At 38.9% G+C, this 144,179-nt stretch overlaps 3 long non-coding RNA genes across 3 annotated transcripts; 1 reads left to right on the plus strand and 2 right to left on the minus strand.

Moving 5' to 3' along the window:
• Nucleotides 1–9,555: 9,555 nt before the first annotated feature.
• Nucleotides 9,556–16,156, minus strand: LOC116595675. The gene is made up of 5 exons (XR_004287815.1): nt 16,059–16,156; nt 15,243–15,303; nt 13,980–14,695; nt 11,027–11,182; nt 9,556–9,856 (listed from the first exon to the last, which is right to left on the minus strand). It is a non-coding gene; the product is annotated as an uncharacterized LOC116595675 (long non-coding RNA).
• Nucleotides 14,964–18,672, plus strand: LOC116595674. The gene is made up of 2 exons (XR_004287814.1): nt 14,964–15,113; nt 15,230–18,672. It is a non-coding gene; the product is annotated as an uncharacterized LOC116595674 (long non-coding RNA).
• A 2,190-nt stretch (nt 18,673–20,862) lies between these two features.
• LOC116595673 lies at nt 20,863–65,197 on the minus strand. The gene is made up of 8 exons (XR_004287813.1): nt 65,123–65,197; nt 64,679–64,758; nt 58,170–58,288; nt 50,495–50,851; nt 46,293–46,408; nt 37,216–37,377; nt 32,147–32,321; nt 20,863–20,896 (listed from the first exon to the last, which is right to left on the minus strand). It is a non-coding gene; the product is annotated as an uncharacterized LOC116595673 (long non-coding RNA).
• Between the last annotated feature and the right edge of the window lie 78,982 nt (nt 65,198–144,179).

Below are 144,179 nucleotides of genomic sequence, written 5' to 3' on the forward strand. Positions count from 1 at the left end.
TATTTATTTGACAGACAGAGATCACAAGCAGGCAGAGAGGCAGGCAGAGAGAGAGGGAGAAGCAGGCTCCCTGCTGAGCAGAGAGCCCGAGATGGGGTTCGATCCCAGGACCCTGGGAATGTGACCTGAGCCAAAGGCAGAGGCTTTAACCCACTGAGCCACCCAGGCACCCCTGTAATTCTTATTCTTGAAGAGACTGAGAAAACACATGTCTGGGTTGGAAGACTAGAGAGAAAAAGGTTTTCCAACATTCTCATAGGAGTATACAGTATTCGTCAGGAAATCTTTGCCAGTTGTGTGTTTCTGGGCGTGGGTCGCGTCTGTGTAGTTCACTGTTGTGTTACAACACTTAGCACGGGGCCTGGCCCAGGTAGAGATTCAATGGATACTGGATGAAAGAGCGAATGAGAGAAAAATACTTTCGTGACTTTTTCAATGGGACAACTGGGAGCTCTGTTTTCAATGATAGCAGGAAGTGTATACGAGAAAGCTTGTGAAAACTTTATAGAAACTTCCACCCATGTGCTATTTTATTTAATGCTTAAAGTGAGCATGTTCATTAGGGGAGGGAAAAAAAAGACCCAACTACTAGAAATATCTGTTTTGGGATCTCAACTCAGGTTGTTAAGATGTCTCAAAATATGACATTTATTTGCCCAAGTTCAACTCTAGTAAAAAATACTTGCCAAGGTAGGTATAGCCTAAATATCCAATGGCTTATTTAACAAAATAACTTGCCTAGAATAATCAAGAGTTCTCAAAGAACTATTGGTGATGACTAAGGTAGGCTATTAGGACATGAAACACATCATATCCTTTTCCAAATCCTTTGAAGCCTTAAAGATATGTTTTTCATATATTTACAGTTTTTTGGCCTTGCATATTCTTCCCTATTTTGAGCAACAAACAAACAAACAAACAGACAAACAAGCAAGCAAAAAAACCCAAACCTTCTCCCACCATTTTATTTCTTTTCTTCTCATGCTCTCTTCTTAGGATGTAAAGTGCTTTTCTTTGAATAGAGTAAAAAATGAGAGATTGTTTTTTCAAACTCTCCTGGTAAGGTATAATTTAAAAAAAAAATTTAAACATTCTGATAGCAGGCAGTGCTGTATTTAACAAATATTAATGCACTCAATATTCATATGAGTTGTATATGACCATTATTCTCATTTTGCAGGGGAAATTGAGGCATAGAAAAGTTAAATAATTTTTCCAAGTTTACACAGCTAGGAATGAAAGAATTGGGATTCAAACACAGACAGCTTGGCTATGGTTCATGCTCTTATGCATGTAGTATGTACTGTATTATCAAGCTTTTCTGGGATTATTGCTTAGGTCACCTGAGGTCATTGCCTTCAACCCTGGGGTTGAAGCAGGAAAGTTTCATGCTTGAGGATTTATGGATTAGGAGGCTGCAACAACTGTTCAGATTTTCCATTTTTCTTATATTAAAAGTGGTGAGTTTAAAAACCTGTAATTTGTAAAGGATAATCATTTTCTGAATTGGACAGGGAGGTTTTTCTACTATTTAAGTGGGAATCTTATGAGAATGAATTAATTTACTGGGAGAAATGTGATGTTTTGTATCTGAATTCCAGTTATGTTATTTTTTTCTAATGAAGGTTAACATTTCAAAGGGATACTTGGTGATGAAGACTCAACCTAGAAAGATGATGTTTGCAGGTACCTCCTTCTTTTTTTGCCCTTTCCCTTCACCCATTCCTGTACAAAGTGAAAATGCCAGGAAGAAAAATGAAGAAAGAGATAGTATTAAATCTAATACAAGTGCTATTTTCATGGGTGTTGGGAAGTTTTAGGTCTCCTATTTTTTATGTTCTCTATAAAGCTTAATTACCATTCTTCAGAGATAGACATACTACAACAGAGCCCCAGATTGCTAGGGAAAGAGGTTTCATTAACTTTACTTTTTTGTGCACATATACTAACATTTACTTGTTTTAAGGAGGAGACCATTAGGAAAGAAGAGGGAAATAGAGTGACAACCTATGAGACCAACATTCAATTGAATGAAATTTTTGGAGTAAAGTAGAGTTTTCTGATTTTATTTTTATTTTTAATCCTTTTTTAAAAAAGGGCATTTATTTATTTATTTATTTGAGAGAGAGAGACAGAGCATGAGTGGGAGGAGCAGAGGGAGAGGGGAAGAGAGAGAGAATATCAAGCAGACTCCGTGCTGAGTGTAGAGCCCAACTTGGGGCTTGATTTCATGCCCTGAGATCACCACCTGAGCCCGAACCAAGAGTCAGATGCTTAATCGACTGCATCACCCAGGTGGCCCTTATTTTACCCTTATTTTATTTTTTTATGATGTATCTCGTTTAACTTTCTAATAGAAAAATAGAAAAGAAAAAAAAAAAAGATAAGTGCCCTGAGTTAGTTTCAGCTTCCCTAAGACCAGAACTTAATTTGGCAGCTCTCCAAAATGTCCTCCCAAGAAAAATCTACCAATTCTACTGTCAACTAAAATTAGTAGGGAAAGGGAGCATGGTGTGTTGAAGTAGGGTTTTATGTAATTCAATGTGCAGATTGGAATGCTTTCCAAATGAAGGCATCAAAAATTTGAAGCCTTTCAACTCTAGTGGATGGATAAAGTCTTCATCCTTAATATGTAATGAACACACACAAATCATGGGAAATATTTTCTGAATGCTGATTCTTTTACCACATGTTACAAAGACCTTTTCACAGTTCCAAACCAGTCATTGAAGTTAGTTTTGCTTCTTTCTCTTACCTTGTGAAAATATCCTGTTTGTACGCAAAATACAAATACCAATATCCTTTTGACTTTTGACTGAGAGTTGACAGATATTGCAAACAAGCAGTCAAAACCTGTCCATTAAGAATTTTGGCAATACTGTTTATGTACATATAAACTTCAAGGATATGTGAAGGTGATTAATTAATCCCTCTGTTATGATCTTTATTTTTTTCCCTTCACTTTTCTTCTTTCAGTGTTCTAAGATTCATTGTTTATGCACCACACCTAGTGCTCCATGCATTAAATGCCCTCCTTAATACCCACTATCAGGCGCACCCAACCCACACCCCCCTCCTTCCAAAACCCTGTCTGTGAAATTGATAAGGAATAAAAATGACTAGAACCAACATGATCTCTGACCAAGTTAACTTGATTTCCAATTTGATAATATTCTACTGAAGAATCACTTACAAGGGGGAGTCAAAAGCACATGTTAATGATAGTGCTGAGGAGGAGGTGGTCAGGAATGAGGGAGATGGGGGTGGGTGGAGTGGAGAAGCAACACAAAAAGAGACCACAGTGTTCTACCATGCGCTGCTGGTGTTTTCAGATTAAGATGGGGGATTAAGGAATTTTACTCAGCAATTTGAGATGCTTTGTTAGGGACTGAGGAGATTTGAGCTGCTTTGTTCTCAAACCACATGTTAGTGAAAAAGCAAACAGGCACTTAATCCTGACAGACAGCAGAACTTGACATCAATTTGCCCCTTGGGAGGTGACCAGGAGTTCTAGTTGACGGGCTAAAATGGCCAGCCCTTGTTTTCCTGGAGCCTAATGCCAACATTCCATCCTAACCTGTATTTCTCAGCAGAGTGGCCATAACATAGACGGCTGGACTGACCAAGAGTTTCTAGATATTAGAGACCCTTACATGTTTTCTAAAAAGTAAAAACAACCTTTTAAATGCAAATAATCTCCACGGTGCCAATATTTAAATAGATTTCAAACAGGTCTAATATTTTGGTCCCTCAGTTTTGAAAATGAAATATAGAGAGGCTGAGATTCTTTCCTTTTGAAAATAATGGATGGTTTCCTCTAACAATAAAGTCACAAGGCAACATATCAATTTTGAGCCTATACATGATTGTGAAATGAACATCAATTCTTATGTGGATCTTTGAAGGAAGTTCTACTGAATAACCAATTAGATTTTAAGGTCAAGTCCTTCAAAGTCACTGAAGTAGGACAAAAGCAAACAAAATGAAAAGGAAAGAAATTAATGACTTCTTGAATTGGATTTGATACATTAGTAAACTTAAGTGTACACAGTCATCCAGTCTGGCACATACTCTGAGATTGTGGTATAAAGGCTAATTTTGCCATCTTGGGTTTGTGCCACCCTCAATCCATTCACCTAAAATGCACTTTCTGTAGGCTCTAGCTTTACTACACTTTGGCATATGTAGGGAAACCATTTGAAAATCAGAATTGGAGCAGAAAATTTATAAAGCGTGTTTCAAAACAATTTTTATTACATTATAAGATTTTCTGGTTGGATATTCAGCTAATCAATGGCTCCTGTACCCTGGTAGGGTATAAAAATCTGTTATGTCTTAACAATTAAAAAACAAGGTTTGTCACCTGCAAGGTGGTCATAGTTTTGTACGATTTACACATACCACTTTGAGCCAGACTATACCTCTGCTCCCACAGCTCTTGTCTACTGCTCACCCCCATATAAATTCAGGAAAACCTGCTTCTTCATTAACCAACCACTAACTGCTAAACTTACCTCCATGCTAACATTGTAGGTGTATTTTCTCCATTTTGGTATGAATTCAAAAAGTTCTTCTTAAATAATCTTAGAATCATTATTCAAAGAATCTTTCTTTTTGGGTTGATGAGACCCTCTTTATGTTTAAATAGCACCAAACTCATTTTCAAATGACCATGAACACGGGATGATGGAACTGTCTGTAGAAGAAAATTAATATTACTTCAGATGACAAAATCTAGTTGTTTTTGATTTTGAAACTTTAATCTGAAGGAAAAATGTCTTCACATTGGCCAGTGGAAGAAAGCCATAAAGGTGTTTGTATGCTTAGTTGCCAGATCTGAAGAAGAGAGACCATCTCCATGACTTTGTATGTCCTTTGTCATTTATTACAAACACCAATGGGAGAGAAATCCAAAATTTAAAATACTTCAGAGCGACACAGAGTGATTCACTTCATTGAAAACAATCTATACTAGCCTTTAGATGGCTTTTGAGTTGTGTTGTGGTTCTCTGTTTGTAGGAAGCTTTGCTGGGCATATTATAATGATCGAATGCAGGGAGAGCTAAAATCAGAAACATGGCATTCGTTCATTTAACTCTGGTACAGTAGAGCAAATTCAGGGTGACTCAAGGGACACAATGTCTTGTAAAACATATGTACTTAATATAAGGGTCATAAAACTTATTAAATTAAAAGCTAGGTTAAAAATAGGAAGAAAATTTATGCTGCTGTCTAAAATAGCAATAATTTCCTTTTGGCCTTTCTCTTTCCAAGTAATATGGATTCTGGTCAGGAGGAAAAAAAAAAAAAAGCTAACTTATGAAATCTTCATTTTGTAGGACCAAATGCAAATCTTTTTTAACTCCGGCATGCACTGTAATGGATAAGTGATATGGCTGAAAGTAGAAGAGCAGGAAGATAAAATGTTAAACCTTGAAAGTGCACTCGTGTCTAGGTTTCAAGGTGATCTTGTCCCTGAGCCTGAATGAACAAACCCTACTAGTGCTAGCAAGTGTCCAGGAAGAATACTTTAAGGATTATGAGGACAACTGAAACACTATTTTTTCAATAGTTGATCTGGCATGGGACAACAGTGAAGGGGCATGGGACGTGAACAGTCTGGGGCTGCTCGGTTGGGGTGCAACAAAACATCCCCCCAAAAAGCCTTCCATCTTTGTTTAAGCAAAGCCTGAGCGGTACAAAATCTATGGAGCCCAGAGAACTTGAAATCAGGATGGACCTTCTACTTACCCCTTACTCTGCAGCTGATGGGCCACACTGGGGTAGAAAATGACACATTACTCTGACAGACAACTTCAAGGGCTTGGGATCAAGGGTGGCCTCAACTTTTTAAGCACCCGTGTCCCCTTTTAATCCACATAGCTAAAATAGATTGAGTTCACTCAAATGTTTATCCTCAACATGATATCCATTTTCCTAGTTGGTGCTCCTCGGTGTAGCACCTTAGGAATTCAAAAGCAACATAAATATCAATTTCCTTCTGCTGTATTCACATAGGGATTCATTTGGAATTTTATCTTCACACACAAGTCTTAAGGCTGTTGAGAAGGAACCTTGCTTGGTCATGTACCTGTCTGCTCTGAGACCCATTCCTACCCTTTCCCTGCTCTTTCATATTCTTAGGGGCCATAGCCCTGGAAAGTCCATTGCCATCTGCCTCCTACAAAGGTTCTGCTAAGGATGCCTCTGAGTAGAGAGGATGGGAGAGGCTGGGATAGTCCATGCCCTGTCCCTGAGAGCTTTCAAAGTGGTTCTGGCAATAGCTGCATCTCCACTGAGGTCCCAGAACCTGTCCTCTTTCCTTGTTCCCTTCCATCTAGGAATGGCAATGGCGTCCCGCTATTGCCGAACCCTTGGCAGGTCTTCATTTGACTTTCAGTTCTTTCACTACCTTCATGACTAGTTTGTTAGCTTAAATCTCCCTGTTGAACTATCTGGTGGTGATTCTAGTTTCCTGACTAGCTCCTGACTAATATACCAACCAACCAACCATTTTTTCATTTAGAGATTATGGGTTCAAAGGTGATTCTGTTTGAAATCTTTGGGGGTGTTTCTTTGTCTGTTGAGCAGTGGGTAGGCTGCTGAGTCTCAGTGGTCACTTTGGCAATTGGCAGTCTCACTGGTAGAAGTGAAACAAACATGTTAAAAGACAAAATGAGGAAGTAAGAACCTCCGAGGACCTTTATAAGACAGACATTTTGGGGGTACAAGAAAAGGCACATTGAAGGGGACATGTGGACCTGTTGTTGACCTTGTCTAACTTCCCTGAGCTGGGCAGTATAGAGCATGAACATGGAGACTTCCTGCCGCCCTCTGAAAAACTCTCAAGCCTCCATAATACATTTTTCTTTTGCCCTTGAAGTCTTTTTTTTTTTTTTTTTTAATTCTGCAAGTATCCTGCCAGTGTAAAAACAGCCCCATTTGAATTAATATGGGCAATACACACTATATACACTCAGTGGTACCACTAACTTCCTTCCATTAATAAAGGATCGCTCAAAATCATAAACCAGGTTCTCTCTCTCTCTTTGTTTTCCCTCTTTCTCTACTTGATCACATTCCTAGCAAAACTAAAGTTGGTTTCCATGATGAACTTCATAGGCTGCTATCTGAAATGAGTTTGCCCAGAGGAGCTCTAAATGCTGGGGGAGAAAAATACCCAAACCCTAACCCAAACAAATTTGCCAATCAAAATACTTTCTTGAAGACTGCCATTTGCAGGGACCTTGGGAATACAGTATTTAAGGATTTTAATCCTATTTCTCCAGTGACAGCTGGGCCTGGACCAAACAGTTCTGCCACTAACGTTGTCATTGGGTGGGATGAGAGGAGCTCAGGAAACCATTCTTTTTGCTTTTAACTTCAGAGCCTTTGGGCATCCATTCCCCATTCACGGAACTCACACTGGCCTGAGCTGTATTTTCATCAGGCTCTCAGTAAGGCTTGGGAAAGCTTGAGAATGGAATGCTCATTTTTTTTGAAGTCTTTCTTTTGAACCCACTAATTTTATGAAATTTAAGCACATTGTTCATTGTGTAATTATAGATGAAATATTAGAGAAGTGGACTAATTATACACAATGCACTCAAGCCCAATTAAACTAGCATCTGTGGTGAATGTAAGGGTATTCTCTTTCACTAATAAGAAATACTTTCTGAACAACAGAGAATAAAATGGTTAAATTGGATATGCTGTGGAGATTATAAATATCCTATTAGCATAGAAAATGAGGGTTAACCTTATTTAATCACCGCACGCCAGATCATCAAAAGTCATATTGAACCCCTGTAATGTTCCTGTATCTGTTCTGGAAAATAATAATAAAAAACCCACTATTAATAAACATAGCTCACTCGATGCTATTCTCGTGTACTAAATTAAACTGTTGGAGAAACTCAAGTATTCCCTTAATTGCTTAACAAAATGGCAAAAATACTTTTGTCTGTTCATGACGATATTACGGCTGATTCAGATTTATGCCATCCTAGTAGCCGGAAAGGTGTGTCTCCCTAGCTAGGCAAATTAGCCTACTTCAAAATAAGTAAAATATATAATCCCTTCTAGCGAGTACCACAGGTGACCTTTCGAAAATGTAAATGAAGTGATTGCACACACCAGGGGTGTGTTCAAAATGAAAATGTATGTGCTTGAGACACCGTGCCGCCATTGCCACAGCCATTAATTGGCAGACCATGAACCCAGAAGTATTTGTGTTTTAATCTGGGTCACAGAACATTCCATGACTCTTGTTTTTGTGATACATCGTCAGGTCTGGGCAGAGCAAACGGGTGTAGTTCACCAAGAACAAGGAGTTATCCAAATTCAAGTTATCCCTTATTTAAAGTGTTGGCTATGGGCAGTCACAAGAAATCCATGACAGCAGAACCAAAGGCAGCAAGTTTACATTTCACTCGCATGTCTCGTAACTTGCACAGCTGAAAGACAGAAACAGGGATGGATGCCACGGGAGCACATCTCTGTTGGGACAGATTGGAAGAGCTCAAATCAGTCTTCCTTTTCCTCCTTCCTCCTTCCTCTCTTCCTTTTTTTCCCTCCCTGTCTTCTGAAGAGTTCTTGTTTGTACCCCTCCCAAGATTTGAAGGCTGTTTGCCTTTTATTCTTGTGAAAATCTTAAGGAGGCTGAAATATAAACACATTAACAAATATTGAGAAGGACTGTGACTATTACAACTTTATGTTCCTAATTAGGTGCACATATTATTATTTTTTTTAATTTATTTTTTTAAGTAGCTTCCACACCCAGCGTGGAGCCCAGTGAGGGGTCTGAACTCACGACCCTGAGATCAAGACCTGAGCTGATATCAAGAGTCAGACACTGAACTGACTGAGCCACCCAGGTGTCCCCAGGTGCATTTATTAAAAACAAAAATAAAAACAAAAACAGAAACATGTACACTTTTTAAAAAAAATTTCCAGTGGGGTCCTTCCTCTTACTTTGCCTATGTCTTCTCTTCAAGAAAACAAGTTCGGCCCAAACTTCTAAGGCTCATATGGAATTTCAAAGAAATGGAGAAGAAACTGGAGGTTTCTGCAGGGGGCAGGACAGCACCCTTTCCCTGGGACGGGGTGAGGGAGGTGGGGGGTGTTTGGGTGGCAAGCCGGGTCTACAGAAGTGTCTGCACGGGAAGTGGAAATTTGAAAAAGCACAACAAAGACATAAATACCATGTGATTTGATCCCATATGTTTCAGGCTGCCCATTCAAAGAAAGCCAGGTGTATGTGCAAGAGAAACCATAGGGGACTGTTTTTGCGTCCTCGGGACCAAAGCCTGCTAAGCCAAGGACGGAGATCTTCTTTCATTCCAGGGCCATACACCATTCCAGTTTTTCTGCAGGTTTTTTGGCTTTTAAGGCCACTTGCACCCATAATATATAATATATATTACTATATGTATATATGTGTAATCACTTATGGCTCCTTTCTGCTACAGAGACGGCAATGTGAAATGAATACAGTGGTAATAATAACGGCTATTTTTGCCCTTGAGCAAACCAGCAAGTAAGAGTTTCAGCTTTTATTTTTGTTCTCCTTAAACCCAAAGAAAAGGTGCTCTACCTTCAGGGGTAATTTTTACAATTCATTGGAAGTGCTGGGTGAATTAGACAGTCCTGTGCCTACACATTTTAGTGGAGCTGGTGGGTCTGCCATGACAATAGCAATGTAACTGGACCTTCTTCCTCCTTTTCCTTTTTCATTCTCTTCAGGTCCAGCTTGCCTAGCCATTTAGTCAGACCTCAGCATCATCACATTATGGGTAAACGGTTTGGTTGTGACACGGGATCATTTTGGTTTCAGAAAAGCAGTAGTCAGTGTCTAGAAGGGAAAAAAAAAAAAAAGCTCTTTATCGAGACGATCAAAAGGGACATAAAGGCAAAACTGACTTTCACTGCAACAGGACTGAGGACCAGGCCTCCAGTGTCCTTATTGTAATTCATTGCTTGTTTCTAGGCCCCATGATAGAATTCTTCCATAACAGACAGAGGACTTTGTGAAATTGTAAATGAGTATGACTTCAAGCACTCTGTGGAAATATATTCTCCCCCTATAGCCCATACATTATTTCTGCTTAGTTATGGTGCCTCACATTTCCCGTAACTATCAGAGAGAACTTAATTCAACTCACACCACATCACTTTAAAATGGTGCAGCTCTCTTAATCAACCTTGGTATCAGCCACAAATGTGCAGTATGACCTAATTTGAAAATGTCTCAAAGTGCTGACTCAAACTGTTAGTGAATAAAGGCTAGTCATTACCATTATGACACTAATGTGAGGCAAAATAAAATTGAGTTGCATCAGCTAAACATTAGTTTGCAAAAATATTAGTGATTGAAGCCATTTTCTGTTCATATTTTATTTATACGTATATATATGTATATATACATACATATGCATATATTTACTTATTTTTTGTTTTTCTGAAACAGCCTTGCAATGAAATTTTTACGTGCAGAAGAAGGAAGTCACGTTTTCAACACTGACAAAGCCACTAGATTAAAAGTAGATCCTATGTGCATCACGAGCTCCCTTCTCTAAGATGAAGACATATGTTTGCTGAGCCTTTATTAGAATATTTTTATATATATAAGCACTAATGCATGAAAATTATCTTTTCCCCTGTACTTTGGTGCCAGATTCTCAGACTTTCAACAGCCCTGGAACTGTTTATTACTTACTGCTTGGCCTCAATCGCAAATTCTCTGACTTTCGTGTTTTGGAATAATAAGGATTGGAATTTATTTCTTTTAGGGATTCTCTTTCCAATTCCTTTACTTGAGCAAGAAAAGTTTTTTGAGATAGAAATACTCTGAATAAATATTGCCATTGATTATTTTTGAGAAAAAGAAAGTAGGGTAGAGGACTGGAAATTATTTAGCCTCACTCCTATTCGCACTACTTTAAGGAATGTCCCATACATTATTTTTTTCTTATACAGTTTAGATGGTTTTCAAGAAACACACATGGGCTTATTTAATACTTACACATCCCGAGCTGGTATTGGTTTCAATCTGCAAACTGATCATTCATAGTTGAAAATAGATCGGCGTGAATCTTTCCTAAACTGGAGGAACCGTCCCATTGGTCAACCAGAAATTCTGCTTTGTGTCCCAGTTTGGGTCTTCTGAATTCTGAAAATTCTGAACGTAAAAGCTATGCCTCAATGATTAAAAACTTCTGATTTTATTTATTTCACAGTGAGAACAAGCCAAGCACACAAATACCAAGGAGATGGGTTATTCTTGAAAAATTTTCAAGGACAAGGAGTTTTGGTTATCAAGAAATTATTTAACCTGATAGAGTGGCAAAATATATACATGCTTTGTAATATATCATTACAAGCAATCGGTAGAAAGTACAGCTAAATTAAAATGCTGACAAGCTTGGTTCATTCCCTTCTCAGGAAAACACATAAAACCTTAGAGCAAGATGTGTAGAAATTTGCTACTATGTGATGACTTTAGTATTTTAGTCCGTTTTACATTATGTCAAATGCGGTTTGGGCTATTTTTATGACCTGTGTTTTATTTCCAAATTAAGATAATCCAGATCTCAAAAAAGTAAGTTTGAAAAATTTCAAAGCGGACTTGCCAAAACCAGCCTTCAGCAGCATGGGAGCACACACACAAACACAGGCACACTTTCAATTTACCTAAAAAAAGAGGATCACCTCTTTTCAGCTAAAATACCTTTGTTCTTACTTTCAGGTTCCAGGGGAAAAAGGTGTGTGGGTGTGATTGCTGTAAATGGATTGCCAGTCTCTTAACAGTCCATCATTCTTAAATGATAGACGCGTAGCAGCAACCTCTGAGAAAAATCTTTCCCGTGGATTTGACTTTGTCCATGCCAGGACAAATTGCGTGCAAAGTTGGAATAATTCTGAGATGTAAGACACCTCCATGACTGTCCTTGGAAGACTGAGGAGCTGACATTCCTCTTTGGAAGATGAGGGGAGAACGGCCCCCCTGCCCTCTTAATTGATGATTTACTGTGCTATCCCCTGGGGCCACAACCGATGATCTGTAAGCTTGTTGAATTTTGAAGCAAATACTAAATATAATCAATATATAAAAATAAAAAAAAGGAAGAAAAAAATGCAATGAAAATTTATGACCTTAACATTCCTTCAGGGTCAAGCAATTTATCAAATTCTCTCACTTTCTGGTTTCAATTACACAGCCATTGTGGAAGGAACTTATTTTAGCAGGTTCATTTGCCTCAGTGGGGAATACAGGACTTTGGCCTAATGCTTCACCTTTAGTGCAGGCCATTTGAGCCTTAGAACAAATACCAATCATCACTCTTTGGGAAAAAAGAATCTGCATCGGCGTGGCCTATTGGAATGGGGTTTCTGTCAAGGTAAACGGTTGTCGGCAATGACTGTGGTAGAGTGGCGATAAATCCCATTTTATTGCTGAAAAATTCCAGCTTCTCTCCATGCCTGACAGCTCTCCACATTCTCATACCCATTTGGGCAATTTCTGCGCTATGTCCATCTGGTTCTCATTACCTCTCAACCTGCCTGCGTCTGATCCAGAAAAAGTGCAGGTCAGATACAGGGGGAAAGAACCGAGGTGATGGACAAAACAGAAAGCGGAGCGTGGGGGGGTGGCCCTTGGGGGTCAGGGTAGAGGTGAGGAGCAAACAGGGAAGGGGGATCCCAGCTCATGTTTGGACCGGTTGTTGGAAGGGCCAGTTAGAGATGTTACCGGATGATAAGGACAGAACCCCAGCCAGGAAGCCAGAGGAACCTATGTCTTTAGATTCAGGCCTTTAAAAGGCACCTGCTTTACGGTGGAGGTGAAAGAGACAATGTGGTGGGTGGAGGGGGTTAATGAAAAGAAGCAGAGAAGGGACAGTCCAGCCCTTTCCCTCTATTACAGGCACTATAGCAGGGAGTGGAGGACCTAGTCCAGAAGAGAAACAAGCATCAAGCAGCAAGGACCTTGGAGGGTCATGTGTACAGTCGATGTACTTCCACATATGGGGGTAAAACTCTGCTAGAGATTCTGTTTTGGTTCAAGAATATAATCTTTGGAAGAAGAAAACTCTAGGGCTTTCAACAGAGTTGTCTCCATTCATTTTTCTGAGAAAATTAATATTTAAAGTGAACGTGTCCCAATCAGTGCCTTTAGGATGAGCTCATTCATGAAATGAAATGACAGGACCAACGCTGAGTCACCTGGGTCTTCCTAACTCTACACATGATCACTTTCAGAACTGCTGTGCATTTATACTATCCGAAAGTTGGCCTCGTTCTCTGAAGCTGAAATCCTTTCGATCATAATTGCTCCTGACTTAAAATTACCTAGAGTCACCATAAGAGGCCTTCAGGGGACAAAAAAGAAATAAATATGGTAAATATCTGACAATAGGTCTTAACGATAAGCCCCCTTAAAGATTAAGCGGTATTAGACTAGGAAAGATCTATATATCCATAGATGTTTAATATAAAATTTGCTTGTTATTATTGTGCTGGGATAATTATAATTAATACTGAAATAAAATTTGTGGGAAGTATATTGAAGTATAAATGATGAAGATCCGGAAGCTTTTTCATACAGGAGAAATAGAATCAGCTGAATGGTGAGATGAAAGGTAGTTTATTTTCCTACCTGTCCCAAAGATGGTAAATTCCACACGCAAATGTCTTAAAACCAGGTAGGCGGTGTTTTCTGAAACACGTCGGGAAGCTATGGCACTGCTGTGATTTGCAGACGGTCTACTGTGCTCGGTGTGTTGGGACAGACAGTATCTCCTAGCACCTTCTGCAACCTGGGGATGCGGGGTGCCTGTCAGGTCCTCGAAGTTCACTTTTTTTTTCTTATAATTAAAAAAAAATTTTTTTATAAACATATAATGTATTATTAGCCCCAGGGGTACAGGTCTGTGAATCGCCAGGGTTACACACTTCACAGCACTCACCATAGCACATACCTTCCCCAGTGTCCATATGAAGTTCACTTTTTTGACAGTGAGACCCCTAAAGGCTGCCACGAACGTCTCAGTTTTAGTCGTTGAATTCTACTGCCGAAATTGGATTAAATTTTAGTTGCCAACCTGGACCCTGTAGACAAGATATACTGGATTCCAAAATTTGAGATTTAATTTCTAAAATTTTAAGCCGCGTGTGCTCCAAAGAAAGTCTACAAAATGTTCCTGGAGTTGTAAGGGAGCCCCGCATGGGACGTTCAAATGGAGAACGAGACCGTTGGGATTTTAAATTAAAGTAAATAGATAATTTGGACTGAAGTAATAACGGGTGATCAAAAATAGAAGTTTGTTATTTGGTAGTTTTAAAATGAATACCTTTAGTCAACAAATACAGTTCTAAAACAGACACTTTTACATGTACATATTAGAAGGCATAAGCCTTTGGCTAGTACCACGTACCCATTAAAATGGCTATAGCAAACGGCATCTCTAATTTGGAAAGTAATTTCAGATTCTTAGCCCAAAAGAATCTCTCTCGCTTGAACTTTACTTTTCTGGGCTGTACATGTATCAGCGATGTGATCATTGGAAGTCTAAGGGATATTTGTTTCTCTTAGTAGCATAGCAGAAAATTAATGGCATGGGGGAGGGGGAAGTGACAACTTAACTTGATGCTTGATAGCTGTTTACTTATAAATGTGTGTCCAGATTTCAGTGTCCTGTAAAAGAAAGGGAAAATAAAGAAACCAAAGCATTCATAGGGCTTTTACGCAACTTAGGACACATGGAAGAAAGTGCTTAGAAGGCTAGTGAAATATTTACTAAACAAATCATTTACATTAAACTTTTATATACGCGAAACCCAGAGCACCTACAAAAAGAGAACCAACTTGAGCTATAAGAAATATTTCGGCATCAAAATGGTTAATAGTATTATAGCTTCAAAAGAGCCTATTGGCTCACCCTCAAGGATGCCCTGCAGTTGTTGTGAAAGTCATCAGATGAAGCTAGCCTTCTCAGCTAGCCTTAGATTTGTCTGCTAACAGTAAAAATACTATAATAAATCGGTAACATATGTTGCCAGGCAAGGAAAAGTGATATAAATAAAGAGACCAGGAGACCCAAACCAAGTACAATGTGAAAAGAATTTAACTTTCAATCTATTCGTTGGCTAATTATCATTTGAAAAGTAATTTGAAAGTGTTACAGTTATTTGCTTATATTCTTCCTCATTTCTCTTTTTTTCTCTTCAGATTGCATTCTTACCCAAATACTCTTCGTGATTGCCTGCTTTGCGGCTTTGGGGTAAGTCCCAGTTTTCCACAACCTTAAGAAAAAAAAAATGCATAACATAAAAGATGCCAAAAAGACTTATGGGTCCTGATGTGCGGGTTTTGTGAAATATACATGGGTTTGTTGTGGGGGAGGGAATGGGAAGCAATGTTGGTAATGAAATAAAGAGAAGGGGTTTGTTTCTGCAAGGATCAGGAGTGTTTGAAAGTGTGCATTGCAAACGAGGCTCCCTTCAGGAAAGCCACCTCTGGAATGGAAATGACAAAGCTTGGAACACACACAATCAATTATTTTCACTAGCATTTAAAATATAGAAAACAAAATCTGCTTTGGGAATTGACTGAATATTTTATTTAGCTTTTTTATTGAGACATCCTTTGAAAAATGGCATAATATAAATAGTTTTACAAAGCAACAATATAATCAATCTCTAAACTAGAATATAAATCAAGGATTTCATTAACTGCTAGTAGCCAGTTTAAATTGTAGTCTTGTCCATAATGTCTATCTATCTATGTATGTCCAAGTTATATTAAAAACCTTTAAATGGCTTTGTAATATCAGCTACATCTAGCTATTATAATAATTAATGGTACTGTTTTATAAATCAATACATGTATTCTTGATAAATTCATATCCAGTTAATGGTGTAATTTAAATAAAAAATTAATGTAATAAAGGACATACAGAAACAGGCAGGAAATCTTTAAAGGTTAAGAGACAAATTTGTCTAAATTCATTTTTAAACTGTTTTGAAAAAGTTTATACTTAAAATCAGCTGCGATTTACCTTGTTTCTGCAAAACCAATCTTGCCATCTCTATTGGTATCCAGGAATGAACTGTAAGGCATTTTCTTTTTTAACTGTCAAGTTTTAATTACATACTTACGATACCATGAGATATTTTACTATCGTTACACTCTTTGACAATTATTGAATATTCTTTAGAAAAATAGAACAAAACTAAAAATCTCAAACAAGTAACTTATTTTTAATACATGAATGAAATGTAAATGCTTTATGTATATATTTTTATATCTATAAATGAACTGTTCTGAGCATCTCCAAAGCCATATACAAATTTTATTTAAAGCGAAAAAGGACGATTAGTTCAATAAATTTGCATGCGCAAGAGCCCAGCATTTTTACTGCTTTCACTGAATGAACATCCTAGGAATTTGAGAAAGAAAAGAAAAATGCATTGAAGACTCTGAAATGTATTTTAACGCTGCACACGGGTGGAGAAACGCACTACAAAGAGAAGCGTGTATCATTGCTCTGATTTAAAAAACACATACCAAAGGCATAATACGGAGTAACAAGATCTAGAAAAACAACTGGATGTTGTATGTTATCAAACACGATCTTAAATCATTCCAAATAAAATTTCGCTTGGTTTAGAGAGTAAGCATTTTGCACAAAATATCTTTCAGAATTATGCAGACCAGTCTGCCCTGCCATTCTCTGTGACATGGTGCAGAAATGTTACTTTAATCCACTGAGCTTTTTCTGACATTTTTCTTAACATTGCTGAGCCTTATTTAGAGCAGCAAAGGAGACGTGTGCAGTTTCCTTTGACACTGATGGGTGTTTCAAAATGTTACGAGAGAGAGAGAGAGAGAGAGAGAGAGAGAAGAGAGAAGATTTGCTGCCAGTCACTTTATCAATACAGCTAGAGGAGCAATTACTATTTGTTAAAAGTTTACATTTCAAATGAAGCTAAATTTTAAAGAAGACTCATCCTTTTAAAAGCTTGCTGTTTGGAAACGGGGGAAGAGAATGCACGTTACTGATCACTTATTAAAGTGCACTCAAGTACTGGAACCATTTAAAATGTATTGTGTTTTTATACGAAACCTACAGCAAAACCACTCCTAAGAGGCTTAATTTAGGTTTTATAGGAGGAACATAAAAAAGACCAGGTTACAGCAACACGCTGAAATATGGGGTACATTTTAAATATCTTCATTTAAAAACGTATGTTTATTTTCCCTCCTGGGATCACTAACGTGTGTCTTGACAGAGAAAGCAAGGACATGCTACATTCTTAAAAATTATCTGTTAAAGGGATCACATTCCAAGACAGGTTTGAGCATTTTTATTACTACCGATAACCTCTTAATTATGTCACTGCCTTCCACTTGTTAATCAGGGATATTCAACATGGTTAACCAGTGAATGGTTGCCTTTAGATGACTACATTATTATTAAGAATTAAAAACTCATTTTATTCCCATCATCATGTTATTGCATCTATGATTTTAGCACTGCTGAAAACTGACTTACCTGCTTTAAATACAGAACACCTAAGAAAAAGGTCTAGATGCCCCTAACAATGTGGTTAATTACTTCTTGGTACAGCTCATGGGACGTTTAAGGGAGAGATAATTTTACTTTTGCTGTCTCACCCCACCCCCACCCCACTGGGTCCCCCACTCCCCCACCTCTCCCACAATTCCTGTTTGAACCAATTTTAGGTTTCTTCTGTAGCCACCAGCGTCTGAGATACTCAGAGACTTTTTCAGAGAGCAAGGTGTAAGTGGAGTAAATAAAATTATGTCTCACTGCTGCTTTATCAACCCTCCTAGGTAGTTTTCCTGCCAGCCAACCTGTGCCGTTAAGACCCAGAAAATTATGCAATAGTGACTTCTTTGAGGTCCTCTAATCAGATGATGGCCAGTGTTAGGAGGGAAGGGCCCAAGGCGATGTTGCTGGCACTTAATGCTGGGCTTGGTCATTACTTGTCTGGTAGAGAGACCAATAAACAGATGATTACTATACTATAAGGAGCCAATATTTTACATTTATCCTAGTTATTTCTTTGCTTTTCTTTTCCACGTCTTATAACGGCAAGTATTTGTCAAGAAGATCTATGAGGAATAACCTCACAGGCCCCTTAAAAATAAGAATTTTCCTAGCGTGCAATGATGCCTTTTGTGGAATGGTGAGAATGATTTTGGTTTTTATAAGAGCAAAGGTTTGATGACTTTAAAGTCGATTTCTTTCAGAGTGGACCGTCCCAGACACGCCCCACCCCCATCCCCTTCTCTGTCCACGACAGGTTCACAGGCTGCAACCAAAGGGTTTTAAAATGCAAATATTTATATTGGATCTCTGGCAAGAACAGAGTCATTTTGCTTCCTCTGTTAGCCTGTGATAATTGATGCTTCATACCTGGAACTACGTTTCATTTATCTCTTTACCCATGAAGATATTGCATAAATAAGAGATAATTTATGGAAAGGAAACAGCCATTTGAAATAATAATCCTAAATTTGACTGTATGATCTTGAAAGACTTTCAGAGTCAAAGATGCAGATTTCTGGTTTTAAAGAAAACTTGGTCGCAACTGGGAAATTTGTGCCTTTTTTGAACATTTACTGAATTTGAATGCCTGCATGGAAAAAAAAAAAAAAAAAAAGGGCTAAAAGGAAGGCAGGAGAGAAAAGGTGTGAATTTTACATGTGCTTTAAACGACTGCATTCAACCACACGTTCGGACTTCTCGTTACAGTCTTATCGACTTTTTACCCGAAAATCATCCTTAGACAGCTAAGGCAAATTGCAAAATAGCGAGTCTTCTCAAGTGCCTTTCCTTCCCTGGGATCCTCATCTTAGAATGAACAGAGGTACGCCCGGCACTGGACCCTGATTTCACAACCTCCTACAAAGCCAGGCGATTCTCGAGCCAAACAAACAAAGGGGGTGTAAGCGGTTTCATTTATTTTGATAATCCTCCTCTTGCACCAGACCATCTTGCTGTCTTTGTCAAAGTGAATGACAACAATTTGGCTAACTCTCTCTGAGCTGCACTCAACAGTGACAGGCAAATTATCAGAGGCCCTGCACTTCTTATTATCAGAGGAGAAGCCATCAGGGGGACGCATGGAGGATCCCTCTCCCTTGTCACTATTTGTCAGTGGGACAAGGGCCACTGCTATGGGTAGCTGACAGGTAATTTCAACAATAACAATTACTCCTATTACTGGTGTCATAAACAATTCGCCCAAGGCATGACAATAGCAAAGCTTTATAATTCAATGCCATATAAATAAATGCCAGCAGGTAACAAGTAATTTAGCTCCAATCAAGCTTTCACCCCGGCATTAATATTGTTATTGCAAGAAAATGGAAAATTGAAAAAATTCAATATGTTAATGAATTAAGAGAGGTTCAGGGGCTAGACAGAGGGGTTGAAAAAGGGAAACCAAAATTATTATGGTGTCATATTTGGTGCCATCCTAAGGGCCAAAGAGCAGCATAATTACTTTAAGATAAGAAAGGGAACCAGGAAGGCTGTTGCCTAAGACCTGGGAAAAATGTGACAGGGCCTTTCAGAATCCCCTCTCTCCAATTTCCGAAGAATATAAGTAGAAATATGAGAATGTGTGTATAATGTAGCATTTCACTGGCTTTTTTTTCTTCCCCACCTGAAATATTTCACATGAAACAGAGGCGTGAGTATCAAAGGAACATTTCCGTCTGTTGAAGAAAATCACATCAGCACCTGCTTCCTTTGCATTAAGTCTTGTAATGAAACTATTTTAGTGAGCCTATTCTTGTCTGTGGCGAAGGTAATGCTGGAAATCCCTCTTTGCTCACCAGCTGTCCACCTTTTGGGAGAGGACTGACTTGAGGACACAGTCCAATCATCTCCCTCCATAAAACTTCCTGATCAAACGAATTTGCAGTTTCAGTATTTGTCCGGCAAGACAATGTGCCATCATGGTGACAGCAGTAAAAGAATTTGAAAATCTCTAATTAGGAGAGCTGCAGAGCAATTAACGCATGTCAAATTTTACTTCATCAAGTGCCACTCTAATTTTCCTCTAAAAATTAATGGATTTTTTTTTCTTTCGGTATGTGTGTGTGTCCCCTTAAGGCAATGTTGATTCAAATCTGCTCAAGATGCAGTGTTGCACAGCTAAGCATCTTCTTGATTACAACCCGCCACACTTGTAACTGCGCTCATTCTCACTGCCACGGATACTTTGTCAACAGTCAAATTACACCACGCTGATAACAATGCATAATGGTGTTCCTCCTCCCAGGCCCCTGGCAGGAGACGGGGTTCATAGAAATGTGATGTTTTCTTCTCAACTGTTTCTAAAGGAAGTTTGTATGACCAGGTCACTAGTCAGGCGTTACGTTTTTGAAATTAATTTGTTAATTGCAAGAGAAGGAATGCAATGATACAAGATGGAAATATCTCATTGAAAAAAAAAATCAGAGGAAGGATGAGGAATTGAGAATATCTATGGCCAAAGTTTTGCTTAAACACTTCGTTCGGAGACATTTTCAAGAACACTAGTCTTGGTAAAATACCAAGGTTTCTTTCTTTCTTTCTTTCCCTTTTTTTTTTTTTTCTTTACTTGTGAGCTATAAACATTGGAAGCCTCTCTCGAACAGACAGTATTTAGATTGTGAGAGAAGTTTGTTTAACTGCCGTATTTGCCAGAATCCTCAAAACATCACAGGACACAGAAGATAAATGACTTTTTTTTTTTTTTTAAGGTCAGGACTGTATCTTCCAGATAAATGTTGATTCATTTTAACTGTTTTTTTATCCCACTTGCTTGTTGCAGATTCACGTGCCTGAGTCATCAGCCATGGGAGGATTATTTCCCACTGAAAAAAAATGAGAGAAAAACACAGTGATGAGATGATTTTACATTCAGTCTTTTTAGAGTTTATTCAGATTTTATATTTTGAAGACATGATGGGATCCAAAAAAAAAAAAATGGGGAAATTAAATAAAATGCTGAACGGATCTCTTTGCAGATTCCTCAGGGAGTAGAGAACATTCATGTGGATTGACATCCTAATTTTCTCATCCTGTCAGTATATTTTTGATTATCTATTTCTTTAATCATATTGATTTAGTTAAAAAAAATCTAAATTCATGGAGTATACGCTTCATTTTTTTAAAAATTCACAGGTTGAATCTGGCTTTTTCATTTATCGACAACTAACTCAAAAATCTTAAATTTGATATTTTGAGGTTTGTATTTCCAAATATCCAAAAACTCTTCCGTTTCTTATGGCCCCTCCCCAGAATGTTCTGAAGTGGTCTATTTCAAACAAAAGAAGGTGACATCCCTCTTTCAACTAGCAAATGTTGGATTCTCTAAACCGACTGGGGGGCAAACTGGAAGTTTTGCAGTTCGATTCACACAAACTGAATTATGTTCATTATTCCCAAACATGCTTCCTTGAACTTCGCAGATATAACAATACTGAGTTCAGAGTTTCCTGTGGCTTGTTTACAAATAAAGGTATCTCGATAAAAACCAAGCTCTGTGTTATTTTTTTGAGAAACGAAAACATGGAATGAGCTCATATTAAAGCCTTACAAAGGATTGTAAAGGGAAATTTAAAAGGAGGAAACTTGATTATATAATGCAATCCAGCAGTAATCAATTTTACCTTCAATATCTTGCTTTTGTTTTCAAAATGCTAAATAAACAATACATAATGCATCCCTCATCAGCCAAACCATGGAGGCTCTGTGCTCAAATAACAGGAAACATATTCAATTTTCCTAACAGAAGACAGTTCATTAAGCTGTGCCACATCAAATAAAACTTTAATTTCTCCAGCATCAGAGTCGCAATGAAAGCAATTGAAGAAGATGAGCCATATGGTACTTCTATCAGCAAACACATATTGCTCATTCCCCCAAAGTTTTCTAATTCTGCTCCCCAGACCTGTGTAATATAGATAATGTGCTCCGAGAGCAGCAACCATGAGCTATCTAGTGTACACTTCTAATACTGTATTTAATGGGAAATAATGAATCATAAAAGCCTGGAGAAGACGGCTTTTGCTAACCTAAATCTCAGCTGTAATTTCATTGTTCTGCGCCTAAGATGCTGTTCGCCCTTTCCAAACAACAGCAGTGGAACATAATTATGCTGCTTCAAACCTGGGCTTTGAAAAAGCATCCCTAATATAACCAAGTTTCTGTTAACTCCTGAAATCCTGAATTTAATGATGCACTGACTCAGACGTGGAGATAACCGAGCATGTGTCATTTTAAAACCCAAACCCTTCTTCTCTCTGGCCAGACTGCTCCATGCGTTTATGTTCCCTCCTCCACCCCCTTCTCCAACCCCCAGGCCCGTGCAACAGGAGTGGCATGATTAAAAATGAGGAGATTTTCTTGTTATTAGCAAATTTGACATTTGCCTGATGAAATGCACATAAAATGTGAAAGCTACACAGTACTCAGAAGAAATGTCTCCACTCCAGTGCAAGCCACCGAGATGAAATAATTTAGGCAAAGGCGATGTAAAGATCATCGTACGTCTCTGCTGCAGAATGCTAGGATTGTATTATAAATGAAAGAACCAAATCTTGCCAAGCTTTGAGAGCAATAGTATTTTGACACGTGGGACGTGTATAGTGTTTCTTCTCTCACCTCGAGTGCTTTGATTATTAACCTAAACATCAGACGTATGTCCAAATGCGGCAGTTCCCGTGTCCTGGGTCCAGGCTGTCTCTGGCAAGATCTTGGGGCTGGGGTGCCTAATTCCTTTCTAGAGAAAAAAAATGTTCCTTTTTGCCCTAAATAGGTTGATGATTTTAGCTCTTCCATTTTTTGAAAGCTCATCAAATCAATATTTTACCAACACAATGCTAATTTAAAACGCTATCAAATAACACCGCAGATACATATTGAAAACATATTTTAATGGTTTTGTTTGTTTTGGCATCATATGAACCAAGGGCGATTAAATTAAAAAGAGACTTTTAAAAGTTAGCGATTGCTTTTTTAAAGCTTATTAAAATCAGCATGTTACATGCCTGTCTCTGAATTAGCTCTACACACTTGATTGCCATCATTAAAACTAGTTGTTTGGGTGCTGCTCTGTGATGGTTCAAACCCTTCCTCAAAGCCGAGTCTTACCAGTTATTAACTTGAAATCTCTTTCCATTGAAATTAAAAAAAAAAAAAAAAAATCATTCCAGCCAGTGGAAGAAACAAGTCCCCAGAAAGTGAAATGGCACAGTGAGACGGCAACATTAAACCCCGAAAAGACCAACAGGTAAAATAACTACAACAACATCTTAAAACACACTCAGGAAAAAAAAAAAAAAAATCACAACAACAACACAGAAGCAGTCCATTGATTATATTTCATGAATGCCTTAAAACAAATGTTTAAACAGTTTTCTGAAACAGCGCAGAAAACCTCTGCATGCTCCACTGGCTCGCAATGACAATGGTCTATTGCAATGTAAAACACGCTGGAGGATAAAAAGGTGCTTTTTGTTACCATTTTATCAAAGCTGTTCATCTTCGAGCTGCAGGCAGCATTTTGCTGGAATTGCAGATATTTCTCTGTCCAGGCTCCTTTGTTTGTGCATCTCATTTGCATATATTTATCTCCAGCTGAGGGTGCTTTCTGCTCATTAAGGCCTCCCTTCCCATTATTTCATAAGCCAGCTGCTAAGAGGGATTTCACCTGTGGTGACTGAGAAAAGAGGGGTGCAAAACTAAATTCTTCATAAAAAGGAAATCTTCTGAGTCTCTTCCCCTATAAATGGGCACCATTTGTGTTAAACAGCCTCTTGTCATGATAGATGCCTCCCGAGGTCAGGGGTTAAAGTTGATTTGAAGGTCAGCAGTAAAACAACAGACAAACCAGACGCCAAACTGGTTCCTTAGCTGTCGGTGGGAGCTGTGGTACAAACAGGTCTTGAACCTTTTTCAACCTCTAATAAAACAGGGGATGAATCTGAAGTGGATCAACCAGGCCCCTGAGGCAGCGGCACAGAAAAACACAAATAATATCAATATCAGGCAGCCACAGGAAACAATGGGGCATTTCTCCATACGACATGCATGCTGCTATTGTTTCAAGGGCTGGGGAATTAATTCCACTTATTTATTTAAGGCGTGTCAACTCACTGCCTAAACCTGTTTCAGTGTCAAGATGAATAAAACTTTTATGGCTCATAAAATAGAGCCATTCATCTCAATGTTCTTTGTGGTGCGTGTTTTTTTTTTTTTTTTTCCCCTGGCATACTGAGCTAGGTCTCTGCTCCTAAATGATTACATCTGAACCCACTGTTGCTGGGATCCACACCATATTGGAAGAAAAAAATGATTTCACCGGCAAGTAGACCTCAACAGAAATGACAAGGAAAGCATTTTGGCTATGATGCCGTTGTCTCCAAGTTCCTCCTAAATACTCCTCGTGCGCTTGCATCCGCTTTAAGCGTGCGTTATTTACAAAGCACAAGTTTCATTATTTTAGAGGAGAGAAAAGTTCAAACATGAGAGCAATAAAAAAATTAGTTTCCCAGGCTAGTACAGATTTCATTTTACTGCAGAAATGCAACCTTGGAAGGGTAGCCCTTCCAGTCATCACCCTCCCCCCAAGTTTTCACTGTTACATAGTCAGCTTGTACCCAAGTAATAATCCAATGCCTTCTTTAGCTCCCAAACTTTGACTTTTATGTGTAATTTTCTACATAAAATTCCAAACCTAAATGGAAAGGAAAATGCATGCAAGTGCATTTTGTATTTTAAGTTTTTTCAAAGTTCAGTTGTAGAATTAACTTTACTTTTGATATCAGACTCATGAATTGAATAATCATATACATTAGTATCACACAAGTTAACAAACACGTTAACATTTATGAAATGCCACACACAGTGTTAAACACACACCCATTTTCTCATGCAGTTATTGGTAATAATTCAATCCAACTCACAGCAACCTAAGCAGAATGGGCTATGATAATAACCCTCTTCCTTACTCAGAACACATCTTAGCTAGAACACAAAATTCCGATCAAACAATCTCATCATCCCTGCAGATGCTTTCATAGGTAACATCACGGGAATATGATTGCTCTACATGAAAAGGAGCAGAAAAGACACAATTTGATGGTGTTTCACAAATTCTCCAATCACAGCTTAACCCGTGAATGGGACAGTCTTTCGCTCTATTGCATGTAAATGGATTTGTGGATAAACCCCTTACGATGCTGCCCCAGCCACTTTGCTTCTGGGGCCTCCCGTGAATATGGTACTTATGATACCACATTATTTCTCCTTGAGTCAGTTGGTACATCAGCTTTTCCCCCCAGACTCCGGTTTCTCCAGCAAGTAATTTCTTTGAGAATAGCTCAAACGGAAATTGTGCTTTCACATTTTGCCTGTGCACACAGGACCCTCCTGGGAAGGAGGGTTCAGTTCTTGGGTGCCAAGCATGACTCGAGATTCAGCGGCTCTGAAACTCCAACTGGACCTGGTGCACGTGCCAGCGGCTTTGCGTAGGGACGGCCCATTTACCAGCCCTGTTGGAGCATGGAACTGCTTTCAAGTGGCCAGCAGGCCCTGAGAAAAATATTTCAACTCAGAGTTGATTGGGGTTTGGTAATCTCTGTCAATGTGTTCTCATTTAAGCATGGAGCGGGAGATTTTTCTTCTATAACCAATTACAGTTTAAAAAATGCAAGTAGTCTTGCTTCACACAAGGAGCGCAACTCGTGGTCGGAGAAAATTTCCAACTTATTAAATGTTGTTTATATCCTCATCTTTGTAGACTCTCTGCCTTCCCAAAGCGTTTTATATTTCCCTCTGTATCTGATGCACTCAGTTTCCTTCGGACCTTCCATGTTAAATCCTACCCCACTCCTACCCTCCCCCCAACCTAGAACCTCCAAGTAACTAGACCAAAGCAAAAATACACAGTTGACTCCCCGCCCCACGTCTGTACCCGTATCTCTCGTTTTTCTTTTACTCTAATCTAATCGCTAATTCTTAAGCTTGGCCAAATAGTTAAAAATGTTAAGTGCTAGCAAAGCCTTTTACCTCCCCCTCCTATCTGTCTCTGTTTATGGAATGAGCCCAGTTTCCTCCTCTTCTCCTTCAGCCCGGGGTCCTCAGGTCAGAACACTGTAAATACACACGGCTCTGGCCCGACCCATAAATCTGAGCAAAGGGCAGGCTTATATATTCAGATAAGCGTGAGTGAGGGTGGGGGCATGGAGGGAGCAGGATCCAGGAGAATCTGATACTTCACAGCCATGTTCAGAGAAGAGGATTAAAAGGGTCGAGAATCTTTAGTGGTGAAGCAAAAAGGATTTTTGTCTCAAAACATGTCTCCTTATTTCTAATGGATGAGTTGGTCCTGTTTCTTCTCCGCTTCTCTCCCTTCTTTTTCTTTTCTTTCTTTTCTTTTCTTTTTTTTTTTTAACGTTGTCCACATTGCTAATTTTCATATCCTTACCAGCATATTATCTTAGAGGCACTCACATTAAACAATATATTCCACTTATTTCCAATGTCTTTTTTTCCTCTTAAGTGTATTGGTTTGTGTTTTGAACTTAGTGCTGTGTGTGTGTGAACTGGAGTCACTTTCCCAGAAACTGTTCTCTACTGTAATTTTTCAAACCCAAGGTCTTTCACTTAAATAACCACGTTGTTAGTCACCACATTGAATCCCAAAGAAAAACATGTCTGAAGAAGTTGGAAATGACAAAGTGATAAATAAATGGCTGCGTATCCTTCAGTCTTCAACGCTTTGACTGTATTCCCAAGCCGAAGTCTTTTCTGTTGGATTTTAGACCTCAGGACTGTCTGTGACCCCTGCAAGACCATCATCCTCCATGGGAGATGTGGCCCTTGTGAACACGGACACCATCACAATAGGAAATCCCGAGCAAGGGGACCCTGACTTTCTATCGTTCTTCTGCTCCTGTTCTCTTTTATGCGCAAGGAGCCACACCACCGATCTGCCTTTGTCACTTGAGACTGGGAAAAGGTGGCACTGAATGTGTTTTCATCACTATTTTATATTTTATCACGTACACATACTTTTTTTTTTTTTATCTGATTTCTCCAGGTTTTTCTTTTGGCTCATAGAGAACCGATTAAAAAAAAAAAAAGTTAATTCATGTTCCTCCGAAGAGCCTCTTTTCTTGAGTGGCAAAAATTTCATGTAGGTAAGAGAATTTTGTGGGAAAAATTGTCAAGAGAGTGATTGGGCTGGTAGCCCAGAGTGTTTTCGGCACTTGAGCCTCATCTTCAACAAATCCTTGAAATAATAATGATGACAACCATAATATCACCATTTATGGAGCACTTCCTTTTGGAAAGCAACGTGCTAGGTGCTTTAGATATATATTAATTTTCGTCCTATGACAATGTGGCAAATGGAGTATTGGCAGTCTCCATTTATAAATGAAGAACTCTGGTTTGAAAAGTGAAGAAACATCCGGAACACACATCAAGCCCAGGATCTGAACGTGAGGCTGGCCCCAGAGCTGTTTCTTCTGAGCCACCTCTCAGGGCCTCCTGTTCTGCGTCTTTAGGGTGGGTGAAGGTTTCAGGTGGAATGGTGTCTTTTTAGCAGCAATATTCCGTGTCCTGGTTGATTTTTCTCCAGCCCTCATCTCTCCTGGCACCGGGTCTTGGTATTTTCGACGGTCCTGGCGCCTTGGCCTCACTTTCACGGTCCTTCTGGGCCACATGACTGAGACTAGACTCGTTAATCCCTCACCTGATCTGCTTCCTTTCCAAGATCCATCCATGGTTTCCTGGGAGCCGCCTCCACTCTATTCAGCAGTCCAAGCTGAGGGCTTTCTGCCTGTCCCCACACCCTCCCGCTTCACCTAACCTCGATGGCCATCCGGCTTGGCAGAGCAGAGGCAAGTGGACGGCCATTACAGTCCCTCTCTGGGTGTGAACTCTGGCTCCTGTTGCCAGCTGTGCAGCACTGGGTAAGTTACTTTCTTCCTCTGTGCCTCGAGGGTCTCATCTATAAAATGGGTCCGGAAATACCACTTATTTTATAAGTGAGGCTCTTTGTTTTGCTTGACTGAACTGCTAAAATAGTCTTCAGGCTGTTTTCTCTGTAGCCAGCCTCTACCTTCTGTAATCTGGCCTCCTTGTTTCACCAGAACTATCATTGTCAAATAATAAGCATGATACTCTTCTGCTTAAAAATCTTTTTTTTTTAAGATTTTATTTATTTATTTGACAGAGAGAGATCACAAGTAGGCAGAGAGGCAGGCAGAGAGAGAAAGGAAGGGAAGCAGGCTCCCTGCTGAGCAGAGAGCCAGATGAGGGGCTCGATCCCAGGACGCCGGGATCATGACCCAAGCTGAAGGCAGAGGTTTTAACCCACTGAGCCACCCAGGCGCCTCTGCTTAAAAATCTTTAATAAGAGCTCCTGTTTCCCTCAAGTCTAACCACTGAGTCAGGCAAATTGGCCTGTCCAATTGGCCTTTCCAGGGTCTCCTACCACTTAGCCTTTCCAGGGTCATTTTCCACCACGACCCCCTAAGCAATTTGCGCTCTGGCAGCAAAAAATCATACATGTGATATGCTTCTATGCCTCCAGACTTTTGGCCGTGCTGCACGCTCTACGAGGCATACCCTTCCTCTCCTCTTGCATCTAGGGACGTGTACTCATCTTCCATTGCTCCGTTCGAAAGTCACTATTTTTAGGGCAGCATAAATGGATCTGTTTCACCTCTAGAGCACGTTCCCCTGTTGGAGAACCCAATACGTTGATTGGTGATTATATGCGCTGTAATTACTTGTCTTCCACTAGGTCGTGGACCTCTGTGGGCAGAGACAACGTCTTTTTCAACCTGATACTTTTTGTTCTGGAGCTTTGCATAGAGACTACATTTAGATTAATATATGAAATACCATTCTTCACTCCTAAAAAATGACTTAAAGTAAATGAGAATGAAATGCCTGTAATGCTAACTAGTTGAATTAACTCTTGTGAGCTTAAGATGATAAAGACAGTGAACTCATAACAAAATTAAATTAAAAACTCAAGGGCAATTATATTGTTCTTACCGTCTCTGAGATAAAACCATCGTGTTATCCCCCCAATACACTATTACATGTTACGATTTTCTGACACCTTAAGGAAATCTGATAATGAAAATTCTTTAAGACATCATTGAGGTCTCTCTATTTGATACAGTGTTTCATTAGAAAAGGAGCCAGATTCTTCCCTTACTCTAAGCATAGCATTTCTTGGGGGGCAACGTATTAGTGATCATGATCATAGGTTCTGGAGCCAGAATGCCCGGTTTTAAATCCTGGTGCTGCGGCTTGTAAGCTATGTAACTGTTGGAAATGATTTTCTTATTTTCCCAGGGCCTGTTTTGTAATCTGTAAAATGGGTATCATAATAACATCTACTGTAGAAAGTGGTTATGAGGGTCCAATGACTTCAGTATCCATGAACTTGGATGGGTATCTAGCAGGGGACTTATAATAGATACTCAATAAATGTGCTCTGTTATCTGGTTGGTGTTGATAAGAGAGGCACCTGGAATCCTTTTAGTGAGGGGTATTTCATCATCAGGAATAGTGGAGAGAGATGGGAGAGCCTTGAGAGGTTGTGAGAGTTGACCCATTCACCTGCGCAAGGACGAGTTATCCATACGATGTTTTTCCAACACCTAAGCCAAGTTGACACTGAATTTCAACATTTTACACAAGGAGCTAGACCTAGGATCAAAGCCTGGTTTTAATTTAGCAATTAGGGCTGTTGGTTCCAGAGATGTCCTGCCTGGGTTGGAACCCAGCTCCATGATACGCTGGTTGTGTAAGCTTGGGCAAATGTTTTCATTTCTGTAAGTTTTTCTACTTTGGCAAATGAAGGTGGGGGGAAAGTTCACCTTCCATCTGGTGTGAGCATTAAATGAAAACGAAATCACTGGACATGCTTATCACAGTGCCTGGCATATGGGGAGTGCTTAGTATGTGCTAACCACTACTTCCTTGCTGAAGGTATGTACAGTGTGGTTTAAATATTTACTTCATGGTGAAATATACCATGCCTATGGAAGAGTGTAAAAACATTTCCACAGATGAAAAAAAAATTGGGTGAACACCTATATTCTCTTTCGTCTCAGGAGGTTACTGCTCTCCTGAATTTTGGCTCTTCATATACTTGCTTATTTCTTCCTTTCAGTTCATATAAATGTACCTCTTAACAATACGTTCCTTGTTGTTATCTTTCAGGAACTTTATATTAATGGATTGTAGTATAATCTATTCCTTGTCTTGCCTTTTGCTTGCAACAGATGCGACTGGATTGATGTGAACAACTCTACTTCCTTCAGTTTCACAGCTGCATAGCATTTTATTATACCAATACCCCACAATTTATTTTATTTTATTTTTTTCTATTAAGGGCATCTGGGCTGTTATTGATTGATTGCGATTACAAACACTGCTGCCCAGAGCTTTCTTATCCATGAGCCCTGGTACACACACTTAAGACTGAAAAGTTCTAGGAGGTTAAATCCAAGAGTGGAGTTGCTCAGTAGTAGGATATGTGAATATTCAAATTTACCAGATAACGGTAAACTCTTTTCTACGTAGAGGCTCATGAAAGAAATATTTGACAGATTATTACATACACATTTTCGGTACTCACAAAAATCACTCTATGTCATTGTCAGTCTCTCAGATTTTTCTGGTTTCAACCTAAAAACCAAATAAACCCTTTTCTCTTAGTATTCACAGCTTTGTGTGGTCCTCTCCCACACTGCACTGACCTTCGTCTGTGTGACCAAGAGAATTGAGTAAGAGTGATGGTATGATTAAGTTACATGAGACTGTAGCTCTGTTTGGGGGTATGCTCTATCTTTCTCTTGCTTTTGGGTCTCTCCCTTTGGGAGAAGGAGCTGTCATGTTGTGAGTACCACTATGGAGAGGCCCAGGAGGTAAGTAAGAGAGGCCTCCACCCAACAGCCAGTAAGGAACTGTGACCTACTGACCGCCATGTTGGTGGGCTTAGAAGTGAATCTGAGATGGCTGCTGGTTGATAGTCTGGCGAGAACTTCATGAGACACCTTGACCAGAAGTGCTCAGTGACACTGCACTTGACACACACAAAACTGTGTGAGACTAGAAATGTCTGTCTAAGCAAAGTTTGGGAGTGAATTGTTATGCAGCAAACATAACTAATACATTTTCTATTAAAGAGGCAAAACTTTAAGTCCCCTTAAAGAGTTTGTGAAATAAAGCAGGGTATTAAAACAGGCTGAAGTGCTTATAGATCTAGGGGTTATTAAATTAGTTAGTCATATAAAAAACACCAAAAAGGTGGGAAACCAAGGCTAATTTATCACTTATAACCTGTAAAAACAAGGATCAAGTGTCTTCAAACTATTTTTTTATTTTGATTTATAATTATTGAGTCCTTTAGATGTTTGTATAAGTTATTCTGAATGCAAAACATTCATTATAACACAATACTAAAATAATAGAAGGCATCTAAATATATGAAAATAAGAAACAAAGTCAAGTAATATATCCACTCAATAGAGTATTATGAAAAAATGAAAAACTTTGTTAAAAAAAGGAACGACCTGTTCCCAACATAATGTTAAATTGAGAGAAGGATACACTGTACAACCAGGATAAAACCAATTATACAGAGACTTAAACAATAAAAGTGGGCATTTCTCAGCTGGATTATGTGGGATTCTGTTTCCTGCTCTAAACTTTTTCTGGACTTTGTAAGTTCTCTCTAACAAGCATGTGTTATTATTTTATTATTAGGAAATACATTTAACACCTGGAAAATTCTTCTACTTTTTTTTTTTTTAAGATTTTTTTATTTATTTGTCAGAAAGAGAGCACAAGCAGGGGGAGTGGCAGGCAGAGTGAAAAGCAGGCTTCCCATTGAGCAAAAAGCCTGATGTGGGACTACATCCCAAGACCCTGGAATCATGACTTGATCTGAAAGCAGACTCCCAACCGACTGAGCCACCCAGGTGTTCTGGAAAAAATTATTCTTGATTAACTTTCAGCAGCACAAAGAAACAAAGACTATAATTTCTACCTTCAAATTGGAAAAAAAAAAATTACCAGATAGATACCAGCCTCAGAGCATCTGCAAAGATCCTGATTGCTGCTTCAGGTTTTCTTCTGGCTAAATCATCTTGGTCTTTGGACAAAATCATGGTTTGCTATCTTCTTATAGTTGCTGATGCTTTCGATTTTTCTTATACAAATGAATGTAATCTATCTGTTGTTTTGTTGACATCAGAGGTTCTGGAGAAGGAATCAGAGGTTGCATTTATGGAATCTTTAAAATTTCATGTGACTATAGTTCATATTCTTCGGTTTTTGCTCATGAAATTGGGAGGAGGAAGCAGGAGGTAGATGAAATCTCATGGAAGGGCAACTTGGAGGTGAAGGCTGCCTGAGACCTTTTTAAATTCAGAAGGGCGTTCATCTTCTAAAAAATGATGCCTTGTGACAGAAAAAAATCTGAAAATTTATTTTGATGTTAAAAAGTATTTTGATAAACCATGACCTGAGCCGAAGGCAGAGGCCTTAACCCACTGAGCCACCGAGGCACCCCAAATTAAAAAAATCTTAAGTCTTTGAATAGACTAAAAATAATTTTTCTTTTTTAAAAAAATATTTCTGCCAATTAAATAAAACTTGGAAAAGACCTTGAGATACAGGATTTAATTTGAAAGAATTCGCCAAACTCCCATCACTTAGGAAGAACTGCTCCAACATTTTGGCATGTTTCTTCTCATATTTATATTCTTTCTATGCATTTCCATTGCATCCTGGGCTCCTAGACCTTATGCTTTCTTGTGACTGCTTCTTCCCATGATGACAGTAGCTCTGTCTTTCTGTCTAACCATCCTTTTCTCAGTGCTTAGAGCATGGTAGGTACTTAACAAAAGTTGAATGACTAAATTGTTTGGACGATACCAGGAAAAAAGAAGAGCCATGAGCAGTAAAGGAAGCTTCAGGTTTAAAAGGAAAATATCATGGCTTCTAGGTTTATCTGAACGATAGTACTGAAATCACATTTGCTTCCCAAAAGAAGGAATTATTTTGTTTTATTGTGTACAAAATACTGATGACAAATATTTCAGGCAGTAAGAAAAAAATATTACCAGTTACGGCAAGCACTGGAAATTTATAATTTGGTGACTTCATAAAGATCTAATCAATCCCACATCACGTTTCCAAGCATTATTTTATTAAGCGCTCCATTTATAGGGAATCTCGTAGCCAGAATTTATTGTTTGTTTAGATTTTTCCAATGCCCTCATCACTGAGGTCCTTGGTTGCATGTGTAGAAGATTAAGAGATACAATAAACTCAGAAGAATAGGCCAAGCAGCACATACTAGATAAGGCCAGAGTAAATAAATATGTCTCTTTCTAAGTCCTGGAGTTCAGCAAGAATAAAAACAAATTCTTCCATGTAAAATAAGTAGAATTTTCATAGGGAAGATACATTGACATTCAGTTGATCTGCACGTGCCCACGTTAAATAGCTGTTTAATCTATAAGCCAGGATTCAGAATTATTTTATATCTCACAATTATACTTTTGGAAGGAGTATGGACTACAAGGAAGTACACCCAAGAAATTAAAAGTAAAATTCCCGAAGGTGTGGATTAAGGACAAGGCCTTTGTTTCCAACTCAGAACAAATGACTTTAAAGATCCTATTTGAGTCGGCCCTTCCTAAATTCACAAGAACAAAATCCAGCCAAATCCAATTCTTGTTACTGTCAGATTAAAAGCCAGGTTCCCTGGGTTCAATATCTAGTTGTATGACGGCGGACGACTTGCTCAATCTCCTTGTGCCTCAGTTTCTCACCTATCGCGTGGGGACAGTAAGAGTATCCATCTCACTGTGGTATTGTGAGAATCCCGAGTTAACGTGTGTCCAGTTCTGAGAAGGATGACCTGCACGGGGTAAGTGGCGTGTAAATACGAGCTGCAATTATTATTAGACAGTGAAACAAAACACTTGCCTTTTGTTACGTGTGGTCTCATCTTTTTACTTGACAAGAGAACACCTTGGTCCGGCTCTCCAGCTTGAGTCTTTCTCTCATTCTTATCTTCGGTTCCTCCTTTCCAAGAATGTTTCTCTCGCTCCCGTGTTGGCCAAATCTGATCTCTTTGGACTTAACCACTTATAAGGTAGAAGGCTACAGTAGGCGAGGGCCAGAAATGGCTCCAGAATCATTCCTTTGGAAACTGGTGTTTTTGCATTTCCCGACATTCTAGAGTTAGTTGTTGCACTTGAGAAGACCTGATGCCCTTTTTAGAAATCTGTTAAGAAAATATGCGCCATCTCCTCAAACGCTTGTCTTCTTAAAATGAAGCTCTTCAAACATGGCGTTGGTCGGTTTCAGAGTGGAGGAATTTAGTACCTCATATGGTTATCATGTCAAAACAGAGATTACAAGAAACACACTCTGTGTGAGGATCATTGTTGACATGTGCATAGAGAAACTGAATATAATTTTTTCTTTCCTGGGTGATCTGACATGAGAAACCTGTTGTCCATCTCAGTGCTTCTTCCCCTGCCACCTCCTCCATGGCAACAGCAACGGCACGCAGTGGGCAGAGTCCCAGGCTTAGCAGGAGCTGATGCCCTGGCGTTGTACCTGCCATTGCAGACCGTATCACGCAGACCATCTGCTTCGGTTCCCGAGACGGCAGTGGCTGTGGCTGCATAGTGCCAGCTGGACCACCGTGCCTGCATCAAAACAGGGACCAGGCCCAGGCGGCATTGTGAGGTCCCTCCCACTTCTTCAGTGCTTGAGTCCGTTGACTTACTTTACTGGGAGGACATTGTAACCTCTCTTACCAATCACAAAAGCTTTACCATCCAACGTTCCAGCAAAGAAATCTCCCACTGTGGACTCTCTTCTGGATTATTTGCCTTCATCTGTGGGACTGGAAAGCCTCTTAAAGAGGAACATTTCTCTCCTGCGGCCAAGGCCCTCCGTATCTTTCTAAATGCCATTGGAATCATGTTAACTTCCCTACATAAAATCTTTCAACTGCTCTTCCTCGAGAACAGGGTAGTATAACGGTATTTGCATGGCACCCATGACCCATGGTGGGCCCCAGGGGTACCCTGGCCTCTGGACCTAAGAAGCTCAATGTTCCCCTTGTTGGCCATCTTCTCTCTTCCCCATGCCTTGCCTTTGGATGGACCATTTCCTCTGAAGTTAACATGCTTCTCTGCTCTCTCTGCTTCAATGGAGTCATCTTGTCTTCTAAGAAGCCTGTCATGAACCTCTAAGGTGGACCAAATGCCCTCTCCTCTGCCCATCTGCTCATTGTTTCCCATTGCAGCATTCACCGTGCTGTGGTGTATCTGTCTTTTGGTGTTTGTGTTGCCCACTAGTCTGGAACCTTTTTTTAAAAAAAGATTTTATTTATTTATTTGACACACAGAGAAAGAGAGAGAGAGAGCGAGCTCACATGTAGGCAGAGCGGCAGGCAAAGGGAGAGGAAGAGGGAGAAACCCGATGCGGGACTTAATCCCAGGACCCTGGGATCCTGACCTGAGCTGAAGGCAGACACTTAACCAACTGAGGCACCCAGGTGCCCCTAGTCTAGAAGCTTTTGAGGACAGGGACTGGATCTTTCATTTTGGCAATTCTGCCATTCAATCCAGAGCCTCATATAGAATAATAGGGTCAATACATGATCACCAAACAAGTAAATGAATAAATCCTTAATTTCCAAGATCTTCTGTATATAATTAAGGATACCATAAATGTAGAGATTATAATTATGTTGGTATATGGCTGGTGGAGAACTGTTCCCAAAAAACTTAGCGAGGGCAGGCCTAAACCAGACAACAAGCACATGACGGTTTATAAGAATGTGAGCTACGTTGCAGAAGCTACTGAACCCAGGCAGGACTCCTTCAACAGGTCATCCACCCAAATGATTCAGCTTTGAAACTGATGAGGTGTGAAATCCTGCTTTTTTGGACTAAGAAGTTCATTACACTAATGCAAGTAGTGGGAAGAAAGCTTGTCTGAAAGTGACCCCAAGTAAGTCACTATTTATTGAGCATCTACTTACTTATCTCTTGGGCTCTTTGATTGGATGTTTTAAATTCATAGCCTCATTTAGTTCAGCTCTCATAATGTCTCTAGGAAGGAGGTAATCATAGCCTTATTTTGTAAACAAGGAGACTGAGGCTAAGGAGGGTTGATCAATGTGCCAAAGGCCACACTGCTTTGAAGAGGTAGCAGTGACTGGGCTGCTTCAAAGACTATGGATCAAAGAAGGAGCACCTCACTTCTTCTGTACTGGGCGCTGATGTTAAGATGGTCATAGACAAACCAGACTGCCTTCTGAGAGGGGAAGCTGTTGAGGATTTAGAGGTAACAATCACACCTTCCTTCGACTTCTCTGATTTATGAATCAAGCGAGGAACACAAGAAGTCAGATAGAGATCTAGATTCAAGATTTTTCAGAGGAAATGTGAGTTGTGATTAGACAGATATGTGAATCCTGTACCCCCAAACCAAGAGCCACATGTAGATTCCAGAACCATAGGCCTAAGCTTGCCACATGCCGCCTAAGCTTGCCACATACAGGGGAAAAATCAAACTCTGCCCGTGGTTTTAAAGTAGAAGGTCCTGTGAAGACTTAGCCTTGAATGCTCAGTGAAGCCTCCTGGATTCATCTATCAGTCTGACCAGTGTGACTCTACATCTCCTCAGAGAACTAGAAAGCAAAAGAATCAAGTCCTTGCCCCCTCCCCCGGCCAGAAAGCTAACTGACTTTTCAATGTGACCAAAGCAGGGACAGGACTGGTGTGATGGTTAATTTGGGTGTCAGCTTGGCCAAGCTATGGTTTCCAGTCGTTTGGTCAAACACCTGTCTAGATGTTGCTGTCGGGGTTATTTTCTAGATGTAATTAACATTCCAATCAATAGACTCTGAGTAAAGCAGATTATCCTCCCTACTGTGGGTGAACCTTGTTTAATTAGGTGAAGGCCTTGGGAGCAATGACAGGTTTCCTGAATAAGGTCAAATTCTCCTTGAGACTGCAACATCAACTCTTACCTGAATCTCCAGCCTGCCAGTCTGCCTTCTAGATTTCAGACTTGCAGGATTTTGCTAATCTAATACAACTGGAACTGTTGAGCTTACCTCTGAAGAGTTAGGTCATGAAAGCTGTGTTCATGTTTCTATGGGTTCCTATTGGAAGAGGTACTGGGCTGATTCCATGTGTCCCATCAGTGTGGACTATCTGGAGATCTTTCGACCATCTGTGATGGTTTAAATAGCATTTAGTGACCCTTGTCCGTGATGCTGTGGAAAAGACATTCATGTTATAAGGAGGCTGACTCAGATGGCTGGCTGCTGGGGGTGCTCAAACTATTTCGAGAGTAGCAACATGATCTTGTGCTCCTATTGAAGAATTCTCATGCAATTTTTTTTTTTCATGATTTAACATTCACAAAGTTCTTTCATGTCTGTTAATTTATTGGTTTTCCCATAGGGCCTAACACACAATGAGGCAATTCTGGAATTGAGTCCAGAGTGTACTAATGGCAAATTAAGAACCAAATTTCAACTTTAAATTAACCTGTATTTCTCTGTTTTCTTCACAATGAATTGTCCCTATGCATTTCTTTTTACAGTAGTCATTTTTATGACTAGCATATTAGTAATGTCCTATTATTACTTGGTTATTTAATTATAAATTAAAATGCATAACTCATAGGATTTTTGACCAGAACTAAGCAAGAAATTAAAATACAAATGAGAAAATAACTTAATTTGTAAATAACATTTCTCTGAAATCAATTATCTTATTTTCATAGGGCACACAATTGGAAGGAGAAATCTGTCTGTTAAATTTACCCAAAAGAACAAAAGAATTATTGGAATATTTAAAAAAATAAAAAAGTACCACCTCTTTAAATATTAATGAACACCAGCTTTATCATTTCTAAAGATTTTGCTTCCTGTTTTCCTATTCCAGTGAAGGGTTTTCCTGTCTCCTGTCTGGTAAAGGGACATGGGCTTGAACCTGAGATTTGAGACCATATAAATATCTGATCTGGACATTTCAAGACAATGTCATCCCCCTCCCTTCCTGTGCCGTTATATTTTCTATCAACATTCTTGGTCTTGCCAGTGGAGCCACCATGTCATGTGGGCCCAGCGGCGTCACTTTGAGCTCTACAAGCAAGAGGAGTCTTTTTGGAGCCCAACACCAGTTCTCTGTTCAGGTTGTCTTGCAGAGCCGAGAGCATGAGCCTCACAGGAAGTCACAGGCAGGCCAAGGCTGAGGGTATTAGCAAGCCTGCCTTGCTCTTGACATTTCAAGACAAACCTAGCAGAGCACTGCGATGAGACGTCATGTCTTTGGAAGCAGTGTTCAACCCTGCAGTGCTGTGAAGGTGTGTGGAACAGAGTCAGCCTTCCCTGAGACACAGTTGACAGCGAGGACCAAGAGCGGTCCCTAGACCAACAGCAGCAGCAGCGGCAGCAGCCCTTGGAACTTGTCAGAAATGCACATTCTCAGGTTCCACCCCAGATCAGCTGAAGCAGAATGGGAACAGGTCAAGCAATGTGTTCAGCGGTCTCTAGGGAATTCCGATGGACCCGCAAGTTTGAGGTCTACTGGTGTACAACAGTTTGGATCCTCACAAAGCCAAATGCATGAACATTTTGAGGTTTTCAAAATAAGATGAAAATCACATTTTCATGGACTAGTTCCTCAGTAAAGAAGGCTCTGGTCACATAAAAAAACTGTGAGAGAGGGGTACCTGGGTGGCTCAGTCTGTTAAGCATCTGCCTTCAGCTCAGCTCATGTTCTTGGGGTCCTGGGATTGAGCCCCCCATGGGGCTTCCTGCTCAGCGGGTGTCTGCTTCTCCTTCTGCACCCCCATCCCCGCTTGTGCTTGCTTGCTCTCTCTCTCTCAAATAAATAAATAAATCTTAAAACAAACAAACAAACAAACAAAAAACAGTGACACACACACACACACACACACACACACACACACACACACAGAGAAAGAGAGAGAAGAGAGAGAGAGAGAGAGAGCGTTGTTTGGAGATAGAAGTGATAATCAGGAAGGCCCAGTTCAGGGATCTTTGAGGCCCCGACTACAGGGACCCAGCGCACAGGGCCAGAGGTAATATCTGAGAACAGTCTCCATGAACTTGTGGATTCTAGATTCTTAGAATACCTTCTTTCTGGATGCCTGTGGCTTCACTGAGCAAGGATGGCTCAGACTGGGCCTTGGCACAGTGCGGCTTCAGGGTGCCAGGCAGGGGGTGACACGCGTGGCTGTTCCTGCTTGACTAGGACTGGGGGCACTGGTGTGCCCCTGCCCCCTCCCTATCACGAAGGACTGGGCTAGGGTTAGAGGCCTGAGTGGGACTCCCACACCCACCTCCACTGAGCTGTGTATCTTGGGCGAGTCCCATACTCTCTGGGCCATCTCGGGTTGGGGAAGGGGTTGTGATGGTGCTGAAGGCACTGGCCTCCTCCCTGCCCTTTCCGTCCTGTATGTACTGAGGACTTCAGCAGAAGATAGCCTTCTGCCTAGCACCTCTCCTACCAGAGAAGAGGTTCATGAGGTGAGTGATTTCTAGGTTTACTTCCATGCAACAGGCCAGCCTTGGCTCAGAGTTGTAAGTTTGAAGCCCCGTGGCGATAGGTTTTATATAATGTTTCAAAGGGCTGGAAAACCTCCTCTGAAGATTCGTTTTCTGGTGGTGGGCTTAGCAACTCTAGTTCTTCTTTCTGAATCTATTTACTTTTACAAAGAACAAATGCCCCCAAGTACAATTTGCACCCAGATTACTAGACTCTCAACTTAAACATTACCAAGAGCTGTAATTTAGAAATTCTTTTATCTATCCCAAGCTAATAGCAGTTTTGCATGTCTTTATATTGTTTTCATCTGTTTCCTCAAACTCCCTCCCCTTTGGTTATTGTCTCTGGAATATGTGCGGGCTTGTTGAATTTTAGTGCTGAATTTGGGATATGGAAAAGATTACTCTTAATTATATTACTTATTTATTGGAACGTAATAATTTTTATATAGACCTTCTGTGCTACAGAAGCAGTGTGTTCTTTTGTGAGGACGTTGCAGGGAGGTTGCTGAGGCGAGGATCTGAATTCAACAGGGTCTGATTCTGAAGCAGTTCTGGATTGATCTAGCCTTCAGTACCTCCAGACCAACTTCTCAAGTGCTTTCTTTTCAGCGTGAAGCATTCACACTGGCTTAGAAACCAGCCAGCTCAGGGTGTGTTTCTCCAACTCAATGAACCAGTGACGCCCCTTCTGAAACAATTACCACAGGGCCTCACCAAGATTTCCCTCCCGGGGGGTTAGTCCCTATTGAATTGGGTTGAGTTGATGGCACATTCTCCCTCTTGTTGGCCTAGTGATTATAATCCTGACTCTTAAACTGCACCAGGTCCAAACACACCCTTAGGGCTTTTAGAAAAAGATACAATGCCACTAAGGACTAGAAAATAAATCCTTGTCAGGTTACTACCAAGAAGAAAACAATATGCTATCACCTCGAATTTCTCACTTTGTCAAAACAATTATCTGCCTCGACTTCCTCCATATTTCTTTGAGCCTGCTGGTTAATCGGGAGACAGATATCCCCAGCTTTGGGCATTTGGGACAGGGTCTGGACACCGGACACTGCTCTGCAGGAGAGAGGGATCGGCCGCCTGATCTGAGGGGCTCAGTGCGAAATGAAAATGTGAGGTCCTGGGTTCAAAAATAATTAAGGATTTCAGGATGGTAACTGTAGAGCATTAAACCAAACCCAGGATCCTTCTGAAGTTCATTTAGTTCCTGTATAACTGAGCAGGTCACACATTCGGGGAGGCGGCTCTGGCTCGAGGGGAGACCCAGTTCAGGAGGGGAAGCGCCCATCTCTGGCTTCAGGGCAAGCCACTTGGCGTCAACTCAGGGTCTGCTCTCAGTTCTCCCCGCACAGCTAGCTGCCCCCCTTCTTTCCATCTTCGCTCACATTCGAGACTATCTCTACAGCAACCTGTATATTGCTCGCCCACTACATCACATGAGGACGAGCCCTCAGAGGCCAGAGGAGAGCTGTCAGAGGGCAGAGCGGCTGGGGAAGGCAGCCTCCCAACTCCCCACCAAGGCTGCTCCGCTCTCCCTGAGGCAAGAGGTTTGGGGATCTCCAGCTCCATCTCCAACTATGGAGTTTTCTCTCCCTTGGAGTCTGACAAAATCCTTTATAATTCTCTTTAAATGTTCCAGGGCTTTTTTGCTTTTTCAAGCAAATGTTGTCAAAGCCTGCCAAATGCCTGAGTTCTTCCCTCCTTGTCTTCACCGTAGATGCTTCCCGGGCTCATAGCAGCAACATTCCGGCTATACATAGTAGCAAAACCTCTGCAGCTCTCTGGTTTTCTTTATCCTTCTGTTCTCAAAGAATTCCAAGTCTTGCTCTATTGGTGTTTATGTAATTCTTCCATGATGAATCCTCTCCAAAAGGGGCCCGATATGTACTCATAATCTTGCCTATAAAAGGTTATCTGCCATTCCCACTCTTAACTGGATTTCTAGTTTCTGCTCATACAAGACATGATACAGTGATGTTCTAAGCAGGGACTCACGGTTGGCCTGGTGTTACTTTGCCAAATAATGAGAGCTTTTGGAAAATGCTGCCTCTAAACCCAAGTGCTACTATGTATCCTGAAAACTGGAGATTTCCAGAAGAGAGGGGTAAGAGGCATTAGTGTAGAATTTTCCTGCCAGTAGTGGTGGCCACGAGACCATGAAGTACAGGGACATTAGGAAACGGGTAGTTCAATGAAGTCTCTCTGGGCTTTACTTTGGCTGAATGACCGTGACAGTCCCCGGTGGGAGAACCAGAAGACCTGGGTCCACTAATCCATTTTCAGCTCTTTAACTCCTCTGTGACTTTGGCCAGATCCCCAAGGCCCCAGATTTCCCCGTTGTAACCATGATAATGCTAATAGTGGGCCACTTTTTTTTTTTTTTCTTATCAGTATCTGAAAGAAAGGATTCTTCCTTTAAATGTGAACTTTCCCCATTAGATCTTCTCATTGGATCCCCCACAGATTTCTTTGTTCTTTTGAAGTACAAGGCAGTAGGAGTTACCGCTTGGAATATTTTCCAAATGTGTAAGCAACTTTGGATGTAGAATTTGGATGCATGGCTGGTTGAGGAAGAGGTTCCCTTGGAAGCCTCAGAGGGTGAGTTCCTCGTCCATGAAGCCTCCCCGTTTTGTGTCGCAGCACCGGTGCGAGAATGTCTAGCTCCCTCCTCCATTCATTCTTCCTGCTTGTCTTGAGGTGCTCGAGGCGTGGGCCTGTGTGCTCAGCTGAAAAAGTTTGCGGATGGACTGGAGGCCCCGGGAAGATTGTTTTCTCCAGCCTCATCGTTGTTACGCAACCTCTGCTCTGATAACAAAGTTGTTGTTCTTCTCAACGAAACAGCCCTTTTGGGGTGACCATAAGTCCACAGCCTCCTACACTTCTCCACGGCTCCCCAGAGCATCGGTGCTCTCCAGCACCCAGGAGCAGGCATCACTCTGCCAGGCCTTTCTTCACTCCATTATGCCACCAAATACGTTTTGCTAAAACAGGGCAGTTTCGGGTTGTCTTGCCAGAAAATAAATCTCTGTTTCAGAGCTTCATAGCATTTCATCTTTCCCACGTTACTCTGAACACATGTTCCCTGGGTTTCCGTAGGCTCATCAAATAATTTCTCACAGACCCTTTCCCCTTTGTAGGAAGGCTCCTTCCTGTCTTCCGTGACATCTCTTTCTTAAGCTCTTGGCAGACTTAGGGGAACCCTCAGTACCTGGGAAAAAGGATTATGGAGGAAAAAGACCACGGGTGGGATTTGGAATGTGCAGGTTCTGGGAACACCAACTTCTGTGACTCACTGGCCGTGAAAACTAAAGCCATCTCTGTCTCTGGTTCCTTTATTGCGAATGCGAAAAATAAAAGGCCCTTTCCCCACGGAGGTTACCGTGAGGGTAACTGGAAATAATACACGTCGAAGTTGTTTTTGAATATTTTTAAACGCGTGTTTACTACGACTTTTGCTTGTTGGTTTTGTTTTAATTTTTGTTAGATTATCCCAGTTCAAGCAAATAATCCATACCTTCCTTGCAGTTTCCATTTAATTTACTGATTTGCAAAACATGCATTGCTGTTTTCGGGCCAGGTTTTGACCTTTTATTACCCAAGGAATTTAGAGTCGGAAATAAAAGGGAAAATTATCAGGAAGAAACTTAAGTATAGTTCAAGCCCTAAAATATGCTAATTAACACATCTGTTTGCCTTTGGAACATCTGGGACAACAACTACGTACTAATTCTCTTAAAAATGATTTATTTAACCATTTGTGGAAGATTCAGGTGTGTGAATTTAATTGCACAATTAATTAATTATTGGTGAGGTCCTTTTATTCCTTCCTAGTAATCAACATAATAAAATACTGCCGTGTAAATTATGGCAGAAAAGAATTAATAAATATAACTACAGTTTTCATTTTTATTCTGAAAGTCTGTTCACACAGTTTAGTTTTGATATTTCCCTTCCCTTTCTTTCATCCTTCTCTCTCCCTCCCTCCTTTCCTATTTTCTTTCTTTTCTTCCTGTCTTTGGTTTATATAAACAAAAGACAATAATGAGAACAATGTTATATGGAAGAAGTTAATCTAAAAGTATTAAGCCATGAAAAGAAGGAAAACAAAGGATTGGATACCAGCGGTGAATCTGAGCTTCTTCTATAAATTAATCAGGTAAGCAGGAAAAACAACAACAAAAAAAGATGCTCGTATTGTAGATATGTGATATGTGTGGTTGTTTATAAATCACTGGCATATTCATGCCCAAAGAAGGGTTCATTCCTTCTGACATTTTGTTGTTAGAAATGTGATTCTGTTGCTAATTACTTAGCTTTTAGATCAGGAATTTTCTACTTGATTTTTGCCACATGGTGAATAAACTTGTCAATTTCAGTCAATAAAATGTGAGCTTGATGTTCATATAATTTGACGAGTGGTAAATGTTGTCACCCCAAAAGAACTATTTGAAAATCACATCTACCCATCTTCTAATGTACCTGGAACCTTTATTGTCCTCCATTAATCTCTCATCTGGGGAAAGACTTCAAAGGTTTCTGGTAAAATGCAAATATGTTGGAAAAAGCATATCATGAAATCATGTTTACCCATTAGTAATTTAACCTGAATGGGTATGTCTGTGAGACTCCAGAACTGTGAGACTCCAGAAAGCTCCAAGGTAGAGACATGGCGGCCAGCTGGGCCCAGTTGCTTTACCTTGGTGGGGAGGGGGTTTCAGTTGAGGGCCTGTGTACATTTAGAAGGAGGGTTCTCATAGGCTAAGTCACTAGAGAAATGCCTTCCCCTTCACATGGTGCTTAGAGTGATGGTACATCAATAAACATGTTTCTTTGCATTGAGTCTAGAAGAGGTATATACTTCTAAGCTCCTCTGCTGATTAACTGCAAGACCTGGACTGTTACTTTACATTTCTGAGGCTGTTTTCTCATCAGCCAGAGCTGTACGGTAGTGTCTGTTTTGATAGGTTGCCATGATGATTAAAGGTAGTAATGTTTATAAAGTACTTAGTACCTGACCTGTATTCAAGAAACATCAATCAACTGTGTGCTTACACCAGCATCTATATTGATACTTAATTTCCTGTTTCTTAAGATGCCTTAAATTGAATGTAACAGAAAACTATAATTCAAATTTAACCATAAAGACTTAGACCTATTGGCTGATGTAAATAGAAAGCAAAATGGGGCAAGCCTTCAGGCTGGGTTGTCTCAGTGGTTTAAGAATATCACCAAAGTCCACAGAACTGTTCTTCTCTCCATCCTTCCCTTCTGCTGTTAACTTTATCCCAAGGCTGGCATTTTTGGAGTCTTGGCAGATGGCCACGAACACTTTCTGGGTTTACATGTTTTCCCCTCCAGGAAATCTCAATAGAGTGAGAAATCTCTTTCCCAGATCTTTCTGTGTCTTTGTGATCCAACTTGGTCTATACCCATCCCAGAGCTGAACACTGTAGTTAGGGGAAGGGATTATATTGATGAAGTTGGGCCCAAGTCACATTTAGGCCTTGATGTCAGCTTCCCCCCAAACATAGACGCTGTAAAGAGGTGATGTGGATATCCAAGCGAGGGGGCGTGGATGAACGACTATGGCGTCCTCTATGGTGTTAATTACAATGAAAGCACTACCAATAAATCTAATGACTGGAGAACGTTACCTACCCTCTAGCCCATTTTGGAGGAGGTAGGAGGTCTCTGAGGTCATTTAGACGTTGAGAGGCTTCATTATCACAGACCTTATTAAGACCAGGACCCAGGTGCCCTAATGTTGCACTGGATCTCTTTCCAACACACAATCCTACCTTGTCAGGTCTTCCTGCAGTGTCATCTTCTAATTTTACATTCATTTCAGCATAGTTAACAATGTCAATTTCTATAAGCAACTTAAATACCCACTAAAGGGGAAATGGAAAAATACATTATATTTGTAAAATATAATACAATGATGGAGATTCGTACTTGATGGGAACCTTTATATAAATACTCACCCAGCTACAGTTTCTATAAATGAAAGCTTTGTTCAGAGGAATGTGCTATCATGCCCGTACTTGTATGTGTGTGAGTGTATGCTTACATATACACTTAAATTTCTTTAAGAATACAAAAGAACCTAGATAATAGTTGCCCTGGGGGTAGAAATTGAGGATCTGACTGAGACAAAGATATTTTCACTAATTGACTTTTTACTAGTTGATTTTTATTTATTTGTTTGTTTGAGAGAGCGAGCGAGCAGAGAGGGAGAAGCAGACTCCCAGCTGAGCAGAGAACTCAAGGTGGGACTCGATCCCAGGACCCTGAGATCATGACCTGAGCTGAAGGCAGATACTTAACAGACTGAGCCACCCAGGTACCCAGATTTTTTACTAATTGATTTTTAAAAACACAACTTAAGAAAGGATTCAGTCTCCTTGGTTTCAGAACTTGGATAGCAAGGATTTTTTTTTATCATTGTGATTTTAGGCAAGGTTCTTCATTTCTCTGAACCTCAGCGTCCTCTTTTGCCATGAAGATAATGGGTTCAACACAAAATTTTTATGTAGATTAACTGAAAAAAATTCTTTGAAAGTGCTTTTTAAGCTCTCATGGGCTATCGTAGTGATTACCATGTTGCATTTTTCCTGATGATCCTTTCCTTCTGCTCTCCATCCCACTGCTTCAGGGATGATGTCTTTGGCATTCAAGGGTAATCAATCTTGGAATTTCTGGGCAGCCAGGTGCCCTGGCTGAGAAGAGAGATTGAGGAATTCAGAGAGGTCTACTTTGGGTCTCTCAGCCATTTCTTCCCCCCACAACTTGATGAGCATTTTAATGATACGTTACTGGACCCAGTTTTCCTGGATGCTCTCTCTTTCTTCACCTGTCCAGAGAAGATGGAGGAGTTTAACTCCACTGCAATTCATTTATTTGCTCAGCCACTAGTTACTGAGCACTGACTGTGTGCTAGGCTGGGTGCTTCAAGCAGTTCGCCTATCCTCTGGACTTTGAAGTAGAGCAGACTTGGCAAATTCGTATTAATCAACTATTGTGCATAGTATTAAGCATTAATTTTAAATGAAAGATGAACAGAAACTCTGACAGCTAGTGACTTCTGGGGCTGCAGTTACAATAATACCTATGAATGCCAGGTTTTAGGTCTTCATTGCTAACATAAAAACAAAGTACTTTCCAGCTCAGAGTTTGTATACACCCATACACTCATCCTGGACGTATTTCCAAAATGTGACCATGGTTAAGGGGCCAGTAGGAGCCAGCTATGCAGACTCTCCAAGGGTTGCATCATGACTGCTAATCTGGGTCTATGAGTTTGATCTGTTCATTGCATCTCCAGGCAGAGAGCTGTGAAAGTTAAGAAGAGAAGAACAAGTAGAGACCACTCAGAGACAAGAAAAACATCTTTTCAAGACTTAGCATTATTGCTGAGAACCTGGGAGGAGCCACAGACCATGAATCAACTTTGGGTCTTCTTTCATAAAAAGATTATAATTCCTGTGCAGCAACTTCCTTTCCTCCCCAATCCTCCCCCACAAGCGCTCCCCCTCAAACTTTCCTACTCACCATAGAATTTCCCTATCAGAGAGCTTGCGTTCAAATAATTCAGGTCTGAGAAAGAAACCTCCTGTCAGAACACAAACATCACTGACAATTAGCCAGAATTCCAAGGAGAAAAAAAGGGAGGCCCAGGCAAGGTAAACGCATTTGTGTTTATATAGTGTGTGATGTGTTTTGAAGTTTTCCCCAAGGAGAAAGACCCTCTCTCCTACTTCAAAAGCCATTTTCATGTTTTTGAAATTACTAGAAATTATGGGCTAAACCCCCTTCACACGTAATTTATTTCACCCAGTATCTCATATTTTGTGATAACATGCAAATACCATATGTTGCACTTTCTCTTTATGGGAGGAGGAGGGGAGGAGGGAGACCGGCAGAATTATCACTAGGCACTGCAAAACCTTCCATTGAAATCCACATTCACCATAGTGACGTTTACTAGTTATGGCAGAGTTGATCAAGTGCAGATTTTCCTGCTGCTGAAGCTAAATTGCAAGCTGCTCATAATGCCATCATATGCCGCTGGTTTTCTAGCCAATGAGGACTTTAAGAATGCTTCTCTCCCTCCCTGTTTTCTGTTGCAGCAGAGCCCCGCCCCCCCCGTTGCCCCCACCCCTCCAGGCCCATGCTCTACAGGGTTTGAACTAGACTGACCTCACGCAGCTCTCGCCCAGAATAAATCCAGCTCCCCATCATCTCATGGGTTCCAAATACTCAAACCAGAAATCCTAATGCATTCCCAGGGCCTTCATTTTTATTTTCCCTAACAGGTATTTATTTTCTTAAATGAAATGGTCAATATTTAGGAGTATATATTATTCATAAGACTGAAAGAGGGGGAAAAAAAAACCCATCTTGTATTCTCCTCTTCCATTTCATCAGAGGCAAAATGTTTTATGCCAGGCCAAGTGAGTCAAAAACACAAAGCTATTATTCAACTCATAGCTGCTTCAATCACTTCTTTACCAACAATGGTGAAAAGATGTGATTTTACAAGCAAACAGGAAGAAAAAGCTTGAACACACCCTGGGAGCATGTTTAAGAAGTTGATTTATGTTTCATGCTGAGTCTTACACCTGCAGTTCAAGTAAAACCCAACTTGGCTGCCCCAAAGAGTCTGGTTTATTAGGTATCAAGGAGTCGCAAGAAGCCATGTAATTAAAACTGTAATTAACTGGAAAAGGAAAGTGCCACCTGAGTTTTGAGAGGCTGTCAATTTTATTTCCATTACAGCCCTCCTGGCTCTCCTCTCAGACTCCCCCAAACCTGCCCCTTTTGCTTGATAAGAAAACAGTACATAGTCATACCTACTGCATACCTACATGTTTTTAAAAGTATTAAAGCATGTATATATGGCTACTTCTTCTGGACAAAGTCACAAGAGTTATTGCTTGTCTCAGTTTTTCTAGATCAACTTCTTCATCAGAGAAATGTTCTGGAAGTACGCTACCCAATACTGTAGCCACCAGCCAGGTAGCTATTGAGCATGTGAACTGTGCCTCGTCTGAATTAAGATGTGCCCTACATGTAAAGTACTTGTCAGAGTTTGGAGACATAGAGGAAAAAAAAAAAAAAAAAGTAAGATCTCAGTGATATTTTAAATATTGATTACTTATTGAATGAAAATTTTTTCGAATATATGCGATTGTGTCAAACATGTTGGTTTCATTTCACCTGTTTCTTCTTACTTTTTTGGGAGTGTCTAGTAGACAATTGAGAATTACAGGCAGGGGTTGTGCTCTTCCTTATCGGATAGTGCTGTTCTGGAGTTAGGGTCCTGTGTTTCCTGCTGATGTGTGGGAGAATGTGCTGGAAGTACTACTTCTTGTGCTTCCTGCCATCCCTAGGACTGTGAGGGGCTGGCAGGCAAGGAGAAATGGGAGCCTTTTGGTGGCAGTGTATGAAGATGCTGGAACAAGTTAATAAGGCACATGTTTGTGATTGCCAGATCCTTGAACTCAATTTCTCCATAAAGAGCTCAAAGCGAGATGTCTGAGCAGCACGAAGGGAACTTCAAGGGTCCTTTCTTTTCTAACAGCCCCTTGGCCAACAGAGATTCCAACGTGCTATGAAATATGTTAGCGTCAGAACAAGGAGTGCTGGAAACTTCAAATAAAGGGACTGAAAGCGAGTTCAAAACCAACGCATGTGCCTTAATTTGTGAATTAAAGTGCTGATAAAACCATCTTTTGAAAGGTCAATCCATTTACATTAGATTCTGTAAACATCCGTCCCACGTTATTACACCGTCTTTCTGAACCATATCCTTTGAGGGTAATAAAGAGGTTCTGTAATAAAGACACAATTCTACAATAGTTTTGAAGGTGGCTAGGGATGGAGGCTTTTTGGCAGTCTATAGCGGAAACAGGCAAAAAAATTTTAAAGGTCTTAGCCTTCCTTTTCTCTTTTTAAGTAATTTTTGGAGGGGGGACGGTTAGCAGAGATACAGAGTTGGGACGCATTCAGGAAAGAAAGCAGCATCTTGTTTCCCTGTTAACAATATAGTGGTGACAAACTTCTTAAAAGTGCCCAAGGAAGGTAAGAGACTGACACTGGCTTTCTTTGGGCAGAGAGGACCAACTACAGCATCCTACCTCCTTTCCCCAGCTCAGCCGCAGTTGCATATTTTTAAGTTACATTTGTTCCCAGGTAAGGGTCTCTGGAATCTTCCATTTAAGAACAGAGATGTGTTGGCACGTAATTTTGGGAAGTGAGCCTGAGGTACCCAGAGCAGATGACACATGGGGCTTAGGTCCCGATTCAGCTACAAGTCAGCGGGGCACCCCGGGACCATCTGCGTTCTATAAATTACAGTAATGCCGGCACATGGAGCCTGTAAATCACCAGCGAACAGGCGTCACCTTGTGACACACGACATGAACCCTGTTGTATATTCCAATAAACTCCCATAAACCATCTGATATAAACTCCGGATTATATTTCTTTAAGGGCTGGAGTACTTAGACTTTTTTTGGCCGTCTGATTCCCTTTCTACACGAGAATTGAATACCCGCAGCGCGTTCCCTTCTCTTTCCCCCGTCACTAGGCGTGTTGCTGTTTTTCAAGTCCAGAATCTTACTTAGTGGTTGACATGTGCAATTTGGTGAACTTTAAAGGACTGATCTTTTCTCCCTCCTTCGCCTTCTTTAATAAACTTGTTTCTTTCAGCACAACTGTGAATGTCAAAGTCTTGTGGTTACTACACAAGGAAAATACGATTTATAAACAGCAAATTAATGGCCAAATTGTCAGTAACCTACTTCACTGAATATAAATAAACGTGTATCATAAAGGGTCATGTCGTTAATACGGCTTTGCTGGCTTTCTGGCAACCTCCACAGCTGCCTTCTACAATAGTTTTTTTGTGTGCTGGAGTATGAGGAGGAAGAAAAATTGGAGTGGAGATAGCATTCAATTCCATTTATGGCTCATCCATAAATGTCTCTGAGCGGCTGTGTCTGCTTGGAACACGGTGTTGTCTTAGTCGTGGAGCTCTTCCTCCATCTTTAGGGAAATCCCTTTTGAGGAGTCACTTCTTGAAGTTTGTCATGGCTGACTTGCTGGCGGAGTCACGGAAGTGAGAGAGTCCTTCACAAGACACCCAGCTTTGCTTCTGTTAGGAAAGATGGTAATATAAACAAACAAACAAACAGTAACAAGGACAAAATCTAAATTTCTAGCTTTCATTATGAAAGTATTTTGTCTCTTAAGAAAGTTCTTCTGGTTCAGTGTCTTCAATGCGGCAATAAAGTATCTAGTTTATGTCACTTTTTATAGATGTATAGGTAGAAAAGAAAGGGATAGATCACTACTATCCTGTGCAGCATTTAAACTAAACATAAAATGGCTCAAAATTCAAGAATTCAAAAATTTCGGTAGCTTCTTAAGGAGTTTAAGGGTGAGATAATTAAGAATGCATTTCATTGGTCTGACATATCTTACTCAAGTTTACCTGAAAGCTAGGTTACATTTCCATGTTCATTGTCGGAAAAAATGCTTTAACATTATTTTATATACATACAAGCCTACATAAAGAAAACACAGTGCTATTTTTATTTACGGTTGTAGAGGACTCATGTACTCAATGGAAATTAGATAAATTGCTTCAAAGTTATGGGAGTTCTTTGGGATATATAAACATACTGAATGTGCATAAAGTTTAAATACTCAGGTTCTGCTGAGAAAGGTCCCTGAAGCTGAACATAATTGCTTTGTTGGAAAAGAGATAAAACTAAATTTTGCTAAGACACACAGCACCACTACTGTGAATTCAAAAAATACAACTTTCAGGGACTTCTAAATACATTGAAATATTCTTTAATTAATGCAGTTGATCCTGTAATTTTAGGGATTTATTGATACTGGCAGAAACATTTGCAAATAACTTAGAACACTTCATGACATGTTATGCATCTCAAAGGATCTCATTCACTTTCTTTTTCTTTTTTAGCTGCAATCAATAATTTCTTTCAAAACCCTTAATATGCTAAGATAGAGTATAGTTAAAAGATTGTTGGAAATTCTCAAAAGGAGGATTTATGAAAATAAATATGAACAATGATGAACTTTGTAGCATTACGTTATTTTCTTCCATTCACATAATTTTGAACAAGTTCTGCCTCTGTTTTCCATTACACCTAAATAGTTCTCATTTTTATGCAACACTGAGATATTAATGTGGGTGCATCAAATCAGAGTCTGGGTTCTTTGAACCTATCAAACTATTTTTTCCCCAAATATCTGGGGTTTGATAAAACCCCAAATGCATACTAGAAGCACTTTTTCCATTAATTATTAAACCCATATGCATTTTGAGGAAAATTTGATCCATATGGGTTCTGGTCCATTTATGCTTTACTCATCAAAATACTTTTTCTTAAAGTCCATGTCCAAGAAATCTTTTGAGCCCCGTTAAGTTTTTTGAGGTTTGCCAAGAACAAACCAAGTTGAACATCGAAAGATTCAAGTTGGTTTGTAACCCTATACCTATGGAGCATTAGTGGGTTCTAAACTTGGAGTGAACACACGCTCTTATCCCTAATAGGTAGTTGGATGTACCTCCAGAGGGAAGCTGATGGCCTGGTACAGAAAGCAAAAGTTAGACATATGTCAACATAGGCACCAGATAATCCTAGAATGCATCGTAATTCATTAAAATTTTACTTTGATTATATAATTTTTGGTACATAGATCTCTTGGTAGGGAAAAATGGGAATGCAGCCCATGATATTTTTACTTTTATATCTCTTCCTTTCCAAGTGTCTACTTTGGAAGTGAGTTTTTTGTTGTTCGTTTCATTGTCATTGTGTGTTTTGTGTCTTTTGCCTTTTCTCCCCCTGCAACTAACAGGCTAAGTCAAATGAAGCCATAGGTGAATGTAGATTGGATTTTAAGGCACCACTCTTTGATGAGACTGGGTTGTTAATCTCAAAAATCCAGAAAAGGACAGTCAAAAGATGGTTATAAGTAAAATAATATACTCTCTCAAGAATTCAGGGAAAAGACAATCTAACACTTGGAGTTTTGCCAAAAAAGAGTCCTTATCTTCTAAGGGGGGCTGGAGGGCTCAGTCGGTTAAGCTGTCTGCCTTCAGCTCAGGTCAGGATCTCAGGGTCTTGGGATCAAGCCCCACCCCGGCTCCCTGCTCAGTGGGGACCCCGCTTCTCCTTCTGCCTCTCCCTCCCGTTCCTGCTCTCTCTCTCTCTCAAATAAAAAAATAAAATCTTAAAAAAAAAAAAGAGATAGAAAGAGAGAGACATCTTATCTTCTAGAGATTTCTATTGAAATATATGCAGATGACATGACATGATTTCTGGGATTTACATCAAATTTCAGCAGGAGATAAAGATACAGATGGAGATATAGATAAAGGAAGATAACTGTCATTGCTGGAGACTGGGCATCTTGATGTTCATTACAGCATTCTGTTTTCTTTAGTTTGTGCATTGGTAATCTCCTAGGCCTTCCATACATGCTTTGGGTTTGCCTTAGCCATTGTCACAGTAATCCCAGGAGCAGTACCAGGCCTCAGCTGAACCACGCATCTCTCCTGCCACAAAGAACATCTACAGAAACCTTGCACATCACTCTGATGCATGAACAAATTTGAAAGTGTGAGAAAATTCACACTCCATGGGATAATTCTTTACTAATGGGGGACAAAACTGCTGGATGATTCCAGAGTGCATCTTACATGGAAATTCAGAGGGTTCCTAATGGACCCCCCAGTGTGATCCATTTGATAACACACCCTGGATGGGTCTTTTCTTCTTCCTTGTTATGCTTGTTTTGGAATCTTTCTCCTGTACCTTGTGATTATCTTCTTAAAGAAACCTTCTGGGTCAAATCCTTATAGTAATTTCTAAACGCATATGGTCTTATAATCTAAGTAAGCCCTTATCTCTCGGGCTAAAGATATTGGTGTTTGAAATTTTTCATAATAAAAAGTTTTGTAAAAGTTTTTACCTTTTTTCTCTCTATATAATAAAATCTAAATTTTATTTTATTTAAAAATGCATGAATAAGTTCTTCTTTAACAGTTGGAATTTTGTATGGGTACTGTTTTATGATTTAAAGCCTTTTATTGATTATCCAATCATAATTCTGTCACAGAAATATACACATAAATTGAAGCTTTATTATTGTTTTGTCAAATGTCCTATAATCATAGGGTTTTAAGCATTAAAATATATATTCTGAGTTAACATTACAAATACCTGTGGTATTTAGCTGATTGAAAATAATTAGAATATATTTTAAAGCTTAAAATATTATTAAAGGTAAGAGTAAAATTTATTGGAAACATCTCTTAATGAAATGGATAGAGCTTTTTTCCAATTTGTTCATATATTATAGAATATTATTACAGAATGATGAAGATTTCATCTTGTTCCTATTTTTCATGATAATAAATGTAAATTCTGAAAAAACATATTTGCATAATCAAGTAGGTGCATATAGAGAGAATTTTGTAATGGTGTCCATTCAGTTCCTTGAAATTATTCTGAGTTACATTGAAAATTATATTGTGATTTATCATCAAAAATTATTTCTATCTGATAACTTGATTAGTTGTTCCCGCAATTTCCTTGATAACAAAAAGTTGGAAATCAACTTTCTCACAAAAGGACTTGTTAGGGTCCTTCACCAATATCTTGAATCATCTGTCTGTTTTGGTAATGTACCCTCAAGGAATGTACCATAAAAGAATAAAATGAATGAATGAGATGCCATTTTTTTTAAAACAAAGTAAACAATTTTAAAAGGGGTGATTGTTTATGTTTTTGTCACACACATTTTTATTTAAATTGAGATATAATTCATATATCATAAAATTCACCCTTTTAAAGTGGGTGGGTTCAGTGGGTTTTAGTAAATTCACAAAGTTTCACAGCCATTATCACTCTAAAATTCCAGAATATTTTCGTCACTCCCAGAAGAAACTCTGTTACTGTTAGCAGCCACACACATTCCCCGCTCAACCAAGCCTCTGAAAGCCATTAATCTACTTTCTGTCCACGTGAGCTACTTATCCTAGTCATTTAATGTAAATGGAATCTTACAATATGAGGTTTCTTATGGATGGAATCTTACAATATGCGGTTTCTTATGTCTGATTTCTTAAACTTAGTGCAAAATGTTCAAGGTTCATCCATCCTGTGGCATGTGTCAGTATTTTATTCACTTATGCCATATTACGCTCTATGTATACACAATATTTTCTTTAATCTTTTATTATTTGATGTTTGTATTGTTTGTATTGTATTATTTGATGTTTGGGTGTTTGTATTTCTACTTCCTAGCTATTATTAAAAATGCTATTATGAACATTGATGTGCTTTGTGTAGACATGTTTCAGTTCTCTTGTGTATATGTGGAAGGAGCTGCAGGTACAACAGTGAAAAACATGATCTCTGCTTTGTTGGAGTTTATAGTTCCAGGATGATAAAGGATGGGAAACAAACAAACAACAAACAAACAAATCCTTATTCTTGGCCGGGATGATATTTTTTATATATCTCTGTAATACCATCTTTAATATCTGGTATAATGTCTTAAATGTATTTAATACACAATAAAGGTGGGGGGCAGCTGGGTGGCTCAGGAGGTTAAACCTCTGCCTTCGGCTCAGGTCATCATCTCAGGGTCCTGGGATCGAGCCCCGCATCGGGCTCTCTGCTCAGCAGGGAGCCTGCTTCCCCCCACTCTCTCTGCCTGACTCTCTGCCTACTTGTGATCTCCGTCTGTCAAATAAATAAATAAAAATTCTTAAAATACACAATAAAGATGGAATAATTTATTTTTATATGGTTGCTGCCCTATAACTTGGTTGGGAAGATTAGGTTATGCATACAGAGTAAGGTGAGATGTATACAAGGAAAAAAATGATTTTATAGGTTTCCTCCTATTGTAGGGGAAAGGGATGTGTGAGAGTTTGAAAACCTAGTCCTCCAAGCTTGATGCTTAAAGACAGAGAAAACCTCAAACAATGAACCTTTTCCACAAAGCTGCCTGTTGTACCTATTTATGTGTGTTCTGCCCAGCATTTCTCAAACTGTCGTATGTAGAAAAATCATCTGGGGATCTTTTTTAAATGCAGATTTTGATTCCATAGGTCTGAGGGTCCAGAATCCTCCATTTCTAGTAAACTTCTACAAGATGCCTATGCTGCTTCAGACCATATATCAAGTGGCAGGGCTCTATACCCCTTTTTTTTTCAAAAGCAAAGAAACAAGAGATATGAATGAGATATGATGAATTAGACAGGGAAAATTCCCTCCAGATTTTCAGAGGTAACTGAATGGCTGCAGAACTGTTTGTTGATGAGAAGGCCTAGAAAAATCATTGGAGTCTTCATACAACCCACCACATCCTATGAGAAAACCAGCAGAGAGGGAATAAGGGAACTCTTATCTTCCTGAATGATGTCATTTATGCTGAAACTTAATTATAAGCGAACATCCATCTTTCCTGTCAAACAATGCAGTGTACATAGGCCAAATCATTTTTAATGTAAATATAAATGGTTCTTGTGTGTAGCCGCTGGGGAGATGGCTAATACGGGGGAGGAGGAGGAGGATGGAAAGCTAATTCTACTTCGTGAAGGAAAAATTGTCTCAGTGTCTTGATATTCTGTAACTATTAGGAAAAGGAAAATCCCCATAAATGTTGGTAATAGGGAATTGGCTTGCCAGTGTCCAAAATGCAGAGATTTATCTTGAACATTTTTACTTTATTTCTGCTTTCCAGTCAGATAGTCAACCTATAAATATGTGCTTTTCCTATCAGCATGATGGTTTGTTTCTTTTTTCATTTATATGGTTGAGTTTTCTGGCACATTTCTGTTCCCACAAACATTTCTCTAGAGTTTCATATATAAAGAAGCTTTAAGTAAAAGACAAATTTGGTAAAAACCAAAAATTACTCATTGAAACCAGTATACTATGTTGTGAAATCAGAAAATATAGAAACCATAAGCTCCTCTTATTGGTACATAAACTCATGTATTTGGGACTGTTGCATAACTGAAACTGTCCAATTTCAAAGGCTCGTAAACTACCAGATAACTCTGTGAATCTTGATGGGAAAAATAGACAACCCAAGTCCCACAGCATATTGGGCATGAGTCTAGCAAGAAGGTGATTCCGGGGAATTAAGAGTATACATATTAACCAAGCAGTGCGGGTGGGATGAAAAATATCTGTGGTCTTCTACACATTCATGTATAGGGTACAAATTTACCCACTATAGGCAAAAACATCTAGGCAATTTTGGAATAGAGTTCTAAAATCAACGATTACTTACATGGACTTTTTTTTGTGCCTGCTAATGTGTGTAGGACTGTATTAGGTGATATGAAGAGGTATAGGGCATTGTTTCTACAGTCAGTAAATGACAGCAAACCCTGGCAAGTATACTCATACATAGACACTAAAATATCACTCACATTGTAAGGTAATGCTCATTTGAAAGCAGGATGGGAAAAAAGAGAGTGAGAACTGCCTTCTTCCTTCTGTCCGTGATGCTTAGGAGACTTCTAGGTCATGATCTGGGTACATGGGACTCTGGAATTGTCCATTCCAATGACCCTGGGCTGGCTCCCAGGGTTGTGCATTGGGGACATCTTGTTGCTGCAGGGCAGACTTAGGCTACCTCACTGCTCTCCATTTGCATGGCCAACTCTCATGAGTCCATAAGGCCACTTTAGACATAGGGATCCCAAGATGATTTCTGACAAGTGTTGTGAAGCCATCTGGAGGGAGCTGTGTGCTCTTGACAAAAAGGGTCATTGTGTTGCCCAGGGCATACTTAGGCTTCTTTACCTCAACAGACTTCTAAGTTGTGATGAAAAATTGGAATTAGAACTCAAACTTGGGACTCTTACTTCCAGTATCATTTCTCTGTTTACACATTTTATTCACTGTACGATTTCATTTTCCACCCCCAAAATAAAGGATTACATTTTTTTTTTTTTTTTGAGCAAGCCCTGAAGTAGAAAGAAAGAACAGGAACAATTGTCCTCCCACCAACTCTGACCATTTGTTTCAAACTCTTAATGCCATTCATTCCCCCACTTTTTTTAGTTTGAAGAGAATCAGAAAGGGGAGAGGAAAGAGGGAGAGGGAGAGAGAAAAAGAGGGACAAAGAGAAAATTTTCCTCTGGAGTTGGTTGTATTCAACCAACCTACTCCTCAGGGAGTAAAGGCAGAGCTGTTTGATGGAACAGGAATAAGAGAAGGATACACCTGTAACTATTATACAGACATATACGTACAGCAATTGTCCGTCCGTCTATCTATCTATCTATCTATCTATCTATCTATCTATCTATCTAACTATCATCATTCCATCCACCCACCCATCCACCCATGTATCTGGCTCTTCATTCTTGCTTCCTAGATGACCTAGAATTAAGATGATCTCCTCCTTACAGTGCCGGAAGCAGAAATCGGTGGTAGTAGTCCATACTTCATGCTGGGTACATGTTGTCTGACTCAGTTTTGTGGTTTGGAAAAAGATCCTTCTTCTTCAGTGACTTTCTAGAAGTGACCTGAAAGAAAAAGCTTCAATAGTTTCCACAGTGGCCCTGTCGCTGGCACCAATGCCCACACAGCTGTCAGCAGCTAATGAGTGTGGTGAAGAGGTGAGGAGGTGGTGGCGGTCAGCTTCCTTGGTGATCTATTCGTCATGTTTCTATAATCATGGGCTGTGTGTCGGAGCTTTGGTTTTTATTACCCTATTTTTGTATAAGCTGGGTTTCTAGCTGAAAATGTCTATCTTGTTCTTCTGTTATGAATCCACTAAATCTGAACTTAGTGGCCTCTCTATAAGGATAAGCTTTCTCCAGCATTGTCAAAGTGGCCTTGTGAGAGGAGATGTATTTTGGACCATGTAACCCCGGTATCATTTGAGACTACATTACTCCAGTCCTCTTAGACCCTAGAGTAATAGAAATTTTTAAAAAGAAAGAAGATGAAACCAAAATTTTCATTACATCTCTTTTAAGGGAAATCACAACAGCAAATTAATTGCACCAGCTAGTCAAGAAAAAATAACTACCTATAAAAGGCTGCTTAGGCTTGGGATGAGTTAAGAAAATACTTAGGATGAAGTCATTGCCCACAGTGGAGCGGGAGATGTGCTCAGCGTTGTCACAGGTAAGCTACCAAAAGTAAACGTGTTTTTCCAGGCGGAGAAATAAAATGTTTGTATGTTAGAGGAGTTTTGCGAGATTTTGAGGGCAAATATGTGATCTGTACCTTTATTCAAATATAACATTTCTTGAGCACAGATCCATTAATATGTGTGCTTTGGAAAAAATACTGGCAATAGAAGGAATGGAAAGGGAAGCATGCTATTGTATTTCACAGAATCTAAGATAGCTTTGATTGTAAGATGCACCATTATTTTATGTACTACTAAGAAAGAAAAAGCATTGCTAATTAAATTATGTCATGCCATTGATTGGAAGATGCAGTCCAATTTCACAGATGTTAAAGTGTAAAAAACAAATGCAAGTCTTAGACTTGATAGCATTCAGTGTATCTCCTGTTTCAAAGATATACAACACATTTTAATAGCTCTGAGAAGTCCCATAGGGGAAAAAAAAAATCTGTTTTACTCAGCTTTCCCCCAATTTTCTAACTTAAAGTGTTTTCATTGGGCAAATATCTTTATGAGCTCATGCGTTAAAACGTAGTTGATGGATTTTAATTCATCACGGTTCTAATACTATTGAACTTCAACTTGTTGAATCTCTGGCTACAAAACTCTCTTCCAGTTTTGTCTTGAGACCTTTGGGCATGGCTGCGAATCGTGGAGAACTGTCTTGCTTTCTGTATATCAAGTTTCTGATCTGATCTTCTGTATTTCCTTCCATGTTCCTGGAATCAGTCATTTTAAACACAGTTTACTCTTCAATATTTCAAAAAAATTTTTTAACTAAAAAAAAATTCTAATTTTTTTTTTTTTTAGTTTATCATCTCATTTCTGAGTTTTGATTCTGGCTTATGTTTTTCTTTCATGCCTTTTCTTTCATTTCCTTAATGTCTTTTAGTTCACTTAGGAATAGGATACTACAGTTCTGATCTATATTTTGAATATGTCTTTCTGGCATGCTTTTATTTTCTGCAATAGTAATATTCTGCTGTTTGTTCTTTTTCTGATATTAACTTTGTGTAGAATATTTTTCTGTGGATCTTTTTAATGTGAAATTAGTTTTATAAGGCTGCTTGATTCAGAGAGCTTTTCAAGCTTCACATATCCATCTTTGCTGTTGTTTTTATGTAGTTTTAAAAAATATGGTGGCTGTCTTCAAAGATTCCTGCTTACCTCCCCATTTTTACCTATACCACATTTTCTTCCTCTCTATCATTCCTGACATGCTCAAATTTGATTCTGCTTCTAGACCCTTCAGTATGGGGTTCTGTCTGGGAAGGAAGTCATGAAAAGTCAGTTTCAAGACTGTCTAAGTGGGCAAAATCCTTCCCAGATCCAGCTGCTGTTCTCTTGGCTCTGTGAACTTTTCTGTGAATACCTAGTCACCGTTTCAGCTTTCTCTTCACCCCATTGCTTCCTCCTGCTTTTACCTGCATAGATGCGATACCATGCTGTTCTGTACCTGTTGGTGGTTTATCTCTGCATGCTTCTATTTTGAGTTTTATGGGAATACTTTACTATCTAGTTTTGTTCTTACTTTATGAGTTTGGGTTTTGCTGTTTAATCGGTGTGCCAATATTTTAGGGATTATGGAAGATCTAGCAGCTAGGCTGCTACTACCACTGTCCTATTTCTAGAATCATCTGGAATACCCTTTTAATGGCATAACCATTTCGGTCTTATGGAGTCATAATCTGCAGAGTCTTGGTTTGATAAATGCTATCCTGATCTATTAGGACCATTAATGTTGGCTTAGGGGTACTCTACTCAGTGCTTGAGAAAAAATCATTATCTTCTAGTTTGATTAAAATCTCTAATGTCAATCATAATAGTGATTATAACATCTTCATACTATAAATAGCTTTTCCATTTATAGAATACTTGTGCAACCATTCTTTTAGTTAATCCTACTAACAGTCCTGTAAAGTGCATAGACCAAGTAATGCTTATTTTGGAGACAAAGATTTGGAAACTCAGAAAAGTTAATTACCTTCTCCAAGTTTGCACAGCTGGGAGGTGGCACAGCTGAGAATTCTCCCTGTCATTCAGTGTCATAGTCACACTTCATGCTATTAACCTAATCAAGCAAACAGGCTGAGATCTTCTGCCTTGTGTATGAACACATCTGCATGAAACAGGGATCTTTGATCTTTGCTTTGAAAAGGATAGAAACTTCTGCTCAAGAGAGATGTTCTGGGGGGAGATTCTAGACAAAAATTCAACTAAATACTACATTAGTCTGTTCAGGCTGCTATAACAAAAATACCATAGACTGGGTGACTTTGCCAACAAACGTTTATTTCTCATAGTTCTGGAGACTGGGAACTCCAAGGTCAATTGCCTGCAGATTCAGTGTCTGGTGAGAGCCTATTTCCTGATTCAAAGATGGCTGTCTTCTTTCTGTGTCCTTAAATGGCAGAATGGGAGCAAAAGAACTCTCTGAGGTCTCTTTTATAAGGGCACTAATCTCTTCCCATAGGTCAAATGCCATCACCCTGAGGGCTAGACTTCAACATATGACTTTTGGATGAGGCACAAAACTTCAGTCTATAGCACATATATAAGCTTTTGCCTCATACCGACCACTGAATGGAACCTCTCATGTTGGTGTGTTGGACTTTTCCACATAAGTCTCAGATGTTGCTTTGATATAGAGCAGGACAGACTTAATGGTCTGACCAGTGCCTCTATTTTCTGGGATCTTAATCTGAACAGAGGTTAGAGCTATCTCCTTAAATATGGAAGAAATGCCATGCCCTTCTTACCACATTAGCCCCAAGGGAGAAGAGAGGGAGAGCCGGGACAAAGAACAATAGTCAAATGTGGGGTTTTAATGGGTGTGTGCCACAGGTACTCTTGAGATGTAAAGATCTTTTCTAGTCACACTGGAAGACTCTTCACCCCATCCCTACCTTCCACTCCCCCCCACTTCCCCCTGCCCCTTGGTGCTGGGACATAGCAGTGCTATTGGTCGAGATCCACATCAGGGACTTTCCTCTTTGGAGTTGGGGTGGGGAGCAGTGAAGAGGGTGGAAAGTGGTGAGGAGATGGAGGGAAATTCAAGCTTTGACTTTTGTCTATTAGAGAAAGGAAGTTAGACTAACTGGAAAATCATTTAGAAGTGGGAAGAAGTCATGTCCTTCTCTTTTTCAAATGTGTGTGCTTCCTTCTCCATATGAAGCTTTCTCCCAAGGCTCTCCAGCACCCTTCCAGCCTTATGACTTTCCTAATGCTCTGATTTCTAAGGATCACGGACACCTTTCTAACTCCAGACACCTATTTGTCATTTCTCCTCTTTCACCTGTTCTTACACACACATTCATGTTTCTGTCAAAGAAATGCAAAGTTGCCTCTTTTCATGACACTTCTAACGAAAGTATTAGCTGCTTGAGGCAAAGGCTGATTGCTACTTCCCTTTTTATTGGCTCAAGACCTAGTAAAGAGCTTTCCACACATTACTAGCTAAAAAGTGATATTGGTTGATGAGATTTATAGGTAAATATACATCAATTTCTAGAAAAAAAGGGAAACAACTTTTCTTTCCTGAAATTTCACCTGTAGGACTCAACAACCATCATCGTTCTGAAAAGAAAGCAATATTTGAAGGGAGAAGCAAGGTACAGGTGTTTTTGTTTGTTTGTTTGTTTTGTTTTGTTTTATGTTTTTTTAAGGTGGTAGGGTGACATAAGAGAACATGAGAAGATGGGCCGACCCATGGCCAAATCTCAGATTTGAATATTAAGCTGTATTTCTTACCAAGAGCAAGGATCAACAAACTAAAGCCCATGGACCAAATATAACCAGTTTCCAGTTTTGTTTTGTTTTTCTTTTTAAATAAGCTCTATACCCAGCATAGAGTCCAATGAAGGGCTTGAACTCACAACCCTGAGATCTTGACCTGACTGAGATCAAGAGCTGGATGCCTAACTAACTGCCCTGAGTCTCCCAGGGCAACCACCCTGAGTCTCCAGTTTTTATAAATAAAGTTTTATTGAAACAGAGTCATACCCTTTTGTTTACATATTGTTTATGGCTGTTTTCATACTACAGTGGCTGAATTGGATATTTGTAGCAGAGACCTCATGGCCTGCACAGCCAAATAAATTAACCATCTAGCTCTTTACAGAGAAAGTTTGCTGATCCCTGCCCCAGAGAGAGAGCACTTGATACTAAAACTGGAGGGAGTCTTTCCTGTTTGGATTTAACTTCTTTTCTTTCCCTGCTCTGCTTTCAATGTCAAGGGGAGGTTATAATGATACTTCATGGGCCCCAGTGCTCTCCCTTCTCTCCTGGAAAATCAAGGAAAAAAAAAAAGAGAGAGAGAGAGAGAGAGAAAATAAAAGAAAGAAGAAGGAAGGAGAAGAAGTTCATAGCAGAACATTTCTACTCTTTGGAAACTCACATAGGCTATTGCCCCTAATTCCTTGGCAAGTAGAATGTGAAGGTGATGCTAGAATAATATGTTAAATATATCTTCCTTTTCTGGAGAAACAGCCTTTTAGGTATAGCACTGCTCATACCCATTGTACATCTATCTCATTAAAGGTTATATTGCTTTAAAATGAGCTTCTGGTTGAGATAATAGTATTGGATCAAGATTTAGTTTATATTGAAACAGTTTGATTGGAATATCATAGTATGAGGAAGCAAGGAAAAGGCCAAATGTGCTTACATTAGATGTAATTTAGTAAAAATGGAAAGTTCAGGCGTTTCTGGCATATAGAGAACATTTATAGCATTTTGGCTTTTCACATTCATCTTTTAAAGTTCCCAGTTACAACATTTTCTTTTCTTGGCTCCTTAAAAATAATGAATAATTTTTCTCTGTGCCCATAGCTTGAAATATTTTGGTATATGTTAATTCAGAAGATAAAATTTCTTTTGGAAATGTTCACTTTAGCCTGAATATTAAAAATGGAAAGTCTACTAGCTATAATTCTAAAATTACCAGTAACATTGGTTTCATATTATGAAATTGTTTTGAGAACCTTATTCAGGGGTCTGGAAGTAGTAACCATCCAATCAGAGTATCAACGCCAGACTTGGGTTCTGATTTAAGGAGTGTCTCCATCTGCCCACACTTTTTCATCAGCATTAGCCCTGTGCTTTAGTAAGCACCAAAAATTAACCTGCTAAAAGCCATGCCTACCCTACAGCTTGTGAGGAATACATTTCTGGGGACTGTTAAGATGATGTATTTCAGTGTCTACTGTCTGCAAAATATTTGTCTTTTTCTACTTATAGGCAGTTGATAGGTTATTTCCTTGCCTCCTTTATGTTAGGATTGGCCTTTTCTCTAACCACTGAAATGTGAGAGGAAGTTTTGAATATCATTTCTGGTTGTAAGTTTTAAGAGCCTGCACAAGAATCACCACTATCACTTCCTCTTTTCCTGAGCTTTAGCCATCAGCAACATTTAATATAATGTGGGCTTTGCACATCTGGGTTCCAGAGTTGGATGATATAGAGATGAGGACTCAGCCAGCCTGTGAAGGATATGTAGTCAGTGCAGGAATTACACCTTTGTGTTTTAAGTCACAGGGATATATGGTCTCTTTTGTTACTGCAGCATAACCTGGACTTTCCTGATTGATTCAGTATATCTGGGATAGCATTAAAAAAATAATTGGAATTTGCCATAGTGAGGGTTGGTTCTATGGGGAAATAATCATTTATTTAAAAAAAAAATAACTTACATGAATGTTTGCTATAAGATTGTAGTCAGTGATTTCATATTAGTATGCCTCTGTGACACAATATCCACTTTCTACTGTCTGCTCACCTTTGTTGTTGCTGTTGTTCCTTATTTATGTTATTCCCAAGAAAGAAGAGATTTGAAGTCCAGCTCTCAATCAGCATCCCCTGAAGAAAGCAACCCTAAGATGGAATTAAATGCTATTAGGCCGGGGGGAAATACAACTAGAGAACAACAAGCTATTAGCAAATTGGGTTGCTTTCAACATAACATAACATAATGTAACATAACATAACATAATATAACATAACATAACATAACATAACAGGATAATATAAATATGGATGAGCATTCTAGTCCAAGTTTTTATTGTGAAAGGTACAGATGATATGAGTGGAGGAGAAGCTGAGACAAAGATTTAGCCAGAAAAACACATTTTTGTGTATGCCAGACCACTTAATCCATTTCTTCTCTCATTTTTTAAGCCCAGGCAATATAATTGTTAACAATTTGTGACCTTTTTAAACTCACAGTGACTAAGGCTTTTCCCATACTCTTACAAATCGGGTACTTGAACTGTTTTAGCTGTACTAGCCTTAGACAGGCTTCTTCTTTTCTCTTTGTGGGCAAGAATCTCTTCCAAAGACCTCTTCAGACCTCAGCATATCCAGACCTTTGAGAAGGCAGCTGTCGAAGGAAAGAAGCCATTTAAGCTGGTCAATGTGGGTTTATGACTTCATAGAACAAAGCAATGTTCTTTGCCTATTGTTCCATCTATAGCCACATGCACATATTAGCAGCAATAATAAAATATTGCTGCATTATCCCCAAAGCATCGGCCTCTGATAAGATAAAAGCTTTTTTCCCAAAGGGGTTGGTTAGTGTATGGGGGTGGGAGATTGGAAAGGAAAGAATACATTAACCTCATGGTTCTGATAGAAATGGGCTCTTCCGTTATGAAGAAAATGTGCACGTTAAACATGTGTGACTAGCAAAATTATAAGAGATCGGTTACCTTTTCACTCTACTTATCTCAGTTTATAGACTAGTAAGTGGTTAGAATGCTGCAGACTGCTCACTGGGAAGAGGCCTATGAAAAACATATGAGTCAGTTCCCCCTCCTCCCCACCCCCCCAAAAAAAAAGAAAGAGAGAGAGAGAGATCAAGAGAGATTATTGAGGTATTGAGTGAGTGGAAACTCAAAATATATCCCAGATATCTATAGCGTTGTCCTAGGCTCTTATAACATCCTTGGATGAAACTATTACTTCTGGCTTATTTTTCTTTATTACATTCTTCAGTATGAGGATATATGTAATATAACATACACATAAATAATGAAGTAGAATAGTAAAATGAATGAGTGTAAATTCATCCCTCAATTATAGAACCAAACCTTGTTGTAATTGCTTATACACTCCTCCCATATCATGTGCTTCTGCCTTCTCCAAGCCTGGGGATGAACTTTGTGTTGCTTGTTTTACTTAAAAATCATTCTCCCTTCCTCTCTCTCTGTCTCTCTCCCACATACACATACATCCATATAGAGTGTTGCTTGATTTTGATGGTCTCTTTGAGCTATATACAAATGATACACCTTGCATGCTCTGCTGGGACTTGATATTTTTATTCAATATTTAAGATGCACCCATGTTGTTTGTGAAGTTCTAGTCTGTTTTCTTGCCCTCTAATTTCCTAGTATGTGACTATACTACAATTTGTTCATCCACTTTTTTTTTTTTTCCCTGCTGGTGGGCATTAAAGTTGTTTCCCAGATTTTTATTTTTATTTTTTTGATTGCTGTGAACAGAACTGCTATGAATATTTTTATTCATGTCTCCTGAGACACATGGGCAAAAGTTTATTTGATAATTGCTCTGGGTTGTAGAACAGGTGAACATTCCATTTTATCACACACTGTTACATTTCTTCCGAGTGATTCTCTCAGTTTGCTTTCCTTTCAGTGACATATATGAACAAATATATCCACATTTTCACTCTTTAATATTATGAGATGTCTTAATTTATGCCAATCTAGTATATAAACGGTATCTCATTGTGGTCCTAATTTGCATCTCCATGATTGCTAATGAGTTTGAGCATTTTCACAAATATTTATTAGCAATTTGTGTCACCCCTGACTTTTTTTTTTTTTAACTAGCAAGGTAACTACCTATTCAGTTCTCATTAAGAAGGAAAGAGAAGTCAGTTGATTAAAGTCTTTTATAATTAAATCCACAATTGGTAGATGATAGATGACCAGAAACTAAAGTGAGAGCACTAGTTTCTCTCTGTGAAAGCAGAACAGTAAGCTATAGTGCCCTTGGGAATTCCTGAAATCCTATACTTGTAAAACAATTTGTTCCTAATAAGGAACAATGAATTACATCTATAAATAACGATACATGATAATTGGGGATTTTCTGTATTCCCATAGATAAATTATATGTTGTGGTTGCAAGCAACAGAAACCCCCTTTGGCTAACTTAAGCCCCAAAAGATTATTCATCACCATTCTGTTTATAATAACAAAAAAACTGGAATAACTGAAATGTCCCTCAAGAGGAGATGGGTGAGTGAATTATTGGTAGTCATGGCATCTTGTGTAATGACCCCACTGAGACTGTACATGATTCCCAAGGAAATCTGGGTGCTGTTACCAACAGAAAGGGTAGCATGTATGCGGGGAGGAAAACACCAGCTCCCAAACCCCTTGACTAACTGGATGTTTTCTTAGGTAGAAAGACTGAAAGCATTGCTAATCTCCAAAGAAGAGACATGGAATTTGAATGGGGGAAAATATGTGTTTTTAACATCATCCATCATGAGAAAATACTGTTAGATTATTTTTCCAACTAGACTGGCATTCCTTTTGGCTGAGGTTTTGTAGGCTATGTTAATAGCCAATAAGATAAGAATTTGTGTCAAGGTGTGATGATGGTAATGACTTGGCCCAGGGAAGGGGTATGTGCCAAATCCAGTGCCGGCGAGGATCCATTCATAAGTACGCTCCTATCCAATCAGTAATTGTGAACCCCTGGGAGAGGAATGATATCCCTATTCACTGAGGGAATAGCGGACTGTTAGAATTTCTTTGGGTCCTGTCACTAATAGGGATTGTCTCTAAATCCCATCTCTCCATCAAAGTTTGAGGTTGACACTAATTTTAAACAAACATTAAATCCTAAATCTAAACAAGTCAGATAGAGAGTACTTTGGTTTTAGTAAGGTCCCAAGAAGCCTGGGAGGCAGGAGAGGCTAAGGTTGTGAACTCCAGTTACGTACGCACAGAGAAATGAGAGAACAGCACCATTTTGAAATCCGAAAAAGCTGTGACCCACAACTAGAAAATAGGCAATTAGGGCCATTTTGCTTTAACTTTTCTGTTCAGGAGGAAACTTACCAAAGCATATAACAAAATAATTGGATATATAAACGATAACAGAATTTTAATATGAACAATGTCAATAATAATGATCCAGGTATTCTTTGTTTAATTTTTTAGTTTGGATTACAAAACCCCTTCACTTTTATGAAAGACCTACATTAGTAATTGTTTTTGCTAATTGAAATAAGTCTGAGGAGGATCTTTGCTTTCATGAAAAAACACCATTCTGCATTTATTTTGCAACAAGCCTTGAGAGGCAGTGAACCCTCCGAGCAGTGGAACGGTGGAAGTGGCCCGCCAAGCTCCTTCCCCGGAGCTACACTCAGCATCTCAGCATCAAGGTGTCATAGTTTTAAACTGTGTCTGTGAGCATCTGTGCTTTATCTCAATTAATTTTGTACATCCTTTAGTAACATGTATTCTAAGGTATCAGAAAAGCTTAAGAGAGGTTATTTTTTGGGCTCTGGGAACTCTCAAAAGTTTTTGTTTATAAATTAACAGTAATTGCTTCTTTGTTTTGTGCCATTTTGGCTTATGAAAGTTTTCATAGGAGCGCTCTACTTCTGGGTAGTGGGGAAACCTGTAATAGTTACCATTTACTGATTTTTTTTCTCTGCATCTTGCAAAGTGCCTTGTGTGTCTTATTTCCAATCCTCCTAACAGCCCTTTCAGTAGGTTTCTTATTCTTGTTTTACAGGTGAGGAAACTAAAGTTCAGATCAGTTTTTTTTTTTTTTAAAGATTTTCTTTATATATTTGACAGAAAGAGAGAGATCACAAGTAGGCGGAGAGGCAGGCAGAGAGAGAGGGGGAAGCAGGCTCCCTGCTGAGCAGAGAGCCCGATGCGGGGCTTGATCCCAGGACCCTGAGATCATGACCTGAGCCAAAGACAGAGGCTTAACCCACTGAGCCACCCAGGTGCCCCCAGATCAGTTTTAAGTAACACAGGTAAGGTAGCAGGTGACATTGCTGGTATGATGCCACATTTGGAATTAGAATTATGAAAATAAAAAATGAGCTTTGACTTTCTCCTGCAAAGAGAGATACAGTGTTTGATAATATACAATATTTGATGACTCTGCTTCATATTTCTTTACACAGTTACATCAGTATACCTTGATGGTAATTGTTTATGAAACAGTTAGGATTGGAACAATTTATTTTAGATCAGTTAAGGAAGGTTATAAAACACTGGATGCTTTCTCTCCGTGATAAATACCTTTTGACATTTAGTATCCCACTTGTGAAATGGTTTCAGCAAATTCCCTCATTCCTCCTCTTTAAATGATAGGGAGAAGTAGGGGGAAGCTCTGATGAGGCCTACCTTTTGGCTGGATAAAGAAAAAGGGGCTGGAAAATGTCCACTTGTTTTGGGGGACAGAGTCCATGTTTGGATCTGTTGTAATCTTTAGTCTTGTGGCAGTAGAAAATTTGACCCATGTGGACAGTAGCAGTGTAACACTGTGTTATAGTTTTCACTTAAACAAAGTATCTCCATTTAATAAACTTTTAATCCTTTTATATAAAAGCCAGCCTTAGAAGGCTCTACAGAATCCATCCTTTTCCCCCTTAATTTCCTTAATTTATTATCTGTTGGCCAGCAATACTCCCATCTGAGTCACCAGGCCTGGGTGTGCTGTTCCTCTGGTTCATCTACGATGGACTAGAACACAGTGTCTCGTGCAGCCATTATCTTTCTGCTCTCACTATAATCAGCAGTCTTGCACAGCTTGATCTCCCTTTTAATTTAGAATTTGTCTTCTTTCTTGGCTGCTGGCTGCCTTCAGAAAGGAATGAGCATTCTCAGTGAGTAAATGTAACTAACTCCCCAACCCTCACCCTCTTCCCACCCCAGCAATCATTAGTTGGAACATCTGTTCACCCTGCGCTGGGAACATGATAGAGCTCACACTGGGATTTTTGGTTAGGATCTTTTCAACATCAATTATTTACTAGACTGAGAGCTTCTAAAAAGAAAGAACTGTGTCCTATGCTCAACCGTAATTTGGAGCCCAAGCATAAAACCTATTAGGGCCAAAGAAATATTTGTTTGATTGATTTGAATATTTACATCTGAGACATTAACTGAAGATAGTCGGTAGAGGAGGGGAACCAGAAAGCCACATTTTGTCATAAAGATTTACCCTTGATTGGAAAGGAACCATGTTAATGATCTAATTCTTACTGCATCATTCTGCTTACACACTCATATATTTAACTCTAGAGGCGGTAGTGAGAGTTAGGCTCTTGAGCAAGACAGACTTAAGACAGATCCCAGTGTTGTTGCTTCCTAGCTTGGTGCCCTTGGGCAAGTTGCTTAAACATTTAAAGCCTCGATATTCTCATCTGTAAAATGGTTATAAATAATCACAACTACCTTAGGGTAGATTTTGAGATAATATTGGTAAAGTACTGTAGTAAGTGTTCAATGAATGACCACTGTGATGATTAATATTCAACAGCTAATAGCAAAATTGCTTACTGTTGACTGTAGCTAACTTTTCCATTCAGCTTCAAAGATACAGAATTTTGAACCATCTAAAATAGTTATTCAGAGAGTAATTATTTGCTTTACTCACATAGACCAATAATAGACATTCAATGACAATTGCTACAGCATGACTATTTTGTAGCATAAATGAATCTTTCCCCTAGGAACTCACGCATTTAAAAATATATATGTTTTAAGGAGGGGAGAGGCAGAGGGAGTGGGAGAGAGAAAATCTTAAGCAGACTCCATGCCCAAGCACAGAGCCCAATGTGGGTCTCAATCTTACAACCCTGAGTTTGTGACCTGAGCTGAAATCCAGAGTTGAATGCTTAACTGATGAGCTACCTAGGTGCCCCTCAAAAAAAAATTTTAAATTAGCCATAAGTAGTACCTTTCAAAACCATCTCCCCTCTCCCCCTGTGGGTTCTTGTTTATTCAATACCCAGTCTTGTTGTGTATATCAGTCAGCTATTGCTGTATAACAAACCATCCCCAACACACAGTGGCTTAAAAGAGAGGTCATTTATTCTGACTCATACAATAGTTGGTTGTGTGGGAGTTGGCTAATCTACGCTGTGGTTGGCTGTGTGATTCTGATTCATGGCGGTAGGTCTGTCTAGATCCAGTTCCTTATTACAGACTGGGTTCACATCTGATACATATACATTCACTCACACTGGGCCTAAGCCCTTCTCATAGTGATGACAGAGACACAAGAGAGTAAGGTCATTTGTATAACTACATTTTAAACCACCGTTTGCATCATATCTGCTAATGTCTCATTGGCAAAGAAAGTCACGTGGCTGAGTCCAAATTCAGAGAGTCCTATTTCTTTTATAGAAATAAGCAGTCAGGAGTAAATATTTTTGAGCAAGAATCAATCTAACACTAAGTATAACAACATCAGAAATTCTAAATTGAGGCCAGCAGATATGTGAATAATTTCTTCCCCAGGGACTCACATAGCAATAGTGATTGATAAAGGGACTCATTTTTCTAAGAGTACATCTTCAACCAACCTTGCATCACTAAGTGCTCAGAATTTAGAATGTTCAGTTCAGTACATCTAAGAGGGAGGTATGCAACAGAGCTTTAAAAATACAGCACTTAAGAAAATAGACTGAAGTGAGTCCTAGGGGATATAGCTAAAGAGATTGCTATTACTTCCAGCAATACAATTTATGCTTCCTGCAAGAATACTATTTTGGGTTTTTTTTTTTTTTTTAAGAAAGAAAAACTAAATTGTGCTTGTGCTGAGTTTGATAATTTGGCTTCTGCAATATCAGGTAAGGCTTTGTATATTTGGCTTAGCAGGAACTTTTATTTTGGGAGTATTGTGGTCTCAAGGTTATAGGGTTACAAGTTTACACTCTACACTAACACACTCTAGATTTCCAAGTGTGACTGGGTGGGTGGGCAGGGGTGCGGGATGTTCTTACTTACACTCTTGCTGGCTTTCAGTGAAGTCTTATAAAGAAGTACTGTCTTGATGTCTACCATTGGTCTTCACCAAATATGGTGACTGAAAACAGGTCATTTAGATGTTTACCACCTGCATGGAAAGGAATGTATTTGGATGAGGAATGTAGATTTTTTGACAGTCCGGTTGTCTTAAACTAGACATTTCTGGAGCCAGTTTTCCTTTTCATCCTCCTCACTTCATCTTCAAGGGTAGCAAGCTAAGGGTTCCAACTGACTCAGGTTTCCAACGTTAGCTGCACTATGAAATCATCTGGGGAACTTTAAAGATACTGATGGCCGGGTCCTGTATTGGAGAGGCTGATTTAGCTGGTCTAGGACATCAGGATATTTAAAGCTTCCTGGTAAATGAACTGGGCAGCCATGGTTGTGAATCTCTAATCTAAGGGCATGCTGGCTTCATTTGTGTCTTTAGAAGAGCTCACTGTGGGACGTCTGGGTGGCTCAGTGGGTTAAAGCCTCTGCCTTCCTCTTGGGTCATGATCTCAGGATCCTGGGATAGAGCCCTCCATCGGGCGTCTGCTTCCCCCTTTGTCTCTGCCTGCCTCTCTGCCTACTTGTGATCTCTTTGTCAAATACATAAAATCTTTTTTTTTTTTTTTTTTTTAAAAAGCTCACTGCCTCTAGATGTGCGATGCAAAACGAGAGTCTGGCTGTTAATGAACTGAATGTTTCCAGTGCGCCTGGAGCTTAGCTCTTACCTCACTGAATTTAATCTTCACAAAAAATCCCATGATGGGTTACTGCTGTCCTCGCTCTATGGACAAGGAAACAGCTTCAGAGAGCTTGCCCTCAAACACAGAGTTCTGAATCACAAAGTTAGGATTTGGATCTCCATTCTCGGCTTCAAAGCCCAGACACCCTCTTAATCTGAAGTAGAGTCGAGTGGGTCCTGTTTTTGTCATCTCCCAATGCATCTTCAAACACGGAGGGCAGTTTTCCAGAGGCGTGTGCGCAGCCGGGCACATGAAAAGCAGTGAATATTCAGCTAAGACATGAGAGGGCAGCAATAGTTTTGATTCAGACTAGAGGTGGGCAACTTTAGCCTGTATGTCTATATCTTTGTGGGCTAAAGAAGACTTGCCAGATGTTTCTTTGTTTGATTGCAGAAGAGTGGATGGAAAAAAATTTTTTTTTCTTTCTTTCTTTTTTTTTTGTATTCTGATATTTTTAAATTTTGACAGAAAATTTTTATCCAGAGATATGTGCTTCTTTATATAGTGCATCTTAATAATATAAAAACCATCCAAATCTTTTTTTGCATTGTTTATTTTTTCAAGTTTGAATTTATTTCTGCCATTTTATCGTGTTGTGACGAGCACTGTGTGTTATACGTAACTGAAGACTCCTTTCTTTCTTTAATGATTTATTTTTCTTTTCTGCCTCACAGAGGTAGATTCATCCCCTTCACATTATTCAGGAAGTGGTCTTCCAAAAAGGAAGGACAAGAGGATCCACTGGGAGTGAGGGAACTAAGTACTGCCACTTCTAATCTCTTTTTTCTCATCATTTAAAAATTTAGGGGGGCACCTGGGTGGCTCAGTCATTTAAGCATCTGCCTTCGGCTCAGGTCATGAACTTGCGGTCCTGGGATGAAGCCCCTCCGTTAGGCTCCATGGTCAGCAGGGAGTCTGCTTCCCCCTCTCCCCCTACCCCTCCTCTTGCTTGTGTTCTCTCTCAAATAAATAAATACAATCTTAAATATTTTTTATTTATTAAATTTTTCTATTTTTGTGCTGGATTTGTCATATTTATGACATGTATAGCATACATATGTGTATTTCTTTTTTTTTTAAGATTTTATTTATTTATTTGACAGAGAGAGAGAGATCACAAGTAGGCAGAGAGGCAGGCAGAGAGAGAGGGGGAAGCAGGCTCCCTGCTGAGCAGAGAGCCCGATGCAGGGCCCGAACCCAGGACCCTGGGATCATGACCTGAGCCGAAGGCAGAGGCCTAACCCACTGAGCCACCCAGGTGCCCCCGTATGTGTATTTCTATCACACAAACACACACAGACATACAGCGGCATGTGCTTGGATATTTTAATTACTAAGAATGGATGTTTATAAAAGTTGAGAGACCCCTAGTGTTATGGGTTAAAGTGTGTCCCTCCCACAAAAAGAAGATATGCTGAAATCCTAACCCTCAGTACCTCAGAATGTGACCTTATGTAGGAATAAGACTGTGACAGATGTACTCAGTTGAGGTGAGGTCAGAATGGAGTAAGGTAGGCCTCTAACCGATGTGACCGGTGTCCTGATATGTACATACGTACACAGAGATACCCAGGGAAAATGCCGTGTGAACACGGAGGAAGAGACTGGAGTGATGCGTCTAGAAGTCAAGGAATGCCAAGGATTTGCTAGCCAGTGCAGGAAGCTCGGAGTGTGGTGTGGAATGGATTCTCCTTCAGAGCCCTCGGACAGAACCAGCCCTGGATCCAGGTATCTCAGCCTCAGACGTTTAATCTCCAAACCGTTACAATCTATTTTTGTTGTTTCAAGCCTAGTCTGTGGTGCTCTGTTATGTCAGCTCTCAGAAAAATAATACACCTCGTATATATTGACAAAAAAATCATCCAAAATATTTTAAGAAAACCTGACAAATTTACGCTGTGTCCAAGTGATGCAATCTATCAGTATGATCCTTTAGTTAGGAAACGTAAGCAGACAGATTTGAAGGCTGAGGAGGATACTAGGAGTCGGCGAGAGAAAAATATCCATTGCTTCTGAAGACCTCTCATTACCAGGGAAAAACCATGAGTGTCTCCACAGAAATGATGGGTCCAAAAACATGCTTGGGAGACTGAGAAATGCCACCGGGGTTTTAAGAGCAAAAGGTTGAGGGGTTGAAGAAAGACATTGGGAATTTAAGAGAAACCAGAGAGTCCCGGGGCTAATTTTTGCTGGTTTATTTTTTTCCCATTTGTTTATTTGCTATAAGTCAGATTTTGGAGCAATTAGCAAAATATCATGCAAATATTCCCAGTGTGACTACACATGAATAACTTTAATTCTGCTGAACATTTGTCTTGTTGCTACAAAATACATCTGCTATTTGCATTAACTTAATCTGTTAAGATATTGTGAACTAAACCACAGACTTCCAGACACATTTAGGAAGCAACTTCCCATTTTTATTGGACACTTTTGACTAGCGAAATCTGCTTTTGTGGTCACATGACCTCACCCCAGGAGCACCTCTTTTCCCAGTGCTGTTTCCAGACAATAGAAAAAGCAGCATAATGGAGCATTATAGGAGGGAAGTACTGGGAGAGCAGGAGGGGTGCTTGTCAGTAACAGAAACAGGCAGGGGAATAAATAATTAGAGGAAAATTAAAGGAAACATAACACACGGGTATGCATTCTGAGTATTTGAGAGAGGGACAGAAATGAATTGAATGCTTGATATGTGCCCGGTATTGTGTTATGTATGTTACATAATTCATACCAAGCAAATCTCATGATCACACTATGGGGTAGATTTTAGAGACTCAAATCACTTGTTTGGCGTCACACAGAGAATAAGGAGCAGGGTCAGTGTTTCTCTCATTCGATTAATGTTTACTCAGCACATACTATATGTCAGGTACTGGGTATAAAGGGTAAAGAGAGAGAAAAAAAAAAAAAAAAGAGAGGCCACCACTCAGAGATTTGAGTTCTAGATAGAAGAGTCATAAATGTCAACCAACAAATAAAGAAGACACTTTCAGGTAGAAAAGAAAACTTCAAGGAAGTAAGATTGTGTGATGTGATAGCAAGTACCTGGTAGGGGACTTCATTAGACAAAGTCTTCAGGAAAGACCTCTCTGATGAGGTGACAGTAATTGCGACTTGACTGATAAGAAGCCAGTTATGCAAAGAACATTCTGCAGAGTGAGAAGGCCAAATGCCCCTGGTCAGGACCGAGAGAAGTAAAAGATGCCCCTGAAGGGTTTTAAGCAAGCAGTGATGTGACATTATAATTTCTAGAAGATTGCTTTGGTTGCTATGTCCAGAATAGACTGTCCAGAGCATTAAACAGGGATCCCTGTCTGGAGGTGGCTGTGTTGTCTGGGAAGCTGATGGCATCTGGCATCTGGCACCAGGGTGGAGGCAAAGAAGATGAAGAGGTGTGGGCAGGTTGGGAGTGTATTTGGGGATAGGAATGACGGGGCTTACTGGTGGTTAGATGGGAGAGGGGTGAAGTTAATAAAAGAATAAATGATGTCTAATTGTTTTTGACTTTGGAAATTGGTGATTATGGTGGCATTTATTGAGATGAGGCAGGCTGGGAAGGAGTGGGTTTGGGGTGTGGGAGGAATGTAGAGCTCTCTTTGGGAAATAGTAAGTTTTAAGTACCCGTGAGTCATTCAAGTGACGCAGAGGAAGGTCTGGAGGGACGTTGCTTGGGGTCATGTTTCCCCTCCACCATTTACCAGCTCTATTACCGTGTGCTAGTCACGTAAGCTACCCTCGAATGAGAAAAATAACACTTAAGATGCTTCCTAGAATGAGGAAAGTAAAGAACTGGGCTTCTTTTGGTTCTGATGGGTTGTGAAGGTCAAGACAGAATCCATGTAACAGACAAAAGTGCCCAGCTTGGGCCATGTTATCTCTATATATCACTGATAAGTGGATTTATCCAGTATTTGAGTCCATGCTCCTTGTGCCTAAGTCCCAAGGAGAAGATAAAACCAACTGAAATTTAGTACTAATGATACCAGATCTGTCCTTTGTCAGTAAGCTCCCTTCTGGCTTTCTTAACTTCTCAATTACTCTATGGCTAAAGGCCTAGGTTAACTGACTAAACCCGAGGAGCCTGTCATTCCCTTGGCCTAAAGCCCACAGAGCCTCCCACTGCTTATAACATGAAGTCCAAATGCCTTAACTTTGCACTCAATGAGTGACCTCCATGATCTGACCTCAAACTCCATTTTTTTCCCTGTTACTTTCCTTTGCCCAAATTAGTTTTCTCTTTAGAACATGAATGTGGCATCCACTGCTCATAGCCTCATAGTCATTTATTAATTCATTTATTTTATGGATTCCCCTTCTGTGCTAGCTCCGTGCTAACAGCTAGGGAAATTTCAGTAAGATTCATCTATCTGTTGGTTCTGCTCTTATATTAGGCATCTAGGAGCAAAGACATATGTAATGCACACTTAATGATGCAGCATATTGTAACGGAGGTATCGCTAGTACCAGATGGGAAATCCCACAGCAGGAAGTGGCATAGGCATAGAGACAATGGAGGGCCCATGTGCAAGGAGAAAGCAGGAGTGGGGATGAAGAATGGAAGAAAGGTTTCCCAGCAGAGGGATCAGCCTGCACGATGCTAGGGAGGTATGGTGGTTCTGACACCTTTTAGGGGATTACGGATTCATTCTCCTGTCTTCATACTGGTCTGTCACCTAGTTATAGGACCTGTTCTTCACTTTTCCTGCCACTTACTTGCTCCCACTGCAACTCAAGGTCTTACAAGTTCACAGAGTGATATTGTGATTGAGAGTGTGGACTTTGGAGTGGGCCTAACATGTGCCATGATCTTGGCCCCACCGATGAATACCGACTCAACCTTGAGAGAGTTCTTTTTTCTCCCAGATGTGGCTTCCTCATCTGTAAAATCAGGGATGATGAAAGAGCCCGCCTGAGAGTGGCATCGTGAGAACTGAAACGGGGGAGGCATGTAAGTCACTCTGGAGCTCTCTTGGTGGACCTGCTGCTGCCCTCCCCCACCGACCCCCCACAGGTCCAGCTCATTCCCTAAGTGCAACATGCCCCAGTTTCTCAACGAACTTAGTAGATGAATACATGTCTGACATTATCAATTTTCTGACTTCCTATCATCAATCCATGGTTAAAGTTTTAATTCCACTGTAATAAATGACAAACTATAGAGATGCAGCTTCCTGCTTTTTGGAAACTTTTAAAATTAATTATTATTATTTTTTAACCTCTAAATCCTTATTCCTGTGAAATGTCTGCTTTGAAGTTCCTTTCTTTCCCCAGAAGACCGCAATTTATCAGCTTTTAGAAGATTACGATTCAGCAGGGAGCCTGTTCAAGTCCATTTGGAGACAGGTTCCTTTGAGGCTTCAATACCAGGAAGGCACATTTAAGGCCTTGTTAACAGAAGTATTAATATTCATAATACAGCTCTCAGTATCTTATATCTCAGACTCCTTCCTCTTCCATAACACTGGGATCTGTATCCCTTTATCAGCAGCACCTCAAGGGAATTTGCGCATCATTCACAAAACAAATAAATCTGCTCCTTGGTCCCTCTTTCCCAATTAGTCCCCAATTTATCCAGGATCCCTTTCCTCTCTCTCTCTCTCTCTCTCTCTCTCTCTTTTTGGCTCTGATTTCTCAATTCAGTGGCATGTGGCTGGGGTTGCATGGGCCTGGTTAACCCATAGCCGGTGTCAGTGACATCATCTGGAGAACGCGTCTCACTTCAAGCCAGCCCCGTGCAGGGCAGCCCAGGGGAGGACGCCTCTTCTGGCCTCCTTGCCACTGGGAAATGTCTTTGTAGAATGTCTTTTTTTTTTTTTTTTAAAGATTTTATTTATTTATTTGACAGAGATCACAAGTAAGCAGAGAAGCAGGCAGAGAGAGAGGAGGAAGCAGGCTCCCTGCAGAGCAGAGAGCCCTATGCGGGGCTCGATCCCAGGACCTGGGATCATGACCCGAGCCGAAGGCAGAGGCCCTAACCCACTGAGCCACCCAGGTGCCCCTTTGTAGAATGTCTTTTAATAAAAGACCCGGTTGAGTTTATTTTTCAGGGTACCATGCAGCAACGTCAGTATATAGTACTGCGCTGGGGTTCGCTGGCGAAACAGCAAATACATAAAAGTGGAGAGAAGGGTATGAGTGTGTCTGTTACTGGAGATACGAAGGAACATTTTAGAGGCAATATCTGATTCTACTAGTTGATTTTTCTGGTTTTTGGCAGGTGGGGTGGCAAGGGTGGTCATAGGAGATGAATTCGGAGCCATGTGAATAAATATACATGCGCATATCTATACACATTAACGTGGCTCCGTGTGTTTCCTTTGTGATATTTTTTGAGGCATATATTGACTTTTCCCCTTAAATTACTTGTTAATGAGTGCTGAGGTAGCCTACCACTTATTTCTTCCAACAAGTCAGTTGTAGGTATGATTATATTTATATTTGCCATTTGAGACACCCACTGCTCCGTTCCTTCTTCGCTCTCCAAACATCTGAAAAACACTGAGATATTTCAACTCGATTGCTTTCTCATAATTCAAATCATAGCACATTTGCATAAAATCTCTGATCCCCACTTTGAACTCCCTTTTAATCTCCTTCCTGAGGAATCCTTGTTTAGACCCCAAATTGAAGTTGAGTAACTAGGGAGAAGACCCAGTGCCGCCTTTCATGTGAGATCAGGAGGCTGTCTGCTTGAGAAATAAAACGGTTGCACATATGGTGTTCTTGGATTGTGCTGCCTCCTTTCAAGAAGACCAGGGGAGGGGTGTGTGTGTGTGTGTGTGTGTGTGTGTAGTAGTAGTAGTAGTAGTAGTAGCAGTAGCTGAAATCCGCACTGTTTCCTTCCCTCTCAGAAAAGACAAGAAATACCACATCTTGGTTTTCCATGAAGGTGACAAGACTGATTAATCCATGACTTTGAACTTTAAAATCAACAAGGAGTCCCCTTAAAAGAGCTCACAACCACATGAAGAAACAGGTGTGCTGGATAAGAACATTTTACAAGAATGAACAGGACTTATGGAGCTGAGAGCAAGTTTACTTTTGTCCCCATTTCTCCCTTTAAACCTGCTCAATGAAGAAATGTTTTTCCCTACCACAGGATAAAAACTGAGTCCTACAGCCTTTGTTCTTATTTTCAGATGGTAAAAATCCAATGTTCACTTTAAGGGAAAAACAGTCTCAACGTGGAAGGGAGGATGGCCAGTCCAAATCACCTTTCAAGGTCGCACAGAAGTAAGCGTTCACCTCCCCACTCCAGTCTGCCCACCTGCCCACCTGCCTGCTGGCTCCTTTGTTCCTCCACTGGCTTCTCCTCCACTCCGTAGTTGCCATCTCAGACCCCTTTGGAGTTGTGGAAACAAGTAAAGAAAGTTCTTTCATGACTGATTCTGTTGCAAACCAGCTTTGCTTTCTCTGGATTGGAAGTTCTAGCAGAGGGTTAAAGACGACTCTGTCTCTCCTGGAGAAAGCTCAGGCTTATACTGACATCAACTTTTGGACAACCCACCTGCCCTTCTCTTGTCATAAGTGCTGTTGGCTTCTTGACTTGTCCTCCTGATTCCCTTGTTTAGCTCTATCCCTTCCCCCCAATAGCGTTCACTCCTGGGTCCCCTTATACCATCAAGTCAGGCCCCCCTTGGGGCCAGTCTTGTTTATAATGACCTTAGGTGGATTTTTGGGGGGATAAGTTGAACACTTGGGCCTCAGGATGTACCACATTTGACCAGTCATTGGAGGGGAGCTTCATCTGCTCCTAGGCTCCTTTGACCTTCTCACATAACAAGTTCCCCACGTTGCTTGCTGACGCCCTTCTTGCTTAGGGTGAATAGAAAGCACTTCCCCCCCCTCACCAACAGGGGAGGTTTGAGGCTACTGAACAGCTGTTATAAAAATACTCTTCCACAATTCCAGGTTTCTTAATTGCTTTATATTCTCCATGTGGGAAAGAAGTTTGTTGACTTAGGAAAACTGATCTTAGTTATTTCTTTTGAAAATTTGCATCTGGCGCTTCATGTAGGAGTTTTGTGGATATTGAATTTTTGTGCATCATTTTAAACTTTCATTTCACCATCCTACTACATGTGTTACACAGATGATTAAGGTCCTGGGGGTTTATTTCCTGTTATGTGCGTGCTATACAGTGATGAGGACTTAGAGCTGAGGTTCGAGAAGTGGGCAGTTGGAAGTGTTCTCTGCACATGGTGGCAGTCTTGGAGGAGGCTTTCAAGTGCAGAGGCCTGTCTCAGGCCTGAGGATATAGGAATTCTGAATTAACAGAGAGGGAAGAAGAGGGTGTTGGATCAGTCAAGTCACAAGAAAATTTGGAGCTCATGTACAGACATGACAAGGCATAATGGCCTCCTTCGGTAGACAGGATTCCAAGATGACCCCAATGACTCATACCCTTTACAGCCCCCTCCCCTGGAGTGTGGCCAGGACCACATACGATGGGACATTGCTTCTGTGATTATATTTTATTATATGTAAAAATGGAGGAAGCTTTGCAGATGTAATTAAGGTCTCTGATTAGCTGACTTTGAGTTAGTCAAAAGGGAGATATTTGTGGTGGGCCTGACCCAATCCAGTGAACCTTTTTGCTAGAGAGAGATTTGCCTGCTAGCCTGGAAGAAATCACACATCCATGTTGTCAACTGTCCAGAGGGAAAGGTGGCCTTCATGTGCCAAGGGCCTCAGTTCTACAGCCACCAAAACCAAAATCCTGTCAACAAGCTGGATGGGCTTATAGGAGGATCACAATCCTCAGATAAGACCATGGCCTTGGCCAACACCTTGACTATAGCATTTGGATGAGAGACCTTCTGAGCAGGGGCCATGCCAGACTCTTGACCTGTTGAAGTCGAGATGACAAATGGTGTTATTTTAAGCTGCTAAATTTGTAATAATTTGTTGCACAGCAATAAAAAAAAAATGAATAGATCTCTGTTTTGTGTTGGAACATGTTGAGAAATAAGGAGACAGAAGCTAGCAGAAGACCTAATTAAGTAGGGCTGAGGATGCTAGGTAGATGAGAGTGGACTATCCAGTCCAGATCTAGAGATACTGTATAAAAAAAAGGAAAAAGCCTGTTTTGCTCATGCTCATATTCTTTGAAGGTTGACTGGGGGTGCTTCTTTGCATTATCCTGATCTCAGAACCCAGGCTGATGGGCAGTTCTTCTGTAGTGTTTCCATTGGCCATGGCAGGAAACAAATAGGAGAATAGAATGAATTGCATAAAGATGTTTACAGATTCAGCCCAAAGGTGTACTTTTCACTTTAACTCACATTTCTTTGACCAAAGCAAGTCACATGGATATACCTAACATCAAGGGTAGAAAGAAGGAACCAGAAATAGGTGGTGAATTTCATTAGTCAGTGTACAATAGTCATGGATCCTAAAACAAGGAGCCCAGCCTCCTAACTTAAAGCCTTCCTATCCTCCCAAATTCTGAGAAAGTATGCAAGGGTTCACTGCAAGCACACATTTGACACTAGACAGAACTGTGAACAACATTAAGAAACATGTTTCTTTTCTTGTATCAATGCTTCCTACCCCAGTATTCCTACTAGATATAAAAAGATTTGAGGCCATATTTATATGAGGGATTCCCGTTTTCCTGTCTCTTCTTGGCCCACATTATACCTTCCCTCATCCACTGTGAAACTCAGTTTTCTAGTGAGTTCAGGGTCAGACAGGGACAACTCAACAGGTTTGCAAAGAGAGATGCTGGGGAAAATTCTGAGAGGTGTTCTAATCAAAACTGCTGTTCTTTGCCTCAGAAAAGAGTGTAAGGCATGAAAGGCATGAGAGTTTTCCCATAATAAAAACTAGTTGTACACAGGACAGTTAGTAATAGTGATATTACAGTTTTAAAATTTTCAAGACACTTTGGTCTCTCTGATGGCTAATGTAAGAAGGTCACGGTTATCATTCCACTTATGACATGTGAAAAATTGAGGAATAGACAACATTTGACTTGAGTGTCTTCTTCTCCTTCTTCAATCAAAATGACCTCTTAGGGAAGAATTTGCTGGAATTTTCCTTCTCTAAGGATTGTCTGCATTTTAAGCCTTCAAGTGAAATGGGATCCATGTTCACTGGGAAAATTATTTCAGGGGCATAGACAAAGTTGTGGCAGAGACATGGGCCACATGGCAAGTTGCAGGTGGTAAACACCCTCTGTCCATCATTGCAGAAGCCAGGCCCAGAGGAAGGAGCTAGGAAAGTAGACTGAGAAGACCAAAGGACGTGAAGAGTGTGACAAACCCATGACCAACTGGATGGAAGAAGATGCAGAAAAGCCCTATATATGACTGGCCAGAGAAATTGAGGAGAAGCAGTAGAGGAGACCTTCAGGAAGTCAGAGGAGGAGAGAGTTTCAGAAAGGAAATCTGAAGCTCCAAAGAGAAGGCAGCTGAAAGGAGGACGGTGGAGGGTTCTGTGGATCGAGTGAGTCAAGGCTCTTATTGACTTGGACAAGAGCCCTGTTGGGAGAGGGGTGAGGGAGCTAGATTTCTGGGGGAGCCAGTCCCTTCTCCAAGAAGCTGTAAGGGGATGGGAGAGCAGGGTGATAGATAAGGTAAGAAACACACACCTCAGGGAATTTGAACAATTGTTCCTGTGGGAGAGATCTGCATTATATGTAGAGGAGAACAGGCGGGCAAAGAGGAAAGGTTCATGATGGTGCAGGTGAGCGATGGTACTGCTGCCAGAGCAAGGTGCCTGCCCAGGCTGAATCCCAGGTGGAAACCTTAGTCTCCAACAGAGGGAGGCTGCTCTCCTCTTTGAAGCAGGGGAGGGAAGAGAAAGGGTGGGGCCACGTAGAGATGAGGTGGGGGAGGGCCATTTCTGGAGTCCTCATTTTGCTTTAAAAAACACATAGGAAACCATATGGTGATTGTCTTTCTCTACTTGACTTATTTCACAGAGCGGCAGACAAACCAAGAGAGACTATGGACTACGGGAAACAAACTGAGGGTTTCAGAGGCAATGGGGGTGGGGGTGGGGGTTAGCCCGGTGACGGGTATTATGGAGGGCATGTATCGCATGGAGTGCTGGGTGTTAGACACAAATAATGAATCATGGAACACTACATCAAAAACTAATGAGGCTACAGTGACTAACATAACATAATAAACTTTAAAAAAAAATTTCCATGCACACACACACAAAACACACATAGGAAACGCACATGGAGTTTTGTGGGGGAAAAAAGCCACTGTGCTCATTTTGCAGGGGTACAAGTGTTGAGAGAGAGCTTTACAGAACAGAACAGAGCTAATGTATTTTAAGTGTTTTTTCCTTTCCAGAGAAGGAAAGAGAGAAATGGAGTCCAGGAAACTCCCTTGTACCAGCTCTCCCTTCACATACCTTCTCACATTCCTGGGCAGTCTTGAAATACCATGACCAAGGTCGGTGAGATCAAACAAGCATCTTTGATTAGGTCCGAATGGAGCATGGCTTTGGACGGGACACCTGGCCCTGGGACGTCTGTGAGTGTTAGAGTGTCTGTGAGTGTTCTACGCTGTCAGAGCACCGAAGTAAACTTTGTGAGTTGACCTTACTAATTTGGGACACCTAAATCACGAAGAATACAAGAATACATTTCTGATGTCTCTTTTCACGTTTGTATCTGTGAGAGGGATATTTTCAACCTTGTGAGGGTTTTGTGGTTCGAGTTTATTGCTTTTTTCTTTGTGAGAAATCTGTTTTATGTTTGGGGGGGATTTGTCATTTGTTCTGTTGAAGACTGTCTCATAAAAGACGCTATGGTTTTTTGGGCAGCTGTTATCAGTAGAACGGGAGGAGGGGTTTTCATCTGCATGGATTAGGTTGATGCACCAATCTCTTTCTTCTCTAGGGTTTTTAAGGAATCTTCCATGATTGGTTGAGCATGAGGAATCTCCCTGTGACAGCTCTATAAAGAAAGAAAGACAATAAAGACAATCTAACAGGCAGTCAGTCGATGATGATTTTTGTCTGGAATAAATTTAGCGCATCTCATAAAGTTTTTATAGATGCTACCTTTCAGATGCTTAGAATGTTATTATCTAGCCCAACATTTCTCTGTTCCTGATTTTTCTTACCCTTGCCTGGAAAAAAAAAGCACTACTAGGTTGTTCATCTGTGTCTATTTTAAGCTCTTCGCAGAGTTGTTTAAATGACTGATTTTTCTTTTTCCACTACATGGTGTTCTTTTCCTATGGGATTTAATTAGAGTCTTCTACAAAAATATGACAATTAGTAGGTTTTGCAGTGGAATTCGTGATTTGTGTCTTTACTTGGCTTCAGCATATAAGCCTCAACAGGTCCTTCCTAAGCCTACAGTTTTGGTGTTGTGGGGACCAAAATGGAAGAAAAATGAAATTCTGATAAAGATAAAATATCCAATCATTCCCAGTTAATAGAACAGAAGTGACTATAAACCCAGCCTGTAGCAATTAAAATCAAACCACTTGAAAAGTCACCTTACAAGGGAAAACAAAATGAAATAAAACAAAAACTAGTTGGGAGTTACATTACTAAGAATTCTACATACTCTGTCATGTTGGTTTCTTTGCAGATGTTGCACGTCTTTGTTCCTCTAGTCATCCATACAATTGATTCTCTCTCTCTCCATCCTTCCTTCTCTCTTTCATTCCCTTCATCTCTCCCTCCGTCTCTCCTTCCCTCTTCTGTGTTTTGGGAAGTAGTGAGTGTGGGTCCATGAGGAAGCAAGGGTTGTGAGGCGGCTGCAAATGAAATATGTATGTGCCAGGTAAAAATATATCCATATCTTTCCACATGGATGGTGCTTGATGAGCCTGGTTTAATGGCCCCTGGGTCTGAGGAGTTGTGCGACTCTACAGCATATTTTATTATTTAACGGGAAAGAAAGTGTATCATTCTAGTGAGACACCCATGATGTTCCAATCCCATCTGAGACCCTCTTTATGAAAAAAATAGTCTTCTTCATTTTTTGAAAACAAAAAGGGGGACGGGGTAAAAGGGATTTGAATCAAGGGGAAATGACCTCCCATAATCCTCCTCTTTCCTAAATCTTCACAAGTTGAATGCTCTGATTTCTGCTGGTGAATCTTCCTTTTTACAGCAAGGAAAGAGAACTGAAAAGCTAATGTATTTTAAGTGTTTTTTCCTTTCCAGAGAGAAAAGCCTGTTGGGCTCATGAAATCATACCTTTTTGTGGTGTTGCCATTGCTTCTATACCTTAATAAGAAGAAATCAGGTATTCTAGAATTTGAGATTAGTTTTTCTTATAACATTTATATACATATATATTTCAGGAAATACTCATGGGGAATCCAAATCCTAAACTCTTGGCTATGACTCCCTTTGCTCTCTGGCTTGTGAGGTGGGAACATTAGTGGGTGGGGGAGATTGGGGGGTGGGGAAGGGGTTAGGAAAGGCAAGGTCAATAGAGAGGCGGAATCAGGCGTTGCAGTGCGCCTGGCTCCAAGGTGCCCTGGGCAGCCACAGGGACCGGGTTCTCGTGGTGCTTCCCCGTCTCCAGAATGGCGGAAAATACCAGATGGAGCCCCTAGATTTGACATTTTAGTTTGGGAGAAGAAAGAGGTAACAGAAAAAAGAAAAAGTATTGCTTTGTGAGTAAGACATTGTGGGCTTTCCCAGTAGCAATGCTATTTGCTCCCAGAGTGACCTTGGGCGTGTGGGACTACTTAATCTGGGCCCTTCCGTGTTGTTCTGTAAAGCACAGGCAATAATCCCTGCTCTGCCTATCTCATGCATGTGGCATGTGTCAGAACAGAGAACATGGCTTCTGTAGGTCTGATTTCAAAGGACTTTGTAAACAGAAAAGGCTATGACTGAGTGCTTTCTCTGTGCCCAGCCCTGTGCTAGTTTTCTGGGGGTTTCCTGAGAGCTATGGACTACAGTCCTCAGCTCTCAGTGGGCTGAGACCTAAGTCAAGCAGGAAAAAGCAGCAGTGGTCTTAGGTTCAGCAGGGCTGTCCCAGTCAGCAGTAGACAGATGTATGATTTAATAAAGCAGCCCCCAAACTCCTTGAGCAGGATATGGACTGTGCGGGCAGTTGCAATAAAGAACGGAGTCACCATATTTCATTGTTTCCGAGGCACACTTTCCTCCCACATTTTAACATCTCTAAAACCAGGATGTCTCTTTCAGTTAGTGGTCGGTTATAGTTTGAATAGCAGCTCTTTTTTGTTAGTGGTACACAAAATAATGGTGCATCTTATAATCTACGAAAGCTTACATCCAATAAAATGCCATAAAAGAAGAAAAACAGCATATCCCTGATATCTGACACCACATTTCCAAAGTTGAGGAGAATTTTAAACAAGTAAGTTTCTTATCATCAAAGCAATTCAGTCTATCAGTGGAATAGTTTTACAAAATGGGAAAGAGGAGATATTTCATATGGATGTCTCTATCTGGAGTACTCAATTTCAACTTTCAGAGCATCCAAGTGCCTTGTTTAGTTTTGTTTTTTTAATTTATAGAAATTAGTTGATTTTTATTATTAAAAAAAAAACCCTTAAAAATAGGATCTTCTCTGAAGGGAAAAATTGAGACAAGAGATTTATTCAGACATAAAGGGAAACCACTGGGCTTGTAGCCATGAGATTCTACCTCGAATGTAGCTTTCATCTCTAGGCAGTCAGCTTGCAGTCGATGCTGTATTGTTCCCATTTTTTTGACCGACATGTCCCACTTTCTTCTTTACGCCATACACTGAGTTTGAAGAGTTCATATGAGACACACTAACCCTCAAGAATCAAAAGAAGGCTGGGGTAGGCAGTGGAGGGAAATGAGAGAAGAAAGTTGTACAAATCCTTACACTTTCTTCGGAAGAAAGAAATTCGACCTCCTCACCATTTTAAAATGTTCTTTTGAATTTGATTTGAACTACTGCCCTAGAGCTCTGAGACCTGGTGGCCTCCTCAGCACACCCCACTACTGGTCTGATTCCCATTGATTTCTAGATTTGGGGTCCCAGTCTTCTTCCTGGCCTTCCTTTTTTTTTTTTTTTTTTTTCCTTCTCTTGTGCCTTGCCCTTTCTGGCTATGGTCATTAACCCACCTGCCTTCCACTTTGACCTCCTCCCTTCTTCTGCTTGTTTCAACAAGTGACTCAGCTTTCTCAGCTCTGTCACTTCCTTAACTCTACCCCTCCTTCCCCTGTCACAGTATGAGTGACTCCCCCTGTCTCCTGGTGGTGAAGAAGTAGAAAATCCTGGGGTTCAAATGCAGCATTTGCTGGTTAACCTCTCCAAGTACCCTCTCTCCGGCTGTCAAACGGAAAAATAATAATAATCTCATCCCATACATCTGTTGCACTGTTTAAATGATAATAATAATAATAATAATCATCATCATCTCATCTCATACAGCTGTTGCACTGTTTAAATGAGTAGGGGGGTTTTAAGTGCTTAGTATAGTGACTGGTTGGCACATGGAAGCTTTCTCTGTCGTCTTTGTACCAGTAGTAGTAAGAGTTGTTGTAGTGTAGTCATACTAGTAATGTCTGGGGACACAGAGGACCTTGCAGCACAGATTAGTTTGTGAAGACATTTTCCTGCTCTTTAAAACACCCAGCATCCCTTCTCAGGGCTGGCTCAAGAATTAAGTCTTAAGGCCCTAAAGGCACCCATTGTAAATAAAGAATTAATTTGTTTACTCTGCATCTAGAACAATACTAGCAAAGTACCTTTCCTTGGGAGAATTGAGAAAAAGGTCATTCAAATAATTTTCTGTGGGGCTTAATTCTCTGGAGAAAACTCAGTTGGGAAAAGCTGACACAGAATAGATTTACCTTACTTCACAATGTTGAGTTTGTGTTTGAAGGCTGTTTGATTTAGACGAATGAGTGTGACTCAAAGGGATGAAACTAGTAGATAAATTCCAAATACAGCGTGCTTGTAAGGCATTCTGAAGGCTGTCTCCAAGAGGAATGTTTCTGTTTAAAGTTATCCTCCAAAGACCTGATCCTGAAACCTATTTCCCAACTAATAATTTTCATTTTTACATTATTGAGCCTGAACGCTGACCATAGACTTTTGTTGCAGGTGGTGCTAAATAGGAATGTTGATGCATTTATTTTGGAAGCCACAGGGGAATGCTGTCCAGAAGTTTAGCCGATCTCACTTTGCCTGCACAATTCTTATTAAAAGATGAAAATATGCTTTTGGTTGACATTCAAAAAGAAGACAAAGAAAGGGCAGATGTCTGGAATAATACTGCCACGTCAAGTCTTCCCTTTCATTTGCCTTTCCATGACAAGCAAAGTACTGGTTGGAGACGTGGGAAAACTTTCCAAATTTATTTGAATTGTGAGGGCACAAAACCCCAAAGTACCTAGATAGCGGAGGTTGTTCTGAACTGTGGCAGGGGCATTTGGCTCAGAATTACCACTTAGACTTGTTAAACTTAAAAATAAAACAGCCGTTTATTTCGTCAGCAAAATGGGTTTATTCAGGAATGGCAGAAAATTGCAGTCTGAGACATCCAGGCTACACGTAGCCAAACCATAGGCAAATTCTGAAAACAAAAGAGAGAAATGCTTTTTTATAGAGGAAAAGGGGCGTGTTGGGAGGGGCTGTTATAAACCAAAAGGCCATTGTCTAGACTGGGCTTTTCATTGGCTGAGTTATGACAGTCTCTCATTGGTTGGGCTGTTGCCAGGCAAAGAGAAAGTCTTCCTTCCTTCTTATGGGATAATAAAGCACAGCTTCTTTTGGCTGGGAAAGCAAGGGAAGTCAGGTAATAGGGCATGAGAGCGCCACCTTCTGGCCTTCCGACTCCAGTTTAAATGAGGTTTCCTTTAATCACTTTCACAGATTGGAGGGACGCAAGGTGGCTGGGACACTTTGTCAAAACATCCAGATCTATGGAATAAGGACCAGGGTAATGAAGTTAGAAGGAAAAGTGCATGGATCAGTTTCTCCCAAAACAAATTATATGGCTCCAGAGAAGGAGCACTGGCTAGAATTCTGAAGGGCTATTCCAAGGGCTACTTGGCTAGAATACATGAGTATGTTAGGCAACAAAGAGGTATTGCCTTTTTGGAAGTGATGAGACACCAGTGTTTTTTCAGTCTTCTTGGGATGTTCTCTGACTGTATTATCATGAATGCATTTTGATTCAGGGCAGGGATACAAAGAGTGAACATGAATAGGATCTGCTACTAGAAAAGCATAACTATTATGTTCTCAATAAGCCCCATATTCTAAACACATAGCCCAGCTCATTCCACCACAAGGTAGACGCATTCACCATCGTGAAGACTCGAGCATAGTGAAACCTTAATTATAGCTAGAAATTGGCACCATCCTTCTGCCTTCTGCAATCTTGCATTGAGTCTCTTTCAGTGGTATTAATATTTAAGCTATTTAGCTAAATGAAAATTATTTTTGTGAAAAGGTTAAGCTATGTATACACTTGCATTAAAAGGATATTTTGCTTTTCCTGTAGAGATTTATCTTAACTTTAAAGATTAAACATGAAATGATCCATGGAAGAAAAAAGAAAAAGAAAAGGCGGAATGTCAGATCAGAAGAATTCTACTTTCAACATCTTCTAATGAGCCTACAATTAGATGAGGATTGTCAACATGGTATTTGCCAAAACCCAGACAACTGTTTGGTTCCCCCCGCCCTAGATTTGGTGGAGGTAGGAATGTTAAGGGAAAAGAAAGTTAGGAAGAAAATTCTGTACTGGCAAACCTACCTGTTTCTGTGTGTTTATGAACAAACTATAGAAAACTGATAGTCCTCTGAACACCTAGGTGAGCTTATCTGTGGAAAATTCCTGGCTGTCATCTTGCAGTATACTCTAAATAGCTCAACTCACTGAAACAGAGTTGATGAGGTGATTTTTTTTTTTTTTATTCCTAGTAAATTTGTAATACAGGCTACAAAGAAAAGCATTTTCCAACTCGTTTCAATTGTTTATTGCCAGATATCATACACCCAACTGCTTCCCCACCTGCCCCCTTCCTCATCTACATAGCAGCAACCAAACAGACTGGGAACATTTTTATTTTGAAGAGCACACCAGTATCATGGAATAGTCTGTGATCCATCAGCTTAAAAACAGTTTCTTCAAGGTATACTAAAGTGGGAGACTCAGTACTTAGAATAAATGAAGTTTTGGCTGTGTTATCTAAGCAGAGGGTTAAGGAAGGAGGGGTAGTGTGACATCACAGGAGGCGAAAACTCAGGGAAAGAGATCACTTTGATGATGACTTCATTAAAACCAGGAACACTGAACTCTGCACTTGCACATTATTTTACCTTGACCTGCACATATTGTGATGAGATATTCTGTGCATCCTATTCTGAGTCTCTGATCAAAGGGCATACTCTGATGACTGGTTAGGTAAAATTGCCCTAGTAGTGATCTTCTTTCTGTATGTAGGTTGACACTGGGTGGGAGATACCTTATACCATTGCCCTTATCCTGCGGGTGTGACTAGAGATTCAACCTCAGAGTGAACCCTGAAAATTGTGCCGGTAGCATTTTGGGGGCTGCTAATGAGAACCATAAAATAACACTAAAGAAAGATCTGAACGAACATGCCAGATGACTGCATTTGTGCTCTCTGAATTGGGTGTAAGATTTATGAATTGAGTTTGGGGCTGCTTTAGTACCTAGCCTCTCATAAAATTTGGCCGCAGTCACTGTTTAAATAAAATGGAAGATAAAAGTGGTTTCAAGAGTGTGATGAAATGATTGTTATTGAAATGCTAATTTAGATGTGGCAACTGTCTAAGGGATGGCCCTGGTTGCGAGACACAGCCTACACTCCTGAAACACATGCCCAATGAACGCTCCTTTCCTCTGATGCTGGGTATGTGTGTGTGTGTGTGTGTGTGTGTGTGTGTGTGTATGTATATATATATAGTGCAAGTTTTACTGTTTGACAAGCCCTTCTGTGAGTGTCAACCTTGCTATCTTTCAACCCAGGGCATTTTTCTGTGACTGCTTTAATACACATTTTTAATTATCATTGGTTGAACACATGAGCTCTCCTGTTCAAATACCAATGCATGCTTGACAAGACTTGGAACCTTCTAGAAAAGGGTCCCTGGCTCAGTGGCTCTGATCACAGACTAGGTCATTTGCTTGACCTAAGGCAAGAGGAAGAAAGTGGATTGTTGCCAGCTTCAGAAGGGGCTGTTGAAAAGGCCATTCCCATAGACCCTTGACCAGGACTCCTTCAAGTGAAGTGGCTTTATCCAGTCACCTCAGCCTCAACAGAACGATAGGCTCTTGGAAACCGAGCGGTACCCAAGGCACTGTTGTCACTGCGGATAAACGAATGGATAATATCTGAACCATAGGCAGTCCTGCAGCGATGCAAATCGAAACATAAATGCATTTTGAAACAAACAAAGCCATGGGTTTAAAAAAAAAAAAACAAACTCAGCATGGTGATAGAAATGTCCAGCGAATCTGCCATTCCTGTGTGACCGCTAAGGAAGAACTCTTCAGGGCTTGAGTTTACTTATAAAGAAGAGCTCCATGACAGATCGCTGATTGTGGGGGGATACATATGTTATTCAAGAGGCTTTCTCCGTCGGCATATTCGCTAAAATGCACTGTTCGGCCTCTGGAGTATTTACACTTTCTTTTCTGTAATTATAAATGTGGAGGCAGCTGAAGCATGATACCTGGGATGTAAAAAAGATCCAGAGAGGAATGGAAAAAACCCACGACAGAGATGAAAAATACCATGTTGGAGCTCGCAACCCCTGGCTCAGGGAGGGCTTTCAGGGCATTCATCTTGCCTTTGATTTGTCTGCTTTTTCACTTCAAATAGGTTTACAGGTTTTTAGCTGAAACCAATTAAAGCGAGCCAATTGGCAGGGTTAGCACTTGTGGTGTTTATGGTGTGCATTGTATTGATTTATGCGGCTCAGCAGCTACAGTGAAAAGCAAACTATATGAAGAGGAAAGGAAAGCTCATACTGGGGAGGCATTACAGTGCACGGGATTAATGTGAGGACAGTAATGAACGGCGGCGCCGTAAAGAAAACTGCTGACTGTGCAAGATCAGGCAATAGGAATTTTTTTTTTTTTTTTAAGCAAGACATCATGGCAACAGTTTAGTTACAAGTAATTATGCAAGATGCTTAGTATCCGTTGACAATGAAGTACTCTTTCACTTGAAGTAGCAGAAAAGGATGCAGGGAAAGGGAAGGCATGTGCTGGTTGTGGGGCAGCTTCCCGAGTTTCAGCGTGCAGGACAGAGACCTAATTTGGCAACCCGGAGGGAATGAGGTCCGAGAAAATATTGTATGCAAGTTATTAAGGGGTGAGACAAAGATAAGTGTGGGAAGATCTTGGAATATTGGCAATAGTTGGTTGGTCACTTAAGCCTGGCAGGGTCAAAAGGCCAAGTGGGACATTCTGGCAGGTGAGAAGCCCCGGAGGGAATACGAGCTGTGCAGTGCTCAGAATGCTCACTGTGATGGGGCGCCTGGGTGGCTCACTGGGTTAAAGCCTCTGCCTTCAGCCAGGATCCTGGGATGGAGCCCCACATCAGGCTCTCTGCTTAGCAGGGAGCCTGCTTCCTCCTCTCTCTCTGCCTGCCTCTCTGCCTGCTTGTGATCTTTATCTGTCAAATAAATAAAACCTTAAAAAAAAAAAAAAAAGAATGCTCACTGCAATTGATCCCTTGGTCTTAAGGAGTAGTTGATGGTTTACATGCTGCATGACTCAAAACCATCTCCATTGGCAGTGCAAAATCCTGGCACTTGTGAACCTAAGACAGAATGACTGCCCCTTGGAATGGGAGCAGGGAGAACTGTAGCCTTTTGTTCGCAGTCTTCTATTGCATGGGCTTATCAAATTCAGGAAAGGTAACTGAAAACTTGACAAGTCTTATAAATTCTTGGAGACAAAGAGCTTTGATTATTGAAGACAAAAAATGCTAAAGCAAGTAAATGATCAGTTTGGTTTGGAAAATAGCTCAGGCTGGATCATCATTTAAGACTGCTGATTTAGCGTTAAACCTCATAAAGACAGGTGAGTCAGGCACAGCCCTGAATATTTGTAATGATAGTAATAATTATTATTATGGTGCTAATATTCTTGCCTTGTCTTTGTTTAATAACTTATCCTATTTTTTTTTAAGTATGATAACATACATTGACTCTTTGATTATCAAAACAGTCCTGTAAGTTTGTAAGCTTAGGCATCATTATCCCCATTTGAAAGACGAAGAAACAGCCTCAGGGAGATTAAGTGGTTTATTGTGGCAATTGATAAGAGGAAGGGGAAAGGAACTAACAATTTTTGGAGACTTATGACTCACCAGATCTTGGGCTAGAATAGAATATGAATACATATATATATACACATATATATGTATATTCAAGTATATATATATTTCAAATATGTACATATGTATATTTGAAAAACTACATATCAATATCCTTTTTTACAGAAGAGAAAACTGAACTCAAACTAGTGAATTGAATTGCCCATGGGTCAATGGACTCTGAGAAACAAACTGAGGGTTTTGGAGGGGAGAGGGGGTGGGGGTTGGGTGAGTCTGGTGGTGGGTATTATGGAAGGCACATATTGCATGGAGCACTGTGTGGGTGTGGTGCATAAACAATGAATGCTGGAACACTTAAAAGAAATAAAATAAAGTAAAATGGAAACAAAAGAACCCACCAAAAAAAGTAAAAATAAAAGTTACCTTATTGCCCGCCCACCCCCAAAATTGCCCATGGATCAGTAACAAACAAGAGGGAACATGGATTTTAAACCCAGTTCTCAAGCTCTGGCTTCTCTCTTTCTTTCTCACTGAACCGTGATGGTGATTTTGTTAAAACAGAAGTTCCCTGGTCTAGCATATAAGGAGCTTGGAAGTCATCACTCCATCCTAAAAACAAGTAAAATGCTGAACAGACTGAAAAATCAATGACTCTTCTTAGATTCGTCAGACAGGTAAGGTCACAGGACCAAATTCTGCCCCTAAAACTGGAGAGACAAACAGGAAGATAAAGAGAAACACAACTCTGAGGGCCAGAAACCCAGGAGCAGAAACTTCCACAGGAACCAGTACCAGGATAGGACACCTGAACTGGAATCGATGAGTTGCTAGAGGCTCAGATATGTCTAAGACATAAAAATTCCAGAGGGCTCAGTCAGAGGGTGGCCTTCACACATTTGTGAGTCTTATTTCCAGGAGCTCAACCAGGTTATCACAGAGAAAATCACAGAAAAAAAAAATGCATTTAGTCATTTGGCCGATGGAGGGGAAAAGTAACCATTTGAAATGTGCTAGAGCATTCTGTTCTCCCCAATAAAGCCTTCCCTTAAGAGAAGCTGTTTATAAAAGCCTTAATCTACGAGGTTATTATCAGAGCCTAACTGACCAGGAGAAGGGAAATACCAACTCCAGTCAGCTTGTACCACCTAACAGGGTTAAAAAAATTAAAAAACTGAGACGCACTTATAAAGTTTATAGTCCAGGACCACAGACTCACTAAAAGACTGAGATTTAATCATAGGACCATAGAATGCTTTTCCTCCCCACCTTAAAGGTGGATTTACCAGTTCCTTTTACCCAGCACATCATGTCCACCCTTCAACCAAAAATAAGGAGGCATACTAAAAGGCAAAAAGCAGTTTGAAGAGACAGCAAGGATCAGAACCAGACCCAGATATGGCAGGGATGTTGCGATTATTATTAGACCATATATTTAAAACCACTGTGATTAATATGCTAATGGATCTAATGAGAAAGGTAAATAATATGCAAAACAAATGGGTAATATAAGAAGAGAGATGGAAATTTTAAAAGAATCAACATGAAATGCTAGAGAAAAAACATACTGTGAGTGAAACGAAAAATGACTTTAATGGGCTCATTAGTAGAATAGGTATGGCTGAGGAAGGAATCTCTTAGCTTAAGGATATATTAGTAAAACTTCCAGAACTGAAAAGCAAAAAGAAAAAAAAGACTGAAAAAAAATAGAAGAGAATAACCAAGAACCGTGGGACAACTACAAAAGGTAAAGTGTGTAATGGGAATTCCAGAAGGAGAAGAAAGAAAGGAACTGAAGCAATAATCACTGAGAACTGCTCCCCAAAATCATATCACTCATCAAACCAGAAGTCCAGGAAGCTCAGAGAATACCAGCAGGGTAAATGCCAAAAGAATGACAGTTACATACATCACATTCAAACTTTTGAAAATTGAAAAGACCCCGACTTGCCAGGGGATTGTTGAAAAAGAAAACCAAAGCTGGGGGCATCACAATGCCTGACTTCAAGCTATATTACAAAGCTGTGATCATCAAGACAGCACAGTATTGGAACAAAGATAGACACATAGATCAATGGAACAGAAAAGAGAAAGGGTCCCAGAAAAGGACCCTCAACTCCATGGTCAACTAATCTTTGACAAATCAGGAAAAAGTATCCATTGAAGAAAAGACAATCTCTTGAGTAAATGGTGCTGAGAAAACAGGACAGCTACATACAGAAGGATGAAACTGGGCCATTTTCTTACACCATCCACGAAGATAAACTCTAAATGGGGGATAGACCTCAATGTGATATAGGAATCTATCAAAATCCCAGAGGAGAACATAGGCAGTAACCTCTTCAACATCGGCCACAGCAACTTCTTCTTCTTCTTCTTTTTTTTTAAAGACTTTATTTATTTATTTGACAGACAGAGATCACAAATAGGCAGAGAAGCAGGCAGAGAGGAGGGAGGAAGCAGGCTCCCTGCCGAGCAGAGAGCTCGATGTGGGGCTCTATGTGGGGCTCGATCCCAGGACCCTGGGATCATGACCTGAGCCGAAGGCAGAGGCTTTAACCCACTGAGCTACCCAGGCGCCCCGGCCACAGCAACTTCTTTCAAGACATGTCTCCAAAGGCAAGGGAGACAAAAGCAAAAATGAACTTTTGCGACTTCATCAAGATAAAAAGCTTCTGCACAGCAAAGGAAATAGTCAGCAAAACTAAGAAGCAACCCACGGAATGGGAGAAGATATTTGCAAATGATAGTACAGATAAAGGGCTGGTATCAAAGATGTATAAAGAACTTCTCAAACTCAACATGCTAAAAACAAACAATCCAGTCAATAAATGGGCAGAAGACATGAAGAGACGCTTCTCCAAAGAAGACATACAAATAGCCAACAGACACATGAAAAAATGTTCAACATCAGTAGCCATCAGGGAAATTCAAACCAAAACCACAATGAGATATCACCCTATACCAGTTAAAGTGGCAAAAATTAACAAGGCAGGAAACAACAAATGTTGGAAAGGATGTGGAGAAAGGGGAACCCCCTTACACTGTTGGTGGGAATGTAAGCTGGTCCAGCCACTTTGGATAACAGTATGAAGGGTCCCCAAAGAGCTACGCTATGACCCAGCAATTGTACTACTAGGCATTTATCCCAAAGATGCAGATGTTGTCTTTTAGCTCTGTTGACTGTTTCCTTCTCTGTGTAGAAACTTTTTATTTTGATGTAGTCCCAATAGTTTATTTTTGCTTTTATTTCCCTTGCCTCGGGAGATATATCTGGAAAAATATTGCTATGGTCTATGTCAGAAAAATTACTGCCTATGCTTTCTTCAAGGATTTTTATGGTTTCAGGTCTCACATTTAGGTCTTTAATCCATTTCAAGTTTATTTATATTTATGGTGAAAGAAAGTGATCCAGTTTCATTCTTTTGCATGTAGCTGTCCAGTTTTCCCAATATCATTTGTTGAAGAGACTGTCTTTTCTTCATTGTTTATTCATTCTTCCTTTGGCAACGAATCAATTGGCCATAAAATTATGGGTTTATTTCTGGGCTTTCTATTTGTTCTATTGATCTATATGTCTATTTTTATACCTGTACCATACTGTTTTAATTATTTCCACTTTGTACTATAACTTGAAGTCTGGCATAATGATTCCTCCAGTTTTGTTTTTCTTTTTCAAGATTGCTTTGGCTATTGAGGATCTTTTGTGGTTCCATACAAATTTTATGACTGTTCTAGTTCTGAGAAAAATGCTGTTGGTATTTTGATATGGACTGCATTAAATCATAGAGCTTTCTGTAGTATAGAAATTGTAACAATATTTGTTCTTGCAGGCCATGAGCATGAAATGTCTTTGCATTTCTTTGAATTGTCCTGAATTTCTTTCATCAGTGTTTTATAGTTTTCAGAATACAGGTGTTTCCCTTCTTTGGTCAAGTTTATTCCTAGATATCTTATCATTTTTGGTGCACTTATAAATGGAATTGTTTTCTCAATTTCATTTTCTGCTGCTTCATTATTCATGTATAGGAATACAACAGATTTTGTATCCTGAAACTTTACTAATTTATTTATCAGTTCTAATAGTTTTTGGTGGAGTCTTTGGGTTTTCTGTATATAGTATCATGTCATCCACAAAGAGTGAGAATTTTACTTCTTCCTTACCAATTTGATGCCATTTATTTCTTTTTATTATTTAATTGCTGCGGCTAGGACTTCCAGTACTATGTTGAATAAAAGTGGTGAGAGTGAACATCCTTGTCTTGTTCCAGACCTTAGCGGAAAAGCACTCAATTTTTCACCGGTGAGTATGAGGTTTGCCATGGGTTTTTCATATAAAGCCTTTACTATGTTGAGGCATGCTCTCTCTAGCCCTACTTTGCAGAGAGTTTTAATCATGAATGAATGTTGTACTCTGTCAAATGCTTTTTCTGCATCTACTGAAATGATCATATGGTTTTTATCCTTTCTCTTATTAATGTGATGTATCACGATGACTGTTTTATGCATATTGAAACCAGCCTTACATCCCGGGAACAAATCCCACTTGTTCATGGTGTATGATTTTTAAAATATATTGTTGGATTTGGTTTGCTAATATTTTGTTGAGGATCTTTGCGTCTATATTCATCAGAGATATTGGCCTATATTTCCCTTTGTTGTGGGGTCTTTATCTGCTTTTGGTATCAGGGTGATACTGGAGTCATAGAATGATTTTGGAATGGAATAACTATATTGATTTCACAAAGAACCAACTTCAGATTAAGGAAAGTTATCAGGGGTAAGGAGGGACATTACATTATAGGCAGCTCTCTAAGAAAACATAACAATCCGTAATGTGTATACATCTAACAAAAGGGTGTCAAAATTCTTGAAAATAAACTTATAACACTGAGGGGAGAAATAGATGTATCCACTGCCAGTAAAGATAAAGTTGAACTCAACAGTACCATCAATCAACTGTATATGATTGACATCTATAAACTACTTCATTCAACAACAACAGAAGATCCATTCTTCTCAAGCTTACATGAAATATTCACTAATTCACTACTCCCATTCTGGGCCATAAAACACACCTTAATAAATTTAAAAGAATAGGAATCATACAATGAATGCTCATACCACAATAGAATTAAACCAGAAGTCAACATCAGAAAGATAGCTAGAAAATCCCAACCTACTTGGAAATTAAAAAACACATTTCTAAATAACACATGAATCAAAGAATAAATCTCAAGATAAATTTAAAAATACTTTGAAGTAAATGAAAATGAAAACACGACTTACCGAAATTTGTGAGATGCAGTGAAAATAGTGCCTAGAGGAAAATTTATAGCATTGAGTGCTTGTATTAGAAAAGGAGAAAAATCTAAAGTCAATAACCTAAGCTTTCATTGTAGGAAACATAAAAAGAAGAGCATATTAGATCCAGAGGAAGTAGAAGGAAAGAAATAATAAAAATTAAAGCAAAAATTAATGAAATTTAAAACAAGAAATCAGTAGACAAAATAAACAAAAGCAAAAGCCCTGAAAGATGAATAAACTTCTTTATAGGCTAATTAAAAAAGAAAAAGAACTCAAACTTACTAAATCAAAAATGAAGTGGGTGAAAAAGGTGAAGGGAATTATGAGGTATAAACTTCCAATTATAAAATAAATAATGCATGGGAATGAAAAGTACAGCATAGGGAATACAATAACTTTGTATGGTGACAGATGGTAACTACATATTTCATTGTGGGCACAGTGTAATGTATATAACTGAAGAATCACTATGATGTACACCCGAAACTAATATAATATTTTATGTCAACTACACTTCAATTAAAAAAAAATGAGAGGGGGGCATCACTACAGAGATCATGGACACCAAAGGGATAATTAAAGGCCATGAACGAGTTTGTGCCCCCAAGCCCCTAAATTCAATGGCCTAGATGAAGTGGATCAATTCCTTGAAAGACATAACCTGCCAAACTGCACACAAGAAGAAATAAAGACCCTGAATAGGTTTAAGTTTGTTATAGAAATAGAGTCATAATCAGTAACTTCCCAAAAGAGAAAACACGAGGCCCAGATGGGTTCACTGATAAATTCTACCCAATATTTAAGGAGGAAATGATACCAATTCTCTACAATCTTTTTCAGAAGATAGAAGCAGAGGGAATACTTCCTAACTCATTTAATGAGACCAAAATTATCCTATAATACCTAAACCAAAGACATTACAAGAAAGCTACAGACCAGCATCTCTCATGAACAAATATGCAAAGAGTCTAAACAAATTAACAAATCAAAACCTACAATGTATAAAAAGAATTATACACCATTACCAAAGTAGGATTTATCCCAGGGATGTAAAGCTGGCTCAATATTTGAGAATCAGTTAATAGAAACTATCACATCAACAGGCTAAAGAAGAAAAATCACATAATCATATCGATAGATGTATAAAAAACATTTGACAAAATTTAACACTCATTTATAAAAACTCTTCACAGGTATAGATGGGAAATTGCTCAATTCAATAAAGAACATCTATAAAAAACCTACAACTAACAATATTGTTAATGAGGAGAAACTGGAAACTTTCCTGCTAAGATCAAGAACAAGGCAAGATGTTCCATTTTACCACTCCTTTTCAACATTGTAGTGGACGTCTTAGCTAAGGCAGTAAGACCAAGAAAGGAAATAAAAGATATATATACTAGGAAGGAAAAAAATAAAAAAGTATTTGTTAACAATTAATATGCCTGTCTATGTAGAACATATGAAAGGACTGATTAAAAAACCAAAACTAATAAGCAATCATAGCAAGGTTGCAAAGACATAAGGTTAATATACAAAAGCCAATCACTTTTCCATATAGCAGCAGTGAACACGTGGAAATTAAATTTTAAAACACAATATTATTTACATTAGCACCCCCCAAAATAAAATATTTAGGAATAAATCTAACAAAAATATACCAGAGACATATATATCAGTAAAACTATAAAACTTGAATCAAAGTAATCAAAGGGGAACTAAGTTAATGGAGAGATATTCTGTGTTCATGGATAGGAGGACTTGGTATTGTCTAGAACTTGATCTATTGTTCAACACAATCCCAACAAAAATCCTGGCAAGCTATTTTATGGATAATGACAAATTGATTCTAAAATTTACATGGAGAGGTGAAAGACCCAGAATAACCAACTTGATACTGAAGGAAAAGAACAAAGTCAGAGGACTGGTGTTACCTGACTTCGCAATTTGCTCTAAGGCTACAATAATCAAAACAGTGCGGTATTGGCAAAAGTGGACTGGCTTTCCTTTTGATGGGCCTGGCAAGTTTCCACAACTTAACAGGTGCCCATTGAATGAATGAATGAGCTAAGGGCTTAGCTATATTTCTTATTTGTCTCTTCTGTGTCAACTCCCAGTATTGAAATTTCTGATGACATTTACAAGTTCCCTCTTTCCTTCAGCATCCTTCATTGTGTCCTGGTAATATCATTTGTCTTGGACAAACTCAGTAGCATTTATCTCTCACACTGGTTTTTCTTTCACATTTCCTGCTTTGCTGACTAAAACCACACTATCCTAGGAATTACAACAAATATGTGTGCTGGGATTTAGAGGTTGGGTTGGTAGGATCAGCCTGTTGATGTTTGGCCGAGGAAAGTTACAAAATGGTATATTTCCGGACAAAGACCATAACATCCCTCTCAATTGGGAAGAATGGCAGACTGGAAAACCTGTCACAAAAGATTTTGAGAATAGTCTGATTATTGTATTTTGTGTATATAATGAAAGCAAAAATGAGAAGTGAAATTGATTTAGAGGTCTACAAACAGCTCACTCAGAGGTCTAACTACTGCTACAGTCGTTATAGCAGAAAAAGATGTGGTGAGGTCTTCATAACACAAAATATTTTTAACCAACCAACCAACAAAATAAAATAAAATGTATTCTTATTACATGGGTTAGATATAGTTTTAAGCCTGGATAAGGCTAAACATGGGAAGACATCATATGACTGGTTGAGTATCTGAAGAAAGTACCTTGAGTTGCCAGTTCAGGAATGTAAATTCTAGCCTTGGCTGGGAGAAGTAACAGTGTGACTTAACCTTCAGGGGTCTCATTTGTATTATTTACCTGTGATGCCAGTGAGTTCAGACCACAGACTTTCTAGGACCTCTTTGGATTTAACAGTTGCTTTGATGAGTTTTTTGGTAGGAACACCCCAGAGTTTTTTGGCTGGAACACCCCAGAAACCAAAGAGGCAGCTCATACTGTGGCCCAAATCCTAACAGACATTGGCTTCCCAGGCCCTACAACTGTGTTCTCACACTACAGTCACCTTGGGCCTTTTATGTCTTTCTCACTCTCCTGAAGGGACCAGTTACCCTTAGAAAGAGGGCTCAGACTTTCCAGATTGGAAAAATTTAGTTCTATCCTGTACTTTCACAGGGGAGAAGCTAATGTTCAGAGAGAGAAACACATATAATATCCACACAGCTGTGTCATGGCAGAATATTCGGTAAAACCTGTGTCACCTAATATTACTCAAGTTTTTCTAAGCCTGCATCCTTCACTCAAGTCAACATCTTTCCCCCTGTTAGGAATCAAAAAGACATAGGAATATGATCTCCATTTAGAAACAAGGTTTTCTTAGACATACATGTTGATGAAATCTCATTGTTGGTATCTTCTTTTTCCATCATTGTTTTCATTCAACATTCTACCTGCCTTGGCATTCTGTGTATTCTTGTGTATTTGTTTATCTGACATGGGCAGTATAGGAGAAAGGTAGATCCTTCCTGTGTTCATTGAGAGATGTCAAGCTGCAAAACGGTAGCCCCCAGCTCCCTGTCCCTAGTCAATCATAATGGCTTACAGCACAGGAACAAGATTTATTTCTCATTCAAGAGGCAATCTTCCCAAAGTTTTTTGGGGACCCAGACTGATGGAGGCTGTGGCAGCTTCAGAACAGACTTACACAGATCCCCTGGGTACTGAAACTTGGCCAAATGAAGGGGAAAGAACATAAGTAAGTGCCTATATGTGAATTTTTATGGATCAGGACTTGTCATGGCCTGAACACTGTTGTTCATATTGTATTGGCTAGAATGCAGTCACATGATCACTTGTAACGTGAAGAGAGGCTGGGAGATGTGGTCCAGCTTTGTCCCAGCAGTCTTTCTTTCTTTCTTTCTTTCTTTTTTTAAAATTTTATTTATTTATTTATTTGACAGACAGAGATCACAAGTAGGCAGAGAGGCAGGCAGAGAGAGAGAAAGGGAAGCAGAGAGCCTGATGTGGGGCTCGATCCCAGGACCCTGAGATCATGACCTGAGCCGAAGGCAGGGGCTTAACCCACTGAGCCACCCAGGCGCCCCTATATTTACTTTTTTAACTTGCTTTTGTTTCTGTGAGTCACTAAATAAAATTTCAAGGAAGGAAGGAATTCAACTGGTCTTGTACACTATTGTACTCCCAGCACCTTGAACAAACCTTGAATTAGATTAGGTGTTTGGTAAGTTTAGTTTGGATAAATGACTTCTTTGTTTCATGTAGAAATGAGGTGGTCTTGTGTTTACATAACCAAGACATTGGTCATTGGTTATCAACCACTGCACTGTCATAACCTTGCCTCAGTTAGCGTTTGTTGCTGAAATAGCCACCCCAAAACTTAGTGGCTCAAAACAATAATTATTAATTCAGCTTATGGTTGTATGGGTCTATAGTTTGGGTTGGGCTTTTAGCTAGGGAGTGTTTTTGATCTTGTGTGGGCTCACTCATGCATCCGTGGTCAGCCTTGAGTCAGGTGGGGGCTCTGCCTCTGGGGGTTGGCTGCCTGTCACCTGTGGCTATGGGAGTGGCTTTTCATCAAGTAGCAGGAAGCTCAGGCTCTTATCATGGCTGATGCTCAGGGTTTTAAGAATGAGAGCAGAGGGTGGAAAGTCTTTTGAGGCACATTTTCAAGACTGGTACAATGAACCTCTGCTATAATCTATTGGTGAAAGCATGTCACCATTGTAGATGAGATTCAAGAAATGGAAAAATAGACTTCATCATCAAAGGAATGGAGCTGCAAAGCCTTCATTCAGGAACACAGATCTAGGCAAGGAAAGAGCATTCTGTGGCCACTTTTGGAACCTATTGCCAAGCCTTCCGTGTTTTGTTCTGGAGGGCCTGAACAAGCGCTCTTCCACTCAAACAGCATAAAATCAAGGTAACGTTATATAGAAGGTTCAAATGCATATCTAGGGGCAACATCCTCATCTACATATTGTAAAAGGCTTCCCTGTGGGGGAGGGCTGATTGTCAGCGCATAACAGCGATCTCCTTTCTTTCTCCCCCGCAATATTAATTATGTTCCATGCTGCATGCGTCTCTGCTCAGCTCTCTACTTTCCCTCTCAATAAAAAGAGATGCTGTTTCAAAATAAACAGCTCGATACACTGTAAAGAAGCTGCAGATACTTAGAAACAATATTTTCTAAATATTTATAAGCTATATTTCAAAATCTGTTACATTCAGTGAATTGTGTAAATAAATATCAGACCTGCAAGTCACCATCCCACAGCGCCAGGGTGGCAAGTCCAATTACTCATCTGTAAACAGACAAGTCATCATTTAAAACTCTGTCCCCTGTCTTAGGGCTCTGTCTTTGGATTCTATCCAGTAAACAAACCCAAAGTGTGAAACTTGTTTCTTCTTACTAAAAGGAAAGGAGAGTACCTTCATCATGAGGAGGAATGGTAGTATTGGTTTTATTTATTTCTTAATTGCTATTGGACATGAGGAAAATCATCTAGTTAAATTGATCCAAGTCTCCCCTGGAACAGGATAGAGGGATATGGGGGAGGGAACAGGCAGTGGGAAGGGGCTAGAAGAAACCACAGTCTTTTTGTGGAGAGTCTGAGCTTGATTCGTTTGAAAACCTCCAGGCTTGCAGAGCTGCAGTCTGGAAGGACAGGTCAGCCAGATGTGAACGCTTGGGCCACGCTTCTGGAACAATCTCCTAATTCTCTTCTATGGCTGCAGAACGAGAATGAGGGGGAAGCCGGAAGACCCACAGATAGTTCACATAATGTGTCTGTGTGGAGCATCCACACCCTGTGCTCTTTCTCTGTCCTGGTGATGCTCATCTGTGAAGAGACTGGACACAGATCTAGGCAGAGATGAGAGGTAGACGATAAAAGCCTGGATGTATTGAAGTAAACAGATGCAGTTTAACCAGAGGTCTGCAAAGGTTTGGGGAGGGTCTGTTCAGTGTGGTGTGGAGTCTTCCACGAAATCTTTGAAAGTAGGTAGCAGATGAATCTGAAAAAAGTATTTCTGGTAAAATGGGCAAAATTAACTTTTTAATTAATCTTTATAATCTTTTAAATCTATCTTTAATCTATCTTTATATAAATGAATTAGGGTATTTGCAGACCGTGAGAAGGTATTCGTGTTCAACACAAAGAAGGGTGCTCTGAATGCAGAAGGGTTTATGTGATGAAAAGCCCTAAAGGTAGAGTGTAGGTAGGGAACCTGGTATTCTAGCAGCAAAGGATAGATGGAACAGAGCATGGCCTACTGACCACCTATAACCCACCAGTTTTACCAGAAGTTTCTGCATCAATGGTAGATGATGGCTAACAAAGGAAAGCAATGGAGTCATTCACACTCTCTCTGTCTCTCTCTGAATCTGAAAGGTAACATTTCCAGGCACAATTATATGGACTGCATTCTCTAGGTGTTAACAGTTAATTTTAAGCCTTTTTATAGGTCACTGAAGAGAGTGATCCTTCTTCTACAAATGCATAGTACTTGAAAACTTGAAGTAATCACTCTCTTTAGTCTCTACACTTTCCTCAGTGTTCTCTGCCAGTATTGGACATAATTCTCTATAGGCAAGTTCTTCAAAAAACAAATAAATGAGCAAACAAACAAATCTTTTGAAATGATGAAATATTCTTGCCTTTATTCCTCACACTAGTCTCTTTTCTGACAATAGGTTGAGATCAATCTTTTTTTGGATTGCCTCTCTGTTTTCTAATTTTTCTAAGGTGGATTACCACCCGGTACAGATCCTTACTGATCTTTGATCTTCACTCTTTTACTCTTACCAGAACACCTGTCTCTTCCCACTGTCACCAATACATACACAATTTCTAGAAGAAAAGCAATAGTTTCTATTTTGCGAAGAGAATTAAAAAACCCTTTTAACTCATATCACAAGTTTTATTGAAAGTCAGAACAAATATTTTAAAAAATAAATAAATTTATTTATAAAAATAATGATTGTTTATCACAGAAAGAATTGAAATCATGAAGTAAAATAGAATGAAATCACTGAGAATCTTAATTTGCAGAGACAACTACTGTTAATATATGGATTATGGCATTTGTTCTCTGTTCTATATGTCTACAGGCATAGGTATATACCTACACAGTCAGATTCTGATCTAAGAACCAGAGAGAGAAAGAAGGCCCACTATAGTTTTATTATCCCAGTTACTTTTTAGAAAAAAAAACCCAAGTACGGTCATAATGACTCAGATGAGAGGAAATATATATCATGTATACTTTATTTATATGGAGTCCATCACGAGCAACTTAAAATATCAGAATTTTTCTGATTTACTCAGCTTAGCAAAACATAGAACTTTTTTTTTTTAACCAAATTCAGTAATGCATTAAAAAAAAATCAAGGTCATAGTACATGCTACAAAGGAAAGAAAAGAAAACAACAGACCAGCTGGTAATTAGAGCAGAGCCAGCTACCAGAAAGGTGAGGGGTCTCTTAATAAGTCTGTTAGGATTTGTAGTACTGTCTTATGCCCCCTCCCCATTTAAGATTTTAGAGCCTCCCCATAACTATTTTTAAAGACCCAAATTGGTTCTTCAAGGTGTGAATGACAGAGCTAGTTTCCTTGTTTATTTTTATTTTTAAAGTAAGTCCCATTGTTCAGAAGCAGCTAAATACTTAGCTTTGAAAATACAGACTAATCATAATCAATATAACATGTAATGTTGTTGGTAATGATCTCTTCTGTAAGAATTTAGGAGTTACTGAAAGCACCTATACAGAGAAATAAACTACTTAAATTGTCTTAAACATACTGTCCTATTTCCCAAAAGGTTTATTCTGAATAGAAGTTTTATTCCTTTGGACTATAAAGGAAAAACACATTGGAAATTAATATAAATTTAGAAAAAACCTGGTAGTTGTAATTACTTAATGCCCTCAACAAACATATCAAAATATCAATATGGAGGTGGGCAGATTTTTGTCTGAACTTGGTTCTGAGTCAATAGAAGTTTGTTGTGGGTTTGGTTTTTTTTTTGGCAAAAACTCACAATAATGTAACTTAAAAAGTTTCTGGAAATATTTATTGTATACAGCCCGGAAGATGAAAAGAATGTAACTATTATTCTTGGTTTGTTTTGAGATTATTTACTTAGGGCTAAGCACCTCATTTTTCTTGTGTACAAAAAGTAATTATGCAGTCAAAAGAAATATAGCTCATATACTTCAAAACATATGAAAAATGTAAAACTTTATTACACACATTAATTTCTAACAAAGGACATCTCTAACATCAGTATAACTGGGACAAGCCAGATAACTGATGTATATATATGGATGTTTCTCCCAAACGGGTTTTATAAAGGCAAACAAACAAATAAACAATTTCTTCTTTTATGTCTGTCTCTGTTTTATAAATTTTTGCTTCCCAATATAGGCAATAGTTTTGAGGATTTTTTTTTTTTTTTTTTTTTGGTGTGTGTACGTGCATTAATATATTCTACTCAGGCTAGCTTTGCTTGTGCACCTCCCACCCCATTTTTCATCTTATTGTTTCAAGCTACCCAGGTTGGATCCATTTTTACATATAGTAAAGCAAAGATATGAAAACCTAAAAATTGTGAAGTAAGTACATTTATGTTCTTTCCAGCTGGGATCTTGCCTATTCCAAACTTCTGGAAATGTCAGCATATTCTTGGAAAGCCATGTTTTAGTGCGAGCCAGGACCACTCTGTTTGCCCTCATTCTTCACTCCCCAAGCAGCAGCTCCCAGGATAACAAGACCTGGATTCTTGCCACTCTAGGAGGGAGGATTTGTGGGTTGCCTTCAGTTGTCTTGGGGCCCAATGGTTGATTCACTGAGGGTATCATGTTGCACCATGTGGTATGCGGCTAACATCAAGGGTGGAGAGGCAGGGGTGGTGGTCATCTTGTACACATGAACTAATAACTGGAGAAATCATTTGATCAGTGAAAGACAAGTAACTACAATAAAAGCAGAACAACAGGTGTAGAGAGGCTGGTTGGGTTATGGACATTGGGGAGGGTCTGTGATGTGGTGAGTGCTGTGAAGTGTGTAAGCGTGATGATTCACAGACCTGTATCCCTGAGGAAAATAATACGTTATAAGTGAACAAAAATAATTTAAAAAACCAAAACAACAATTCTTATCTTACACAGGGTAACAGAACTTGACATTTTAAACTGTAAAGTCAGAAGCAATCAATGGGATCTCATCATCTTGGTTAAATATGCAAGAACCATCTTGATGTTTGAGGCTATTTTTTATTTTTAAATTAAAAAAAATGATTTATTTATTTATTTGAGAGAGAGAGAGAAAGACTGTGAACAAAGGGGGCAGGAGGAAGGACAGAGAGAGAGGGAGTAAGAGAATTCCAAGCAGATTCCTTGCCGAGCATGGAGCCCGAAGCAGGGCTTGATCCCATGACCCTGAGATCTTGACCTGAGCTGAAATCAAGAGTCAGAAGCTCCATCTACTGCACAACCCAAGCGTCTTGATGTTTGAGGCTAGTTTTAAAAAAATAAGTGAAAAAAAATTTTGTGAGAGGGGAGGTGAGGGTATGTCTGTGTATGTTTGTTTGAAGGTTATGGGATGGTCAGAGAAATAGCCAAGAGGAACATCACAAGGAAAAAAAAAATAATTCCATTATCAGGATTGGATATGATACTGTCATAATCTATGGAAATAAAGGATTTTTTAGAAATGAAAAGCATAGTTCTCATTCGGTGCATTCAAGCAATGTGATATTTTGAATACCTAAGCAAGATAACATCTGTGGTCCAGCTTGATGAGTAACTGATTTGATGATGCAATGATTTAACTTAGCAAAGTTGCTTCTTTGGAAGGAGATAACAGCTACAGAAGTCATACATTACTGAACTATGGTATGAAATTTCCCTCCTTCCGGTCTTTGTTATAGTACCAAGAGGGCATAGTCTTCAAAGAGAGATTTAGAATGGATGCAATGGCCACGGTTGCCAAACTGTGAAAAGAACCAAGAAGCCCTTCAACATCTGATGAATGGATAAGGAAGATGTGGAGTATTATGCCTCCATCAGAAAGGATGAATACCCAACTTTTGTAGCAACATGGACAGGACTGGAAGAGATTACGCTGAGTGAAATAAGTCAAGCAGAGAGAGTCAATTATCATATGGTTTCATTTATTTGTGGAGCCTAAGAAATAACATGAAGGACATGGGGGGATGAAGAGGAGAAGGGAGTTGAAGGAAATTGGAGGGGGAGATGAACCATGAGAAACTATGGACTCTAAAAAACAATCTGAGGGTTTTGAAGAGGTGGGGAGTAAGAAGGTGGGTGAGCCAGGTAGTAGGTATTATGGAGAGCATGTATTACATGGAGCACTGGGTGTGGTGCATAAACGATGAATTCTGGTACACTGAAAAGAAATTTAAAAAATTAAAAATTAAAAAAAAAAAAGAGAGAGACTTGGCTACGGATGGTGTTTAGGAATCCTAAATGATACTTTGGAGATACCAGTTAGATTTTGGGCTGGGTGTCAGTGCCCTAACATTAAAACTTGCCAGAGAATAAACATCAAGGTTTACGTTTGATGTCCCCCACTTTTCTTCTTTGAGGTTGCCCTCATGTGATGCCCACTGTGTATTTGGGTGGTTGGGAAGGTCTACAAAGAGACTGCTTAGGAAGTTACCATTTAAACACAAAAAAGAAAAAAAAAAAAAGAAAGATAGAAAGAAAATTCATCCTGTATTTAATATTTATTTATTTTGAAAGACTGAAAATGTAACTTGGAAATAAGGGCGGGAGCAGACAGAAATGGGTGGAGAATACAATGGTTGGAGAGGGAGGCTCTGTGAATCAAGCAACCTACCCACCACATTTCTCAGAGGAGTGGGCTCCAGCATACATGGGCTTTCTAATGTCCTATGGTCTATTTGTTCACAGTACTGAAAGGCATCTAGAATTACCTATAGGAAAGAATCAAAAGTTGCCTGAAAAATGAGCACAGAAAGGCTGCTTCAGAAGATGGCCGGTCAGTCGGGAGAATGGGGATGTTGGGCATTCCTGTTGACCACTTGACATTCAATATTTAAACTTTAAGTTTTATTTTATTTTACAATTTTTAATTTATTTGACTCGGAGAGAGAGAGAGAGACAGCAAGAGAGGAAACACAAGCAGGGGCAAAGGGAGAGGGAGAAGCAGACTTCCCACTGAGCGGGGAGCCCGATGCGGGGCTCCATCCCAGGACCCTGGGATCATGACCTGAGCTTACATATATATTTTTGTAGGTTTCTGAAAATATTCCATAATATGGCCTAAATATTCTTTTCCAGACTAATTTTCCACCACCTCTCCTACACCTTCATCCACAGCCGTCTACATCCATTCCTTATATGCTGACGCCCTAAGGCATTTTTCTCTTTAAGGACATTTTCTTGGGCTATTTCTATTTGCCTTTGCCAAAAAAGCCTTCTGTCTATCTATCAAAATCCTACTCAGCCTTTAAAGGGCAGTTTGGATTCCACTTCCTTTCTGATGTCTTTGCCAAAATTCTAGATCTAAATTAGTGTCTCCCATCCTCATCTCCTTTGCTTTCTTATAGCATTTTGATAATACATTGCTAATGCTTTTTATGACAGCATCTAAAAGTTCAAATGCCCATTCAAAGTTATTTACTGTTCCCCACCACCTGATGGAGAAGGAACTATTATTCTATTTACATTTGTAAATGTAATATTAGCTAACATTTACTCCATGTCCATCAAATCATAGCCCGTCTTCTCTCTGGGTGTAATTCTTATGAAGCCCCCTTGACATAGGCTCTACTAGGATCTCCATCACATATTTGAGGTAAAAGAGGTACCCAGAGATGTTAGATATAACTTTACCCAAGGTTTTACGGCTAGTAAGACCTGGAACACAGGTAGTCTGGCTTTGGAACCCACATCCTGAACCACTGGGTGAGACTGCTCTTATGAAGAAAGACAGTTTGTATGAAAGATATGTGAGTATACATATATGTATATGTGGATTTGTGTGCATATATTATTTTATAAATAACAAAGACAGCACTTGTCTAACTCTCCAGCACAGTACTATGTATATATTAGACAGTTAAATGTTCGATGAATTATGTATCTTGAATTACTCCTGAAGTACTTGCCAACTAAAACAAAGAAACAGACCAGAATGAAGAGCTATGATTTCTGACATTCAGGAAAAATCAATATAAAATCAAGATTGAGTTTACCAAGTAATAACAAAAGGGGAGGGATTTACATATATTACATATATTTACATATATTAACGGTGTATGTATTATGTAAGGCAAGTGACACTACCATAGCCCTAGAATATGCTAATAACTGAATTACTTGATTCTCCACTGTAGTTCTTCTTGAGGAAACGTGTGATGGAAAATGTGGACTATTATGCTATAAAATGATGCAAATCCCCATGTTTCCCAATTGGAGATATTTCACAAAGGGGCTCGTTGCCATTATGTGGGCATCCTGACTGAAGTACATAGACTACTGTTCAGGGGCAGAGGAACTAGCTCAGGTACTCATACAGCAATGGGGGCTGAAACTTGAACAGATTTGGGGATATGGGGCGATGAACTGTGGAACTGTTTTTGCGGCTGCTTTGACTACTCCAATTTAGGAAAGAATCAGAGCAACCTATGTCTCCTCCCAGGGTCTGAGGTTGTCACTCATCTGAAATTAAGATGGATAATGGGACTTCAGGCCCCTCAGCTTTAGGCTGGTTAAGAGGCAAGACAGACACCACTGACTTCAATCGAAAGTCTTTGCCGTGTGATTTCTGGAGTTCACCAAATACTATAGGAATATTGTTGCCTTTCTAAAGACTAATAATTCCATTTTTTAAATTAATAAAAGAATTGGAGAACTTCACAGGTAAGCAATAGGAGTCCAATGTGATCAAATAGGTATTTAGTTCTGAACTCTCAAATTCTGTGATGACATTTAGCTGAGAGGTTTTACAAATTCCATCCTCTAGACTTTCTTCAAAGACAAAAACTATGTCACAGAAAGGCCTTCAAGCCCCAGCTACCATGAGTGGGCTCTTCAGGCCCAATTTCTAATGACTGGATTACTTTTTAGGGAAAAATTTCTACTTTTCCAAAACAGCAGCCAAGAGAGAGGGGCCTTGATGTTTGCAGTCCTTTTTTTCCTTAAAAAATAAAAACAAAACAAAACCAACCAACCAACCAAACAAAAAAAAATCCAAAAAACAAAACAAAACAAAACAAACCTCAGTCCAGGAATAAGACTTTAAATCAAATAAAATTTGGAATCCCTAACGACCAATTTAACTGATAACAGAACAAAACTCTGCTTTTCTCCTTACCTTCTTGATTTCCTAGCAGATAGCTCTCTCTTAATGACTACATTTAGATCAATTGTCCCTGTTGTTATAGATTCTATTATCTCCTTTTATCCAGGACACTGCCAATTCTTAAACTTCCTAGGTATGCCAATTCTATACAGACACAAACTAATGTAGCCCATCAGTCTTTGGTTTGAGTCTAACAAATATAAGCAAATTTTTAGAAAGTATGTAATTCACCATTTGCTGGAGATTAAGGCTTGCCTGATCCCTGTCTGTATCTACATCCGTATGGGCAGGGGAGCAAGGGTAAAGTTTTCATTTCCTATTGTCCTAAGAAATAGATAAAAAGCCATTAGTTAGTGGATAGTGATGGTCTTTGTGGATATCTCACATGATCTCCCATTGATGACTGCTGTTTACTTCAACAGAAGTTTGTTAAGCATCTTTGCAGGTATTATTTATTGGGTTCAATATTACAGATAATGTAAACAAACAGGGCTTGTGCATCTTGAAGTTTGTTACATTTTTTTTAAATGGATACATTTGCATATTAGAAGGGTGTCCTTTGTCAGACTATGTGATCTGCTTTTTGATTTTGTAAGAATTGATAATGTATTTGAGAAGCCTGCCTTCAAGAAGCTTATAGTCTAGTTATTATGGTTAACAGTTCTGGATGAAATTTAACAACTTCTTGAAATATTATATGTAAATAGCTATGGAAATTATGAGCAACCCAGGAGGTGGTGGTATTGTTGCAAAATAAGGTAGAGTTAAGCCATATATCCAAATAGATAGGATGCTAAATATGGGCCATTCCCAGGCACCAGAATAAGCCATTGCATTGGTAACAGTGAACCCAAAAGATGAAAGGAGTCCGAGCTTAGCATGACTGAAGACAGATGCAGGGAGGAAGGTAAAGTTTACAATCATTTTTTTTTGGAGTTCAGAAAAGCGCTTAGAAAAAAGCCCATCATGGAACTTCTTCCCCAGGAACATTCTTCTGAGTAAAGGGGGAAAGATGAATGTTCAGAGTTTCTGGCCTACAGCCTAGAGTTTCATTCCTTGAATTTACACTCCCTTTTTTCCCTTTTGGCTGATCTTCAAACACAGCAAAAGAATGGAGGGGTTGAGGTCTTTCTTAAATACGGCCTCTCAAAAGTTGATTTTTATGTTTGTTTTTCCTATAGAACTTTGGATGTTAACACAACACTCCAAAGCTGTCTTTCCAAATTCCAGACGACAATCTGTGCTCTCTGCTGATTCTGATTTAGGACATACTTGATTTTTTTGAGTCTGGGTCCGTGTGTTTTAAAGAATGGAGAAAATATTACTTAGGCACTTGAAGACTATGAAGAGGAGGCTTTTGTTTCCCTTTGGTTTAAGAAAATGGAGGGGTAAGAGAAAGTGGAATACTTTTGAAAACCAGCTCCCAGTTGGCTCGAAGAGAGCAAAAGTAGATTAAAAGAAATTTTTTTTTTTTCGCTTTCTTGATGAACTCTGTGATTAGGTCTTTCCTCCAGCAAATTATCCTCACTATATTCATTTTACAATAACCAAAAAAGGTAAAACATCATGAAGGAGTCTCAGCCTTAACTTTTAATTTCCTGGTTTTTGTTAGCTTATGTCACCACATTAATTTTATTTCCACATAGGAGGGAGGGGTGTAGGTAGTTAATATTACTCTTCTGTACTCCTCCCAGAGGAAAAATACCCCATCATTAACACCCAGTTGTTAAAGCACAGAACAAAAGAAAAGTGAGTCAGGGCTGTAGAAAGAACTTTCCTTATGGGTCCCTACTCACGCAAGGGTGAGGGTGCTTTTCCACTGGTTTTGTGCTTCTGGAGTTGGTTTATCTTCAGGTAAACCTATTAGCTACAGAAGGTCCCTGTCTTACAGTGGTTCAACTTACGATGTTTTGACTTTATAATGGTGGGAAATGATATGCATCCAGCAGAAACTATATTTCCACTTCTGAATTTGGGTCTGTTCCTGGGCAAGGGATATGCCCTGTAATCCTTTCTTTTGATGCTGGGCAGTGGCCACTGCAGCTCCCAGTCAGTCCCATGACCACAAAGATCAACAACCAATACACATAGCTCCGTTCTTATCCATACAACCATCCTGTCTTTCACTTGCAATACGGTATTCAGTAACATACAGGAGTTATTCAATGCTTTAGTTAAAAACAGGTTTTGTGTGAGATGATTTTGCCCAACTATAGGCTATGTAAGTGTTCTGAGCACATTTAAGGCAGGCTGGGCTAAGCTGTGATGTTTGGCAGGTTGGGTGTTTTTTCAGCTTAGGACATTTACAACCTATGATGGGTTTATCAGGATATAACCCCTTCATAAGTGGGGGAAGATCTATAATTAGATAACAGTCCAGCCAGTTCTGTGAATCTAGGTAGGCAACCCTTTTAGAGGCCCTTGGGTTTTGGTGATACTTCTACAAGTGGGAATTTCTTGCTTTCTAATTCCTCATTTGCTCATCCTTTATGGACTAAATCTTAGACACCTAAAAATTGAGTTCGAGGGCACGTCCCTAAGTTCTTAGAAGCATTTTCCTCCTTCCCTCTCTAAATTCAGAGAGGCTGGGCAAAAGCCACGTGTTGGTCTAGTTCAGGGTCCTCAAACATTTGTAAAATGCCTTTAAATGAAAGAGGAGTGTCCTGGGATCATGCTAAATCCTGTCTGTAATCTGCAGCCTTCCAAGGAGACAAAGAAGCTCTGGCATCCCCTAATATAGTTGCAATAAAGATAAGATAATGGCCCTTGAGGTAAACATAAAATAATTGTAGGTAGGGGCTTCTGCAAAAAAGGCTTTGTTCCTAAATACTGGAAAGGCAGTCACCCTGAAACAATGGGGGCAAATTAGCATGCAGCCAGCCCAAGGCTCTTAGCTACACACACACACACACACACACACACACACACTCACTCACACATAAGCTCACAGTGACGAATGCTTGGTGCTTGCTGGGAGGTCAACACTAAGAATCTTTCTTGGGAAGGCAGCATGTCAGATTTCAGACACTTTCCCTACAAATGGCCTTTCGCTTCTCAAAGAAGGGGCTTTCTGATCCAGATAATAAAGTCCATTTACATGAAAAGATGCCGCTTTCAATGACATGATTAATTTCGGAAATACCTGGCATGTGAATGAAGCTGAGACTTCAAGAAATGACTGATGATGAGAAAAGGTAATTAGGCAAATGTCAAGAGTTTTGCTTGGTGACTAAGGGGCTGACCGGCTAGGTTATCCTATCCTCATTCCCTCATTCCAAATGGAAATGAAAGGCCTTTGTGGGAAGTTGGGGATGTTCAACCTATGGTTGCCTATAAGCTCCCTTTAGCTCACGTTTCTCTTGGTTTTACTCCATCATGACCAGTGGGCAGCCAACGCTTACCTTCAATGACTTCTTAGTGAATCCCAGACAAAGCTGTCCTTGTTTTTCATGAGGCTGAAAAATGTAAATTTATCTTGCCTTACATGTCATTTGTTGAAAAGTGACCTCTCTGTTCTGAGCCTTTTCAAAAATCTCATTGACTTCTCCTCCCCTCCAAAAAAGAGAAAAACAAAAAAGAAAAAAAGCCAAACACCATTTAATACTCTGCAGAAAGGCAGAAAGGACTTTGAAGACAAAGGCTGAAGTGGGAGGTAATGCAGATCTACCCCCTCACACATTGTTTCTGAACTCTTTCTTCACTGCTTTTTGTTTTTGTTTTTATTATTATTATTTTTTTAATGGTGGTTTTTCTGTTGGTGAATTGGAGGATGTCAATGGCTCTAGAGATTAGTGACCTCTGCTAGATTGAGTTGATGGAAAGCAGGGCACTCTTAGGGGACTGAGGGAGTATTTCTCCAAAGGAACTTCTTAGAATAAAGAATGACAAGAGAAAGGGAGGTTCTTTCCTTACTTTTTCTGTCTGACAGAATACTGTAAATCCTCTAAAAACATATTCATTATAGACTGGATGTTTGTCTAACTACAAACATCCAAGTGTTCCAAGTGTGATTCTCAGTAATCCATTATAGACTGGATGTTTGTCTAACTACAAACATCCAAGTGTTCCAAGTGTGATTCTCAGTAATCCTTCACTCTTTCTTCTTCTGCCTGACTGGCACCTAAAAGAGAAAAGCGACTCCCTCCGTGATGCCATCTCCAGGCAATGGAACTCCTCCAAGAAGAGAGATGATCCAGAGAAAGATCCGGCTAGCTGTTTAGGCCTAGGCATACCAATTTAGGTTTACATCTGATATTGGTTAATGGTTGCTCTGGGTTGAACTGCTTGCACCCACCAAAAGATATGCGGAAGTCCTGACCCCCCCATATCTCAGAATCTTCATTTGGAGATAGGGTTGTTGCTGATGTAAATAATGAAGATGATGAAGATGCTGGAGTAGAATGGACTTTTAATTCAATACGCTCTGTGTCCTTATTAAGAAGATAATGTGAAGCCAGGGGAAACCACCATGTCACTCCAGAGGAAGAGTGTAGTATGTTGCAGTTACAAGCCAAAGAATGCCAAGGATAGATGGTCATCTCCAGAAGCTGGGAAGAAGCAAGGAAGTATTCTTCCCCATAGATTACAGAGGGATCTAGTCCCCACCCGCACTTCGATTTTGGACTTTGGGCCTCCAGAACTGTGAGATAATAGATATCTGTTTTAAACCACCCAGTTTGGCTATACTGGTCCTAGGAAGCTAATGCAATGGTCCTATAATTTAATGTAGCAGGCCTATAATATAAAACTCTCTTTTTCCCTGCCCTAAGCTCTTAGAGTCTTACCCCAATTCGGTCACAGTGGGGGAATATGGATTTACTAGGAGACAGTATCACCTGTCACAGATGGTGAAGGGTGTATAGCTCCATATTTGCCAGAAACAGAGAATCTGTCTCTAAAAGGCTTGGTTAACTGTAAACACACTCCCAGCCTATGTCAAATTGCTCATGGAGTGTCATGGCAGCTCCCCTCCCTCCAAAGTGAAACGCTCAGTGTCATTAGTAAAATACTATATGCAAAGTACATTAAGTGCACTGTTAGATACTCGTTAGCCTATAACATAAAACATCATTTAAAGCTAGATATGAAAGGAGAAACAAACCTGCTTTATTTCTTTGGAGAAAATACATTAAAATTCATTCATAGCAAATATGTGAGGTCTTTGGCTAAATCTGTTTCTAATAGTGGAATAAAGCTGGAAAGAATTGAAATTACCCATTGTGTGGAAATTTCTACTTAAAATGGGACAATTTCATCATTTCAGTATAATTTTAAAAAGCTATTCACCCCAAATAGCAAAGTATGATTAGTACTATATTAGAAAATAATATATATATAACTTGGTATGTGTTAATTTCCTCCAAGTTTTCAAAACTTGCTTTAGAAATTGTATTGCTTAGTGGAAGCTTATAACATGACAAAGTATTAACGATAAAAGCAAAAAGGTTACTCTACTGTTTATAATTCATTTATATGACATAACATAAACATATTTACTAAAGAATGCAATTTCTTTGGTTTTGAGTGTTTGCTACTGTTCAAACCATCCATCTTGACAGCTAAACAATTTTGAAATAGAAAATAGAAAGATGCTTTTTGCTTTGGGGGATCGAAAATTGCACAAATGGGAGAGGGTCCCACAATCCAAATATAATATGGTTGTGTTGTCCTATTTGCTTTTAATCATCCATAATTCCTGAGATACTTAACATTTTATGTTTAAATATTAACTTGGTACAAAGCTTTCCCCCTGCTTATGCATAATTTCATCTAGAAATTAATATCTCCCACTTATAATGCATCAAAAACTAGAAACATTTTCCTTCCTTAATGGTGTAGGAATTAGTGTAATTTTAAAGCACTCAGGATATAATTATTTACATGTACTAGAAATATTAACTAGTAGAATTATCTGATCAAGGTATGTGGAAAGGTGGGGAAAAGAAAAACCATTCCTTGAAGTTAAAAAGGGCTAGTTATGTTAAATGTTATTTAAAATGAAGTAACTGGATTATATGGACATTCTGGATTATAGAAAAACATGTTCCTGGAATCCTCTGAAAATTCAATATGTTTCTGTATTTTTTCAAATAGTGGACAATACTTTAAGATTATTTTGTTTATTTTCTGTTAATGTTAGTATATATGTATATATGGCTTTGGTATTGTTAGAGGTGATAAAAAGAAATAAATGAAGTGTTAATTCAGCAAATATGTCGCCAGTTGTGCTAAAATTGAATGCAATGCATATATGTCAATTGATGTATATACACTTGTAATGTTTTTATCATTATTATGAAGTGTGCTTAGTTTTATAAATTCACTTGCTCGTTGTGATGATTCCCATCCTCAGCTTAAATGGAAGTTCTCATTTTTCTTTTTTTGTTTATAAAGGTATGGTTTATATTTCTTTTGGATTGATTATATTCCTGGAAGTTCTTGTGATTAACAATATAGTATATATTTTTTATTGAGTTATTTTACACACAAATGGCAGGGCCCAAGGGGTATTTGGGGTTTACAGGGTTTTTCTAATATATGTGTTCCCTTCTGTATTAAAGCTGCTAATTAGTGCTTTTAAACAGCTCAACATTGAGTTGTTGGAAGCCACCATATCAACGGCTAATATAAAACTGTTTATGTGGAAGGATATATAAAATAGGAAGGTGTTAAACCCCAGACAAATTGAGTGGCAGGGGGTTTCCACCAGTGCTAATTTTATGTTTGCTTTGTCTCATTTAAAGTTAAGATGCCTGTGTTATAATTGTGATGTGGAACATGCTGTACATACAGATGGACTGAAATGTGTCAATTTATGAGCTGCATTTGTCTGGCAAAGAAGTCAATGGGTAGTTTTATCAGGAAATAGCTATTCCCAAACACTAGTTTTTACTTTTAACAGAAGGATATACAGGGATTTTATACACACACACACACACACACTTTTATATAAGATGGTGATACAAGACATGCTCAAAGTTCTGATTCTGGCTAAGCATGTTCTGTGAGATTTTTATAGTATTTTGACATACTTGTCTAACAGGGCAATATAATAGAATTTCGAATTTCTCTTGACAGTTTCACTACGGAAATTCAATGTTCATGTGTTTAAATGAATCCCAAAGTTTTGATCACTTAAGACAGAATTGATCTCAGTATTACAAATGAATCAAGCTAGAGGGAACCTTAAGAGGTCATCTGTTTCAATCCAGTACTCCTAGCTTCCACAAGTAGACCAGTTAGAACACTTTCTTAAGCCCTTCCAGGGCAATTTACCATTCTCCCTTATCATCCCAATCAAAGTTTCAAGGGATGACTATTTCATACTGTAGTTCCCTGGACAGACCATCTCATCTCAAGTGAAGCACAGAGGGACTACTGGACAAACCTGCAGGAAAGCACTTTTACTAGATACTAGCTCTTACTGCATCAAAGTACACTAGTTTCAAATATGCATTCTGCCTAGTTTTATTCCTTCCCATAATTCCTTCCATTACTTTCTCTATAAGTGCTCAGTATTAAAAACGATTTTGGTGATTTGATTTTCTTTAATTTTTAGTGCCTTTAAGAGAACTCTATTGCTGATTTGAGTATGAATACTTGGGAATTCCATGATGCTGGATATGGGAAAGGATACATTTCTTATGGAAATTCAGCTAGAGGGGCGCCTGGGTGGCTCAGTGGGTTGAGCCGCTGCCTTCGGCTCGGGTCATGATCTCAGGGTCCTGGGATCGAGTCCCACATCAGGCTCTCTGCTCAGCAGGGAGCCTGCTTCCTCCTCTCTCTCTGCCTGCCTCTCTGCCTACTTGTGATCTCTGTCTGTCAAATAAATAAATAAAATCTTTAAAAAAAAAAAAGAAGAAATTCAACTAGATTTTGGGAATGTCATATAGCTACCATAAGCTGGATCTTAAAAAAGACAACATATAATTGATAAAATCTTAGCAAGTTTGAGAAAAAGAGATAGTTATATATTACCAATATCAGGAATTAAAAAGAAGACATAGTTAGAGGTTCTCCACATAGTCCAAACAACATAGAAGACATAAAGCTATTTTATGAAAACAAGATTGAAGGTTTGGATTAAATTAATTGCAAAAAAATGCACAACATACCCAATCTCACACAAGATGAAATAGAAAGTATAAATAGTCCCCAATATAATAATACTACTGAACCCGCAATTTGAATTTTGCCACAGAGAAATCTTTAGATTTAGATGGCTTCACTGATCAATTCTTCCATACATTTAAAGAAGAAATAACACCACTTTTAAATAAGTACTTTTTAAAGAAAAAGTAAAGAAGAAACAATTCATGATTTATTTTATAAGGTGAGCAATATCTTGATACCAAATCCTGACAAATAGTACAAGAGGCCAATCTTTTCATAATACAAAAATAGTAAACATTTTTAGAAAACGTAATCCAGTGATTTATAAAAAGTATAATTCATTGCAACCAAGAAGAGCTTATTCAAATAATGCAATGTTGGTTTGATATTTGAAAAATATCACACAGTCTATGGCCATACCACCCTGAACGCACCCAATCTCATCTGAAAAATATCACACAGGGGCACCTGGGTGGCTCAGTGGGTTAAACCTCTGCCTTCGGCTCAGGTCATGATCCCAGGGCCCTGGGATCGAGCCCCGCATTGGGCTCTCTGCTCAGTAGGGAGTCTACTTCCCCTCTCTCTATGCCTTTCTGCCTACTTGTGATCTCTCTCTCTGTCAAATAAATAGATAAGTAATCTTAAAAAAAAAAAGAAAAAGAAAAGAAAAAGAAAAATATCACACAGTGTAATTTACTACATTAATAAGAAAAGGATGGAAATTATATGATCTTATTAATAGTTATAGCAAAAAGCATTTGGCAAAATTTAACACACATTTATGATAAAAATGAATCTCAGTTCTTTATAAATAAAAGGGTACTTCCTTAATCTAATGGAATGCCTACAAAAAAGAATTCACAAACATCATTCTTAATAGTAAAATGCTGAAAACTTTCTGCCTTATATAGGAACAAAATGTCTGTTATCCCCACTTCTATTTAACATACTAACGGTCTTAGTTTTAGCAATAAGGCAAGAAAAAAAAGATAGATGGGTTGGAAAAAAAAAAAGATAAAACTGTTATGTTTAGATGACATGATTGTTTACACAAAAATTTCAAAAGAATATACAGATAGGGGCGCCTGGGTAGCTCAGTGGGTTAAAGCCTCTGCCTTTGGCTCAGGTCATCATCCCAGAGTCCTGGGATCGAGCCCCGCATGGGGCTCTCTGCTCAGCAGGGAGCCTGCTTCCTCCTCTCTCTCTGTCTGCCTCTCTGCCTGCTTGTGATCTCTGTCTGTCAAATAAATAAATAAATAAAATCTTTAAAAAAAAAAAGAATATACAGATAATTTAAGAGAGAATTAGTAAATGAATTTATCAAGATCTCTTGATAAAATTTCAATGACTAAAAATTATTTTATGTTTTAATAATGTCTTTATATTTTATTTTGTTTACTTTAAAAAAATAGACCTTATTTTATAAATTTTATGTACAACAGACCAGTTTTAGATTAACAGAAAAATTAAGAAGTTAGTACAGAGTGCTCCCATATATACTGCACCCAGTTTCCCTTGTTATTAACATCTTATATTAGTATGATACATTCATTGTAATTAATGAACAAATATTGATACATTAGTATTAACCCATATTTTATGCAGATTTTCTTATTTTTTTTAATCTAGTGCTCTTCTGCTGTTCTAGAATACCATGTAGGATACCATGCTATGTTATATTTATTTGTCACATCCTTTAGGCTCTTCTTGACTGTTTATGATGACCTTGACAGTTTGAGGAGTATTGACTAGGCACTACTGTTTTGGAATTTGGTTGATACTTTTCTCATGGTAAGACTGGGGTGATAGCTTTTGGGGGAGAAGACCATAAAGGGAAAGTGACAATTTAATCATATATCAAGGGCACATTCTATCAACAAATTTATAACTGTTGATTTTGACCTTGGTCACTTGTTTGAGGTAATGTTTATCAGATTTCTCTACTCTTTATAAAGCTACTCCCCCAGTCCTCCTTTCTATAGTATACTCTTTGGATGAAAGTCACATGGCTAGCACACTCTCAAAGAGTGGGAAATTATGTTCCACTTGGGAAGGATAGGGTATTTACATAAATTATTTTCCACTCTTCTCACATGAGAAATTGATCATTTTCCTCCCTATTTATTTATTTATTTATTTATCCAGTCATTTACGGATGTCAGTTATGGACCCATGGGAACTTATTTTACACTTTAGGTGTTAATCCAATTCTTCTTTGTTTTATTTTATTGCTCAAGTTGTTCCAGCTTTGGTTGTTGGGAGGGCTTTCAGTGGGCTCCTGTGTGTCTTTGAAAAACTTATCAGTGTGGTTTGTTTATTTATTTATTTATTTATTTTTGAGTACTTCATTCCTTTCTGGCACTCTGTAAGTTGCTCCAGGCCCATCTTGTGTGTCTCTTGCCCCATTCCTAGAATTAGGCATTTCCCCAAAGATTCCTTTTGGTTATCTCCAAGTATTTTTATGTACTACTAACAAAAAGAAAGTAAAATCACAGTTTAACAGAATAAAAATTTCCCAATACTTAGGAGAAAATATAGCAAAAATAAGTCAATGTTTTTATACCAAAAGCTTCAGAACATTATCGAGAGATTTTAAGGAATTAAGTAGAAGAACAATGTAAGTTCACAAATTAAAGACCCAATCTTGTAAAGATGTTAACTTCCCTCAAATTGATCCATAGACTCAGTTCAATCCCGATCAAAATCTCAGAGAAACTGTTGTAGAAATGTAGAAACTGTTGTATACAAGCTGATCCTAAAATTTATGGTAAAACCAAAAGGCCAGAAATAGATCAGATAATCTTGAAGAGGAAGAGTTTAATAAGAAGCTGAGTAAGATAGTGTGATATTAGCTAAAGAATAAACAACAGAATAAAGAATCTCAAAAGGGAACCATACATACATGTATAATATGATCAATTCCTCAAACATAAAGCAAGGTCAAAAGAAGTTTACAGTGAATACCTATTCTCACCACCTAGATTCTACCATTATCATTTAGCAATGCTTGCTTGCCATATATTTATTCATCCACTCAACCATTATGTTTTTTGTTGCATTACAAAGTAAATTACAGATGTTACTACACCTCCTTATAAATATTTTGACATGAATACCATTAACTAGAGTTCAATGTTTCTTTCCAGTTTTCAATCTCTGATGTAAAATTTATGTACAATGAAATGAACAATTAAATTCATAATTGCTAAAATTTAGCAAATATATACACCTATGTAACACAATCTTCTATCAAATTGTAGAATAGTTTCATTTTATCAGAAAGTTTCATCCCTGTCCCATTCCCCACTGACAAAAACAAACCTGATATTTTTTACTATAGACTTTTTTTGCATGTTCTAGAATTTCATATAAATAGAATTATCTGGTATGTTCTACTCTTGTCTAGATTCTTTTACTCAGTGTAATATCTTTAAGACTTATCCATATTGTTGAATGCATTTTTACTGATGCACAGTATTTCATTTTATGAGCAAATCGCAGCTTGTTTATTCATTCTTCTATTAATGGACACATGAGCAGTTCCAAGTTTTTAGCCATAATGAATAAATTGTTATGGTTATTTTATAAGTCCTTTGTGACAATATGATTTAATTCCTCTTGCATAAATATCTAGAATTGCAATTTATGTGTCTAAGGTAGGCATATGTATAGTCTTATGAGAACCTGTGAGAACTTTTTCCAAAGGAGCTGTACCATAATATAGCTTTCTCAAGTACTGAGTCTGGGGTATAGAGAAGGAAAAAGAAAACACAGAGAATACACTGGTGTATCTGTTGTTGGTTCCAAGTCCAGTTTGTTGGTCCCTGAGGCAGTTCATCTTCTCTTCTCCACCTTTCAGTCTTCTTATATTTGTTTTAGCTCTACTTAGGGTGAGGAATAGGGAGAAATGTGTCTACTTCATTTTGTTTGCAATCAGAAATGTATTGCTATTTTTATTTTACCTTGAGCATGCTGGTAATGACTGGAGGCAGGGACTGTCAAGTGAGTTTCTGATTCTCTTGATATATTGGAGGTGGAGGTGAAATAGAGCTTGACAAAAGTTTGAAGACAGAAGACCCAAAAGTCAGAGTTTATAACTAAGAGGAATTGTCTGATTTCTGCCTCATGGGAAGATGCTTTGAAAAAAGGGGTTCATATCATTATTGAGAGATACCAGATGAAAGGAAAGGACATATTGGCAGGTCACAGCATGGGTAGCTCAGGATAACGACAGAGGAACAAATTGCTTGCATTTCTGTAAGCAGTTCCTGAGGTTTTCAAAGCATAGGTGAGTGGTATTTTCTGAAACCAGGAGAAGACTAAGAACAAGAAGACACGGGCGGCTACAAAGTAATTGCCCTTAGTTGTCGAGATGTGATACAGGAAAACTATATGAGTACTGCCTATGTCCCCATCTCCAGTGGACATACAAAATGTTTCCCGCATATTTGTCCAACTTTCTGCTATAATTATAGCCCTTGTATTCAGTAGTCACATCTCAACTGGCGAGGGACCTGAGGTCCACAGGTATAGGGGTTAATTAGATATAATCAGGGTGGGTGCAGTTGTTAGGGAGAAATCTGACATTGAGCTCAGGTCAGCTTTGAGCTAAGCAGTGAAGACCAGGAGGAAACATGTAAGACATGAGAACAGAAAGAATTATATATTTTTGTAATTAATAAAGAGGTATTTTTATAATGAGATGGCCAAAAGGAGGGGGATTTTTTTTAAGTTTGTAAGAGAGAATAGCAAGAAGATAACTAAAAGCAAATAAAGATAAATAATAGAATTAAAGTTTTTAGCAGCCACAGTGCAGAAAAAAAGTCGTCAGTATAAAAAAAAATCTTCTTTTTATAGCTCTTAGTTACTCCCTCCATCTATCTACTTGTGGATTATTTGTCCTTTTTCCTCTGATGTGTCACCTTATTGGTATCCTTATTTGATTTTTTATAGTAGTGTGTGTCACTATAAAGGGATATCCAATACGAAGTGAATTGTCAGGCAAAATACATACACATTACATATATACACATATGATGTGCAAATCTTTTTGATTTTTGACTTGATGTGTCTAAAATCTCTCTCCCTATAGATTCCATTAAAAATATACTGGAGGTAATGTTTGTCTCAATCAGTGTGTGAGTCTTTTTAAAGTTACTACTAGTATTCCTATCTCACTTTGAAAGCCAAATAGCTTTGTAGGATATTACATAGAAATTTGTTGATTTGCTAATGTGAGATATTTAGTCCTTACTCAGTAAGGCATCTTAATGACATGGTTGAACATGACACCAAGCAGCTGCCATTCAAGTCTGGTGCATTTCTTTGCTTCTCAGGTTGACCCAAGTCCCCCTGGAGATTAGCTGGTTTACTGACTAGGGAGTCATGAAATGCTGCAGGATAAACATGGCAATGTGCCGAGGAGCACCACTCTTATTTGAGAATCTGAGAGAAAAATTGTGAGGAGCAGAAGTGGCTTAGCATATCCAGTAAAATTAGCAGAATGCCATTTTCCACGTTGTACAATTTTGACTTAACCACAAAAGCGCAGAAAGGAGAATTTATGCACAGGGAATAGCTGCAAAGTTTAGTGCTTTGGAATTGTTCACTTACTCATTACTATTACTGCTGCAGACCCAACAAAGAGAACTGGTGATGATATGGGTAGGGGGTGGATATAGAACTAATGACAGAGGTCCAGTGGGCTAGTACTCTTTCTCCAGATATAACCACCTAGAAGGGTGACTCCTTGGTGGGTCCTAGGAGGTTTGCACAGCTAGAATTTTGAGAAAATGAGTTTGTCCCCTGAGATCTAGTGTATTTAAATCTTATTATACACATACAAAATGTTTCCCACATATTTGTTCAACTTTCTGCTATAATTATACTCAAATATCTGTTTACAAACATGTTCCTATTTTTAGTCCCATTTCTCCCAACAGGGAGTTCCTCAGTAACATGAAAGAACTAATAATTCTAGAATTTGGCATTTACATGTTTTTCTTCATTATCCTTTCAGTTACTTATTTATTTTCTTTATATTTAATTAGCCAACATATAGTAGTACATCATTAGTTTCAGATGTAGTGTTCAATAATTCATCAGCTGCGTAAAACACCCAGTGCTCATCCCTTCATGTGCCCTCCTTAATGTCCATCATTCAGTTACCCCATCCCCCACCCCCATCCCCTCCAGCAACCCTCAGTCTGTTTCCTATGGTTAAGAGTCTTTTATAGTTTTTCTCCCTCCCTGATTAAGTCTTATTTTATTTTTCTCTCCCTTCTTCTATGCTTCTCTGTTTTGTTTCTTAAATTCCACATATGAGTGAAATCATATGGTATTTGTCTCTGATTGATTATTTCATTTAGGATATTACTCTCTAGTTCCATACACGTTGCAAACTGAAAGATTTCATTCTTTTTGATGGCTGAATAATATTCACACACACACACACACACACACACACACAGGAATTTTATGTATAACGATATGTGTGTGTGTGTATTTATATCTATCTATCTATATCTATCTATCTATCTATCTATCTATCTATAGATATCTATATAGATATCTATAGATAGATAGATAGATAGATAGATAGATATCCCATTCATCTGTTGATGAGCATCTCAGCTCTTTTCACAGTTTCCCTATTGCTGCTGTAAGTATTGGGGTATAGGTGCCCCTTCGGATCATTACATTTTTAACTTTGGGATAAATACCTAGTAGCATAATTGCTGGATCACAGGGTAGCCCTAGTTTTAACTTCTTGAAGAACCCCCATACTGTTTTCCAGATTGGCTGCACCCATTTGTATTCCCACCAACAGTGTATAAGGGTTTCCCTCTCTCTGCAACCTAACCAACATCAAAATGTCTAAAACTATCTAGTCAGGAAATGACTTGTGTCATTTCTGACTGGTGTGAGGTAGTATCTCATTGTTATTTTGATTTATATTTCCCTGATGACAAGGGATCTGGAGCATTTTTTTCATGTGTCTGTTAGCCATTTGTATGTCTTCTTTCGAGAAATATCTGTTAATATCTTCTGCCCATTTCTTGACTGGGTTATTTGTTTTTTGGGTGTTGAATTTGATAAAGTTCTTTATAAATCTTGGATATTAGCCTTTTATATGATATGTCATTTGCAAATATATTCTCCCATTCTGTAAGTTGCCTTTTAGTTTTGTTGACTGTTTCCTTTGCTGTGCAGAAGCTTTTATCTTTTTTTTTTTTTAAGATTTTATTTATTTATTTGACAGAGAGAGACACCATGAGAGAGGGAACTCAGGGGGCGTGGAAGAGGGAGAAGCAGGCTTCCTGCTGAGCAGAGTCCCAGGACTCTGGGATCATGACCTGAGTGGAAGGGAGACTCGTAATGACTGAGCCACCCAGGTGCCCCCAGAAGCTTTTATCTTGATGAAGTCCCAATAGTTCATTTTTGTTTTTGGTTCTCAAGCCTTTGGAGACTTGTCTAGCAAGAAGTTACTGTGGCCGCAGTTGAAGAGGTTATTACCTGTGTTTGCCTCTAGGATTTTGATGGATTATTGTCTCACATTTAGATCTTTCATCCATCTTGAGTTTATCTTTGTGTATGATGTGAGAAAATAGTCCAGTTTTATTCTTCTACATGTGGCTGTCCAATTTTCCCAACACTTCTTGTTGAAGAGTTTGTCTTTTTCCATTGGATATTCTTTCCTGCTTTGTTGAAGATTGAACCATAGAGTTCAGGGTTCATTTCTGGATTCTCTATGTTTTTCCATTGATCTATGTGTTTTGGGGCCAATACTACACTTTCTTAACTGTCTTGATGATTATAACTTTGTAATATATCTCGAAGTCCTGAACTGTGATGCCACCAGCTTTGGTTTTCTTTTCAACATTCCCTTGGCTATTTGGGGTCTTTTCTGGTTCCATAAATTTTTAGGATTATTTGTTCCAACTCTGTCAAAAATACTGATGGTATTTGGATAGGGATTGCACTGAATGTATAGGTTGCCCTGGGTAGCATAGACATTTTAACAATATTTATTCCTCAAATCCATGAGCATGGAATGTTTTTCCCTTTCTTTGTATCTTTCTCAATTTCTTTCATAAGTGTTCTGTAGTTTTTAGAGTACATATCCTCTACCCTTTTGGTTAGATTTATTCCTAGATATCTTGTGCTTTTTGGTGCAGTTGTAAATGGAACCAACTCTTTAATTTCTTTTTCTTCTATCTCATTGTTAGTGTTTAGAAATGCTACCAAAGGTTTTGAATAGTTGTGTTTTCATTTTCATTTGTCTCCATGAATTTTTAAAAATTCTTCTTTCATTTCCTGGTTGACCCATTCATTCTTTAGTAGGATGCTCTTTAACATTCAAGTATTTGAATTCCTTCCAAATGTTTTCTTGTTACTGAGTTCAAGTTTCACTGCATTGTGGTCTGAAAATATGTGGAAATCATCCCAGTCTCTTGGTACTTGCTGAAATCTGATTTTTGACCCAGGATGTGATCTATGCTGGAGAATGTTCCATATGCACTCGAAAAGAATGTGTATTCTATTGCTTTAGGATGGAATGCTTTGTATATATCTGTGAAGTCCATTTGTTCCAGAGTGTCATTCAAAGCCCTTGTTTCCTTGTTGATCTTCTGGTTAAATAATCAGTCCATCACTGTGAATAGTGTATTAAAAGTGCCCTACTATTATTGTATTATTATTAATGTGTTTCTTTAATTTTGTTACTAATTGGTTTATATATTTATCTGCTTGCAAATGGGAGCATAAATATTTATAATTGTTTGATCTTGCTGGATAGACCTCAAGTATGATATAGTAGTGTCCTTCTTCATCCCTTGCTACAGTCTTTGGTTTAAAATCCAATTAGTCTGATATAAAGATTGTTTCCCCAGCTTTCTTTTGATGTCCATTAGCGTGATAAATGTTTCTCCACCCCCTCAATTTCAATCTGGAGGTGTCTTTGAGTCTAGAATGAGTATCTTATTGACAATACATGGATGGGTCTTGCTCTTTTATCCAATCTAATACCCTGTGTATTTTGATTGGTACATTTAGCTCATTTACATCCAGAGTAACTACCGAAAGATATGAATCTAGTGCCATTGGACTACCTGTAAAGTCCCTGTTTCTGTATATTCTCTCTGTTTCTTTCTGACCTATGTTGCTTTTGGGCTCTCATTTCACTTACAGGATCCTCTTTAATATTTCTCAAAGGGCTGGTTTAGTGATCACAAATTCTTTTAGTTTCTGTTTGTCCTAGAAACTATTTCTCCTTTCATTCTGAGTGACAGCCTTCCCAGATAAAGTATTCTTGGCTGCATGTTTTTCTCATTTATTACCTTAAATATACCATGCCAACCCTTTCTGGCCTGCCAGGTCTCTGTGGATAGGTCTGTTGCTAGTCTAATGTTCCTATCCCTGTAGATTAAGGAGTTCTTCTCACAAGCTGCTTTCAGGATTTTCTCTTTATCTCTGAAATTTTCAAGCTTCACTACGATATGTGGGGTGTTGATCTATTTTTATTGATTTTTGAAGGGGGTTCTCTCCACCTCCTGGATTTGAATGCCTGTTTCCTTCCCCAGATTAGGGAAAGTTCTCAGATATAATTTGCTCAAATATACCTTCTGTACCTTTCTTTCTTCTTCCTCTGGAACCCCAGTAATTCTAATATTGTTTTGCTTTATGGTATTGCTGATTTCTTGAAGCCACCTCTCATGATCCATTAGTTGTTTTTCTCTATTTTCCTCAGCCCTTTTCCTTTCCATCCTCTTGTCTTCTATGTCATGGACTCTTCTGCCTCATTTACCTTAGCTGTTAGAGCATCCATTTTAGACTGCTTTTCAGAGAAAGCTTTTTAATTTCAGCCTGATTGGATTTTATTTCTGCACTAAGAGACTCTCTAGTTCTTTTATGCTTTTTTCAAGCTCAGCTAGTAACTTTATAATCATTATCCTGAATTCCAGTTCAGACATTTTACTTACATTCATATTGATTAGATCTGTGGCAGAGTGTATTATTTCTGGTTCTTTCTTTTGTTGTGAATTTCTCTTTCTAGTCATTTTTCCCAGAGAAGATTGGATGAATAAGAGAACAAAATCAAAAATATCAACCACAGCCCAACTGAAATACATATTAGACAAATCCAAAGAGGTCAGAAAAAAAAAAAAGAAAAATAAAAAGAAAAGAAAAAGAAGGAAAAGTGAGAGAATATCATCAGTTGCCCAATTGTGTGGGAGTTCAACAGTTTATGGCAACACCTAGCTGAGAGGCCACTCTGGGGCTCACTAAGTGTAGCCAGTTTCCCTGCTCCAGAGCTTGGGAACTCTGCCATATTCAGGCAGAGTTTGAGATTCTTTCTGTCACCCTGGGGATCCTGAGACTACACTGCCCCACCTAGGATTCTGCCCTACTTCACCACCTGAGCACCTTTCCAGCAGGGATGTCCCTCACAGGAGCAGACTTTCAAAATTTCCAATTTTTGCCTCCACTGCCATATCACTTTCTGTTGCTGACTTATGGAGGCTCCCTTCTCCCATGGCTTATCTTCCCATGTATCTCCTCAGATTCACATCTCCACACCTACCTTGCAAAAAGTGGTTGCTTTTCTATTTGTAGAATTGCAATAATTCTTTTCTTAGATCTCAGGTTGAACTCAAAGATGTTCAGAATGATTTGATAGATGTCTAGCTGAATTCAAGGGACCAGATGAAACATGAGTCCCCTACTCTTCCACATCTTCCCTCCAAAACCTTTATTTAAAAAAAAAAAAGATTTTATTTACTTATTTGACAGAAAGAGAAACAGTGAGAGAGGGAATACAAGCAGGCAGAGTGGGAGAGTCAGAAGCAGGCTTCCCATAGAGTAGGGAGCCTGATGCAGAGCTTGATCCTGGGACCCTGAGATCATGACCTGAGCCAAAGGCAGACACTTAACGACTGAGCCACCTGGGTGCCCCCCAAACCTTCATTTTCCCTTCAAAATTTAAATAATGTGAACATATATGGAACTTAAACTTCTTCACAAATGCTGATGACAATTCCTCAGTGAACAAAATAATTGAAAGAAATTTGGAATCCTTGGAAAATACTGAGGTTGTGGCAGGTAGTTCTTTCCTGCCTGATGATCCTAAAAATAAGCTTGAAGAGGCCAATAAAGCTTAGTGAATGGCAACCTGAGAAACTGTAGTTTTCTATACAGCAGAAAACTTAGAAAGCATGATGTATAATTAGATGCTTTTCTAAATTTTTATGATTGTGGAAAAGCAAATTGGCCCACACTTGGGTATTGTATGAGAAATTTGTGAGCAAAACCTATAAAATGTTGATCAATTTTTTGGAGAGTTGATACCCTTTCATTATCAAGTGTTCTAGTCCATTAACATGATATATCTATTTATTTAGTTCTTACTTGATTTTATATTAGTGTTTTGTAGATTTAAAGCATACATATTCTAAATATATTTGTTTAGGTTTATACTCAGAATTTCATTTTTTGGAGTTATTATAACAGGCACTTTTTAAAAAAAATTTATATTCCATTGTTTATTGTTGGGATTTGGAAATACAATTTATTTTTTGTTTATCAACCCAGTATCTTGTAACTTTGCTAAACTCAGTTATTATATGCATTAAATAGATTCTCTGTCATTTTCCATCTACATGTTGTCTGTGAATAGAGACAGTTTTATTTCTTCCTTTCCAATATGTATGAATTTTACTTCTCTTTCTTGCCTTATCAGAGGCTAGACTTCCAGAATGATGTTGAATAGCAGCGTTGAGAGAGGGCATTATTGTCTTTTTATCAATCTCATGGTAAGGGCAACTAGTCTTTCACTAATCCGAGGTCCTAATAATACACATATTAAAATGTTTGATATTATCTCATGGCTCTTGGATATTATATTCTTTCATTTTAACTCATTTTTTTCCTCTTTATGTTTCAGTTTGGATAATGTTTATTGATCTATCTTCAAGGATACTGATTCTTTCTTTGGCTGTGTCAAGTTTACATGACGACCATGGAAGGAATTTTTAAAAATCTGTTGCTATGTTTTTATTAAAACCATTTCCATTAGAGTCTTGTCTATAGTTTCCTTCTGTGTTGAAATTATTCATCTGATCTTCATGTTGTTCATCTTTTCCATTAGAGACTTTAATATGGCACTCATGGTTATTTTAATTTCTCTGACTTTTTTAAATCTGTTCTATATTCAGATAGGGTCTGTCAATTGTCTTTTCTCTTGGCAGTTTTTTATTTTATTTTTTTCATAATCTCATATTTTTTTTTTGTTGTTAAAAGCTGGGAATCATGTGTAAAATACTGGAGACTGAAGTAAATAGTTTTTATGAATGGACACCCTTTACTTCTGATAGGCTACAAGTAGCTCCACACTCTCTCTCTTTTTTTTTTTTCAATTTATTTATTTTCAGAAAAACAGTATTCATTATTTTTTCACCTCATATGGCTCCACACTCTCTTGCTAGCCTAAACATAGTTACCATAAATTTGTTAACCAGCTTTACATGTATTTGGCTGTATCTGTCCCAAATAAACAGGTGTTCACATCCTATCACTCTCTCCAGCCACTTGTCTTTCTTTAGAGTTCAGACTAGTTAGTTCTGTGACTACAGCTCTCTGATAGCTTCTAAAAGAATTATGAACTTGTGCGTTGGCTTTTTTGTTGTTGTAATGGTGAAAGTGATGTTTCTTTTAGGTCTCTGCATCCCCAAGCAGTGCTTTATATATTCAAAAAACACATTTTTAAAGAGATAATACAATTACATGGTTTAAAGACAGGTAATACTAAAAAAGTTAATATTATTACCAGGCTTGAAAGGTCAAAAATTACTTATGTGGGAATCTCATTTTCACTTCTTTCTCATCCATCACATTTCCTTTCTCTCCTTTTAAGTTTTTATTCTGGTGTTCCTGTCTTTCTTAAATCCAAAAACGCAGCAAATGCACATGGATATGTTAATTATCTCTCTCCCTTTCTTACATCAAAACCTTTGCCCTTTGTTTTTTCCCCTGAAGATATATCCTGATGATCACATAGAGTCCTCCTTTATTATTTTCACAGCTGCGTGGTATCTTTGTGGGTATACCATACTTTATTCAGTAGTTGTCCATTGTTGGATATTTAAGCTACTTCTCATCTTTTCCTATTATAAATAACATCACAATGAACAATCTGGCAGGCATATCCTTTTCTAACATGTGCAGTTTCATCTAAAATAGAGATCACCAGAAATGAGATTGCTAGACCGACACATCCATAATTTTACATGCTCTTGTTAGATTCGCCACACTTTCTTTTTGAAAAATATATTTTGCAGTGTTGTAGTGGAATTTCAGGTAAGCAACAAATCAGGCATGTGTGCTTAGTCTGTTACCTTTGCCCAGTTCTTCACATTTCTACTTCCGACAACTCCATCCTAGATGCCATCCCCCACTACTTCATTGAAGCTGCTATTGTTAAGGTCAACAGTGACCTCCTTGTGGTTAAATCTAGTGGTCACCTTTTTAGAAATCATATTGTTTGACCTCTCAGCTGTGATGAGAAACTTCATCTTTCCTTGGATTTTGTGACTGACGTTATTTTTATTTGTCTTCTATTTATTTGACTATTTTTATTTGCCCAGCTGCTTCTACACATTCCAATCTCTCAACATTCAGAAGCTTTCTTTTCTACCCACCCACTCTCTAATGCTGATGCAGATATGAATAAGAGGAAGAAATGTCATACTTTGTTGAATTTAAGACTGGGGAAGAGATACATGTCACTTCCCAATTGGAAGCAAGCCTCACAGAGGTTCCTATTTCCACATAACACAGAAACAACAGAGACAGGTGTAAGGTTTCTGATCCAAAGGCCTAAAATAGACTCCCAGAATTCTCACACATTCAGCACTATGCAAGAAACAGCCAAATGCGTTCTATATCTTCAGAAGGGGTGCAAAAGTAGCTGAAACACACAAACAAAGCAAGGAAAAAACCTCCACCTATATTAATAACCTTTATTTATGTTATCATTTGCTAAAATGATATAGGGAATGAAATTATTAGCTTTAGCTGAAAAGGGATATAAAGATCAAAGAGGTTGTATCTTGACCAAGGCAGTATCTAGGAAAAGAACCTGTTTACTGTTTCTTACATAAATTTTACTTTCTTCACTTTAATGTAACATTTACTTCCAATATCAGAGCAATGTTTGGGACTTCCCAAAGGTGGAATTTTGTAGATGTTTGTTTTCTTTTAGATATTTGTGTAGGATTTTAATTCCATATTATTTGTGATTCAAGCTTTTTTTTTTAAAAAAAATATATTTATTTAACTTAAAATTATCTAGCATTTTTAATTGTATTTCTAACCTTTAAAAATTCAGTTTGGGTTGCATGGCACTAAAATTAATTTTCCTTTTTATGTTTGATAGGTATGTGTTTTTTCTTCTTATATTTGCTTGTTCATATAATTTACTCATTTTTAAGGAAGATTTTGTTTATTAGAGAGAGAGAGAGAGAGCACACAGGTGGGGAGGGGCAGAGGGAAAGGGAGAGACAAACTTAGGCACTGAGTACAGAGCCCAAGGCAAGGATTGATCTCAGGACCTGAGATTATGACCTGAGCCAAAACCAAGAGTCAGACACCTAACCAACTGCACCACCCAGGTGTCCCGAATTTACTTATATTTTTATGTACATATTTCTCTGGCCATTTTTCTTATTCATTTGTAGAAGCTCTTCCTTTTTGTACTGATGGAAAATCCCATTCACAAACATAATTTTTCAAGAAATATGACAATCTCTTTTTTTACAAACCACTATGATTGGCATATAAAAAGCTGTACATATTTAATGTATATACCTCCATGAGTTTGGGGTAAGTATAAAATCATGAAACTATCACCACCATCAAGGTCATAAACATATCTCTCATCTCCCAGTTTCCTCCTGCTGTGATTAGTATTAGTATTATTTTGTGATAAGAACACTTAAAATAAGATTTACCCTTACAGCAAATTTTAAGTATACAATATTTTAGCTATAAGCACCATGCTGTATAGTAGATCTCCAGAACTTATCTTGCATAACTTTTTCTTCCTCACTCCAGTCCCTGGAAACCACCATTCTACTCAACTCTCTGCTTTGAGTTTTACTATTTTAGATTTTTAGATTCCACAAAATGTGGGACCATATAGTATCTGTCTTTTTGTGTGTGTCTTATTTCACTCCGCATAATGTCCATCTATGTTGTTGTGAATGGCAGGGTTTCCTTCTTTTTAAAGGCTTCAAAATATTCTATTGTATTTTATACCACAGTGTATTTCTTTATTCATTCATCTGCTGATAGACATTTAGGTGGTTCCCACTCATTGGTTATTATGTTAATGTTTCAATAAACATGAGAGGGCAAGTGTTTCTCTTTGAGATGCTTACTCTAATTCCTTTGGATAAATAGCTGAAATGGAATTGCTGGATCATAAGGAGTTACATTTTCAATTGTTTTAAGGAATCTCCATTCTGTTGTTCATAATGGCTGTAACCAATATACATTCCCGCCAACAGTGTATCAGAGTTCCCTTTTCTCCACATCCTTGTTACTTTTTTTTTTCTTTTTTAAGACAACAGCTGTCCTTACAGGTGTGAGGTGATAGCTCATTGTGGTTTTTGACTTGCATTTCCCTGATGATTAGAGATACCGAACACCTTTTTTGTATATCTTTTGGCCATTTGAATGTCTTCTTTGGAGAAATGACTATTCAGGTACTTTGCTCATTTTGAAATTGGGTTATTTGTTTTTTCTGTTATTGAGTTATAAGATTTCCTAATATATTTGGATACCAACTCCTATTAAATATATGGCTTGCAAATACTTTCTCCCATTCTGTAGATTGCCTTTTCATTTTGTTAATGGAACATAACTATCTCTAAATAGTGAATTTTACATTTAAATCTTTGTTTCTGTGGGTGCTGGGAATGAAATCATAAATAAATCATAGTTTCTCCCCAACCATAAAAAACCTAGTTTTATTGAACACGAGAGATTATAAGCTTTTATCCAATGAACAAGATTTGACAGTCTGAAGTATAGCTGGTTGACATGTACAGGGTTTAAAAATAACTGGAGCTGATGTTTAAAAATTACAAACTTTTACGCTAAAAAAATTCAAATTTGCAGTTCCTGTTGAGAAGTCAAAATATCTGTCCACTCTGGGCCCAAATTCTTCTATGGCAGTGTTTTACCTAGACTGAGAAGGAGCTACCCCTTTCAAAGGTACATGTGTGTTTTCTACCTCAATGGGCCCCCTTCCATGTTTATTTAAAAAAAAAATATATATATATATATATATATTTTATATATATATGGGGCGGGGCACGTGGGTGGCTCAGTGGGTAAAGCCTCTGCCTTCTGCTCAGGTCATGATCTCAGGGTCCTGGGATCGAGCCCCACATCTGGCTTTCTGCTCAGCAGGGAACCTACTTCCCCCTCTCTCTCTGCCTGCCTCTCTGCCTACTTGGGATCTCTCTGTCAAATAAATAAATAAAATCTTTTAAAGAAAAGACTGTAAAAAAATACAGGATACATATGTATGAGTGTGCATATACCCTTAATTATCATGTATTTACATAAAGCTTATCCATACCTTCATAAACATATATATTTATATGTTCATAAAAGAATTTCTGTTGAGATACACATTATAGTTGAATACTATTATTTTGTACTCCTCCCTCCCTGTTGTTGTACACCTGCATGCTTCACGCATTAATGTTGACTAGTTAGTCTCTGCCATCATTTAAGTCTTTAAAGAGTCTTTAAGTCTCTTTTCCAGATATAATGAAAACTACATTACTGATAAGAACCTCTTCAAAAATTGATACTTTGAAATTTGATCATCTAGGAACTGTTAATTCAAGGTTCTTACAGTAAACATACATTATTTAGATTATTCATGGAGATCTTTTCCTATTGGCTGATACAGTGTATTATTGACTGCTTTATTTTGTTCATTCATATCTTATTAAATGTTCACCTGAATATAAGCTTCTACTTACGTTATTGGCTGACTTTGCATAACCCAGTAGTTGAGCTTTATACTGTGACCTTTGTCTTACCCCACCTGACAAACTCTTGTGATGTGATATACATATGCATAATACATATTTTTAATCTACATTTATGTTTGCTATCTGTATCAACATGTTGCCTGAGAAATAGAATCTGAAGCCCAAAGTTTTTTCCTTGGGTATGTAATATTTAATCCCTAAAAATGTTTTGTGCTTTACAAGTAAAGAATTCACAAAGTAAAAGTGCAAGTAAAGGGAAAGTGGTCATTGAATGATCAGAGAGACTGGGGTTGGAGGGGAAATACATATATAAGTAAGTTACACACATATTTAGAGCTGTGAGGAATATTAGTGGTTTGGAAGGCACAATGAACAACCTTCCACACCTCTGAGTTTTGACCTATTGAGGAAAAGACCTAAAGAGCTAGATAGACAAGTAAGATGACAAGTACAGAAAGCCTAATTGAAATTGCATAGGAATCCTATCAATTCTTATGGTTAGAACACTGAATTACTAAAGTGGAAGTGGTTATGAGGTGTTGACGAATTTCATTTACAGTTAATTTAAGTAATGGTATGTATACCATTATAATTGTTATGTAAATCCTGTTGTTGTGGATACAAGGCTGGATAAGAGAAAACAAAATACTTGCCATATATGCAGAGACTCTCTTTGTCTGAGGTGGACAGATTGTAGTTAGTATTTGAGATAATATGTATTTAACATTCTTGGACTGCTTTTAACATCTTTTCTAATTCAAAAAACTTCTTTTCTTAAAATATTTTGTACCATCTCTTATTTTTGGTGTGGACATACTGTATGGCATGGTAGAACTGTTTTATACCAAGAGAAATAACATATAGCTCTAGTTTATAAAGAGTTTGTAACAATATGTGTTTACAAATTGCTTACTTTGAGATGGACAGGTGAAAGACACTATATAAGTGCCAAGTATTATTATCTGTCTAAATCTAGCTGAGTGAACAAATCTTTTTAATGCCCATTTTAATGACACAGTTGTTCCATATGGTGGACTTCAAATGCATAAAACAATCCAGAGTTAGTGCATTCCCTGGAGAGAACCAGATTGTCCAGGTGTGCCATATTTTAAACTCAGGGAGGAATTAAGAGACACAGCTTTTCAAAATTCAAGCTCAAACAGCAACTCAGACCAAGTTATTTTCTCTCGTTATTGTTTCAGGCAACACAGGAGTCTTCCACTAATGAAACAAAACCATGTCTATTGTCTATTGAAAAGCAGGTTCTAATCATATTTATCATATTTGGGTCTGTATGGATTCTGATAAGAGGAAGTCTCCTGGAGCAAAACTACTGAGATTGAGTTATTTGCATAGCTTGATTAAGTTTGATAAGACTCAGGTTGGGCTAATTTCTGGGAATTCTGATTCCATGAAGATGGTGTTCTTCAGGGAAGTCTTAGGTGGTATCTTTTAGGTCTTGATGCATTTTGTTCATTGTGGTTCAAAGTTCCTTCTGGTCTTTCACCTGGCGGATAGAATAACTAGACAACAGGCAATAAGGTACATCAACCTTTGAAAATCATGTTACATTCATAACATAGATTTGGTTTTAAGAATGGCCTGTTTTAGGGCGCCTGGGTGGCTCAGTGGGTTAAAGCCTCTGCCTTCGGCTCAGGTCATGATCCCAGGGTCCTTGGATGGAGCCCCGCAGCAGGCTCTTTGCTCAGCAGGGAGCCTGCTTCCTCCTCTCTCTCTCTGCCTGCCTCTCTGCCTACTTGTAATCTCTGTCTGTCAAATAAATAAATAAAATCTTAAAAAAAAAATGGCCTGATTTTCACTGAGACAGTTTCCTTTTCATCTTTTGCATCTTCTGTTAAAATGGATCTCTTTATTTCTGACTGATGTAACACTCTTCTTGCAAAGTAACTCAGGTGTCATATGGGGCATCTTGGGGAAGCTGGCTAGTCCTGTGACCATGAAGGACTGGAAGACAAAACCCGAGCATGAGAGTAAAAACAAAAGTTTTGCTTTTTGCTGTGTGGGTAGAAGGGTCTGATTAGCTTGGTGCTTATGCCTTAACTGTTCCACTACTTACAACTGAGTCATTATGAGGTTGAAATGGACCATGCTGACACCAGATCACATGCAGAGGCCATATTTTCTACCTTAGAAAATGAGTGCTTTGAGAGCAAAGAAGACTGGAAGAGTGTCAGACCTTGATATATGATTCAATTGTCCTTGCTCTATAGCTAGAAAAAAACAGTCTTTGAGTAGCTTTACGTGTTATAACTTCTTGCAGGATACAGTTTACAAAGGGTCAGGTATCTAAGGCCTAATCTAATGCATCAGCCACCATTCCATGTTGTAAGTCTTCCTAAGAAGATTTTAAACCATATCTGATCCCCAGTTCAAAGAACTATGGAATCTTAGATGCAAAGGATAACTCCCAGAATAATGATAATTATGCTATGGGTGATGACAATGACAGTGATTGCTAAAATTTACTGAGCACTGATGATGTAAAAGGCATTAGCTTAACCAACTTGCCCTTAACTCTTGAACTCAGTGAATTTGTACAACACCCCACTTAAGCTTGTATGATGTTATCCCTATTTCACAGATGGGGACCCTGAACAAGGAAAGTTTGTCATATTGCCCAGCTAATATGTCTTGGGTCCAGAATTCAAGTCGTGGAGTCTAACTCCATAACCCATGTCATAAGCCCCTAAACAGCTTACGTTAGAGTTGCCAAAATAAAGATGGATCCCTAGAATTGGTAGGCTTATTGACAGAAGAACTTTTTTTAACGTAACTTTGAAATAAAAGAAGGATAATGGGGTGGGGGAAGTTGACAAAGGTGATGACACAAGTCCTATTAACTAGTTTGTTACAGAAGGGGGAGGGAGGACTCGTTAGTCCTAAGAGCTCCACCTGAACAATGCTGCCTTCAGTCCAAATTATTGCTGAATGAAGGGGAGGGACAGAGTGCCTAGGTGATCAAAGGCCTTTCAGGGAAGAATGTGAAATGACAGCCATGGGCTCTTCCCTGTCTCCAGAAGTTTACTGCATTGCATTTAATAATTGCTTCCCATTATTGCCTGACTGTCCTTTCCAAATAAATCTACCTGATTGGGATGGATTTGGTGTGGGAATATCTGTTCCAGCCTATTAGCCAGCACTTTTCTTGAGATTTCCCTGTCCACATTTATTAAGGAGATTGGGTGATAATTCAGGCTGGGTTCTGGTTCTCCTCCTGGTTTTAGAATTACAATAATGAGTGCTGATCTTAGGCCTGAAAATCAGTATTTTGTTTTCACATCTTCCTTGTCCCTTAGTAGTAGAGACAGAAGTACCTCTCTTTGGTGTGACACCAGACCATCAAAACATCAGGGCTCTTGGCATATTTGTGAGAGTGGGAGATTTAGGGGCAGGTTTTCTTCTTTTTGCTTTTATTTTACTCTCTGAGTGACTGTATATCTACCTATGCTGGAAGCTTCGGTCATTACCAAGCAGACCCTTTAGAAATAAACCCCTGGAGCCAAAAATGGGGAATCCTGTTCCTTAGGATAATATAGAAAAAGTCCTCTCTTCTTTCTAGAGAATTGAATCTTCATCGTTCCCAATACTCTGATAGTTACAGAAATGTTTCTGGGTCTCCTTAAGTTCTGAACTCATCACCAATGCATAACCCAGCCTCTAGAAGAGCAGTGGTTCTGTTTTAGGAATCACTATTCCCATTTTATTTTATTTATTTTTTAAAGATTTTATTTGTTTATTTGACAGAGAGAGATCACAAGTAGGCAGAGCGAGAGAGGGAAGCAGGCTCCCTGCTGAGCGGAGAGCCAAATGCGGGACTCGATCCCAAGACCCTGAGATCATGACCTGAGCTGAAGGCAGCGGTTTAACCCACTGAGCCACCCAGGTGCCCCGACTATTCCCATTTTATTGATGGTATTATTGTTGAGCTCATATTGGGGGCCAGGTACTATTCAAAGTCCTTCATCTGCAGTAATAATTCAGTATTCCCAATGACTTTATAAGGTATTATTATTGGCCACACCCATTTAGCAGGATTGGAAATTGAGACTTCAAAAGACTGAGTACTGACCTAAGGCCATGTATCAAGTAAACTGGGACTCAAACACAGATCTTCCAGAGCCCCATGTTAGTGCTCTACCTATTTTTCTTCTTTCATCTTTTGGCCCTGAATGGTCACAGGACAACTTAGCTGTCAGTGAAGGTCACCAACACAGAAGACAAAGCAGAACAAGATGGAGATAAAGAGTGCAGAAAAGAGTGAGGGTATGGCTTCATGGCCATGGCAATCTAGGAAAGATTTTTTGGAATGCAGAAGATAAATCAGCCACACTATCTATTAGATTGTGCTTGAAATAATAAAACATAACGCTTTCTGAGGCAGCAGCAAAGAGACTCAGCTCTTGACAGATAGCAGTTAGAAGCTAGGTTTTTTCTACTCATCTCGCTTAGTCCTCACAAACTCTCATTCTGACTTTACTAATGGAGAAACTGGGCTGAAGTAGGTGATTGCCAGTTTGCAAAGTTAGGAAGTAGCAGGGCAGTTGTATTAGGCTAGGTCAGGATATTTACATGGATCAGTGGAGTTTTCTCTAGAAATATTTCTATATAATGGAGATGATTCAAAGTGCCAGCATGAGATCTGTTTCTGTCTCTGTGTCTCTGTCCTTGTCTCTTTCTCTTTCACCCCTACACACACACACACTCACACACACACACACACACACACACACACAGCCCTACTGCAGTTCAAAAGGAAAAACCTAAACAATGAGACATTTTAAGGAGGAAAATAGTGTAGTATTACTGCGTTACTTTTCAACTTCCATAATTTCTGACAGCATATCTGGAAGAGCGAGGGGGTTTCAGTGAGAGGAGAAGTTAATCTGCTTTATCTAAAACAACCTTTGGCGATTTGACTGTAACTTTGATAGTGGAATTCTACTTTTTGATTCTTTAAATATGTTAGACTTATCCATGATATGTACCTAATCTTACATAATGTAAAAGTCATATTTAATTAAATTAATGTAACTGAAATAGTTCAGTTGGCTTAACTTGCTCATTGTCTCTAACTAAATATCAGCTTATACTAAAAATTTTATTAATCACAGTAATGAGAATTTTTATATTAAATATATATATTACATTTAGTTTAAACCTTAATAGTCTACATTATTTTAATAAATTGTGCTAAGGGAGTATATATAGAATAAGTCTCTCATGCAGATTTTATTGGTTGCTGCATAGTTAATAGACACTAATGTGATCAGAGCCTGGATGTGATCATAAGATCAGTAGTTAAAATGATTGAAATATAAATTAGGAGCTGGAATAATTGTTTGTTAGAAGCTTAGATAATAACTGTTTGGTAATGCTCGGAGGGTCGAAGAAATAAAACATTCAAATGTGCAGCAGTAGCAGGAAGAGAAACACTTTGAGGCAGACAAAGGCATTGGATGCTCTTCTCCTAATTGCCTCTCTCTTTCTCTCTCTCCCTCTCTCTCTCTCCATGGAGGCCTGACGTGCACCTTCCCCCTCCTACATCTTGCCCCCTGTTGGTTTCTCAACAGAGAAGGCTGAACCTTCTACCCAGCCACAAGACTTGCTGTTTTCTTTCAGTCCTCTTTGCTTTCTCTACTTACAGTCGGTGAGTCTTACTGATGCTAATGATGACAAACCATCTTGCTGCCATTTTGCTATTATTAAGCCCGATTCGTTAAGAATGGATAGAAAAGCCACCCTTGGTTTCTGTGAGCTGGGATGATCTTTTTTTTCCTATGGCAGAGGTCAATAGACTCTTTCTGTAAATGTCTAGATGATAAATATTTTAAGCTTTTTGGACCATATGATCCTTATTGGAACATCTCAACTCTGCCCTTAGAGGAACAGAAAGCAGTGATTAGATAATACTAAGCAAATAGACATGGCTATATGCCAGTAAAACTTTCCAGAAACAGCTGAATTTGGCCTACTGACCATAGTTTGCTGTCTCTTGTTCTATTTTGCCAAATGTTCTCCTGACCCAAGACACATTTAACTTCTCCTACAAGGAGATTCTCAATTGAAATACCTTTGTTAACAATGAGGCTATAACAAACTTCTTCTACCTGCTTGTGTTCTGTGCAATCCTGACAAGGTAGAATTGGTGATTGCTAATAAAATAGAAGCAATCTGCAGTCCGTGACCCAGTGGCTCAGAGGTTAATTAAAAAAGAGTGTGGTCGCATTTAAGAGACTTAATCAACTTTTCTGTCTCACGCTATGAGGACTTTCTCCAGACAGGATTTGATGGTGACCAGATCTAGCCCTGCAAACAGACTTTTTGGCAATTTTGATAGTGAATTTCCCCTTCTTATTTGCAAATTTTTCTCCCAAATTTTTGGTACAGTTTCTGAAAACCATTTTC

This window comes from Mustela erminea, chromosome 7 (assembly GCF_009829155.1).
Source record: "Mustela erminea isolate mMusErm1 chromosome 7, mMusErm1.Pri, whole genome shotgun sequence".
Lineage (NCBI taxonomy): Eukaryota > Metazoa > Chordata > Mammalia > Carnivora > Mustelidae > Mustela > Mustela erminea.